Raw genomic sequence first — 108211 nt, 5'->3', positions numbered from 1 at the left:
TCATGTGCTGTATATTTATACCTGCCTACTGTATTTTTCACTCCATGCATCTGATGAAGTGGATTTTAGCCCACAAAAGCTTATGCCCAAATAAATTTGTTAGTGTCTAAGGTGCCACAAGGACTCCTCATTGTTTTTCCATGCCGGTGGACTCTTGCAGTCTCATGAAGTTCTGTTCACAGAGTAACTTTCAGGATCAGGGTCTATGACTACTTCAAAACAAAAATAATGAAATAGTAGCTCTGGGAACCCTTGAAGTCCTTCATGAAACCTGGAAGCAAAGGTTTGAGACACAGGCCAGACTTTGAGAATATTATATTAACTCTTCTGCTTTTCAGTGAAGCTAAACAAAATACAAAAAACCCACAAAACCATAGGAATTAAATAACTAACAGAAAAAGAATGGTGAGCAATAAAATGAGCACTTTCAAATGATGAGCTGGAAAAGCCAGTGAGACTGGAATCCAATGGGTTGGTGGCAACCAATTTAGGATTTTGTTTATGCTTAACAGGTTGGCACATACTATTAGCCCAGAGTCACACCGCATATAGGAAAATTAGATTTCACCTCTTCCAGATAAAGAACATGAAAACTGACATTACAAGTTTGGATCAGTACTCGTGGTAGAGGCACAGGAGTAGAGATGGGCCAAATGAGTGGAGATGGGTTGGACTTGCAGGACTGAATGGGGGAGAATGGTAGGAATGAGTTTAATTGGTGAAACAGAGTGTAGGAGTGAACCGAAGGCGATATCAGTAATTTGAGCATTGTAGGTAGCAACACACAATCCCAAAGAAACACCCCCCTGAAAAACCCCCAACTAACCAAACCAACCCCCACCCCAAAAATTAAAAAAAAAATAGGGAAGTCAGATTTAAGGCTATATGTAAGATACTCAAACACTGAAAAGTAGGAACGTTCACACCTAAGCAGGGCTGCCTGAAAGATTCAGGGGGCCCAGGGCAAAGCAATTTTTGGGGCCCCTTCCATTAAAAAAAAAGTTGCAATACTATAGGATACTATATTCTCATGGCGGGGCCTGTGGCAAATTGCCACACTTGTCCCCCACTCTGGACGGCCCTGCACCTAAGATCCCCTAAACTAATTTAACTGTCCCTGCAGCAATGTTCTGAGAAATTCATACTACCTTATTGTCATAAACAGATAGTTAAGGGTTAATGTCTCTTTTACCTGTAAAGGGTTAACAAACAGGGAACCAAACACATGACTAGGGGACCAATCAGGAGACAAGATACTTTCAAATCTAGGTGGAGGGAAGCCTGTGTTTGTGTTTTTTGGGTTGGGGCTCCCTCTGCTGGTTTGCTGCCTGAACTGCTGTTCCTCTGCTGCCTGCTTGGGGTTGCCTAGCAACAGTGGCTTTTTTAACTTCTTCTGCCTAATCTTTCGCATTTAAATTAAAACAAAAGAAAACCCTTTGATATGCAATTGTGTTCTGCTGGTGTAGCTGACTCACAGCTGGAATCCTATTGTTTAACAAAAGACCCTTGTTAAACCTTAATGTGTGTGCCCTTAGGCAATCTCTGCACAACCAGAAGGGAGCAAGGAAAATAAAATTCTCTGGCTGTAGTTTTAAAACTCGCTTCTCTCTGCTTACAAGCAGCTAGCAGAGAAAAAGAAAAATAATATTCCTACTGGCTTTTGCTTTCCATCTTTCCCACATACTGCCACCACGTCATAGTATCTTTCCCCAATCTGAACCTTAGAGTCCAGAAGTTGGGGTACTAGCATGAATTCCCCTAAGCTTAATTACCTGCTTAGATCTGATAAGCTGCCGCCAATCAGGAATTCGAGTGCCTGATACACTCTGGTCCCCCCAAAACCTTCCCTGGGGACCCCCAAGACCCAGACCCCCTTGATCTTAACACAAGGAAAGTAAACCCCTTTCCTCACCGTTGCCTTTGTCAGCTTTCCCCTCCCTGGGTTACCCTGGAAGATTACTGTGATTCAACCCCCTTGAATCACAATACAGAGAAATTAGGTCTCTTGGAGAGACAGACAGATTCACGCTCTGTGAATCTAAAACAAAGGGATTCCACCCTTCCCCTTCCCTGTTAAGTACAGACTCAATTCCCTTGAGCCTCAACAAGGGGGAAAAAAAATCAGACAGGTCTTAAAAGCAAAACTTTTAATAAAAAGAAAGAAAAAAGTAAAGTAAAAGGTCTATCTCTGCAATTTAGATGGTAAAAAGTTACAGGGTCAGCTTAAGAAATTGGAGAAACAGCCTCCTCCAATAGAAATACAATTTAAAATACTTCCAGCCAAATACACATTTGCACATAAAGGAAAACAAATAAAGACTATGTCGCCTTTCTACCTTTATACTTACAAAATTGGAACAGAAGGTTAGAGAGCCTGTAGGTATGTATGGTCACTCTCAGAGCCCAGAGAGAACAAAGCAAAACCCCCCAAAACACAAAGGCTTCCCTCCACCGAGATTTGAAAGTATCTTGTCTCCTGATTGGTCCCCTGGTCATGTGTTTGGTTCCCTGTTTGTTAACCCTTTACAGGTAAAAGAGACATTAACCCTTAACTATCTGTTTATGACACTTATGTATCCATTACGAAGTTTCATATTATCAATGACTATGAACACTATATGATCATCACCTTCTTAGTCACACATTTGCTAGAGCTGACAACTCTAGCCTTTTTTACAATTATATATGTTCCATAGGAAAAAATAAATTCTTGGTGTGTCAAACAGCATATTAAGGCAATTAGTCTCTGTTCCCCTTTTAAATGCTGAGTCTTGTGCGGTATCGAAGGCATTTGGCACCTCTTAGAATAAAGCCCAATGATTCCAAGTACCAAAAATGCAAGTGCTATTAGACGCATATCTGACATCAATGAGGACATGAAACCAATTATAGACCAAGGTCTGTGGAGCACAGTTCACTATTCCATCTCATTTGCCAGCTGTACAAATACCATGGCTGTTTAAAGTTTAAGACTTTAGGTAGACAAGTTCTTATAATTCTCAGAAACATTTCCTCAAAAATTAGGTATATTGCAAAGCCACTATTTAAAAAAAAACAAAACAAAAATATCCAGGAAAGTTGGGCAGCAGTAATTGCTGAGGGAGCAGACACAAGTTAGTTTGGGTACTTTAACTGTGAACTTTCATACTTTCAGATATTTGAGGTATTATATATTTAACCGTAACTCTGAACATCCTGGCTTTGAATAGGGTTTGCGCTAAAGACAGTATTCTTTAGAGGAATTTTTATTCTTAACCTTGTATTCAAATTTAACAAGTGTTTTGTCTGCACATGGTAAGCCAAACCAATCCAATTGTGGATGTGATGGCACCCTCCATTAGGCTTTATGGAAATATGCTTATGAATACATATGACAACTGGAATCTATTCTGTGCTACATATGATATGTAACATATCTATGTAAAGGTTATGATCTACTGAATCTATTAATCCTATTTGTATGCATGTATCATTTTTGTACTCAAAGTTATGAATATTGGCCATGTACTGACTTGATTTCTAAATAACCTTAGTAGAGCATTTGGTCAGTACCTGGAGAAAGGAATTCACAAACTTAAGTGCCCAATCAGGAAGCACTTAAGGAACAATTCATCCTGGAATGCTCCAATCCACATAAGAAGTCTTCCTGGAGATATTCAAGATACCATGTGGGCAATGGCTTCTGCCTGTAAAAACTGAGTCATGCATGGACATGCGACTTGCCCAGGTGACTCTAGAACTCCATCTTGGGCTGGACTTTGCATAGGAAAGAGGAGGGGGTCTTCAGAAGAGAAAGTCTATTTAAACCCCTCCATTTGGTCTTCAGCTGGCTAAAGAAGGAGCCTCTCCACCCCCAAAGATACCTGAAAGAAACTGGAACAAAGGACAGTGACTCAAGGGGTGTGAGTGATTGCTGGACCCAGACTAAAGGGAGATTAGTCTGTAAAAGGGAGCATTCTGGAACTGGTGAGGATTTTATCTGTATTCAGTTCGATTAGACATAGATTTGCGCATTTTATTTTATTTTACTTTACTTGGTAATTCACTTTGTTCTGTCTACTATTACTTGGAACCACTTAAATCCTACTTTCTGTATTTAATAAAAATCACATTTTACTTAATACCTGGGAGGGCGCAAACAGCTGTGCATCTCTATCAGTGTTATAGAGGGCAAACAATTTATGAGTTTACCCTGTATAAGCTTTATATAGGGTGAAATGGATTTGTTTGGGTTTAGACCCCATTGGGAGTTGGGCATCTGAGTGTTAAAGGACAAAAACATTTCTGTGAGCTGCTTTAAGTTTAAGCTGCTCAGTTAAGTTTGCAGCTGTGGGGCAAGTAATTCAGACACTGGGTCTATATTGGAGCAGACGGACGTGTCTGGCTCAGCAAGCCAGGGTGCTGGGGTCCCAAGCTGGCAGGGAAGGCAGTGGCAGTAGTCTTGGCACATGACTTGGCAGTGCCCAAGGGGGGTTCTGTGATGTAACCTGTCACAGTGGTGTAGTTGAGCAGGATCTCTGCACAGCCGATTGCTTTGAGATACTGGTAGTGATTTTGAGTGAGTTTTAAGTGTGGTGGCTGGAGAACAGACCAACTGGTTACTGGTTTGTTATTTTCTCTTTGCTTATTTTGGGCAAGGGAAGAAGGAACAGAAAAGGAAGCAAAATAAAGTCTGAACACTGCGTGCTGGGAAAGTCTCTGTTAACTAAGAATTCCCTGAACCGAGTGCATCCCAGTTTCAGTGAACTGCAAAGGGGGTTCTGTGATCTAACCCGTCACAGTGATATTCGTATTGGTTAGGACAAAGTTTATATATAGTCTTAGAGAAAACCTTCAGGAGTACAGATGGACATTTCATGGGCTATGCTCTGAAGCAGTGGAAGTTTTAGAAGTGTAGGAGAAAGTCAAGCACAGGAACGAACTCTTACTGACCTGTTACAAATAAGTTGGAAACATGGATGTGTTACAACCAGGCTTCATTGAACAGGAAAAGGCAAAAATCAACTGAAATATATAGTTATATATGCCAAAGTATTGGGTAAATTGAAAATATTGTTCCATTTTATAATATAAAAATGTATTTTGTTTGACCAAATATTCCTGGTATCCATTGACTAGCAACATATTTTGTACAAATACATAAAAGATGGCACCTGGCAGCTTACAAATAAAGGATTTTAAAAAATAGAATCCTGATTCTCCAACAAAAAGAATCAGACCATCATTATGGCACAAGATTATTTATGTATATGGGTATTTTAAAAAAGGAAAACTTATAAACTGCTTTGATTTTATTGACCTATCAGTTGTGAAGAAAGTCTCAAAGAAATCACATCTGAAAGATGTCACAGGAGTGCCACCTTGTGAGAGAGAATCCAATAAGCAGAGCAAATTTAGTATTTCTAGATCTCTATATACGACACCAAAAGAAAAAATAAATACCTAAAAAGATGTAGTATTAAAAATAGTACTATGAAGTTTGTGTCCCTTTGTATCTTATAGCTGGAGCATTAGAGATAGCTATACTTAAAATAGCCAAAGTGTTATTAGTATAACTGTTTTCCATCTGTCTTACTAAATGATCCAAAAGTTTCACTTACTGGGCTAAAATTTTCCATGTCTGATCTCTGTCCAATGGTGAATACTTTTGAGGGAAAGACAGAAATAAATTATTTTTGCGTCAAGTATGAATGTGAAAATCTCACTCTCACATACAGCAGTCAGCCTTCTGCAGGTTTTAACTTTCAAGCACTTATAGACAAGTTCTACTCTCACTTTAGAGCTGAAGCCATATCGAGGGGTTATTGTTGAGAATCTTTCATTTGATCACAGGTATCCTGAATTTTATTGCATTGGGAATAATTTGGTTGGATACCGAACACCAGTGACCAGGAATTGAAATACAACATGTATTAAAAGATACACTGAACAAGTTAGAACAATTATTCATTTATTTAAACAAGCAGAAATTTTAATTTTTTATATAGCACACATTGAAGAACAGTGGAACTTGTACAAAAATACCAACCTTTAGAAAATCCAATAATGATGCTTAGCAGTCATTGGGAACAACATTGCACAGCAGGTGAAGACTGGCTTTATAAATGTAGCATCCCCCTTTCCTCAAGATTTTGGCCCCATCTTCCTTTAATTAACATTCAACTCTGAACCATTAAAATAAAATTGAATCCTCAGGTGGAGAAATTTCTCCAGTAAATGGAATCATTTTCTTAAGTGAAAATTCCATCTGGTGTATCATGTGGAACGAAATGTATTCAGTTTTAGAAATTTATATATGGATTTTCTCTTAAATTGCAAGGCAACTTAAAACATGATTTGCTCATTTATGTTTTTCCTTCCAGATGAGACACATTACAGAAGTCAAATTCTTAAAGTCACTCAGACTCATTCTCTTTTGGCCAGTTATGCACACTTCAGATGAGGCATTAGAGTAACATGTTTTGACTGTTGATGGGGAACTCACACCAGCTGTCTGCTCCTCCGGTGTTTGTGGACGACGAGGAGGAGAGAGGCAAGGCCCAACTCCTCCTGGCAGCCCCAGAGGAGGGGCCGCTACTTCCCCCAATCCCCCGTCACCACCCAGGAGGCTGTGGCTGCAAGAAAAGCCCCTGGTGGCCGTGTTTGACAAATGCTAGCTTAAGAGTTGGTCCTGACTTATTGCTGACTTTCTTGCAATCGGAGCTGGCTCTAGCCATTTCGCTGCCTCAAGCACAGCGGCACGCCGCAGGGGGCGCTCTGCCGCTCGCCGGTCCCGCGGCTCCGGTGGATCTCCCGCAGACGTGGCTGCAGAGGGTCCGCTGGTCCCACGGCTCTGGTGGACCTCCTGCAGGAGTGCCTGCGGATGCTCCACCGGAGCCGCGGGACCAGCGGACCCTCCGCAGCCATGCCTGCGGGAGGTCCACCGGAGCTACCTGCCGCCCTCCCGGCAACCGGCAGAGTGCCCCCCGCGGCGTGCTGCCCCAAGCATGTGCTTGGCGTGCTGTGCCCTGGAGCTGGCCCTGCTTGCAATTATTACCTGATGTCACCTCCTTTAGAATTTCTTCCTTCCCCCAACCCCTCCCGCCCCCAGCATTTCCCAAGTGGTGAGAGAGAAGACGTACACGTAGATAATATTTTGACACTAAAGTTTAGAAACATTATTTTAGCTACCATTATTAGTTGGTGTGATGACAGCCATAATTTAATTCTTTGGTCACTTGTTCAGTTTTATTCCAAAAGGGAAAGAATAAGTTGTGTCAGAAGTGTTTTCCCTATTTTGCTCATAATATACAAACTAGAGTCAAATTCACAGTTAAATTCTGATGACAATGATCACTTAATTTTAAATAAGACATTAAACATTTAACTGAAAGTTATGTTCATTTGGAAAGTTAGAGTTACTTTCTACATTTAACCTTTTGTTGGCTGAAAACGTATCCTGTCTGCGTTTTTTGCCAGCATATAAACTATCTGGCTAACACTGGAGAGCCAACCATGCTGAATTAACGATGAAAAAAAAATTAAATATTTGTGAAGCTATGCAAGTAGTAACTAATATTTAATATATTTAAAAAAATATATATAAAAGAACCTAGTTTCATTTGCCAGCAAATAGGCTATCAGCAATGCAGAAAAACATGGTTAATCTGCAATCATTACACAACGTATGAAAAACTATGTAGTGGATGCTTTGAGATTCCAGTTTGGAATTATTACACTTGTTAATAAGAACTATGCGTCCACTCTGGTGTGAACAACAGGAGATGGTCTTATTTTTTAAAAACATACCTACAAGTGAATTCTCACTGTGAACTAAGATCTAAGTATCCACGGCAGAGGTAAAGCAAAAGCAGCAGCAATGCAAGCTTTTCTATTCTGCCCTGCCAACAAACATGCTTCAGCCAGGATCCATCTTTTAGTAGGCGCAGAGTACAGTCTCTTCCCATACTATTTTACAAAACTGATCCATTTCAGCTAATCCTTAGCCTCTCTGCCTCTTAGTGCCAGTAGCAACAGAGCAGCTCAAGAGATGAGAGGATGGTAATGGGATACAAACTAGCTCACTTATCATAGTCAAACAGCAGCAAGAATGTCAACGGTTACAAAACCAGTGTTTGCAAGAGTCAGGGAGTAGCATCTGACATAACTTGAACCTATACGAGGCATATACTAGTCTACAATCAATTGTAATATTTTGGCAAATTGTTACCTGAAATTCATTTAAAGAATGCCAATTTTGTAGATTTTAAACTGTTTTACAATAGAAACCAATTACAAATTATAGGCAGCTTACTTTTCTGATTTATACGTATTTCATTTACTTTCACACTCATTTCTATAAGTTACCTTTCCAAGCTTCTTCATGCTGGCAAATTTGATGTCAGAATTGGAAGACTAGTCTTGGGACCATTAAAGAAGTCAATAATCACTTCAATGGAACAATCATTCTGGAGTACCTCTGAGCCATAGAATCTAGTCACTTGTATTTAGCAAATTCTACGTAGAATTGCTATGTGTTGGAATAGTTGCTCCAGGGATTTTCATATACAGACCATACAAACTACCTACTACCAAAACAATCAATACCAAGTAAGACTTCCACTCTTATAAAAAAACACCTTAGGATTCTACTCAATTACTGCAAAGAGTCCTGTGGCACCTTATAGACTGACAGATGTATTGGAGCATGAGCTCTCGTGGGTGAATACGATGAAGTGAGTATTCACCCCTGAAAGCTCATGTTCCAATATGTCTGTCAGTTTATAAGGTGCCACAGGACTCTCTGCTGCTTTTACAGATCCAGACTAACACGGCTACCCCTCTGAAACTCAAATTACTTGCTTTCAACTAATACAGATAAGAATATTGTTAAGAGGTTAGTGTTTCTTTCTTAAAAAAGACATACAGATTCTTAATTCTGAGGAGTCTGTGATTTACTATCTATTAATCTACACAAAGGCAAAGCTCAGAAGTAGAATGTTAATGCCTAATATCAGTGTGATGTAAGTAAATTCAATCTCTGTAGCAGAAGGATGCTAAGTGTAGGCTATTTAATTAATGTTCAGCTCAACTTCATTACAAATAAATGCTTTCAAAGTCATATTTATTTGTTCTCGTCACTGCCTGAGTTGAGCAAGGGAGCCCAAAATAAGATCCCTGAAATTGAACTTGGAGCAACAGAACAGTGAAGACAGAATTGTTGTTTTCCCTTGCTGCAGCTCCAAATCCTGCATGAAGTGAAATCAATCGCACATGTAATTCATTAGGAAACAGCTAAATATTATTAATGATTGAAGCAGCTGTATGCAATGAACTATGACCTTCCCAATTTGCCTGGTAAATAAATGTTATTTTAAAATTGGGAATGCATTGCATCAGAAACTATGATGGTTATATTAGCATTGGGATATATTGGTCTATAACCCCATCATTTGGGGGTACATTTGTTTTTTTTTAAAAAGTGACAAATTGTCTTGGAAATCAATACCTATTTTTCCCCTATAACCTTGTTTTTTGAAGGCATGGTTTAAAAATCTGTTGGTTTATTTCAGGGATATCCATAGGAGTATCAAATACCTTATAGCACTATTTCAAAATTGGAAACAAAAAATCCTCCTAAAGAAGAAATACTTTGTAAGATTCTAGTTCATCATTGAGTTTCATCTTTCATAGAAAAATGCTCAAGTGCACTATTTTCTTAATGTGCTGCTGGCTAACAATTGAAACCTGTAACAGTTCCCATTGCTTTTCCTGTTGCCAGAGCAACAAAGAAATACACACCTGAATATCTGCCACTGTAAGTATCAATTTAGTAGCTGAGATGAAGTTTGTGTAGCTAGCGGATGTAACTAATAGCATTTTAACTATAAGCCAGATTTTCAGTGGCAAGGGATGCCATGAAAACTCACACTGTATTACCATCTACTTAATTTCTGTTACTGGATTATTGCTTATGTATCATATATACTTGTTCATAAGCCAATTTTTTTTTTTTTTTTTAGTAAAAAAGGGAAGCCATCAAAGAAGGGGGCCGGCTTATGAACAGGTATAGAGAGGGGGAGAGATGAGATACAGCCCCCCCACCCGCCTCAACAGAGGGAGAAGGAGAGGCAGCACAGCCAGCAGAGCCAGAAGGGAAGAGGCAGGGCCAAAGTCTCTCTGCTTCTGGCCACGCTGCTCTCCCCCGAGCCTCCAAAGCAGCTGCAGCTCCGGGGCTGGCAGGCTGTGGCCGTGCCAGAGATATCCTCCCCTGGCCCACCCTAGGTAAGGTGGGAAGGGATGGGATGGGATGGGGAGTCTGGGGGTCCCAGGCTAGGGGTGGGGGCATGTGGGGGATGGTCCCCTTACCCCCAGCTTCTCCTCCCGCAAAAAATTTCCCCACCAGTTGCTGTCCCGGCCCGTCAGGGTAAGCGGCTGGTGCGCTGGGATACTTTGTTTACTTAGGTTTAACTACATGCCTGCGGACCCTCAAGGAAAACAACCAGTCTCAGCCCCGCAGCAGCTTATCCTGATGGCCCAGGAGCCAAAGTTTGCTGACCCCTGAATTAGAGGATTGGCTCATGAATGGGTCATAACAATTTTCCATTTTTACTTATCCATCTTTTTGGGGTGGAGTGTCAGTTTATAAACAAACCGGCTTATGATCGAGTATATACGGTAATTCAAGTATTTCTATTAAAATGTCTTGACTGATGAGATTTAAAATGAAACAAACTGAAGGGCTTTTATATGAAATACAGTGCATTAAAAACACTTTATTGAACTACCCTGGAGAGAGCTAACTTGTTAATACAAAGCATACCAAGAATGTTGTCCAATAATTTGCTTCTTAAGATCCTTTTCAGTAATCAGAAAACTAACATGAAAATATTTCAAGGGTATGCAGTTTTCCCCCTTCAAAAGTAATAAAAATGGTTCCATTCTCCCTTGCACTATTAATCCAAACTCTGTACAAAAAGTCAAAATATTTTAGTTTAAAACAAAATATGACAAGAGTATTAAATATATTTCCTTAACAAAACACAAAAAGATATTTTCAGTCACATTCCTATGTGCCAAGTCAAACCCAGGAGGACTAAATGGCGCTGGATTGAAGAACTAGAAACACCATTCATTCCAAAGCAAAAACTTTGGGTAAAACTCAGAAAAGGAACTTTCTTTTTATATTTCAACTCAATGCTCCTAATGCAAATTTGTTTCAACAGTATAACAATTCAATTATGAAGAAACACAGGGCCTAATTTTTTAAAAGTGCTGAGCGCCCCAATGCCAGGTGAAATCAACAGGAGCTGTGGGAGCTCAGGACTTCAGAAAATCAAGTGCATTGCATTTTATTCTCCTTTTGTGCAAAGAAAAAATAATCCAAACTATCTGAAAGTGCACTATTGAACGGAAATGTCATATGTGAAAGAAAAAGAAACTTAGTCACCCAGCTCACGTGAGGAATCAAAGATAGTGCTTTCTTAGCACAATTTTAGTCATCTTCATATTAGAACTGACAAAAGGAAAAGAGTCTAATTTTTTAACAATATAAAAAGAGAAGCTGGGTGGATTTATAGAGATAAATATCATGGGGATAAAAATCTATGAAAATAAGCCTAATTGTAACACATTTTTCTCATTCTTGCTATGCAAATCTTTACATTTCTTAGTATAGTTTTTTTTATAAGGCCAGGAGAAAAACAAAACAAGACAAGCTATATGCAGAAGTTTCCTACTCATAGTTCCAAGAAAAGCATTTTCAGATGTAAAAACAAAACTCCAGCTATTTCCTCAGCCAACCCAGCAATCTGAAACTGTAAATAAGACACCTTAAAAGGCACTTTTAGCCAGGATGCAAAATGTAGGTGGTGTTTAAAAAGTGTAATTATAATTTAATTTCTGAGCCTAGCATTGTGTCTCCCTCCCTTCCCCCACCGTCACACACATGCACGCACGCACACGCACACACACACACAGTGACTGTGCAAGAACTTTACGAAGGAAACCAAGGTTGAGCAACTGCAACACTGGCTTACTAGCTATAAGAAAATACTCATCAATATTTAAAGAAAGGGTCACATTCTGATCTCAGTTAAACTCCAGATTTATACTTGTACAACTGAGATAATAATCTGGTCCAGAATGTTTTTTTATTTTTAAATATTCTTTTTAGGATTACTGGACCAGTACTTTTCAGTCTCTTACCTAGCGTTCCAACCACTCTGTGTAACATAATATATTTTTCACCAAGATGGACATACCAGAGCTAAGCTGACATACCTTAATGTGTTTAAGTGAAAAACTATTTTACAAAAGGAGGATTAAGCAATAACTACTTGAGAGTCAAGAAAATGCATCTTGTGGTACAGGATTTCTTGTAGTTTAAGAACAGTTATGTGCGCCACACTTACCAAGAGTAAGTATCCTTATAAATTAACAGAGGTAGTCTTGTTTTACACTAAGGCTGAGTAGTTTTGGTTTCCCATTTTTCCTCTTCAATCTATTTAGAAAGGACTGCCTACAAAGGGAGACCCACTCAAAATGACAGCAGTTTATTTTCTTGGAAAATAAAATTTCTTCTTGACTTGACTTTCTTCCATCTGCTGCACAAGACTCACCTTTCCTTCTCCCCCACACTGTGAGCACTGTTTCAAAATGAATTGCTTTAAACAGAAAATAGTATTTCTTTAATGGGATTAATAAGAAAATCAATAAAACTTATGATCTTTTTTCTTTTTCTATATTCAAGGCTTGATTAATGTTAGAAACTTGATAGTTCTTTTCTTCTTTGAGGAAGGGATGAGCAACATTGTGCATCTGATGGAAGAACATCACAATGTGTTTTTTTGTTTTTTTTAAAGCACTACTGAGATCTTAAACGTTCAGCTGTGCTAATGAGGAGCGGAACCAGTAAGGTAGCACTTGACAGTGGTTATAATGTTTTGATTCAGAATCAGTGTTAGAAAATAAAGCGTAAAAGTTATGATACAATATGCCTGGAGAGTATCCAGCAGTACAACAGTGATTTGAAATTAATGTATATGGAACAAGGCCTTGGCTTTCTCTCCGGGGTTAGAAACTTTATCCTTAATTGTGTTAAGAGAATCCAAGGTTCCTTGACTTTGATCAAGTTCCTCATTTCCATCGATGACGCACTAACGATGACTCGTCATTGATTACATCGTCAGTGAAGCGATGCTGAAAGCGAGGTGGAAGAAGCAGTAAGATTATCAAAACAAGGAGGATGATTCCACATAAACTCATGAGAGCATAGGAGATAATCCACAACATCGGTTCGTGCAAGGTCATTGTGGCGACACAGTTGCTTGCTATATCTGCTGTTGTGAAAGGGCCTTCAATCTCAGATACTGGAGAGCCACCAACTTCTGAGAAATTACAAAAAGAGAAACATTATCTACACAGCCAATACCTAAGGATGGGAAGAGATGACTTTTCTTAGCAAGATTTAAAATAAAAAACTACAACAGTAGCAAATTCAAATAGTTCTGTACTTTAGATATTTGGAATAACTGCAGTAGCTCTGTGTTCACACAGTTTTTGGATAAGAGTTATACGTTATCTACATTTTTGGAAAAAACAGGGAACAGTTGTGGTAGAAATCTTAACACATTAACCTGATGTCAACTCTGTATGACGAAACACAATGCTTTTCTATCCCTTCTTACTACTTCTACATAATAAACAGTTTCCCTCTCAACTAATTTCTAGTGATATGTCATTCGGGGTGAAAGTGAGCTGGTACGGGCCAGTACTCTGTACTGGTAAGAACCAGCACCGGCCCATACCCAGACCACATTAAAACGCTGCTGCAGCAGCGCTTTAACATCGCTGCCCCTTTTCCCCCTGTCAGCGGCCCTGCTGGTAGGGTCTGTACTGGCAGGGCCGTCGATGGGAGGCAAAAGGGGCAGGAACATTAAAACACTGCTAGACCAGTGCTTTAAGGATAGTCCTTTGCCACGGCAGCACTTTTTAACGTTCCTGCGCCCCCCCAGTCAGCAGGGGTCACAGCAACATTAAAGCGCTGCCGCAGCAAAGGGCCCTGCAGCACTTTAATGTCCTTGCCCCATTCCCCCTTGCAGCCTCTGACAAGTGGTGTGGGGGGCAAAGGGAGCAGTTGCCCTGGGGCCGGTGATTTCAATGGGCCCGGGGCTCCAGACGCCGCTGCCGCTAGTGAAAAGGGACACAGCAAAAACAGGGACATAGTTTTACTGCTTTGCAGGTAGCCTTTAAATATATACAGTCCCTAATCTCTCAATTCATTTTGAGAGTAACAAAAAGGCTATCAAAAATGATTGTCAGAGCAGCTGACAGGAGCATAAAAACATCCCACAAAAATACAACTGAATAAAATAGGGAAACTTGTCTAACTTATTAAAAGTTTTTTTAATATGAGCCAACAATTATGACCGCTGTTGCACTTTAGCTATGTTATGGTATAAAATGGAGCCAGGATTCCATCCTAGGTGCTCATGATACAACTTAAAATTCCAACAAATTTAAATCAGTGTATGTTTTGCCATTGCCTGCAATAGGGCAAGAATTTCACTTCAGGGGCAGTGCTCCTTTTTAAACATACGTGCATGCATAATTTGAAAGATTTATAGTGAGACCAAGCAAATTTCAGCACACATTTATTTCCGTGGTTTGTATTTTTAAATGTTGGCAGTGTCTGATAATTACTTTAGATAAAAGTTTAGTGACTGTAAATGTGACCATTTTATACTGTATCTACTTTCTGTGTTTGGCCACGAGAATCCCTCAGAAGATGCTTTGACAGATTTAGCTTAGAAAATGATTAATCAGCAATATGGTCAAACTAGTTAAAAGTATAAAATAGCAGTATTTTTTTAATCTCTTGTATTGCTAACACTCAGTATATTTCTTCCATAATTCATTCATGAGATAGTCTTACATTCTTATCACTTACTACAAAAAAATAAAAAAGGCAGAATCTTACTACATGTAGGAGTTATGGTTAATGAGAGCTGCGTTGCTTAAAAAGAAAAAAAAAAATCATATGGTCTGAACATCTATTCCTGAGTCAGAATTTAGGGCCTGATCCAAAACCCTTTGTTTTCATTTTGCAGAGACACTGACAGGCTGCAGTGGCTTTAATGAGGCAGCCACAGTTTATGAACCTGCCTCCTCTTCCCTCCATCCCCCTAAAAGCTTGTTTGTTATGAATTTTTCCAACAGTTTATTTTAAAACTAGATCTTCAGAATCTGGAATACTCTCCCCAGCCTATCCCCTGAGAACTTTTCACAAATTCTTACGAAAAGACAGTCTACTTCAGTATACTCCTTTAAATAACATTGGGGCAGATTTGAAATTAGCAATAGGTGAAACACATTTTGAAGCTTCCCTTAAATTAAGCTCAAAAGTTCAAAGGCTCATCTGAACTAGTAATAGTTTGGATTTCTTCTCTTCCTGCAATAATTGACAATAAATAATCCCTTAGCCCTCTATCAGACTCCTCAAACTTCATCTCTCTCCTGAACAGGCAAGGAAAGTACTGGAGAAACTGAAGGGGTAAGTGAGCAAGAAGAATGTGAAGATTTGGGGAATCTGTCTGTACAACTTGTGAATTCTCTCCTCCAGGGCGGTGAGGAAAGGGAATAGGCGTTTATTATTTTTGTACAGATCTGTGTATTTATTGTGCACTTAAAGAGCAATAGTGTTAGAATCCTGTCCAAAGTCTGTATGTGTGTTTTTTGTTAACCTGTGACCCCGAAAGCACCCACACTACTGGAATTCTCAGAGAGGGTGTGTTTAAAATGGGGGGAGGGAGGGGAGTCTGAGGAGTCAGCCCTCGTCCCAGGAACTAGGCAGTTGGACCACAGGATCTATGCTCTCAGGCAGATCAGCACCCCAAGAGAGTGCCTAGGGTCTCCAAGATGGGGCAGTGCCTGGACTCTGAGGTCCAAAGGCTTAAAACACATGGGATCCAGCCAGCAGTTAGTTCTCTCACAGCAGTGTGGTGCATGCATGATAGGGGATGTTTGCCTGGCACATCCTGGAGAACTTGACTCTACCAAGTCAAACCTCAAAACTGGTTTTGGTCCAGTTCTTAAATGTTTGCTACTTGTATTTTTAATCTCTATTTGAAAAGGCCATAAAACCCAGCAAATTCAGAGTGCAGGTCAATGTTCTATCGTTAACCACTAACCTGGTTTCATCATAAAACCAGGGACAAGAAATTATGTATTCAACAAACTTTCAAAAGTGAGGAAACAATCAGTAATTCTGTTTATTTTAAGCCTGTGAATAGGCTTAAGAGTCCCAACTAAAATACAGTAATAGAGTTGCTATGGAAGTCATGGTTTGGCCCCTGTGGGAAGCCAGTTATGTTGCTTACTCTCTGCACACCACGCTGACTGTTTACCATGTATAGTCATGGTTTTCTGATAAAAAATTATTTTACCAAACGTCTTGTATATCCACAATATGGAATCTGTGAAGACGTGACTTCAAAGTAACTAGTGTATCAACTCTCAAGTGTATGTGGGAATTGCCACATCAGCACAATAGCCTGTCTTAGACAGTTGCTTACACCACATGATTTCTGAAGAAAGCAAGTTCTCATAATAAACATGGACAAATGTGAGATACTGTACCACAGAGCTGAGGAGGTTGGTTGAAAGAGGAATTCTTCCTGGCACCAGCTAGTGATCAGTTTATACCCTAGCTAATGTAAATGCAGATTCTATTTTTATTCAGCAAGTGTAATCCCTTTTCTTTGAAGAACGATTCTCAGAACTGAATGAAGTATCCAAATTTCATGGATTAATGACAACGACATGGCACAGAATGGGAGGACGCCGTCACGTAGCCAGTTATGGCTCATTTGGCTCTCTGATGCACCAGCTTAGAAGCTGCTCTAAACTAAGCCAGCTAGCTTGGCTCACTTAAGGAATGTCTATACAGCAATAAAAGACCCATGGCAACAAGTCTCAAAGCCTGGGTCATTTGACTCAGGCTCACACTGTGGGGCTAAAAATAGCAATGTGGGAATTTAGGCTTGTGAAGGAGTCCAGGCTCTGGCACACCACAAGGAGAATTACTGATGCACTCTCTCGTGTTTCCCTAAAGACTAAGTGAGCGATGAGTGAAAGGAGTTCACTCTTTACCCCTTGGTAACAACATTTCCTTAACCATTTGCTTAAGACCATCAAAAACCTGTAGAAGTCTTTAATAAATTATATACACCGTTTCCTACCTTAATCTTTTCAGATATTGGTGAAAGGTCTGAAAGTCATAATTTTTACTCTTTCACAAGCTGTGCTGGCTTATTACTATGATCTCATCTTTACTGGCAGTGGTGGAAAGTTCACATTAGCCTCTGCTTATCTGCAACTTGTGAACTTGTAAAATGATCGTCCTTGTTGACAGAGCAGCTGATAAAGCTCCAATTTTGAAAATGGCAGATAATTTCATACGGGGAATGTTTCTCTTACCTGCACACGGACTAACTGCAAAGCCCACTCTCTTCTGAGCCCTGTCAAAGATAACGTAGAAGCCCTCCATAACTGTAGCACCAATAACCAGGGCACTGCTAGAGGAAGAGATGCCAAACCGGTAGCATTCTAAATTCTGTCCAATCCCAAGGATGGGTTGAATATAAAGCTGTTCATTCAAATAAACAAACAATAAAATAAATAGCAGTAATCCACAGTATTTAGAAGAAGATAATGACGTTGGCTCATAACTGTGGAAGCACGCATAAACACGGCCCTTAATCTGGAGTGTTCTCCAGAGCTTTTGATTTCTAATTTTGAGTGCTCAGGAGTTCATAAGAAATGAACAAATTAGAGCAAGATGAGTGTTGTAAGATACTTAAAACTGGGCAGAGTGTCAGTGAAGTTAAGAACCAGGAACACAGGTTAAATTTGGATTTTTAATTAGCTGACACTTAAAGGTCACCTTCACTTTCATCTAAGCAACCTTTTTACATTTTGTATTGTGTGTGTATGTGGCGCATGTGCAGGAGCTGGGGGTGGAGGGAGGGAGCCAGGGATATGCAATCAAGTTACAGGAATATTCAAAAGGATTCTCTGAATGCAGTGGATCTAGAGAATATTCGTGTCAGCTTCAAGCCTCTAAATGAATAAACTAAAGTCAGTTCCACACCTTTGTTTCTCACTCAGGTGATGAAAGACTGTCAAGCTACATGGTCAATACAGAAAAAGCTTACATCAAGTCTTTGCTCTATTTCATGTTAAATATACCTATATGTTTTAGCTGAGGTAAGAGGGTGTGAAACTGATGTTAACTGATGTTTAGTTCATATTGCCACCAATGCTGAAAAGGCAAATCAGGAATTATATTGGTTTACGATTAAAGCAGAAGCGGCACATTATATTTTAAAAACCAGTCAGTACATACTGCATGGAGACTATAATGACAATAAAAACAAAGTGATCAAGTTATGGAAATTGGCAAAGGGATCTTATAGGTCCTTTGCCAATAGTGCCATTTTCAGGAAGAAGTGCCTTACATCACACTATCATGGGGGGCTAGGGGGAGAGAGGAATAAATTTGTTTGCCAAAATGGAAAGATCAAAATCAGCTGAAGAAAAATATGTATTGGTGTCTGATGTAGACAGAGCTGATGCTTTGGGAGGCAGGGGGGAGTACAAAAGCATTCTTGGAAATTTTTCCTAACTATTTGAAAAATCCCCCTTCTGCTCCACAGTTAGTGAAAAAATGGGCATTTTTTGCAAAGTGTCATTGACATTTTTCCCTTTTAAAATTTATTTTTCAAATTTCATCAAAAATGTTCAGCAGATCTAGAAGTAGCCCAGTTCAGACAACCATTCAAAACGTTTTTTGTAAGTAGGAACTCCAATGATAGTTAAAAGAAATGATTGGGCTTAATTATCTCTGCATCACCAAAATAGTTTTATACAAATGGGATGAGCAGGGAAGCTGTACAGTGCAGTGAAGAAAGAACTAGGTCATCATAAAGTTTACTTCTTTATTGCTGTAAGGAATTATTAGACTGTAGTGTGGCTGATCAAATCCAAATAAGACAAGTTCAGACCTGTGGTAGGATAGTTATCCGAAATGATCTACTGGAGTTTTCATCTCTCAGGTAGATAGAAAGTTTAGGAAATAAGGACCATGGTGTTTCAGTCTTATCCCAGCATGCAAGCTGGGAACCAGTCCAGAATCCAGAGGAGAATGTTTGGATCTATGGGGAAAAAATGTGATACATACATGTCACATATCCTCTGATAGATGCATATAACAATTTTAATCTCTTTATTATTCAGGCATGCTTTCTTCTCCCTTAACTAGGGGAGCTCAGAGGTGGACAAGTCCAGTGGAGGTGTTCGTCTTCTTCTGTGATAAGACGCATGAAGCTTGTTTACATTATAAGCCATCAGTGAGGTCACGTCAACCCTTCAGGCTGTTCTAATGCATCAAACTGATTTGTGTTAAGACAGTCTATTAAAAAAATCTTATTGTGGCATAAGCATGTAAGGACTAATATGCGTAGTGGTAGGATTTTGGAAGGACTGTGGGACATGAACATCTCTATTAGGTCTGTGGATCAAAAATTTAATTTAGCCTTGGCAGCAGGGACAGAATAGTTAGAAACTATTTAACTGCAGTAAATATGTAGGCAGGATGGTCAAACTCATGAGCTTCCTGAGCAATTACTGCAATATCAACAAACAGGAAAAGTAGTAAACTAGCCTTTGCTCCTTCCCCACCCACTCCACAAACTTTCATGTACATCTGGACCTGAGCACAGATACAAAGGAGTAGGTACATTTTAAAACACAAACAAACAAACAATCTAAAAGTCAAGAACCTCCTTTCTTCTCCAGAGACACACTATTGTCTTCATGCGACTTCCAAGCTAGGAATTTAGGGCCTGATCCAAAGCCCTTTGAAATCAAAGGGAACCTTTCTGCAGACTTCAGCAGACTTTGGATCAGGCCTTTAGTCCCTTTTCCTGCCTTACTGCTCATACAACTTGACATGCTTTTGAAATAAAATTGATTAACAGCATTTCTGAATACAGCCCTGATACTAACCAAGCAAACAAACCCTGGCAGAGCTTCCCCACCCAAGACAAACATCCCCTCCTACTGCCTGAAGTACATACATGTTGACACGATGCCAGATAAGACAAACACACTTCCTTAATCCTGTGCAGTATTTTGTGCCTGTTCCGGTTTCTTATGAAACACACCACACAGTACCTTGCTGTAAGAAACACTATTACACCAAACATTCTGTGTAAGCGAACAAAAAAGCTAGACCCAACTTCCTCTTACATGGTTTATTTATGCGTATTTCACCATAATAGACTCTTCTAACAAATTGAAGCCATATACCCAGAAATTAGTTATAGAAAATTCCAGTGGTGATACGAAATTGCAAACAGGGCTTAAAAAACTCTTTCTCCAAGTCTTAAAATAAATATGTGAATTAAAAAACCCTTCCTGCTTGGAAGTCAGAACACAGCCGTCAATCATTTAGACTTCAACATTTCCTAATGCAATGCCTGTCTATCATTCTTGTGTAACCCCTATTACTATAGTATCTGAGCACCTCACAATCTTTAATTTAGCCTCATGTCACCACTAAGGTAGAGAAGGCTCATTATCCCTGTTTCATACATGGGGAACTGAGGCACATAAAGATTAAGTGACTTATTCAAGGTCACACACAGAGCAGGGGATTCAGCCTGGATTTCCAAAGTCTCAGCCTAACATCCTAACTACTGAACCGACCTTTAGGGCAAGGTCTGCTGAACTGATGCCATAGTACTACTCCCACACGTTGTATAGGGATCACTTATTTTACAAAGAATGGGTGACATCATCATAACAGCAATGTTTGGAGAAATGTTTTGAGATAGTGACCTGCTCATTTCCACAAAGGACTCTGGAAGATCTAAGTTGCCCGTGGGCTATCCAGCATTGAACAGGCTGCTCTGTGTTAAGGGTTTCAGTATAGCAAGGGGGCAAGCATTGTTCCTGGGCTAGCTAAGCACTTAATCATGGGAGTTGTCCCATTGAAGTCAATGGACTACTTGTGTGCTTGAAGTTAAGCACATGCTAAGCGGTTGACTGGCCCAGGACAGGGTGCTCAGCACTTTGAAAGTCTCAGCCTTTGGTCTGTCCTACTGAAAAATAATCTAGAAAGAAAATACTTCTTTTCTCTCTTAACCTTTTCTAGGAAGACAGACATTGCAGTCTGAAAAATACTGTGTGTGCTGGCATACAGCTTGGAGAGGGCAAGACTGTAAGGTTTTGAATGCTTGCTTTGATTTCAAGAATAATAGTTTCTTACATTACACTTGCCTGCCTTATTTTTACATACCAAACCAATATATTTTGGGAGGCATGGCTTCATACCACATAAATGGACCTGCAGGTCACTGAAATAAAGATTTTAGCTGTATTTAAGAATCCCCCTCCCACCATCACTTTTTAACAGAATGTTAATCTAAGCAAATGTCATATTTCAATGAAACAGTGCTTTTCACGAGCAAAGCATGTTGAAAGTGCTACTACAGCACTGTGTTGCAGTAGAAAGTACAGCTACTGAAATATATCAGATGCTAAACATGATCCTGCTAACATTACTCATGTGAGTCAGAGTCTGACACTCCGACTCCCTCTCCATGAACAGTCCTGATTTCAGTAGGACTGGTTCCAGAGCAAGATGCATCTAAACATAATGGTGCAGAATCAGACCCATAAGTAGCTTTATAGAGATGAATAGTCTCATTGAAGTCCACGAGACTCTATGACAGTAGGCATTATGCTGACAGGAAGCGCTTGCAGAATCAGCCCTTTATGTTTCATGAACATTTACTTTTGAATCAGTGAACTAATTGTCAGGCCCAAGAACACTGAATTTGAGAAGCAGGGATTACATTAATGGTTCCTCAGTGCATCAGAACAAGTATTATGCCACTGCAAAAGTTCTCAACCTTTTCCACATTAGGATCCCTTTTTCCATTCTGGGACCCAACCCTACCCAGAGCCATTGCCCATTTAGCAACATGCACAGGGTGATTGCAACCTCCTAAACAGACCAGTTCAGGATCCCCCGCAGGTTGCGAACTCATGAACTCTTATGCTAGACAACACCCGAAAACATTCACATGCAGGTTTTCCTTCAAGGAACAAGGCAGGTTTTACAAGATCAGCTTACCAAAGATGTGCTCACAATTGCTTCGACCACAGCATTGAAGACTTTCTGGGGAAGGCGGAGGAGAGTGGTGCCACTGTCTACTATTGCTTTGTCTGCATTATACTAAGAGGGAAGGAATAGAGTTAATATACTGTATGCAGGTAAAATGATGTAGTCAGTTGCTTCATAACAATGACTAGACTGTTCTTTTTCAGTAGCAGTCATCATAAAAATCTTTACTTCATGTAAAGTGACAGCACTCTACAGCTGGCAACCTGCGTTAAAATGAGGACTAAGAATGAAAGACATTGAATTAAGGTTTCCCCCACAGTTGAAATGGCTCACCATAACTTGAACATACCACCAGCAGGCTATTGTATTATGACCCACAGTACTATGCACCTGACTTAAAAAATAATTGGGGAACTCCTGCTTGTCATACTGAGTCACCACCAAGAGTACTAATGTCAAACACTTCACCTACTTTTTACCAATTTTTTTTGTGCCTATTATAGAAAGAAAGGAAAAAAAGTCAGAAGTGCAAAAGGAACTACGAAACCAGAATGGTGAATTCAAGACTTGTCACATTATAATTCATGCTTGCAAAATGGACGTTTCTCTTCACTATACAAAATCCAATAAATTAAGAAGCTTCTCAAGCATGAGTACAGTATATGAATACATAAACATTAACAAGGCATGCCTTTTACAAAATACATGTTAGTGATTATTGTTAATGATAAAAACATGTGGAAATGGTAGGTTTTTCTATGAACTGCTTTTTCTTTCAACTGAACCAATATATGCAATATTATTTGAAAGTTGGATGTTTATGGCACAATTGAAAAAAACAAACAAACAAACAAGGAATGCTTCTATAGAGCAGAGGGAAAGGGAATTGGGGGAGGAGGTTGTGGCCAAGACATGTTGTTGTATGTTCAAAACAGACCACCACCAAGCTAGCAAATACAAATGATAAACACTGCAGTTTCCCTTCTAGTTTTACCCTCACAGAATTCCCTCAGACCCTTTATAGCCCAAAGGCAGCCCTGCCCACTTAATTGGCTGAGCTGGGAGCAGCTGTTCTGGCACAGAGGCATTGGACTGATTTCAGGCACCCTGGGCTAGCCACCCTGCAACAGTGCTGTTTGAAACATTTTCCTTTTAATGTGTTTGGCATACACACACACACACCCATCGTATTGTTTAAGATGTACAAAGTTTGTTCTTTTTCACAGGTTGTCACTGACTTAAATTTTATAAAGAGGATTGCAACATATTTCCTTTTAGAAGGGCAGTGCGCTTCAGAGTTTAACTGATTGCTTCACTTTTGTTCTAAACCAAATGGATGGAATCTTTTGCTTAAAAAATAGTTAGGTTTTTGTTTGTTTTTTTAATGTCTAGACAAACAGTTTTCTCACTGCAAATACCTCTCTGCAGTCCAAGTTAAGGTTCTGGCCTCCAACCTCCAGTTTGAGAATTTCAACCTGGTAATACCATTCCTCCTTTATAGGTGTGTACCAGATATCACCCTTGTACAAACTTGGTTCAATTCCACCCATGACCTGAAGAGAGAAAATCATAAGTTTCAGAGTAATGCAAACTTTTTTTTTCCTGTACGTGCATAAAAACTAAGACAACTGTGATTACACAGGGCAAAGAAATTTTACTGAGCTCCATCTGCAAAAATTTGGTTGTTGAGCACAATTGGATAAAAGGATACATTTCAAGCATTTCAAACATCAAGATGCCAGAGGGCACTTGCTATAGTTAACAAGTCAAACTCCTCTTGAAATATCCTAAGTACCCGCAATGCCTGCCAACTTCAAATTGATTTCCTTATGGGCGTTCCCTTCTTGAGTTAAAATTAAACAGAGTTTTTAATGGTACTGCCAAGGCTGAATCTAGGCAACACACAAGAACGGGAAACAGCATTAAGCCTTCACATTAAAAATTCACTTAAGAGTACAAAAGTTAATAGAGCCTAATAACGCAATTTTTAGATGCACTTAAGAGAAATGCAAGCATCTAAAATTAAAAAGGTTGTAGAGGATTTTTTTTAAACTAAGGGCTGGCAGAAAGCCAACAGGTACAGAGGAGTATGCAGTTTGGGCAGAGACATCCCTTAGGGACTAATTTATTAAAGGGGGAACTCTATAGTCTAACACAAAGAATAGGAAATAAATTGGTAAAGTGCAAGTAGTAGCTAGTGAGGAACAGTCACACATAAAAGAATCCTATTAAAATATAAACACAGTTTGCCTCCATGACTATTGACAAAATGCACAAGTGCGTATATACAAATGCTAGAAGACTAAATACTAAGACGGGTGAACTAGAGTTCCTGGCATTAAATGAGGATATTGATATAATGGGCATTGCAGAAATTTGGTGGATGAAGATAATCCATGAAACACAGTAATAGTGGGGTACAAAATATGCTGGAATGACAGTTCGCGCTGGTGGGTGAGTGGAACTCATTGCCAAGGGATGTTGTGAAGGCCAATAGGATAATTGGGTTCAAAAAAGAATTAGATAAATTCATAGGGGATAGGTCATTGATGGTATTAGCCAAGATAACCAGGGACATAACCCCATGCTCTGCGTGTCCCTAGATCTTCAACTGCCAGACGCTGGGATTAAATGACAGAAGACAGATCACACAAAAATTATGCTGTTCTCTTCATTCTGTCTAAAGGGTCTGGTACAGGCCACTGTCAGAAGACAGAATATTGGGCTAGATGACTTGGCCATTCTTATGTACATACAATAGGGTCAGAATTTGGTCTTTGTCATACACATTTCTCAAGTGTATTAACTTACACATTTGTCAAAAATAACTGTAGCAAAAATTTGTAAGGAGTAGGGACCAGATTCTGCCAGCCTTATTCACATCAAGTACTACTTTATTCCAAGTATGCCTGTTAATTGGAATTACGTTACTTGCAGAGTAAGGTACAACTCAGTTTGAGCAAAGGTGGTGAATCTGGCCTCAAGTGAAGATGTTAAAGGACAGAGCTTCTTTCTTACAAGTTTCTAATTAAAAAGACAAAATTCAATATACAATGTAGTGGTTGGCTCAAACAAAAAGTAATTAATTAAGCCTATTTAAGTAAAAATGGATGAAGGATGGAAAGAATAAAGAGACACTTTAAACTTTTTAAATTAAAAATAGATTTCTCATGTTTATTAATTTTGGAAAGTGAGAGAATGATTAGTTTGGATGATTTTTCCCTTTCAGACTGACAGATACCCACAAGACTACCTCCGTTGGTACCACTTCCAGAAACAGGCATTCCAGCACCACACATTTGCAGGGAGAAAATGTTGGGAATCTTTGCTTGACTCACAAGGGAATCAAAGAATGTCTCCACCGAACTTGAAGGCTAGAGTAGGTTGAGAAAAGAAAAAGCAAAAGCAGATAAATACAGGATTATTCACACAGATGATAAACTGCTTTAAGAATCATTTAAAAAAAAAGTTTTGTAGAAACAAGCAAATCAATCACATAAAATCCCTCTTCACTGGATGAAGATGAATTTCTGACAACTGTGTGATGAATAAACACTCCAGATTTAAATAATTAATTAAAAGGAGAATGGAACAGACAAACTTTTGTCATTTCCCTTTCTCTAGATAATTCTCACACACATTTTTATTCCTGGCCAGTATTACATGCATCCAGAAGACATCATGTACTCACTGAAGGCAGCATGTACTCACTGATTGCATCATGTACTCACTGATTGCACTGATCCTGACAAATTTCGCTGCTAAAAGTGCCCAAGGACACTCAATTTCTGCAGAAGTATTTGCCATATATTGCATTGTGGGTCAGCAGAAGAATCAGGAATCAGTTTTCCCTGCCACTTCTCCATGGTCAAATGGCAGCATTTTAGAGCAGAATCATCCAGCATTTCAGATTTTAGTTCTAATCCTCAGTGTCTTTAAGTCTCACTTTCCTTCCTTTGGAAGGGACGGAATATCAAAATGCACTTAATTAACTATTAGTTTAATAAGTGGTGTCATACACAACATATCTAGTATGTAGTATCTGTGCCCCCACGCTAGCCTTTACACTTTCTATAAAAGCAGTTAGACTAGGCAGGTTTTATACCAAGTTATATCAGCTCTGCATTTCATAACACTTGGCTATTTGTTTGGCACACAATACTAGGGCCTGATCCTGTGAGGTGAGCACCCGTAGAACTTCACAAGACCAAGGCCTTAATAAAAAGAGCAAAATCCTTGAGATTGTAACATACAACTGATAACACATTGTATGTTATAAATGGGTAAGTTTGAGTTTCTGGATTTCTCAGCGCAGCACAATGAATGTAGAGTTAAAGTAGTTTGGGTGGTCTGATTTTCATTTCCAGATCTCTAGAGTTATTGTAAATTTAATGTTTTCTCTCCAAATTTCCTGGTTTTTTAATAGTAGGGCTGTGTGTGGTTTATAAACATAACACACGCTATGCATGTTTTTGTAAAAGTTCCCTCCCCCCTTACATTACAGATATACATACTCCGACTCTTATAGTACATTTGGTTTTTGTTTGTTTGAAATAAAATAAGCAACGTGGGGCTTTGTCTAGTACATGCATCAGCTTCCAAGCAACCATAAAGCGATTTTTCAAGAACGCTCCATGTCCCAGCCTTATATGTATTAGGAGACGTGTGGCCTCCTACAAGACTTTACTTACCCTGTGGTCAACAGCCAACCCTTCCACCACTAGAAGACTGTTCAGCCCAAATGAGCAAAAACTGGATCATCAGCCCCCAGACAACTCTAGATCCTCATTGGGGGCACCAGCTCCATTTAGGCTTGCTGGGATCTGCCAAACCTGATAGGCTCCCAGTGGACGTGCGGTAACTGGCAGGAAGATTTGACAACTTTGCCTAGGGCTTGTGGGGAGAAGCAGGAGGAGAAAAAACAAGGCATCTAAAGCCTTCAGGGGAGTGCTCCATGACATTTGAAATCACCTCCCTTCATTATGTTGTTTTTATTTTTGGCTTTGTTTTAATCATGAAAGGTGGGGTGGAAGAGGAGCCTTACCTTGGCTAAGGCATCATAGGCAAGTCCAAGGATCCCATGCCATTTAACCCCTGGTAAAAAGAAATTCTCCGATTCCAGAATGGTAGCAATGTTGATAGTGTAAGTGCCATTGATTCCCTTTGGAATAGTAATGACATCAGTGCCAAGCACTCCAGTCCAACTTCCTTGTGTATACCGGACAGTGACATCAGTGTCTTGTGACTTATATGTACTTGACCTATACAACAGGGCAAAAAACAAAAAAGATGCTATAAAATAAATGAACTGCTCCATTATGATGCTAATCACACAAATGCTGTTTAACAAAATTATTCCTACTCAAGAAAACAAAAAGTGACTTATTGCAAACAAATCACATATACTCAAGGACAATTGTAAGGGAATGAAAAGAGAAAGTTGACCCCCTGTTCTGGTATTTAACCCCTTCAGTGACTAAAATCTTCAGAATTTGAGATGGCTTTTTAATGTGGGATTGTACATGTCTAGTACAATAGGACCCTGATTCCGGTTGCGCCACTACCACTATAGAAATAAATAATAGTGCATTAAATTTACAGTGAGTAGGTTGGTGAAGCTTACACAGAGCTCGTCTTTGGGTTTGAGTTAGTTTCCCAGACCTGAAGAAGAGCTCTGTGTGAGCTTGAAAACTTGTCTCTCTCACCAACAGAAGTTGGTCCAATAAAAGATATTACCACACCTACCTTGTCTCTCTAATATCCTGGGACCAACACAACTACAACATCACTGCAAATATTCAATTTACAGGAAACTGAAAAGCTCTGTGTTTTCAAAACTGAAATGCCAAGCTAATTGAATAGTTTTAGACAGACAATTAACATTATTAAAAATTCCATTTTGGGTAAACAGGAATGTAATTCCTAGTTACATACCAACAAAACATAAGTTATATGCATTTCAGACCATCTGAATTGTATTTCAAGGAAGGAGACTTAGATTTAATAGTGACTCATTGACTTACAGGAGGAGGGAGAAAAGTTCTTTATAGACTGGGGGCAGCAAAAGTTTAGGAAAAGCAAGTCAAAGAGAAGGGCAGAAGGAATCATGAGTTCTAAAAGGAAGGAAGGAAGGGGCAAATCCACACAGGGTTTTGGAAACTAGAAATGTTATTAGGTTTGGAGATTGACAAGGAAACAGATAAGGTGAGGTTGGTACTGACCTACTTCCTGAAGAAAGTCTGAGTACAGCATTCTGAACTCTAACATTGAGGACTTGATTCTACATCACTAAAGTCAGTGGGAGTTTTGCCCTTGACTTCAATGAGAGAGAAGGATCAGAGCCTAAGCAAGCACATGTGTGCAGGGCTGGAAGGGGGAGGATTGGTATCAGAAAATGGAATTGCCATAGCCTAGTGCTTTGTTTTCAGACAGACATGCCAACAGACATTCTTTAAAAGCTAAAAGTGTAAGTCATATTTAGGAGCCTGGACAAGGCATTAAAACACAGAGCAATTAGGATTTTATTTTGAATGCCCTGTTTCTAACAAGAACACAGCCATCACCTCAGGAATTTGACAAGGATTATTTTTTTGAACATTACAGGAGAGCAATGAAACTCAAAATTTCTTTCAATTCAGTTCTGGTCTAAATTTCCGGGCACTCAGTGTTTTAGTGCCAAATGACAGGGCTCAATTTAGTTCAATATGCCTTTACTATCACAGAGTAAAAAAACTGCCTTTGCTGGGAGCTTTTAAGTTAGTGAGTTTTATGGTGATGACTATATATGTGTAAATACATAAAAAAAAAATGTACATTTGCAAGCGATGTATAATTTAAATATATAGCAAGGAATATACATTAAAGACAAGCTGTGCTTGTTGAACCATCTGCATTTGGTTCTCACATTTACATTTATATATGAAGATATGCTGGATGAAAATTTTTTGCATAGTTTTGGATTTTGATACAAAACTTGCCCAGGGGTTGATACAAATCCCCTAACCTCTAATGTTCATGGCAATCTTGAGGAAGAGTGCAGCGAGCCTATGCAACACAACACAGCATCTTCTCCCAAAATTGTGCGTTGTATCTTTCAAATCACAGTGAAGTTGAACAGTTTAACTTACATGCTTTTTTTTTTTTTTTATTACTCCTCCTCCAACAACATATAAATAAAAATTGTCCAACCTCCAAGGACAGGCAAATTTTGACTTTATAACCTGATACCTTTTCCCCCCCCAAAATGGGGAGGAAACTCCACCAAAATGGTTATCACATTAACATACCTCAGCACATTTTTCCCTTGAGAACCAACATAGCTGCGAATATTTTTGTTTTAAGGATTCCAGATTTTTTCCTTCTCCCAAGAGGGAAGTGGAAACTGGTCAACTCACTTGCTTCCTTTCCTGTGAACTTACTCTGTAACAGGACCTTCCGTAAGCTCAGCAGAGCCAGGGCAAAAACACATGAAACTTATTAGGTCAGTAGCAACGCGTGTGGTGTATAAGAGACTGCGTGAGCATCCAAGATTGCATAGAAGGCTCCCAGTTTTTCTATATTATCATCAAATTCCCTAGAAAGGAGAGCTCCTTTCATGCTCAATGGAAAACTCCTTAAGAAACCCCAGCCTGGTCTGCATGTGATTCCCACAGCCCTCATTGAAGAGAAAGATGCAAAAGCTTTCTTTGGAGCTCAAGCTCCAGTCCGAAAAGGGGGAAAAAGGCAAGCAATCTCATGAAGCAGAGTGTCAACTTTCTTGCATGCCCAAACAGCTGGCCATGAACAAAAGACCAAATTATAGTTTCAAACACTGCCACCCATCCACCCCTGTACAGGGGGCCCCATGGCTATTTTGTTGGACTATCAGGCAGTCAAACTGCAGTTTTCAACTTAAAAATTTTCACTTAAATTTGAAGCCCTTACGCCTAGTGGTAGGGAAAGGAAAAAAACCTGAACTCCATTCTCAGTTAGTTCTTCATAGATTCCCTAAAATTCAGGGCTGTCTAACCATTAAAAGGTCATTGTGGTCTGCTAGAGTCCATAATCTCCAAGAAGAAAAAAAGAAAAGTGAACTAATGTACCACTTCTAGGGGGCACATCTTCAATGCCACTTTCCTAGTGCTATCTTTAGTGCAGTACAAACAGAAACTGTACTTTTGTCTTATCTTAATGGCACTTCTTTTCTAATGCACTTATGGATTTCTTTAGGAAGTCTGCCTACAGGGTCTGACCTCCTCTTCTCCATCAGGGAAAAAAAAACAAAACAAAAACACTTCACTTCCTTCATGCATCTGAATTTGTGATAGTCTTCTTTGATTGCAGTTTTATTAAGCACATTCCCTGACAAATGTTGGAAATCTCTGCTTCCAACAGCATACCTTCATGAACTTCCTGCCAGGTGTGTACCTCAGTCACTAAACATGTCCCAGAACCAGCTGAGTGTCTGCGTTTCTTAAAATTTCAGAAGCAGTCATACCACCTTTAATTTGTCACTGCTACAGTTGTATTAATGTGACTATGTATACTTCTGCATTTGTACAGCACCTAGCACAATGGGGCACCTGATCCCAAGTGAAGTCTCAAAGCAGTGCCGTAATATTAAAACAACTCTATAAAATCAAAATAGGGTCTGAATAATTGCCAATTTTTATGAAGGAAACTGAAGGGGCTGGAGAAAGAGAGAGAAGATGGGGGCAGGTAAATGGGGGGGGGGAGAAAGCTGTGTGAGACAGAGTACGGCAGAGCCTGGAGGGAGTGTGAGAATTGGTGAGGGAGGTGCTGGGAGGATAAAGAAAGGTGCAAAAGAGTGGGAAAAATTACAGCTTCCCAAACACCAGAGGATAGGAGGGATTAAGAAGAGTCCTACTCTGAGCAAACAACGAGATCTTGTGTGAATGCATTTAAGGTTGAATTTGAAGCTTGAAATGATCACACAGATTAGGGGTGAAGGCTTCCATATAAAAAGCTCAAAAATAGCTGAAGGCTATATATTCATTTATAAGAGGTCACTGTTTTTAAGCCTCCTTTTGGGGGGTGGGGAAGGGGGATGGGAAGAAAAGGAGAAAAATCATACTTCTGATTTCTGAATACATGTGGCTAGCAACACTGAGAGCATATAACCCTTATTCTATACATCACTTTACCTCATTTATTAAGAGAGTGATAACCCATCAGCATCCTGGGGATCTGATGAGACCCTGGCAAAAGTAGTTTTATTCTACAGTGTGTATGTATACTTCCTACAACTGCTCTGGACTGCATGACCAGAGTCAGGCAATATTTTCATATGATTGATCCAAGAATGCTTTGGCTTCTAGTAAGTTGGCCCCAGAATTTTAAACAAACACAGAAAGAATCCCACGCAAACCATATTAGCCATGATTAGAAAATACAAGAGACTCCAGCACTCCCTGAAGGGAGCGCACCAGAACTGTTGGGATAAAAGGACCCTGACTTGCCCCCATGGAAAGCAACTATGGGGGTTGTAGGGCCACTCGCACCCTACTTCTCCGCTGTAGCCCTCACAATGTCTCCTGTGATGCAGCCTCCAGAAGCCTCCAGGCTCTTTCTAGGAGGCAGAAGGCACAAGTTGAGGAGGCACCCGAAGCGGCAGGGCACGGACTTCAGGAGCATCACTGACACCAGCACCTGTAGTTGACTGGCATTTTTTTGTGACAGAGGAGTTAATTATTTCTGAGGGAGGGGACAATGACTAGATCTGGGGGAGGGAAGAGGAGAGGGAAATGAGTAACTGAAATTTCAGAATTTACTTTATGTTGCTAACAAAATAGAAAATGCATATTAAAAGCCAAACTATTTGGAAGTCTTTTCTTTAGGCCCTAATCCTGCACATCTGGGTCCAGATCCACATGGGCACAGCAGTCTGCCCACGTTACAGGATTTAGGCCTTAGACCAGTGTTTTTCAAAGTTCAGGTTGCGACCCAGAACTGGGTCATGGCATGTAAGACACTGGGTCACCTTGCTCGGCACCCAGAGACCCTGGCTGCTCTGGTCAGCACCGCCGTCTGGGACATTAGAAGTCCCATTGGCAGTGGTGCCCAGGTAAAGGCAGGCTAGTTCCTACATGATCTGACACCGCACTGCGCCCTGGAAGTGGCCAGCAGCGGGTCCAACTTCCAGGCAGGGGGGCCACAGGGCTCCATGCACTGCCCTGTCCCAAACGCCAGCTCTGCACTCCTGCTAGCTGGTTCCCAGCCAACGGGAGCTGGGGGGTGGGGGGTGCCTGCAGATGAGAGCTATGTGGAGCCAGACCTGCTGCTTGACACTTCTGGGATGCAGCATGGTCCACAGTGCCAGGACAGGCAGGAAATCTGCCTCAGCACCCCCACTGCGCCACTGACCAGGAGCTGCCGGAAGTAAGTCTGCACCTCAACCCCTTGACCCGAGGCCCCCCCCCAAACCCAGACCCCCTCCTGCACCCCAAACTCCTCATCCTTGGCCCCACCCCAGAGCCCTGACACTCTCCTACACCCCAACCCTCTGCCCCAGCCCTGAGCCCCTCCCAAACCCCAAACCCCTAATGCCCAGCTCCCTTGGGTTGCAGGCATCAGTTTTCTTCAACTGGGTACCCAGAAAAAACAAAAGTTTGAAAACCACTGCCTTAGACTAACCCAGGGGTTGGCAACCTTCCAGAAGTGGTGTGCCGAGTCTTCATTTATTCCCTCTAATTTAAGGTTTTGGGAGTCAGTAATACATTAACGTTTTTAGAAGGTCTCTTTCTATAAGTCTAAAATATATAACTAAACTATGGCTGTATGTAAAGTAAATAAGGTTTTTAAAATGTTTAAGAAGCTTCATTTAAAATTAAATTAAAATGCAGAGCCCCCCCCTGGACCAGTGGCCAGGACCCGGGCAGTGTGAGTGCCACTGAAAATCAGCTCGCGTGCCGCCTTCGGTATGCGTGCCATAGGTTGCCTACCCCTGAACTCACCTCTTTTGTACTTAGAGCATATTTTTGTACTTATACGCTACTGTAATATTTAAAAAAAAACAAAACACATGCAGAGAACAAAACCAAGAAGAATCAGTTTAACAAACACAAAACACTTCAAGTTTGGCTTCAGTCAAAAATGAAAATAAACTGTGGTCTCAGCTGAGTGCTAGTTGTGTACCTGTCTTCAGTATTAAATAAAACGTAACCCAATACCTGTCTGTCCTCCTGAACTGATCTGTTTTCAAGGAAAAGTTTCACTGGCAGAGAAATGTGAGGAAAACCTAGCACCTAATTTGTCCATGATCCGTATATGGAATTCTTCCATAATCCCTGTGACAGGTTAGATTACAGAACTCCCCCTGGGAGCTGCCACCCAATGTGCTAAGAATACTTCTACTCCTGCTTTCCCTGCCAGCTCAGGACCCCGGCACCCTGTCTTGCTGAGCCAGACACACCAGTCTGCTCCAACACAGACCCAAGGTCTGAATTACTTGCCCCAAAGCTGCAGGTTTACCTGAAAGCAGCTAACAGAAGCGCTCCTGTCTTTAACACTCAGATGCCCAATTCCCAATGGGGTCTAAACCCAAATTGTATACAGGGTCAACTCAAATTGTTCGCCCTCTGTAACACTAATAGAGATATGCACAGTTGTTTGCTCCCCCAGGTATTAATACATACTCTGAGTTAATTATTAAGTAAAAAGTGATTTTATTAAATACAGAAAATAGGATTTAAGTGGTTCCAAGTAGTAACAGACAGAACAAAGTAAGTCACCAAGCAAAATAAAATAAAATGCACAAATCTATGTCTAATCAAACTGGAATACAGATAATCTCACCCTCAGAGATGCTTCAGTAAGTTTTTTCCTCAGACTGGACCCCTTCCAGGCCTGGGCACAATTCTTTCCCCTGGTACAGCTCTTGTTCCAGCTCAGGTGGTAACTAGGGGATTCTTCATGATCGCTCCTCTCCTCCCTTTGTTCTCTTTCACCCCTTTATATATATATATATATATATATATCTTTTGCATAAGGCAGGAATCCTTTGTCCCTCTCTGGGATCCCACTCCCACCTTTTCAATGGAAAAGCACCAGGTTAAAGATGGATTCCAGTTCAGGTGACATGATCACATGTCACTGCAAGACTTCATTGCCCACTTGCCAGCACACATATATACAGGAAGACTTACAGGTAAACAGAGCCATCTGCAGACAATTGTCCTGGTTAACGGGAGTCATCGAGATTCCAAACCACCATTAATGGCCCACACTTTGCATAATTACAACAGGCCCTCAGAGTTATATTTCATATTTCTAGTTTCAAATACAAGAGCAGTACATTTATACATATATACGATCACACTCAGTAGATTATAAGCTTTGTAATGATACTTTACAATAGACTTTTTGCACGAAGTATATTCCAGTTACATTATATTCACTCATTAGCATATTTTTATAAAACCATTATCGACTGCAACATCACAATCCCCACCTTGTCACTCAAAAATGCCAGACCCCAAAAGCCAGTAAAACCAGGCAGAGAAAGTTTGCTTCATATTTTCCTGTAACTCCCATACAGTCTCCACAGATCCAAGTCAATGTGTAAAGAAACTCAAACAATAGCAAAGAATAAGAGAATCAACAGATTAAACTATTTTAATGAAAAGATGTTTCTGTCTCTTCCCCATCCCCCGCTGCCAATCACAAAAACATCAAAATGCCAAGACGACCTTCAGTCATTTCCCTTGTTGCCAATTCTTCCCCCAAGGCAAAAAACGCCACCAAACCAAAACAGTAAAACACCTCATAAGTCTTCTCCAGGGTTTAAATTACCAAATATTTAAACCAAGATGACAAAGTTGGGTATTCTATTTGGACTCAGTTCTTCAGTGCATGTACCATTAAAACCATACATAACATACATGTCATGCAGGAGGTCCAACTAGATTATCCCAGTGGTCTCTTCTGGCTGTAGACTCTTAGGGCTGGTCTACACTGGGGGGCGGGGGGGAAATCAATCTAAGATACGCAACTTCAGCTATGTGAATAGCATAGCTGAAGTCGAAGTATCTTAGACTGAGTTACCTACTGTCCTCAAGGTGCAGGATCGACATCCGTGGCTCCCCCTGTCGACTCTGCTACCGCCGTTTGCATTGGAGGAGTTCCAGAGTGAACAGGAGCGCGTTCGGGGATCGATATATCACGTCTCATCTAGACGCGATATAATGATCCCCGAGAAATCAGCGGGTAGTGAAGACATAGCCTTAATTTATGGATATTCCTGGCTCTCAATTTTTAAGTATGTTTGATTGGGAAGTTAGATTTACCTCCCAAGTCCAAGGGATGATAAAATACATGAATTCCTCAGTAGACGTGTCAGATCAGTTCTAAGACAGTAGACTTAGCTACCATAACTGATTAGTTACAAGGTTTTAGAGACGAAAACTAGATAGATTTTTATGTCCAAACAATTTGAAAATGTAACTTCAAAAAAATATAGGATTAGGCTAATTGAAGACTCAACATGACACAATCTGAAATATCATATTAAAAACCTCACACAATGGTTCCAGTAAATCTTTTGTGGAAAAGTAGCAAGCTACAATCATCAACACATCTTTTTGAGCAATATGAGAAATAGAATGTTCAAGAATGTTTTTCTTGACAATCCACTTGCAAAAGTCTCAAGTGGTTTCCATCCATTACCAGAAAACGTTCTCACTATCCCACTTCAGGATTACTGAAACAGATCCTTGTGAATGGTAATTTACACACTAAACTAACAACAGCTGAACTATTAACTTTTCAAATTAAAGACTGTCAGAGCACCTCATAATCCCCAGCTATTGAAGTGATCCAGATAGTATTCAAGATAATACCAATCTACTTGCATATTATACTGCTAGACTGCCCAGTTACAATGTTTTGCTTGGTTTATAGAAAAATCCAGCCTGTTTGAGCATAGAACATACTTCATGAATAAACCATCATACAGGACATTCTCAGCAAAAACAAAACTCTCTCTTTCTAGAACATTAAGTTCAAGGTTTCCTCTAAAACCCCATTGTTCCAAGTGGTTTTCCTGGAGACTTAAGGGTAGCAAGATAATTTTCTGATCTACACAAAAAACAGAATTAAGTTGAAATTAAGGATGTATATTTTGTCATTTGAATTAAAAGAAGCCACAAAAAAAAACAAAACTAGACACTCAGGAAATTCAGAGTTAAGGTTCCATTTCTAACATTGCACTGATTTTCTAATAAAAAAGGACACACATCCGTAACTTTTTCTACAGTTCTACAACAAAGCACTAATTCTTCCTTTTATCCTCCCCTCCTTTTTCGCATTTTTATAACTGTAGTGGAAGCGTATACTGCTGTTGTTTAATGGAATTGAAATTGCAAGAGATATAATTGAAGGGGAGGAGGTATTTGAAATTGCTCTAAAAGGAAATAAAAATAATAAGAATAGGCACCCATCTTTAGCCTCTGTAAACTGCAATGGGATGGAATCCTGGGCCCACTGACATCAACTGTAAAACTCCCCTTGCCTTTAATGGGGCCAGGATTCCACCACAGTATGTCTATGCTTTAAAGAAGTGTTTGGAATTAGAAACGTGTGATCTATCCATGTTTGTATGTTCAAAGTGCTTGTGCTACAAAATCTTATGCTATGTTTAGTTAGGATTTGCTGAATGTTTTTGTTCCTCTCTGCATTCCTTCAGTGCCACTTACCTTTTGTTAACTATCTCCCAGGAGTGAGTTACAGTTGTGGTTATTTTAGTTAAACTCATTACACACACAGCAAAGAGAAACCTTAACCCTAAGTTTCCTAGATTTCAATGTCCGTTTTTCCTACCAGTTTTTTCCAAAGATGACATACAGAAAACACTGACATGTAATTACAACCTTCAAGTGTTTTGAATGGCATTTCTTGAGGCGGGGGGGGGGGTAGATTTGTTTTTAAGGCCTGGTCCACACTACAGCGTTAAATCGATTTAAACAGCGTTAAATCGATTTAACGCTGTACCCGTCCACACTACAAGGCACTTAAAATGGATTTTAAGGGGTCTTAAAATAGATTTCTGTACTCCTGCTCAACGAGAGGAGTAACCCTAAAATAGATATTACTATATCGATTTAGGGTTAGTGTGGACGGAAATCAAAGTTATTGGTCCCATTCTTTTACTGAGCTACCCAGAGTGCACCACTCCGGAAATCGATGGTAGCCTGGGACCATGGACGCACACCACCGAAGTAATGTGCCCTACTGTGGACGCGTAAAATCGATTTTATAAAACCTGTTTTATAAAATCGATTTTATTAATTTCGATTTTACTCTGTAGCGTGGACGTGGCCTAAATGGTTCTAAATCCTAGAGATAAGACCTGTCTCTACAGATACTAAGAAGTCCCTGGAAAAGAGAAGGAGGGCAAGGAAGGATACCCCCTCCCTGCCCAGTCTGTTGGCCATGAAGTCTCCTCATAATCCAGTCCTCACCTACCAGCCTGTGAAAGTAGTCCCTAAGCTTCTAATGTCCTAAAGTCTCTATAAAAAGGGAGACCCCAATCTCTGCTGGTCCTCAAGATAGGGGATCGTTTGCTACACAGCCTAGGAGGTATATGGGAATTGGGCTCTCCTCTTGTGAGCCTCTGGATGTCTGGGGTGGAGGGGGGGGAGGAGTTGGAATTTCCTCTCATTTACAACTCAGGAGTAGAGCTGGGTGAAATTTTTCAGCCAAAAAAATGCAGATCCAGCGACATTTGAACATTTTGCAGACATTCATGTCAGTTCTGCTGATTTGTTCATGTAGGGAAAAAAAAAAAAAAAAACAATTCCAAAACAGTCAAAGCCTTTCCTTTAGGCATTTTAAAACAAAACATTTTAATTTTTTTGAAATTCAAAACAGCTTTTGATTTAGAACCTCTCTTAATGTATTACATTTGAAGGCATTAAAAATGCTCTAAATCCAAGCAAAATGTTTGGTTTGACCCACAATGATTTTTTTTTTTTGCCCAGTTTTTCTGAGTTGCCAGCAAACTGAAAAAAACTGTTATTTGTACAGCTTTACTCACGAAGTTATCAGGTGATCGCTTCCCCATAACACTTATATCCTCCTTAAAACCGTTATTGAATAGGGGTTGTTCAACTGGCATACAAAGACTCCAATATTAAGAATCCCAAGGATAGCATTGAAGTGGGAATTCTGGAATCTTCAAAAATGTTTTATTTCTAGAATATACTGTGCAAACTCTGCACTGGTGTTTCCTAGATAAAGTGCAGTCTTATCTGTTGCCATATGTCTGTGGAAATGCAACATTTGTCACCACCCTAACAATGTATCATTGAAGATATTTTAAAAAGCCAAATATGAAAAACCCACTCAACTAAGATGTATAAAGAGGTATCAAGAATAGAAAGCATCTTTCAGCATCCCCATCTTCTAAATCAAGGGTCAGCAACCTTTCAGAAGTGGTGTGCCGAATCTTCATTTATTCATTCTAATTTAAGGTTTCGCGTACCAGTAATACATATTAATGTTTTTTAGATCTCTCTCTACAAGTCTATATATTATATAACTAAACTAGTGTTGTATTGTAAAATAAACAAGGTTTTCAAAATGTTTAAGAAGCTTCATTCAAAATTAAATTAAAATGTTGATCTTACGCTGCCGGCCCGCTCAGCCCGCTACTGGTCTGGGTTTCTGTTCATCCAGGCCAGCAGTGGGTTAAGTGGGGCCTGCGGCCGGGACCCCAGCTGGGAAGGGTCTGGCAGCCAGAACCCCAGACCGGAAGCAGGCTAAGCGTTGCCAGCAGCCAGGACCCCAGACCAACAGTGGGCTGAGTGGCTCAGCCCACTGCTGCTCAGGGGTTCCATCCACTGCCTCCTGCCAGCCAGGATCCCGGCTGCTGGACCCGCTCAGCCCGCTGCCGGTCTGTGGTCTCAGCCCTGCCCACATGCAGTGGGTACCCACCTTCTCCCTGGTTCTGGCCCATTCTCTTCCTCTCTCTGCACTGAGCTGAGGGTGGGAATAGACTGAGCACAGGGCTGGGGGTGAAGGGTCTGGCCAGGAGCTAGAATGAGGGAGGGGGCTCAGGGTTGGGGCAGGAGGTTTGGGTGTGGGGGCACTTACCTGGGCAGCACCCATTTGGTGTGAGGGGTGCAGGTAGGAATGTGAGTGGGGGTGCAGGAGCTCCCGTTTAGTGCTCAGGGTGGCGATGAGGATGTGCGGGGTGCATGGGATGTGGGGGGGCTGGGGATGTGGAGGGGTGCAAGAGTCAGGGCAGAGGGCTAGGCACATGTGAGGGGGGTGCAGGTGTCAGGGTAGGGGGGCTGGGTATGTGTAGGGGTGCCAGAATCATGGCTGGGGTCATGCAGGGGGTGAAGGAGTCAGCAGAGGGCTAGGTGGTACAGGGCTCAGGACAGAGGGCTGGGTGTGGGGGGCGGGAGGGAGGGGTCAAGGCTCAGGGCAGAGGGCTGGGTGACTGCCTCCCCCTCAAACACCCAATGCCCTCCCACTCCTTGTCCCGACTACCGCCTCCTGGGACTTCACCCCCTATCTAAGCCTCCTTGCCCCTTGTTCCCTGACTGCCCCTCCTAGGATCCTACCCCCTACCTGTCCCCTGACTGCCCCAACCTTTATCCACACCACCGCACCCAGACAGACCCCCTGGACTCCCATGTCTATTTAACTGCTCCCCGCCCCCTGACAGGGTCCCCAGAACTCTGGACCCATACAACGCCCCCCCTGCTTGCCCAACCGCTCTCCAAACCCTTACCTCCTGACAGCCCTCCCGAACTCCCAACTCCCCCAGCTCCTTGTTCTCTGACCATTCCCTCCAGAGACTCCCCCACCCTAACTGCCTCCCCAGGACCCTCCTTGCTCCCTGTCCCCTGACCTTTATCCACCTCCCACTCCCTAACAGACCCCAGGAGGCCCATGCCCCATCCAATCCCCCTGCTCCCTGACTGCCCCCTCCAGAGACCCCTGCCCCAGCCATCCCCGTGGGATCCCACCCCCACATCCAACCTACCCTGCTCCCTGTCCCCAGTATGTGAGCTGCCGCTGCCACCACTGCCCCTGCTGGAGGGCTCACAGCATCTGAGCACGCAGCCTCCTCCTCCCTGGGCTCCAATTTTCCCGAGTCCCGCCGCTCTCCAGCCCGTGTGCTCCTGGCCAGGCGCTTCCCCAGCACCGCAGCAGCCAGAGCTGGGGTGGGCAGGAAGTTGCTTCGGGCCCCGCGGTTCAGGGAGCTGGGAAAGTTGGAGGCCAGGGAGGAGGCGGCTGCACGCTCGGATGCTACCCGCCGCTTCTGACCCCTGCAGATCGCCAGAGCCCGGTGTTGGCTCCTGCCCTGGGAGTAGCAGTGGGAGGCGGCAAAGGACTAGGAGGGATGCTGCTGTGGACTGTGGCCACCAGGCAAAGTGGGGTTCCCAGGAAAAGTTCCTGACCATCGCCATCTGGCTGGCTTGGCGGGAAACTTTCGCAGCACTGACCTGAACCTGGGAGTTGTAAGTTGCAGCCACTCGGGGTCCCCTTCCCCACATGTTGCATGGGCTAAGCCTCCACAGCTCAAAACCCCCCCTGGACTTTCTAGTTGTATTTCCCTGTATGGATTAATCTGGGATTTCTATGAGAAAATAACCTATTTAAAAAGTTACAAGATTAAATACTTGATACTTGCATTAACCTAACTTTCAAAAATATGCCCCAACTTTTATTTGCAGTGTTTAAATCAAGAAAACAATTCCAGTTGCAATGATGTATCCTGCTCTTTAAACTGTTCAGAAAGCCATGGGATACAAAGAAATTAATGTAGCTAACATTTTAAAAAGTAGTTCACCTGATTATAAAACAGAGTCACAAAACTAGAAAAATCATGCCAAGACAGTTGGTTTCACACTTCCCACACAAGGAAATGATCAGTAAAGTAAGAAACGCATATTATGCGTAAGCGGAGTCAATGGCAAATAGAAACAGAAGCTTCAGTAAATATTAGTTTAAACTTAAAGACAAACTTTACAATATGAAATCATATGGGAGGGGCCTATTTTATAAAGAACATTTCAAAAAAGCACTTTTCATCAGTTGTTGGAAAGTTGTCAGGTCATTTTTAAGTAGAGATATCAAAGGTCTGCAAATCTGTTACTGAACTTATTACTATGAACACTTGAAAAGGACCAGGGTGATGGGGTTTAGCTACAGGAACACATGATTTTTATACAATCCCTTGTGCTGTCACATTATTTTAAAGAGAGAAAATGGGTGAGGTGATATCTTGTATTGGAACAACTTCTGTTAGTGAGAGGGGCAAGTTTTCGAGCTACACAGAGTTCTTCTTCAGGTCTGAAAAGGTACTAATAGTGTCACAGCTAAACACTAGATCTAACAGATAGCTTAGCACACGTAGTCAACACATATTCTAGGGGACCATTCAGGCGAAATAGCCTATTAACTCCCTTGGACAAAAAGGGGAGATTAGTGGGTTGCAGGTTGTTGTAATTAACCATAAATCCAGTATCTTTATGAAGATCATGACTTTTAATGTCTAGCAACGTTTTGAATTCAAGCTCCCAGGCTCATCTTTTGAAAACTGTTTTGCAGGTTTCCTTTGAGGATGAGGACTGATAGGTCAGATATCAAGTGATTTTGTGGGGGCCCAACTCATAAGTTCTGAATGTTTGAGTTTGGCAATATTGAATATTACATCATGTCAAAGAAATTTAAGTCAAGGTTTCTCAAGCTTTTTCACAGGCTGCATCTTAATATAGTTATTGTTTCATGGGCCAAATCCTCTCTCTCTGTATTAATTCTAATGAACAATGTCACATTATGCAGTATTCATTTTTGAAAGTTTATAATTATCGATACTCAGGGGGAGCGGGGGGGGGGGGGTGCACAAGGTGGAAGTTTCGCCTAGGGTGCAAAATATCCTTGCACCAGCTCTGGATATAGTTGCATCCTTTTTGCAGAAGCCTACCTAAAATAATTTAAACTAAGAAGAAAAAAAAAAATGATGAGAACAGCCAAAACCTGAAATGACAATGCATGAGGCCTGTCAAGGTTCCTTCCCCACTCTGAACTTTAGGGCACAGATGTGGGGACCTGCATGAACACCTGTAGGCTTAACTACCAGCTTTGATCTGGTCTTGCTGCCACCATCCAGATTTCTGAGTTATCTGGAAAACTCTCAAACACCAGTTCCCCTTCTCTGGATAGTCTTGAGAGACTTCTTTACCAAGTTCCTGGTGAATACCGATCCAATCCCCTTGGATCTTAAAACAAGGAAAAATCAATCAGGTTCTTAAAAAGAAAGCTTTTAATTAAAGAAAGAAAGGGAAAAATCATCTCCATAAAATCAGGATGGAAAATAACTTTACAGAGTAATCAGATTCATAGAGCTCAGAGGAACGCCCTCTAGCCTTAGGTTCAAAGTTACAGCAAACAGAGGTAAAATCCTCTCAGCAAAAAGGAACATTTACAAATTGAGAAAACAAAAATAAAACTAACACGCCTTGCCTGGCTGTTACTTACAAGTTTGAAATATGAGAGACTGGTTCAGAACGATTTGGAGAGCCTGGATTGACGTCTGGTCCCTCTTAGTCCCAAGAGCGAACAACCCCCAAAACAAAGAGCACAAACAAAAGCCTTCCCCCCCACCAAGATTTGAAAGTATCTTGTCCCCTTATTGGTCCTTTGGGTCAGGTGTCAGCCAGGTTTCCTGAGCTTCTTAATCCTTTACAGGTAAAAGGATTTTCGTGTCTCTGGCCATGAGGGATTTTATAGTATTGTACACAGGAGGGCTGTTCCCTTCCCTTTATAGTTATGATAAGGCCATTTCAATTAATCTTGATGTTTATCTTGATCTTGTATTTGGTGCCTAGATTCTACTGGAGGAGCAGGATTTTATAGTGTCCCATAAGAATTAATGTATGATTTGCTTTCATCCTGTCAGCCATACTTTTTGAATAGCAGAAAGGAATGACAGACCAGAACAATCCTTATGACTGAGTATGGTCACCTTTTGTTTTAGGATAAGTTATCACGTCTACTATGGTTTCCTATATGTATTACAAATTAGGCACTCTAGTTAAATATACATTTCTTTGTTTTACGGTTTAAGTGGTAAGAGAGGATCTTGTATTGTATCTATGTTAAGGATATTAGAGGAATGTTGAGGGTCTGAAGCCCCAATGTGAATTGTTTTAGTTATAAGATTTAGCAAGGCTTGATTTACAACTTATTCTGCTAAATATATAATACTGCTTTCTGTATACCATTGAAGGTTTCTGTAAGAGATTGTTTATGTGAATGAGGAATGCATGCATCAGGAAAAGATAAGGTGTGAAAGCCATCACAAGTGTCCAGATGGTCAAGCATGGCCCAATATCTAAACAAATACTTTGCCTCAGTTTTTAATGAGGCTAATGAGGAGCTTAGGGATAATGGCAGGATGACAAATGGGAATGAGGATATGGAGGTAGATATTACCACATCCAAGGTAGAAGCCAAACTCGAACAGCTTAATGGGACAAAATCGGAGAGCCCAAATAATCTTCATCCAAGAATATTAAAGGAACTGGCACATGAAATTGCAAGTCCATTAGCAAGAATTTCTAATGAATCAGTAAACTCAGGGATTGTACCGTACGACTGGAGAATTGCTAACATAGTTCCTACTTTTAAGAAAGGGGAAAAAAAAGTGATCCGAGTAACTATAGGCCTGTTAGTTTGACATCTATAGCATGTAAGGTCTTGGAAAAGAGTTTGAAGGAGAAAGTAGTTAAGGACATTGAGATCAATGGTAATTGGGACAAAATACAACATGGTTTTTACAAAAGGTAGATCATGCTAAACCAACCTGATCTCCTTCTTTGAGAAGGTAACAATTTTTTTAGACAAAGGAAATGCAGTGGATCTAATTTACCTCAATTTCAGTAAGGCATTTGATACGGTTCCTCATGGGGAATTATTAGCTAAATTGGAAAAGATGGGGATCAATATGAAAATTGAAAGGTGGATAAGGAACTGGTTAAAGGGGTGACTACAATGAGTCGTACTGAAAGGTGAACTGTCAGGCTGGAAGGAGGTTACTAGTGGAGTTCCTCAGAGATCAGTTTTGGGACCAATCTTATTTAATCTTTTTATTACTGACCTTGGCACAAAGTGGGAATGTGCTAATAAAGTTTGTGGATGACACAAAGCTGGGAGGTATTGCTAACACAGAGAAGAACCAGGATTCATCCAGATCTTCTTGTATGATCCTTGTAAACTGGAGTAATAGTAATAGGATGAAATTTAATAGTGAGAAGTGCAAGGTCATGCATTTAGGGATTAATAACAAGAATTTTGATTATAAATTGGGGACATATCAGTTGGAAGCAACAGAGGATGAGAAGGACCTTGGAGTATTGGTTGATCGCAGGATGACTCTGAGCCGCCAATGTGATATGGCCGTTAAAGCTCATGTGGTTTTAGGATGCATCAGGCAAGATATTTCCAGCAAAGATAAGGTGGTGTTAGTACTGTTATACAAGGCACTGATGAGACCTCATCTGGAATATTGTGTGCAGTTCTGGTCTCCCATGTTTAAGAAGGATAAATTCAAACTGGAACAGGTACAGAGAAGGGCTACTAGGATGATCCAAGGAATGGAAAACCTATCTTAAGAAAGGAGACTCAAAGAGCTTGGCTTGTTTAGCCTAACCAAAAGAAGGCTGAGAGGGGATATGCTTGCTCTCTATAAATATATCAGAGGGATAAATATTAAGGAAGGAGAGGAATTATTTAAGCTTACTACCAATGTGGACACAAGAACAAATGGATATAAACTGGACACTAGGAAGTTTAGACTTGAAATTAGACAAAGATTTCCAACCATTAGAGCAGTGAAGTTCTGGAACGGTCTTCCAAGGGAAGTAGTGGGGGCAAAAGACATATCTGACTTCAAGACTTATCTTGATAAGTTTATGGAGGGGATGGCATGATGGGATAGCTTAATTTTGGCAATTAATTTGGCAATTGATCTTTGATTATCAGCAGGTAAGTATGCTCAGTGGTCTGTGATGGGATGTTAGATGGGTTGGGATCTGAGTTACTACAGAGAATTCTTTCCTGGGTGTTGGCTGGTGAGTCTTGCCCACATGCTCAGGGTTTAGCTGATCGCCATATTTGGGGTCGGGAAGGAATTTTCCTCCGAGGCAGATTGGCAGAGGCCCTGGAGGTTTTTCGCCTTCCCCTGCAGCGTGGGGCATGGGTCATTTGCTGGTGGATTCTCAGCAGCTTGAGGTCTTCAAACCACGATTTGAGGACATGGTCCCTTCTGACCTTAGAGTCTAAGAGAAGTGAGAAACTTGGGAAGACCAGGAGACAATCAGAAAACATCCATTGTGATGCTAAACATGTTAGCAGCATTGACGACCTCAGAGGTGAGGCGGGCACCCCCAAAGGCAAGACAACAAATAGGAGATAACGATGGGAAGCCTGACAATAACGAACAAATGATAACACCACTTAAGAATTAATGATTACAGGATGACATTGTAAAAATCCACGGACTCAAATGGGAATTTACAACTATAAAGCTGGGGTGTTTTGCTATGGAACTCTGGGTTCCGTCCTGCAAAGCCTCAGAGCATCTGATTGAGACTGACAAGAGCCCAGCTCCACACTCATGCTCAATCTAATTGGCCATTAGATTGATTCGAGCACCAGCCAAGCAAGCTCGTGCTTGAGGCGGCAGATTCTAAGGGGTGGCATTCCATCCAAATCCTAGGGCAGCACGGCCACCTTTTTTGTTTGTTTGTTTGCTGCTCTGGCCGCCCCATAGGGGGCGGCCATGTGGAGGAGGAGAGCGCTCTGCTGGGAGCCAGCTGCGTGCTCCGTCTGTCCCAGCCGGTGCCAGGTCTGCAGCAAACCCTGCAGCCCACGTCCTTCCCTTCCCGCCGACCGGAGCAGCATTGAGCCCTCCCAGCAGGCGGCATGGCGGGAGGGGCCGAGTGGTCATTGCCCTGGCTGAAGAAAGCCCTGGCTGCCCCTCTTTTATTCCCCCGCCCTCCCTCGCTAGGCGTGGTGCACACTCCACTGCCCAGGTCTGCAGTGCAGGGAGTCCCGCTAGCCAAAAGTTTGCACCCTGGCTCCAGTCGCCCGGCAGGTTTTTTTTTTTTTTTGTTTGCTTCGCTGCTCCAGCTGCCCACAGGTATTTTGGGTTTTTTTGCTTGGCTTTTTTGCTACCCCAGAGCCAGCCCTGGTATGTGTATGTGTGTGTGACTGAAAAGCATATGCTAACTGTTGTATTTTCAATAAATGCTGCATATTTGCCTTCCTCTATAAAAATCCCATGTGCTCTGTATGAGCATAACACTAGAGCATATGGTATCCTACAAGTATCAGAGGGGTAGCCGTGTTAGTTTGGATCTGAAAAGCAGCAAAGAATCCTGTGGCACCTTATAGACTTACAGACTTTTGGAGCATGAGCTTTCGTGGGTCAATACCCACTTCGTCGGATGCATGTAGTGGAAATTTCCAGGGGCAGGTATATATATGCAGGGAAGCTGGAGATATCTCTAGCTCCCCTGGAAATTTCCACTACATGCATCCGACGAAGTAGGTATTGACCCACGAAAGCTCATGCTCCAAAAGTCTGTTAGTCTATAAGGTGCCACAGGTATCCTACAAGTAATTCAGGGCCAGATAAAAAACACAAAACAAAAAAAACACCTCATGCCATAAGTAGCTTCACTGAAATCAGTGGAATCAGTTGTGGAGTAAGGAGCTACTCAGCATGAGGAAGGGTGACAGACTCTGGTGCTAATCACACCACATTCAGCAATCAACAGCAATAGAAGCCCATCCACTTGCTTTGCATTATCTTTCCCATATACAGGCCAGAACCCAGGACATTCAGTCCTATTTTAAAAAGAGTTCTAAAAAGATACTTACTCCTCTGTATTGAAGTACGATGTTACATCAGGGTTTGGGGCACCTGCAACTGCAAAATTACTGCTTCCAGTGTCAACCAGAATATTTAACTGCAAAACCAGAAAAGAAAGGGGTTTTTATTTTCATTTCCGTTTAAGCTTAGATGAAAACATAAAGTACAATCTTAAATTTATAAATGAAGATGAACATTGCTGTGGAGAATAAACTCAAATATTTATGCAAAAATCACTATAAGGGAGGATATGTTGCTGTGACCTTTCAACAAATTAGCCCACTACATTAAAACACTTATGCTCAAATAAATTTGTTAGTCTCTAAGGTGCCACAAATACTTCTGTTCTTTTTGTGGATACAGACTAACACAGCTGCTACTCTGAAACCTGTCACTATGCAAGGTCTTGAGACACACATAAAACTTAAGACACACAAGTAGTCAATGGAACTATATGAATGCTTAAAGTTAAGCACATGTATATGTGTTGTCAGGATTGGGGCTGTAGGGAGCAAAGGCATACGTTAATAACCTGGGTTTGAAAATTTGGCCATTGTATAATCAATGTAAATGGAGAAGGTAGCTGGGAGACACTGATTCCCAACGTAGGGCAATTAAAATATTAGATATGTTAAAACTTATGGAGTTTTTGCCTTAAGGCTCACTGGTAGCAGAACTAAAGGGAGATGAAATGTTTCCTCTAACTGAAACATGAGGTAAGTAAAACACAGATTTCAAATATCTATAGCACTAGCAGCAGGGAGAGATATGAGAATGGGAAGGAAAAATCAGGTTGGAAGTGGAAAAACGAGGATGAAATATGGGGGAAGCAGGATCATTATGACACAGATTAAAAAAATAAAATAGAAAGGTAGAGTTTGGGTGAAGATATTTTAGTTCACAATTCATCCTGAAATGATCATTTTAGCAGCATTGAGTAGAAATGCTCCAAAATGAGAAATTCTCCAAAGTTAACCTTTCAAGATCATCATCATCAAATGACCTTACGATTTGTCACTTTCAAACTTGCACTGGGAGTGCATCTGTCACGGAGTTCCCGGGCAACACTCTGGAACTGCTCCCCACAAAGCCAGTCAGGACTTTGGGGAGCCTCCTCTCCCTTGGAGAGGACTGTCTTCTGGGCAAGAAGCTCACATGGCTTCACCTCCTGGGTCTCTCCTTGGAGCATTCAGCATATGCCCCTTAGTGCACTTTCCACATAAGTCCACCCAGGCAGGGTCCTGGGGAAGCCAGAGGGTCCTGCATGCACCCCCACTTCGCTTCACAGTCAGACATAACTCTTAAGCCAGCCGTAAAACAGAGGTTTATTAGATGACAGGAACACTGTCTAAAACAGAGCTTGTAGGTCCATTCTGGGGCCCAGCGAGGCAGATCCCCCGTCTGCACTCACTCCTCGTCCCCAGCCAGCTCCAAACTGAAACCCCCTCCAGCTCCTCCTTTCTGGCCTTTGTCTCTTTCCCGGGCCAGGAGATCACCTGATCTCTTTGCTCTCCCACACCTTTAGCATCCCCTTGCAGTGGGTAAGGGCCCAGGTCATTAGCTGCCACAGAGACAGAATGTAGTTGCCATGGAGGCACCTACACAGTATTCAGAGGAAAGATTAAGAACAGCCCCACTTCATCACAGCATCTCAGGTAACTTTTACTGGGCAGTCATTGGCAATTCCAAGAAGCAGATTTAAAAAAATAAAAACGTGTCCATTCTCATTTTCTTGGGTAACTTTACCTAGTTAATAAATGATATGGGATTGAACGGACAAGTAGAGATAAAATAACTGACCATCAGTCTATGGCATCATGTTCTGAACTGCTCACTTGTTGACAGAATAACTTATCCTCATTGCTACCAATGCTGAAAGCATTCAAAAATTACTAGTAAGTTAAAATAATAGCTTTTGGGTACTTTTTACTTGTCTTCTAGCTTTACTCTGCAACCCTAAGAGCTAAAAACGTACTTTTTCCCTAAAAAATGAAAGCTGAAATATTTCATACTCACTTGATTCCAGGAGCTGAGGCTTTAAGAAAAAACACCGTGTAAAACTGGCAATAAAATAATGAGCTGACAAACTGTATCCTTCATTTAACAATAGCTTGGAATAATGTCTTACAATTTATCTACAGAGCATAACAATTTTATTCTATTTTCCTTTACAGTAGAAATGAGTATTCTTTCAGAAAGAAATGGATACAGTGACTAAGCCCGTTAGAAACAACAAATATTACCTCAGAGGGGGTCTGCATAGAGACCTGGGCAAATAATGGATTGGTTCACTGGCAATTCCCCCCAAAATTGAAAAAATAAATTTATTTTGAAACAAAACATTTTGTTCAACCTGAAATGAAACACTTCATTTTGATTCCAAGCAATTTATAATAAACAATTTTACACTAAAACAGAAGAGTAATCTGAAATAAAACAAATTGAAACATTTCATTTCAAATGTGTAGAAATAAAATTTTAAAAAAAGTTTGTTTTTTTTTAACTGAAATAATTTGGTGTAACAGACAAATTCACAAAATGTTTTGGTGTCAGATTTGCTTTTTTTTTCTGGCTGAAAAAACGTTTCAGTTGAAAAATTATGTCCAGCTCTAGATGCAAGACTTCAAATTAATTAGTGTTTCTAAAGCAATTTGTGATCCTTGAGTGAAGTAATATTATACGTGTATGTGTTCAGCCTTGACATCTGTAAAATACATGGCACCATACATGGAGGAGGAGTTTAATTTAAAACTCAAAATCAAATAGTTCATATATGAAAGATACTTTAAAACCACAGAAAGGCAGCACCACACAATTCATGAATCCCTGAATAAAGTCAATTTTACTGCCCACTTCACTGAGCAATACAAGATTCACTCTGTCTGGCTCTTAAAGAAAAAAAATCCCCCATAAAATACAAAGAACAGTAGAACATAAAGTTGCAAGCCCACTCCAGTATAACCAGCATTCACATGACAAATTGCAATTCAAACTGACATTCTGTATGTATATGTTTATGCATAACTAGACACAGATAGCTAATACAAACACACACACATTGTAGTTTTCACAATAGAGCCAGTGAGTAGTGGAACATTTTTGGAGGCGTGTAAATTACCAGTGGTTTCCCCAGGAATTGAAATTAGAGAGGTTGTTTGAATTTACAGGGGGGGTTTCAGGACCAATGAGATATATAAAAGAGATATAAATAAAGTAAATGTTTTGTTAGGATGATGCAAATTTAACATAAGAATGCAATTAACACCAAAACACATAACAGGTCTAGATTTCTAAAAATATATAAATTTTTAAAAAGTATTTAATTTAAATTGACATTTGAAAAGTAAGCCATTGTGGGATTAGAGGGAAGTCCCCTCATGGATCAGTAACTGGTTAAAAGATGTGAAACAAAGGGTAGGGATAAACTATCAGTTTTCAGAATGGAGAGACACAAATAGTGGTATCCCTGAGGGGTCAGTACTGGGACCATTACTGTTCAACATACTCATAAATGATCTGGAAAAATGGGTAAACAGTGAGGTGGCAAAATTTGCAGATGATACAAAACTATTCAAGATAGTTAAGTCCCAGGCAGACTGTGAAGAATTACAAAGGGATCTCACAAAAGGAGGGGATATGATAGAGGTCCATAAAATCTTGACTGATGTGAAGAAAGCAAATAAGGAAATGTTATTTAATCCTTCACATAACACAAGAACTAGCAGTCAGCCAATGAAATTAATAGGCACAGGTTTTTTTTTTTAAAAAAGAAGTACTTCACACAACATAAAGTCAACCCGTGGAACTCTCTGCCAGGGGATGCTGTGAAAACCAAAACTATAACAGGATTTAAAAAAGAACTAGATAAATCCCTGGAGAATAGGTCCATCAGTGGCTATTAGCCAGGATGGGGAAGGATGCAACACCATGCTCTGAGTGTCCCTAGCCTGTTGCCAAAAGCTGGGAATGGACAACAGGGGATGGATCACTTGATGATTCCCTGTTCTGTTCATTCCCTCTGAAGCACCTGGCCTTGACCACTGTCGGAAGACAGGATACTGGACTATATGCACCATTGGTCTGACCTGGTATGACCACTCTTATGTAAAAATTAATTATAATAATAAAATGTTTAGTACAGAAACTCTCCAACATAATGGCCTCTCAAGATAGCAACAATGTGAGATAACAACCTTGGTAAATAATGCATTTTAAAAATCCTGGCCTACTGGGAAACATATTTATGTAAGTTTCCATTCCCAATCACAAATCTAGCATTCTGGAGCAGAGTCACTAAAATATAGTCCAACAAACAAATGGTTCATTTAACATGCCCCTCACTTTTCCCTCCACCGCAGCCCACTCACTGGTGTTGTCTTTGGTCAGAGGAGACTCAGAGTTCAGAGGTGCTTTCACGTGAGTACACCTCCCAGGTTGGGGGCAAGAAGGCATCTTGCTGGTTCCTCCAGCTGCTCACTGTTTGTTCTGGCCACGTCTGTTCGTTGTGCCACCGTTCACTCCACCACTCTGTTGCCAATGGCCCTGTGCAGTCACCTTCTGCTGCCACTGTGACCTCTGCGAGCTAGTCTCTTGAGGTTCCACCCAGCTCTTAGTGATTTCAGCTGAGCTCTCAGTGGGGGAACCTCGCTGCTAGTGCAGGCTGGGCTGTATTTTACACAAAAACACTGTCCCCACAGGAACACTGTCCCTGCAGCAGGACTAAGCACTTAGACCTGATTATCAGTGATTTCAGCTGCAGTGGTCACTTAACAGAACAAAAGACTATGTATGGAGCCTAATCAGCTCTGTCTTTAAACAGTGGAGAGGGACATGTCTCCACCCTCTCTCTTGATGCCCTCAGTCAGCACAGGCTAAGTACAGTTCTACTGCCCTTTACTCATACAATAAGAACAACATTATTAGCTGTCAGGGAGAGCTCATTTAGACTTTGCTTACAAATCATCATTTGAAATTAGACTGGCCAACATCACCGAAATGAATGCACTGACATTGTCATAAAAAACAGCTGTGTAAGGAAGCTAGTCTATGTTCATACTTTTCAAATCTATTATACTTTTTCAGATGCGTGTATTTTATCATACACTGTATATGCTTTTGAAGTGTGTATTAATGTTTCAATTTCAATTCAAATTTCCAGTCACTAAATTGGCATGTTTCAGAGTAGCAACCCTGTTAGGCTGTATCCACAAAAACAGAAGTACTTGTGGCACCCTAGAGACTAACAAAAGGTGGCAGTTGCCCAACCAGCTCTAAGAGGCTAATTAATTAAAATACGCTATTGTCAGCAGGAGAAAAAAAAGTTTTGTAGTGATAATCAAGATAGCCCATTTAAGACAGTTTGACAAGAAAGTGTGAGGATACTTAACATGGGGAAATAGATTCAATGTGTGTAATGGCTCAGCCATTCCAAGTCTCTATTCAAGCCTAAATTGATTGTATCTAGTTTGCATATTATTTCAAGTTCAGCAGTTTCTAGTTGGGAGTCTGTTTTTGAAGCTTTTCTGTTGCAAAATTGCCACCTTTAAATCTGTTACTGAATGGCCAGAGATGTTGAAGTGTTCTCCTACTGCTTTTTGAATGTTATGATTCCTGATGTCAGATTTGTGTCCATTTATTCTTTTGTGTAGAGACTGACTGGTTTGGCCAATGTACATGGCAGAAGAGCATTGCTGGCACATGATGGCATATATCACATTGTAGATGTTCAGGTGAACGAGCTCCTGATGGCGGGGCTGATGTGATTGGGTCCTATTACGGTGTTACTTGAATAGATATGTGGACAGAGTTGGCATCGGGCTTTGTTGCAAAGATAGGTTGCTGGGTTAGTGTTTTTGTTCTGTGGTGCGTGGTTGCTGGTGAGTATGTGCTTCAGGTTGGAGGGCTGTCTGTAAGCGAGGATAGGCCCATCTCCCAAGATCTGGGAGAGTGAGGGATCATCTTTCAGGATAGGTTGTAGATCTTTGATGATGCGCTGGAGAGGTTTTAGTTAGGGGCTGAAGGTGATGGCTAGTGGCGTTCTGTTACTTTCTTTGTTGGGCCTGTCCTGTAGTAGGTGACTTCCAGGTACTCTTCTGGCTCTCTCAATCTGTTTCTTCACTTCTCCAGGTGGGTATTGTAGTTGTAAAAATGCTTGATAGAGATCTTGTAGGTGCTTGTATCTGTCTGAGGAATTGGAGCAAATGCAGTTGTATCTTAGAGCTTGGCTGTAGACAAGGATCATGTGGTGTGTCCTGGATGGAAGCTGGAGGCATGTAGGTAAGTATAGGGGTCAGTAGGTTTCTGGTATAGGGTGGTGTTTATGTGACTGTCACTTATTAGCGCAGCAGTGTCTAGGAAATGGACCGCTTGTGTGGATTGGTCTAGGCTGAGGTTGATAGTGGGATGGAAATGGTTGAAATCATGGTGGAATTCCTCAAGGGTTTCTTTTCTATGGGTCCAGATGATGAGGATGTCATCAATGTAGCGCAAGTAGAGTAGGGGCGTTAGGAAATGAAAGCTAAGGAAGTGTTGTTCTAAGTCAGCCATAAAAATGTTGGCATGCTGTGGAGCCATGCGGGTACACAAAGCAGTGCCACTGACTTGAAGGTATATATTGTCCCCAAATGTGAAATAGTTGTGGGTGAGGACCAAGTTGCAAAGTTCAGCCACCAGGTTTGGCATGTAACTAGTTCAAAAAACTGGGGGGGGGTGTTGGGGAAATTTAAGGGGGGTGTAGGGAAATCACTGTAAATTACTGAGTTTTCCTCTTTTAGGTCTGCAATTCCTTTCAGCTCCTTCACATCTCATCATGAAGGAAACACTTTCTGCATTGCCAGTACCAAAGCCTACTTTACATTGAGCTGTACATTGCCAATATAACAGAAGCAGCTTACAGAAGCAGTTATCATTGTTACTTATGCACGGGTATACAATGGTTTTGTCATGAAGTGTCAGAGGAAGTTATTGAGAAATCCAAGAGCATAGCAACACAACTGAACAGAGATACAAACAAAAAAAGATTATAAGTTGGCAAGACTGCTTAAGTGCAAAGCATTATTTAAAAACAAAACTAACCACAGACATGCTTGTTTGCTCCTATTTGATGTATAAAGGAAAGGTTGAAAGTTTTTTTTTTAACTGCTGTTTCTAACTTAAATAAATAAATAAATAAATAAATAAATAAATAAAAGGTACAAGCTACTTTTTCCTTTGTAGGTCACCTTTAATAGTACTATAGGATATGCAATGAAAATCTATAGGGACACTTGAGTATTATTTTGTTGGATTTAAATCCTATGTGGAGGTGGATTAAGGTTTTGTGGGTCCTGGAGCCAGAGCAACTGGCGGCCCCTTCCCACCCCTCCCATCTGCAGTCCCCCCTCCTGGCGCTTCTGCTGGGGCATAGGGGCTTGCCCCACTCCACCTGCCCAGCACTCCTTCCGGGGAATGGGGTGCCCACTTTTCTGGAGCTCTCCAACTGGCCGGGGTCCGTGGGCACGGGCCCCATTGGCACAGTTGCTAATTCACCACTAATTCGCTGAATGTTGGGTTGAACACTATGAGGATTACACTAAGAGCATCTAATCCAAAAAGCAGACAAGGTAATGACATTTATCTTTACCACGCCAAAATTTGAACATGACATGACATTTTACACATTATTCTTTGCAGCTGTTTTGCTGAAGACAAAACCATCAAGCTGTGTTAGTAAAGAGAAATAAAATAAAATCATACATTTATTTAAAATCCCATATGCTAAACATGTTATGACAGTGAGGAGGGGGAAGGCTGGACATTTATATGGCATAACCTATATCTATTCTGAAATGGCCAAAATATTAAACCCAGGCACATCTATTGGGGAGTCAACCTCCCTGCCAATACATAATTTAAAGGATTCCTCAAATCTTCCAGTATTTGGTTTTGATCCAACATCAAGCAGAGTTTTCTGTATAGTGCTCTACTTCAATTTAAAACAAGGATGTAATGATTTGGGGAAGCTATTCACCACTTATGAATTCTAGCTCATTTTATGAAATTGCTGTGTCTTTTATTGTGTTTCAGCATATGTGGAATCAACCATCTGCTATCATAGCTGGTGTCATATGTCTCCAAACCTGGGACAATCCTAAGTCATTAACCTGACTAGCTCCCATTCAAATGGGAGAACCTTTGAACAAAGGGATGGCTAAAGCCTACAAAAACCAGTTCGAGCCAACTTGTCTGCAGGAAGAGGTGATAGAATTCCCTCAGAAGGTGAACAAAAAAGCCAGTTATCCACACAAGCACACAAAGGCGGAGAAATTGAGGAAGTACTCACAGAGGGACTCAATGGGGTAGGTCGCCTGAGTAAGAGGCAATCTCTTTGATCAGGTGGGAGCTGAAGGACATTGACTGCAGGAGTCAGAGAGAATGACTCCATATGTTTCGGAGGAGAAGCCATGAGCTGGAGGAGTACAGTCCAACACAGGGGACTTGGAACCCTGAAAGAATACTGACCCAAATTCCAAAGAACATTCAAGAGTGGTGAGGAAACTGGGTCAGGGAATGGCCTACAGTGTTTATAGTTAAAGGAAATAGACACAGACTTTGCAAAAGAGTTTTAAAAAAAAAAATCACTGTTTTTACTTCACATAGCACAAGAGAGAGAGAGCTCTAGGTAAACTATAAAGTGTCCCCGAATGATAAAACAGTGAACCAGAAATGCCCATGAGAGGGAGCTCTTGGAAACAGGTACGCATAAGGTACTGGCACTGGTCCTGGGGGCCCAGGCAGTTAGGCTATGGACTCCCACTTCCAGAAGGAGTACCAGACAGAGAGTGTGCCAGAAATGCCAGGTTTACCCAGTGACCAAGGGGAGCTTACAGGCAGAAAGGCCCAGCATGTGGGTCCAAAATCAGCAGCTGGGTGAGTTTTCTGGGGAGCTCCACCAGGGCTGAGACAGACTTACCAGAGTGCCTTTAGAGATATTTTTTGTTTTTAAACCTCTCCATTGATTAATATCAATTTTAGAAGCTACAAAACATTTGACTATTGATTTGTTTTCTTTTTCCATCTGGCAACACGTCAGTCATCTCTAGTTCTGATCCCTGTTCCACTTATTTGCTAGAACAAGTGGTGTTGCTATTGTATCATTATTGATAGTTATGTGAAGTATTGATAATACCTAAGGGTGGGAGTTAAATATTCAAAACATGCAGTCATCAGCCACCCCATCAGGAAACCATCTCCTGCCAATCACTGAGAGTCTCAACATTTCGTATTTTCTTGAAAAGGCAAATGAGAAGACAGTGATCATTCAAGTTTACATGCACTGGAACCCTCCCGTAGAGCTGTTACCTGCTTGAATCCTGGCCTTTTAGAGTTGAGACCACACCGATCAGAGTTATTAGTGATCTCTTGCTGGTTTTTGATGGGAGTCAGCTGGCCATTCCCTACTTTCTGCCACATGGCACCCCTCACTGGAGTTCTCAGCACAAACTAAATCATAGTACAATTCTGATACAAACTAACAACAAGTTACCGTGCCCTCTCACTTCACTGAAACTGCTCCCACCATTGCCAACATTTAACACAACCTTTTCCTGGTCAAGTCCCAGGACCTGCACTCCATTCTCATAGACCACTCTGCTGCTTTTGATGCTATTTGTTGTGTAATCCACATTAAACCATAGCTGATCTTTGACTCTGAAGACTGGCCATGCAAATAGGGGGTTTTTTTGTTTGTTTCGAGTCTGATACTGCCTCCAAACTAGTGGACCTGATCCTTTTAGCTGCAGCAGAAGATGTTTATACGTTTAGATCGAAAGGTCACACGTTCAATTTCTTGTGGGCCTTATCTTTACTGAGGTGGTGATGGGAGGGAGGCTCAGTAGGTAAATTTTTACCTCAAGGTGAAATCCTAGTGAAGACAAGACATTTTGTAGTTTTCACTCGAGTTAGCAGCTTGAGTTAAAACACTTAACTTGACCTGCTAAATTATGGGAAAAACTATGAACTCTGGTCTTCACTAGGATTTCACCTCAATTTAAGAACATACCACCCCACCCCACCCCATACACACCCAATGAAGATACAAAGACGCATTCAGGGAAGTCGTTAAGTCTCACACTGCTCAAAACTTGGCCTCCCTTGCTTTCATGCTTCTACTTCTCCTGCTTCAAATAAGATTTATAGTCCGACTCTCTTGCTGGAGTGTGCCCATACAATAAGCTATTCAATGGGCTGCTGCCCACCTTTAGAGACTATTCCCTTAACATGTATAGAAACTCCAATGCTCACACAAGTGAGAAGCTTAGTTAGTAAGGCAGTGCAGTCTGACACATGCAAATTTCATGAGACACTAAAAGCCTACCATAGTTGAAAAAACCCAAACATGTAGCATTAATTCATCTCTTATTTTGTTTTACACATCCGTAATCAACCTTACCAGAAGTAATTTGCTAAACAATACATTAAAAGAGGGAAACAATTAGATTTGTAGTTAGTGATTAGCAGCCAGAAATCGTTGAGATAATGCTTTTTTTTAAAGCTGGTTAATAGATAGGAAAATTAGCAGCCAATTTAAATACTGCCTCATTTAACACAATGATTCCTAATTACATTATCAGCCCATCTGGGAAGAATTGCTTGCAACCATCAAACAAGACAGAAAATGCAATCTAACTACTATATATTATGTTTGCCCACAGTTGTGTGATTTATTGGCACTGATTTTGCTAGTTGGGTTTTTTACAATTTCATTTCTGAAAGATAATCATTTTATAATTTTGAAATACTGGCTTTTTAAAAAACAGTTACAGTATTCTTTTATTATCTGGAATGAGATTATAACATTTACAGACAGATTTCTCAAAAGACTGAGCTTCACTATAGTTTTTTTCACCTGTTCCTTTTGAAGATTCACTTGAATTTAAAAATAAATAAAATATATTAGAGGAATATTTGAAAAAATGCCTAGGTGTATAGGATCCCAGTGTTGTGCACAGCAATCAGAAACATGGCCCCACTTTTTTGCACATAAAGTAAAGTAGAGTATACATTTACAGCTAATGCTTTTCATGTGAGCCTGGAACAAAGTACTGTCCAGCTTTGCTAATTTCTACAAATGACTGAGATCCTGTTGTGGAACTCCACAGGTGACAAAGAATTCCCAGGTTTGCCATTATTTCTGGGCAGTTCCCAGACTGCAGTTACACAGTCATAAATTATTCTGTTATACCCTGCAGAAGAACCCATAGAATGGTTCTCAGTTGTTTCTGACTGGCTGTTATACAGCTGCTCTGACTCTGAACAAGTGGCCCACCAGGCTTTACCCAGCTAATTCTGCAACACTGGCTAATGTTGTCTCCATGTAAATTGCCATCCCAATAGCGAAAGCTCTTTTATAATGGCTATCAAAGGGAGAAGGGAGCAGCATGCAGTTTCACGAAGGTAAACTGTGAGAGTCCTCAGGCTGATTGGGTGGGAGTGGCAGTGGAGAGGCAGAGGGAAAGACAGACATCTAAACTGAAGGAACGTTTAAAAATGAAGCTAGGGTGAGAGGACTGGTAATCCATGTGAAAAAGAAAAAAGGCATGCAAGACAAAATGCAGACATGGAAACTTAAAGTTAATCATTTCTCAACCTTTTTTGTTACACAGGCGGTGCCACACATTTTCCCAGTGTGTCACATTGTTTGGTTAGGCTGTTGAGAGATAGGCAGATGAACAAATTTTGCAAGTCAGTGAGTAAGCAAACAAAAAACGTCAAGGATAATACAACAGACAAAACACACACACAGCTGCAAAATGATTTTACAAAATATTCTACAGATGATGTACTGAGTACTGGCTTAACACAAGAGACCTCCCCCCAGCACTTCTAGTTGGGGTTGCCCATGATCCGATTGCAGAAAATCGAATACCTCTGCCCTGCCTCCACCCAACCCCTGCTCATTCCATCCCCCCTCCCTCCATCGCTCGCTCGTGCTCCCTGCCTCCCCTGCATTAATTTTCACCAGGCTGGGCAGGAAGCTGGTCCGGGAGCGGGAAGGGGCTCCAGGGTAGGGCCAGAAATTAGGGGTTCAGGACTCCAGCTGGGGGTGCGGGCTCTGGGGTGGAGCTGGGGCTGAGGGGTTTGGAGTGCAGGAGGGGATGCGGGTTCTGGGAGAGAGCTTATGGCTGAGGCAGGGGGTTGGGGGACAGGAGAGGGTTCAGGCAGCTCCTGGAAGCGGCTGGCATTTCCCTCTGGATCCTAGGTGGAAGGGCAGCCCGGCGACTCTGTGTACTGCCCCTGTCCACAGGCACTGCCCTCGCAATTCTCATTGGCTGTGGTTCCTGGCCAATGGGAGCTGCACAGACAGCACTCAGGGCAAGGGCAGTGCCCCCATGGCCATGACTCTGCCTAGGAGCTGAAGGGAAATGCTGGCCACTTCCCTGAGACACATGGAGCCAGGGCAAGCAGGGAGCCTGCCTTAGCCCCACTACATTGCCGACTGAACTTTTAATGGCCTGATCAGCGGAGCTGACTGGAGCTGCCAGGATCCCTTTTCAACTGGGCGTTCCAGTCGAAAATTGGACACTTGGCAATCCTACTTCTAGCTCATTCCTGAGCTACTACTGTTTATTAGCAGATGATAAAAACACAAATTAAGGTTCTATTGCAGTGAAACAGAAGACAACTCAGAAACAAGTTCCTCTATAGTACTTCCACAGTATTTTCCTCACCCTTCGTATATCCCACTGACTTTAATAGGGCCAGGATTTCACTTCGTAAGTATTACCCTAATCATGGCCCCTGTTCTACAGTTGTGGACTCTTACACCTGCACAAGGCCCCAGTGAAAACAGTAAGGCTCTGTCCAATGCATAGATCTGCCCCTGTGGAGCACGTTATAGGACTTGGGCCAATGTTCCTTCCCTTCCCTACAAAGCACTAGTCTCTTTCCTTTGTTGTTACAAGGTGATGAGCGTTCTATGGACTAGTCAATCTGCTCTCACTTTAATGTAAGGTATCACATGCCAATAATACATGTTAACCTTTTTAGAAGGTCTCTTTCTATAAGTCTATAATATATACATGGATTGTGCTTTTTGTAGTTTAGATTAGCATTTTTTTTTAAATACCAAAAATGAGCTACTGAAACTTGCTAAGCCAGACTGGCAATAGAAATATGAACATTGGACTGTGGGACTGATAAACGGTCATTTAGAAAAGAAATATGAGAAATGCCTACTTTTTATTTTATTTATATAAATACAATCATTCTGATAATAATAATAAAAGGCTATTACAGTTCAAATAATCAGCCAATCATGGTAACAAAATATCCAGTATTTGTTACTGTGCTTTCCCTTCTGCCAATTCCTTCAGTTGCCTGAACAGTAACATTTCTCCCCCTCACCTGCCCCCACACACGTCATTTCTTGTGGTGTCATTTTTCAGACTGATATTTCTTCTCAATGTTTAGATCTATCCTATTCATGACATATGAAAATGCTTCATTGCTGAACACGAGCTATTCCTTGTTTATTTTAAAGCAGGGTATGGCTACACTTACATTTGTGCAGCGCTGGGAGTTACAGCTGTGTTCGTACAGCTGTGTAGGGACAGTGCTGCAGTGTGGCCACACTGACAGCTACCAGCGCTGCAGTGTGGCCACATTTGCAGCGCTGATGGGAGTGGTGCATTGTGGGAAGCTATCCCACAGAGCACCTCGTCCCATTTTGGCGCCGTGGGTTGTGGGAAGGGGATGGAAGAGTGCAGGTCATTCCGCTTCCTGTCCCAATGCCCCGTGGTGCTTCGCTACACATTCCAAGCAGTTTGGCGCCATTGTGAGTCTGCAGCGCTATTTCTGCTACAAATGGAGCCCGAGCTGCTGAGGACCTTGCTGATGAATGTTACCAGCACATCACGTTTGGCAGTTGAGCTATTCCTTCAGCTCCAAAGTGACAATGAGGAGTCAGACGATGATATTGATTCGCCTGACGCGCAAGACACTAAATTGCTTGTGGTAGTAACGGATGTGCTCAGCACCGTGGAACGCCGCCTTTGGGCTCGGGAAACAAGCACTGAGTGGTGGGATCACATCATCCTGCAAGTCTGGGATGACGAGCAATGGCTGCAGAACTTTCGGATGAGAAAAGCCACTTTCATGGGACTGTGTGAGGAGCTCGCCCCCACCCTGCAGCACAAGGACACGAGATTGAGAGCTGCCCTGCCAGTGGAGAAGCAGGTGGCTATTGCAATCTGGAAGCTGGCAACTCCAGACAGCTACCGATCGGTCGCGAACCAGTTTGGAGTGGGAAAGTTGACCGTTGGAATAGTGTTGATGCAAGTTTGCACGGCCATTAATCGCACCCTGCTAAGAAGAACTGTGACTCTGGAGAACGTGCAGGACATTGTGGATGGCTTTGCACAAATGGGTTTCCCTAACTGTGGAGGGGCGATAGATGGGAGGCATATTCCTATTCTGGCACCACCCCACCTGGCATCCGAGTACATTAATCTGAAGGGGTATTTCTCTGTGGTTCTCCAAGCGCTTGTGGATCACCGTGGGTGTTTCACTGACATTTACTCAGGATGGCCTGGAAAGATACATGATGCACGCATCTTTCGCAACAGTGCCCTGTTCAGGAAGCTGCAGGCCGGGACTTTTTTCCCAGACCGCAAGATCACAGTAGGGGACGTCGAAATGCCCATTGTGATCCTTGGAAACCCCGCTTACCCCTTAATGCCATGGCTCATGAAACCGTATACAGGGAAGCTTGACAGGAGCAAGGACTAGTTCAACCACAGGCTGAACCGGTGCAGAATGACTGTGGAGTGTGCTTTCGGCTGTTTAAAGGGATGCTGGAGGTGTCTTTATGGGAAGCTAGATTTGGGGGAAAGCAGCATCCCCGCTGTTATATCCGAGTGCTGTACCCTCCATAATATTTGTGAAGGGAATTTGTGAAGGAAAAGATTCAGTGAGGAATGGACCTCCGAGGTTCAATGCCTAGAGGCTGAATTTGCACAGTCAGAGAGCAGGGCTTCTAGAGAGGCCCAGCACAGGGCTTCAAGGATTAGGGATGCCTTAAGGGAGCAATCTGAGGCTGAAAGCCAACAGTAACGTTCGGTGCCTTGCATGGGTGTGAAGTGCAGTGGTTACAATGATTTGCTGTGCCTGTTTTTCCCTTGGGGTACAGTATTTCTCACTTTCTGCAATAATAAATGTTTTAAAAGCCAAGAAATCATTTATTCAAAATACAGTACATAAAAGGGCAGGGGGGTAGGGTGCTGGACTGTACATTCAGACGTTTGAATATGTCCTGCCTGGAGTGCTGTGCAATGCCTGCTGCACTTCAGGATTAATATGCTGCATGGTGATGGGGGTTGAGTGCATAGGGTAAGGGTCATAGTTCTCAGGGCTGGTAGGTGAACGTACAGGTGTTGGGGGCAGCTGGTGGTGGTAAGAACCAGGCTGCTGGAGAAAGGTGTTTTGAGCAAACACTGGGGCACAAGGGAGAGAGCTTTGGGAGTGGCGGGGGTTAGCATGGTACTGATCTGCCTGCATGGCTACGAGAGACTGCATACAGTCCGTTTGGTGCACCAGGAGGCTTATCAGCTGCTTTGTGCTTTTCTTGGTAGCCAATTCCTTTCTCCTGCTTTGCGTTTCCCTCCACTCATGCATTTTCTCTCTCCAGTCCTGCAGCCTCTTGCTCTCTCTGGCATACTGATTCATAACTGCTTTCACCAAATCTTCTTTGCTTTTCCTTGGTTTATGCCTCAAGTTCTGTAGTCTTTCAGCAGGCTGTGATAGGGCCGGAGGATTCAAGGACACTTAAAAAAACAGAAATAGAAACATTTAATACAGAGGCTGCATTGTTTATTATCACAGTGAAGGAGTTTGTAGACTATTTGTAACATCATTTACACATAGCAAACATAGCACAGAGAGACCACAGCAGTGAAGACTTGGTGAGTAATGGGGTGAGTGTTTCTGCCGCGACTCACCTGGGAAGGGGAGCTGCTTGAGTCATGGCTCACTGCGGTTTCTGTGCATTGGGGAAAGCAGAGAGCAGCTGGGGGGGACCTGCACTGAACACTATCCCTAAATTTTCAACAGGATTTTCTACTGCCAGATATATCACTGCTGCGTGTTACCTGGGAAGAGAGGGAGGGTCTTCTACAGCAATGTGGATTCTGCCCTGGTCCCTATGCAGCTTGCCTGTGTGCAGCAATGGTCCCTCCACCCCTCGCTGCACAGTGGCACGGACGCGTTAGCCTGACTGGGACAAGGACCACGGTGGCTCTCCTTATAAACTTGCGCAAGCGCATTGCCCACGCTCTGGCTGAAACTTTTGAAGAGATTACCGAGGCCGATTACAGAGACGTGATAGACCAAATCAATGGGCTATTCCACATCTAGGCATGCATGCATGCAGCCATAACCCCTCCCCCCCAAAACATTTCCATACTTAAAATAAAAGCTGCTTACCAGGAACCCGCTCCTCTGCTGCTTCTTCACCAACAAGTTCCAGCTGCTGCGACTGGCTAGCTTCTTCCTGGCTTGAGAAGCGCTCCTGGCTGCATGCCTCCTGGGCCTCCAGGGTGTCTCCCTCCACCCCAGTAGCCTCACTCTCGGCTTCCTCTACACCCTCCCCCACTTCTCCCCGCTCTCAACTCTCCATCGTGGTCCTCGGATTGGCAGTGGGCTCACACCCAAGTATGGCATCCAGCTCCTTGTAAAAACGGCAGGTCGTGGGGGCAGCTCCTGAGTGGCTGTTTCCCTCACGGGCTTTGCAATAGGCACTCTGCAACTCCTTTACTTTAACCCTGCACTGCAATGCATCCCGTTCATGGCCCCTTCGCAGCAAGGACTTTGATATCTGCCCATAGGTATCATAATTTCTATGGCTGGAGCACAGCTGTGACTGCACAGCTTCCTCACCCCAAACACTGATGAGGTCCTGCAGCTCAGAAGTGTTCCATGCTGGGGCTCGTTTGGGGCTTGGAGGCATGGTCACTGATTGATTGATTGATTGATTGCACTCCACACCTGGCTGAGCAAACAGGAAGGGGATTTTAAAATTCCCGGGGCATTTAAAGGGTGGGTCACCTCAGCCCAGGGCAGTGGAGTGCGAAATGATGAGCAGAGTGGCTGAAAAGGTATGCTGGGATACCTCCTAATACCCTGGAAGCCAATAAAAGCGCTTTTGGTGGCCACACTTGAAGACCAGCACTGCATCACCGGCGCTGGAATCGCTACACCCCAAGCAGACCAAGTGTACAGCCAGCGCTGCAGCCAGGGAGTTGCAGCGCTGGCCGTGCTTTGCAAGTGTGGACACAGAGTGAGTTGCAGCGCTGTAACCCCATCACCAGCGCTGCAACTCTCCAGTGTAGCCAAGCCCTCAGTGTGAAGTTTAGCAACTTCATTTAATTCCTCCTTGTACCAAATTTTAAAAAAAAAATACTATTTTTTTAAAAAGACGTGGCTTGCTGTAAGATGCCTCTGCTGACAGTCATGGGTTCTCTACATGTACTCCAGGTAATTTCCAGGCATTCTTCCTAAACCAAACATTTATTTTACTTTATTTTTAGATGCACTTTTGAAGTTTAAAAAACCCCTCATTTTTCAAAACATAAGTCTTTGTGAGTTGAGTCCTCTCTCTAGCTTCTCAAGGACCTTGATTCTCCAAACATACACACGCTTAAAATCCACGCATATGAGGAGTCCTGCTGGTTTCAAAGTTAAAGATAAGCATATGTTTAAACATCTCCAGAATCAAAGCCCTAAATCTCTGCCACCTTCTACTGTGTACATAAACTCCCCGGTTTGTAGGGTTGCTCATGAGCATTAGGCTGCTACCAATTATTTTAAGACAGTAGATTTTGAAAACACGAAGTAATTATATTGAAAAAAATGCCCTGAGTAAGCCACATTCTATGTCTATTAATGGAAGTGGTATTTCTTTAAATTTTGATGTTCTAATCAGACCTTGTTCCTGCTCTTCAGTGCAAATGCCCAGCCTCATGTCTTAGAAAAAAGTTACTCTGTATGACCTGCATATACAAGGACAATAGCCAAGTTTTCCCAACATGTTCAGCAATGCATGTCTGCATGTTGGAGGCCAATTACTGTCCCTTATTAACAAGGGTGCTCAAGGAATAGATTTTTAATCTCACTAGCACTTCTCAAAATCTTGCATTGATTTATTTAATTAACTGGAGGTCCATAGTGGACATAGATAACATATACAAACTTTCATTGAACTCACAGAACACAAGATTATAGATATTAAAATAAAGTATTTAAAACACACACAAATGCCCCATGAAAATTTAAAAAAAAACAAAAAACTTAAAAATCCCCCTGCCCCTCATTCTTGTCAAATAGAAATTTGAATTTCTATCCTTTAGGGAAGATTTTGGAACTAAAGCACTGGCATTCTGCTCAGCATTTACAAGAAAACAGATTATAAGCAGAATGCCACTGAGTTCTGCTTTTAGATACTATTATAGAGGAGAGGTCTCAATACAGATGCAAAAATGATATTTACATTATTTTTCATATAGGTCATGAAACTTGCAAGTGCCTTTACTGAAGCTTATGGTATATTTATCATTACTTTCGTATGTATGGTACTTGGAGAAGAGTACCTCACATGCATACCTTTTTGTTTAATTATATGAAATATTGAAGCTGACCAAAGCAATTTTAAAAGGCTTCTACCTTATCTCCCAAGGACAAGTAAATATCAGGGAAGATGAACATGGCTTTAGAGTTATAAAATATTTATTACCTCCAAAATATATGTTTATACACACTCTGGAAACCAGCTTTATAACTTCAATTTTGCTTTAACATTGTGTATTATTCTCCTTTGTACGATGCTTTGCAGGATGTATATAAAGTTAGTTTTTTGTGTTTTATGTATAATATTTTATCAGAGCCTGTAATTACAAATTGTAACTATATTGCAAATGGTAGATTTTAAAACTAGAAGCCATCTGGTCAAAAACAAAAACCAAACTTATTAGCTTGTCTTATCAAAGAATAGGACACATCATCTTTGTATAAGATATGAGTTTGATACAAAGGTAATCCTTATTTCAAGAAGGCAAACCATGTCAAGCATTCATATTTTAGGCAGAGATCTGATTGTGAAAAGAATGTAGGGTACGTTATCAGAATAATCGGTCTAAGTAAATCTACACAAAAGTCTAGAAATATCCCAGCTGAAATGAAATTTATAATTAACCTAAAAAACTTCATGCAGAAGAACCTGTTGGAAAGGTGCCTAGTTGGAAGTGTTTTAAACCCTTTTGTTTGTTTCTAAAACATTGAAATAGCAAAAACGTTTGTGAAATGCATACTTGCAAATATGTTAGCTAAATGCAAAGCTCCTAAAAATATGATTGCTATGTAAACAGTAAATGCTTTATGTACAAATATAGCAAGGTCATTTGATTCTATAACAGGTTACTCACATAAGAATATTAATTGGTAAATTAGGATCTGGTAATGCATAATCAACCCTACACCTAACTCATGAGGACAAAAACAACCTCTCCCAACATTGGTACAACCAAAAAACAGAAACAAAAGACAGGGCTGGGGCAGGTCTTTTATGACCATTTAAACGTCAAGATTTTATAAGAATTTATTTTAAAAAAAGGATTTTAAGAGCTGACTTGTATAGAAAGAACAGAAGTGTTTGGACTCATTTGAAATAGATTTTCAACTTCTATTAAACACTGAAGGGATATCTTAGAGAACTGACTAAATCAAAAGAAAGTATTAATTCTAACGTTAAATGTTATCTGATGTTTTCCCACCACAAGAACAAAAGGTAATTAAAGAAAGATTCCATGTTCATTAGGCAGACTGCATATTCAGGAGCTGAAGGTATCACCTCAGCCATCCCCAAAGGCATGATGCCAATGAAAAAGCAACAGCAACTAGCTTTGAATCTAAACAAGCCTGAAAGGTACATTTTCCTAATTTCATGGAAATAAGAATATTTTATATATAACTCTGAAGCAAGCACCTCTCACACATATACCCTCTACTACCCTGCTTAGGCAGCAAACACTCACAATTCCTGTCCATCTCTAAAAGGAATATGCCACAGACAGATTGGTGGGGAGGAGGGGAGAGAAGAAATTTACCCAAGGAAAGTCACTCCAAAACTTCAACATGGATTGGCAATAGAAAGTTAACTAAGAAGACACTGCAAAGGAATTAGATTTAAACTGATATCATGATTTTACTGGGATACTGAAATGCTAGTGTAACTTAAAATACTAACAGTTCCTCTTGTTAATCACCAAGTGATTAGACCGTTAAGTCCCTGTCTCCTGGAATACATCTTGTTAAAGAGAAATAGTGGTGTCATAAACAGATAGTTAAGAGTTAATGTCTCTTTTACCTGTAAAGGGTTAAGAAGCTCAGTAAATCTGGCTGACACCTGACCAGAGGACCAATAGGGGGACAAGATATTTTCAAATCTTGGTGGAGGGAAGTCTTTGTTTGTGCTTTTTGTTTTTTTTGTTGTTCGCTCTTGGGACTAAGAGGGACCAGACATACATCCAGGCTCTCCAAATCTTTCTGAAACAATTTTGAAACATGAAAGACTGAAAGTAATAGCCAGGCAAGGCAGATTAGTCTTATGTTTGTTTTCTCAACTTGTGAATGTGTTTCTTTTTGCTGGAAGAATTTTTACCTCTGTTTGCTGTAACTTTCAATCTAAGACTGGGGGTGGGGTCCCTCCGCTCTATATGAATCTGAGTACCCTGTAAAGCATTTTCCATCCTGATTTTACAGAGATAAATTTTTACCTTTTCTTTCTTTAATTAAAAGCTTTCTTTTTAAGAATCTGATTAATTTTCCTTGTTTTAAGATCCAAGGGGATTGGGTCTGAACTCACCAGGGACTGGTGGGGGGAAAGCAGGGGGGATGGTTAATTCCTCCTTGTTTTAAGATCCAAGGAGTTTAAATCTGTGTTGACCAGGGAATTGGTGAAGTCCCTCAAGGCAGCCCAGGGAGGGGAAAGTTTTGAGGGGGACAAGTAGTGCCCCAGACACTAAAATTTCTGGGTGGTGGCAGTGTTACCAGATCTAAGCTAGTAATTAAGCTTAGAAGTGTTCATGCAGGTCCTCACTTTTGTACTCTAAAGTTCAAAGTGGGGAAAGAACCTTGACAAGTGGGATTTAAAAATTCTGAATCTTTGTAATTGACCCTTCAAGACAAATCCTTAAATGGCTACTTCTAAATAACTAATTTAAATATTTACTTTAGTTAATATTTGTTTTGCCCAATTATGAACAGTCTGATTATTTATTAACAAGTAACAAGATCCTCTTGCCCTTACACAAGTTGTTTTGCCCATACATGAATCTAATAAGATGATACTAAAATTGAATTCACAATAATATTGAGAAACAGTAACTTTGGTCTTAACATGCCAAATGAAGAACGCCGTGGAGGCAGTCCATTCTTACAGTGTAATGTCTGTTAGCTTTCCATAGAGACATATATAGAAGAGATTGTAGCAGAAATAGACAGCTTATCATTTGTGTTGTTTTGTTTAATAAAATAGCATTGGTTAATAATTGTGATTATTTTGCTTGGTTTTGATGATAGTGTCTCCTCTAATGTATATAAAAGAACTCCTGTGACTAACTAGGGGAATTGAAATTCCTGAGACAGTCTCAGGAATAGCCTGTATCAATAACTGTATGTTTTAATTTTGATCTTCTCTGAGTCAACAGTAAGAGAAACAGCTGGGAAGAGCTGGCCTACCACTTTTCATTTCACTGAACTAAGTATTTTTTGGTAGTTCTTGAAATAAAATTATTTGGGGTCCAACAGTTTAAAATGATCCCTTTTAACTCAACACTAGAGTCACTAGAAATTACCACAAACTCATAGCCTTAAATTAGGCCCCACCTATACTGGCAAACTTTGTAGCCATAGTTCCGTGTAGTGCCCTCAGCGATCACAGTGAGAGAAGGTATAGGGTATGTTAGAATATAATATTCAAGCCTGCCTGTAAAGCAGGGATTTCCCTAGACCCCCCTGAATTTCCCCAACATCCCCCTCTCATTACATGCAGTGTTGCCAATTTAGTCGATGGTTGGAAATTTGAATTGAAATTGAAACATGAATACACACTTTAAAAGCATATACAATATATGAGAAAATACCTGAAATACTTCTAAATAACTAATTTAATATACAATATATACTATACAATTTAATATACAATATATGAGAAAATACTTGTAACTGAGAAAGCATAATAGGTTTGAACAGCATGAACAAAGACTAGCTTCCTCATACAGCTGTTATTTATGACAATGTCAGCACATTTGTTTTGGCTATACTGGCCAACCTAATACTTTCAAATTATTATTTATAAGCAAGGTCTGCATGAGCTCTCCCCTGACAGCTAGTGATGAGCCAGGGTAGGTGGAAAGGCTTCCGGACCAGACTGTATTTATATGAACACATCTACTCTGCCTCGGTATCCAGCAGACAGAGCTGTGCTACCCAAGTGATCAAATGTGGCTGGTGTTGGGATACAAATTACTTAAGTATTAAATGTGGGGGTCATGAAATGTTGTTACCGTTATTGTACCAGTAAAGGGCAGCAGAACTGTACTTAGCCTGACTGAATGAGGGGGTTTCCCTAAGTGCTTAAATTGTGCAGGGCTGAGGCCCGGCACTTCTAGGCTTGGCAGTTCATAGCCCTGGACATCTGGGCTTGTCACATCAGTTATGAAAGTAATAAGCTTGCTTGAGCATGGACACCTCTTTCGTTACAAATTAAGGACTGGTCATCCTCAGCTGAACTGCACTCCCTAAACAGGTGGTTCAGATACCGTATCCTAATGAAGAGAGAGAGGGTGGGGCACACGTGTTTTGCTTGGTGGTGTGGGCTCTGCCTAAGAGTCACAGGCACTATTTGACCTGCCACACTCTCCCGTTTACAGAGATAGCTGATTAGACTTCTTAAGTGACCACTAGAGCTGAAATCACTGAAAATCAGGCCTAAGTGCTTAGACCTGCTGTGGGACAGTGTTTCTGTGGAAGAGACTGCCCAGCCTGGACTAGCAGTGAGGTTCCCCTACTGAGATCTGAAATCACTGAGAGCTGGGTGGAACCTTGAGAGACCAACTCACAGAGGTCACAGTGGCAGGTGGCAACAGAAGGTGACAGGGCAGGGCCATTGAGGATGGAGCAGTAGAGTGAACGGTGGCATGACAAATAACAGCAGCCAGAGCACTGGACTACGTATTAGTGACTTCACTACTGAATGTTAGATTTGTGACTGGGAAACTTATATAAATACATTTCCTAGTAGGACAAGATTTTTAAAATACATTATTTGCTCAGGTCATTATCTCACATCATCGCTATCTCAAGAGGTTATTATCTTGGGGAGTTTCTGTACTAAACTTAATTATTTTTATGTAAGAATGGCCATATTGTGTCAGATCAATGGTCCATCTATCCCAGTATTCTGTCTTCTGACAATAACTATTCCAGGTGCTTCAGAGGGAATGAACAGAACAGGGAATCATCGAGTGATCCATCCTGTCATCCACTTCCAGCTTCTTGCAAATAGAGGCTAGAGTCACTCAGAGATGATGTTGCATCCCTGCCCATCCTGGCTAATAGCAATTGATGGACCTAACCTCCATGAAACTTATCTAGTTCTTTTTAGAACCCTGTTAATAAGTTTTGGCCTTCACAATATCCCTGGTAAAAATTTCCATGGGTGACTGTGCGTTGTGTGAGGAAATACTTTTGTTTGTTTAAAACTTGTTGCCTATTCATTTCACTGGGTGACCTCTAGTTCTTGTGAAGGGATAGATGACACTTCCTTATTCATTTTCTCCACACCAGTCAAAATTTTATAAGCTTCTATCATATCCCCTCTTAGTCGTCTCTTTTCCAAGCTGAAAAGTCCCAGTCTTTTTAATCTCTCCTCACATGGAATCTGTTCCATACTCCTAATCATGTTTGTCGCCCTTCTCTGAACCTTTTCCAATTCCAGTATATCTTTATTGAGATGGGGTGACCAGAACTGCAGGCAGTATTTAAAATGTGGGCATACCATGGATTTATATAGTAAAAGTGGAGGAGCTTGGTTTGCCAGACTGATCACCTAAGCCAATACTGATAACCTATACGAAAAGGCTGCAAGATACCATGCCTCTGGACTGTATCAACATGCAGAAAGCCTTATAAGCCAGTCACTGTCAAAGCCAATTTTAGAAGACCTTAATGAGGCTGTTAAGAATGCTGGAGACAACTCAGTTTATGTGAACCAACATGGCTGTTGCACCATATTTTCTATTTAAGCAAGAGCTACCACACACTACAAACTGGAGGCCAATGTTAAGTGCATTGTCACTTGTTAATCCTGAAGTTGGATACTGGTTTTGAACAAGACTGGCACATGCTCGCTAGGTTTCTGGAAAAAAAAATAAAAATAAAAAAATAAAAAACACACTCAGCTGACTCTCTAGAAGCATGTGGTGCAACGGTGAAAGACTCAGCAGTTGAAAAAGTGAAAAAAACTCTCTCATCATTTTCAAAATATGTGCATACATGGCTGCATCAAGTATTAAGTCATTGCGTATGTTATCTTGATGTCCGTGGTAGACCAGTAGATGCATTTTAGATGTTTAGGTTATAGAAGACATATCAGCTACATCTGTGACATCTTAGAAGAGTTAAATGCTTGTAAACTGAACCCCAAACAGATCGCTGCTTGTGCATTTGATGGAGTTACAAACTTCTCTTGAAGACATAGTGGAGTACAAGCTTTGCTCAGAGAAAAAATGTAACCCTAATCTCTAGAGGCCTCCTGCTTCAGCTAGCGCTAGTACAAGCTGCAGAATCTTAAAAAAGACATTAAAGCGCCACAAATTTAATGTTTTTTTATACTCTTTTTCAGTAAGAGTCCAAAAGGACTGAACATCTTGGAAACAAATAGAAGATACACTGGGATTGTTAGTCCAACCTGGGAAAGCATGCACTTTCTCATGAGTGATTCTTGACTGTTGTCTTAAAATTACTGCAACTATTACAACTGGCTTTGGAAAGCATCCATCAAGATAGGACAGATTTAAGTAGTGAGGTTGGTGGACTACTTTTGTTACTAAATTCAGAGAAGACTATGGCGATTCTCTCTCTTAAGTCTATTGCTGAAACCACTTGGGTCATTAATGCCATCCAGACATCTGCTACAACAGTACTAGATCTTTGTCCAACAAAGAAGTGACCATTGGATTAATCAGAGATATCCATGGAAAATGTACTGGAAGAAGCAAAGACTTTAGTCAACTTCTGGACTGATGAAGGAGTCAATATAAGTACCTTAAGTGAAGAGGACAAGAAGTGCTTGTTGAATCCAGAAATCTGGATTCTACTCAAACTTCATGTAGCTTTTACAGATTCCTGTCTTATAAAAGACTTACAGCTGGGTGGAGTGAGGCACTGCCAGCAATAGGGCTGCTATGTGATCAGAACAGACTGGAGAATTTTGAATACAGAGTGGAATATCATGTGATGAACGAATGAAGATTTAACTTCAACTTCTTTCTCATCACTAGTGGTTCAATCCAATTTTTGTACTATGTTTACTGGCATAAAGTAGGAGGAATTCATCTCTTGCTACTCCCAGTCACACCAGCTACAGCTGAACGTACGTTTTTCTTCATTGAATAGAATTTTGTGTTCTGAAAGAAGTCACCTTCTGCCTGATCACGAGCATATCATGAAGGCCTGGAAGTAACAGACGCACAAGAAGACAACAACGAGTGCAAAATTACAACAAAAAACCAAGACAAATGTAGATGTAGTGCTTTGTAGCAGGCTTGGGTAGCCAACTTTAAGTTTTGGATGATTTTAAAACAGGAGTTAAATCAAATAAAATGGTCATGAAACATTTTTCAGTTTTTACTATAGTGCCATACAGCCCACCTTTGCCCTCATGGTCTCAGCCCTTGTTGGCCCTCACCCCCCCCAACTATTCCAACCCCTCCCTCCCCATTTCAGTTACTGGGAAAACACTGCTGTAAAGGCCTATACTTTAAGAACCTAGGTGTATTTATCACTTAGCTAGTTATAGAGGTATCAAACAAAGAATCAAAAATCACCAGTCTGCCTGTGTATGGGCCTTCTCTCACTAGGATAGTCTGAGGCCTTGTTCCTAGGCTAAAGCCTCTGGCTCATCCTCACATTCCAAACCGGTCACATTGAAATAAGGTGGTATTGGGCTGTTAGGAAGACAATCCTGTCCTGATAGTGCCCATCACCACCAACTAAAGAAACAGACCTTAAGATGGTTAAAGAAAACTTAGTTTGATAGCATCCTGTCTGGCAAGAAATCAATGGTTGTGAAACCCTCATTTCTGTATTGTTTTATCTTTATGGCCCTCACTTTTCTATTGTTAATCTGTCTGGTTCTCTAATTGTTTCTATCTGCTGTATAATTTTTCTAGGTGTAAGTTAATTAAGGTAATGGGATATAACTGGTTAGAGAATTACGTTACAATGTGTTCAGATTGGTTTCAGTATAGCTGAGAATATTACTGTATAAACTGGGGTGAAACAGGAAGTGGAAGGGGAATATGGAATCATGCTTGCTAAGAGGGGGAGGGGGATGGGAATAGAGAAGGGGGAACAGAGACACAGGCAAGGCTCTGCGGCGTTAGAACTGGGAAGGAGGACACGAGGTAAATGCTCTGCGGCATCAGAGCTTGGAATTGGGAAGCTGCCAGTAATCTTTCAAGTTTGGTGCTACTCCAGTGAAGGTTACTAGAGGATTGTAAATTAGAGTTAGGGGTGGTAATTATGATTTTGCATAACAGGGTTTGGAATCAAAAGCAGGAGTTAACACACCACCTTAAGAGATAGGAGCTTGGACTTGGTCCTAGGGGAGTGGGAACACGCCCCCCCTTCTCCCAGAGCAATGATAAAAATGAGGGGGGATGTTTCCCAACTGTTTAAACTTAAGGAGCCTTACCTTTGCACAGAGCTAACTATATCTTTTTCTTCTCCTCCTCCTCCTCCTCCTAGCCTGTACTTTAAAATAACTTCACAGGGTTAATTGGTTGCTTTCCACCCCATCTCCCTCTCTCACACTTTTGTTTTTTTCTGAAGTTTCAACGGAGGGTACTTTAGATATTCATGTGAAATGTTTGGGGTTTTTTTGGAAAAAAGCATGATAGAATTCTGCTTGATTCCGTTGAAATTTTTAGAGTAAAAGATCCAGGGACGACCATGGAGATCAAAGGTTTTTACTGCCTTTTTGAACTATCATGAGATTAAGGCAGCAAAAGATAAAAGGTAGTTTACAGAAATTAATACTAGAGAGTTTGGGGGAAATTTGGAGGGAAATAAACAGTTAAAAGAGTTGTGGAAATGTTAAAAGGTAACAGCTGTGGCGTTATAAGGAGGAAGTTTCTGGTTTGATGATAAAACCCAGTTATGTAAATATAATTGTTTGTGCAGCTTGGTACAGTCACATTAGGTAGAACCATGGTAGTTAAATTATACAAGGAGGTCAGGTGGCTACCACCACCATGTTTTTGTCCAGGAGCCTTTATAGCTATTGTGAGGGGACATGGGCCCTTTTCCCACAGAAATGGTCTGTAAAGAACTGCTGCAGGCAGCCAGGTACTCTGATCTATTTTATTTGACTGTTGGACGAGTAAATCAAAATCACTAAAGACTCTAAGGGGTTTCTATTGGAAATTAACTTGACTGTCTCCAATTGTACAAGATGGGAATGTAAGGTGGGTACAGCTGTGTAAAAAAATAATACAAGCAGTGCAAAGGGTGTTGGGCAAAAGAGAATGTGTGTGTGAGAGAATCTTTTTGTACAATTATGTGAGGTTTTAAAGGACCTAAATCAACACTCCTGGTTTGTGTAAAAGAAAAAAAAAAAAAAACACTCTTGTAGGTTTAAGATGAATTGGTTTTTTGTTTTGTTTTTAGATAATACAACTAAAAATCCATTTAAATCTTTCATTCAGAGTTGCAAAACTGACAGATGCTTTTTGCCAGACACAGGTGACTAGTGTTATTTGGCTTTGGTATTTAGCATTTAACCTTTAAGATACCTCAATGCTTTATTTAAAAACATATCAAACTTTTATAAAGACCAAAGTCGTGGCTATCGTGCAAGGTGACCAGGCCCGGCCAGGGAATGGGGAGACATTCTGAATTTTTTTGTGAGCGCGCACAGGAAAAAGAAAAGAAAAGAAAAAGGGGGAGCAATATTGGGAATAATGAGCCTTGGCGTGGCTTTGGGTGGTCAGACTGTTGCTTGGGGGAGGGGGGGGGAGCGGGTGTGCATGCAAACTCTGTGGGCACCAGGGAGGCAGTTACACCTTGTGTGAAAGTTGATGTGGTTAATATAATGTTGTAAAGTTGAACTGTGGAGGGGGCATGCATTTTCCCAGAACATGTGGAGTGTGTATTGTAGAAGGGGTAAAAGAACTGCAAACAAAACTTGTTACTTAATTAAAATCCTATTAGGTCTCCGAAAGAAGCCACAATAGGTTGTGTTTTCTTTTTCAGATGGCTGTGTGTTTTAGAAGGAGTTAAAAGTGAAAAGTAATCTGAACTTTGGTGGAAGTTAATTGTGTCCCCTTTAAGACAGAGGGCTGGTCTACACTGTGGGGGAAAATTGATCTTAGATACGCAACTTCAGCTACGTGAATAACGTAGCTGAAGTCGAAGCATCTAAGATCGAATTACTCACCGTCCTCACGGCGCAGGATCGATGTCCGTGGCTCCCCCTGTCGATTCCGCCAACTCTGTTCGGGTTGGTGGAGTTACAGAATCGATATAAGCGCGTTCAGGGATTGATATATCGCATCTAGATGAGACGCGATATATCGATCCCCGAGCAATCAATTGCTACCCACCGACAGCAGGTAGTGAAGACGTACCCAGAGTCACTGAGCTGCTAATACCTTTGGATCCAAAAGCAAGCCAGAAAGCATCTGTGTGAATACAAAATTACCTAGCTGATAGGGGAAGGAGAGAACTGCCCATAAATGGCAGCACAAAGGAGCTGCAAACAACAAATATACCTGGTCGGCAAACAAGCTACTTGTAAGCAAGACAACTCAGATTATGGCCCTCCAGGAAAGGGAGGTGGAAAAACAAAAGTCAAGCCTGAAAATAAGAGGGAACAGGTGTGTGTACACAAACACACACACACACACACACACACACACACACAGAGAGTGCTAAAATCTGAAGACAGATACAAAAGAAGTCTGCTTACATGCATGACACCCCTCCTTGTAATTCACCAAAACCCCAAGGATACAATTAAAGCGTATGCAAAGATTTCAAGAGGGTAATGAACACACTGGCCTCAAAAGACAAATTGTCTAAATAAAAGGCATGGCATAACAAGATACCTATAAACACCCACTGGTAATAGATTTGATGCTAATGTTATTGTTAGTTCATATGGCAATAATGCTTCTCACCTATTACCTGTGAATAAACTGAAAAGCAAGGCACAGCAGAGAAACCATTACAAATAATCTGTTGTACAACAGGGGAAACTGAGATACACCTCCTCATGAATTTCATAAATTAACAGTGGGATAATTCACTAGCCTGACTATAAAACAAAACAAGGACAGTGTGGAGGTAATTCTTCTGTCTTTCCTGCAATCAGGAAGATTTGTAAACGGCAATAATCTGTGTCCACCAGGGGGCTGGGAAATGTTTGTTTGTCAGACACTCTAAGAGCAAGCTGGCTCCCACGGAAAAATAACCAAAGCACCATGGGTCTACTGTTCTGAAGAAGATTGTGTTGTGTGTTTGTGTTGTTTGTCTTGTTACTACCGTTTATTTTGGTGGATATTGTACAAGGAGGGTTAACACATATAGCAGCAAAGGTCAATGCATGGTATGACCTGCCTGGGAAGCACAGTCTACCCAAGCTGGGAAATCACGTGCAAATAAAAAAGCACAAAAAGGGGGTTAAGAAGGAAGACGAATAAATTGTTATATGAATATTACAGGTAGACCTACAAAGGGGAACCCAAGGATTCCCTGGCCTGGAATGGAACAATCATTGTTGCTAATCACAGTTGTCACTACTGAAAACCTTGCCCAGATTCCATGATGCAAAGTGGCAAAAGGAGGGAACACGTGGCCTGCTACACCCCTGAGTTGTGGTAATAAGGCAGATAGGGATCTTAAGGGTCTACCCATAGAAAACTGTACTGCTGATCCTCCTCCCCGCCCATGGGAATCTGGCAGTGTTGGTATGTGGTATACTGATTGGAAGGGGAGGGGTCCTAACTCTGTTTGAGCTGATCTGTTTATTTACCATGTCCAAACGTATATATATGTTCTGTAACCAGTTTGGTAACTTATGAGAAACTGAAATTACTAAAACTGTCCTATTCTTAAAAAAAAAAAAAAAAAAAAAAAAAAAAAAAAGAGAGAGAGAGAGAGAGAGAGAGAGAGAGAGAAAAAAGGAAGTCGGATAGTCCATATCATTTTAAGAAAAAAAATTAAAATAAAAAAAATCAAGATCAGCAAGCTTAAAATATAAAAACTGCATAATACCAAGTGAACTATTCTGATTAGAAATTGTATATGGTTTAGAATTTCAATCTTCTCATGGTTTTGCTCTCCAAAATTAGCTTCTAACTTACTTTGTCAAGTTACAGCCACCTTTCTTTAGCTCGATTGTTCATTACAATCACTTAGGATCTGCTATATGAAAATGCTCAAGTTCAGTTCATACCTATTTTCTACCTAGCTCCAGCAGTCATACCATGTAACAAAAGGTAATGTCGAAAGGGGGGGGAAAGAGGGGGAAAAAAATCAACCTGTGTAATCCTGAAGTCAGTAATATCCAAGTAGTTTTCTGTATTGAGAGAGGATGAATTTATCTTCAAACCATCCTCATGTTATAAATAGGTCTGGCAGAATGTGTTTTTTTTAAATCATTTCAACAGATATTTATGTTTATTTGTAAGTATTATTAAAATTTTGTTCATTTACATTTTCACAGCTGTGGGAAGCTAGGGGGGGCTCAGCTATTTAATGAGAGCAGGTGTTGAGATTCAAAAAGTTGAAAGTTTATAAACTGGTAAAACACAGATTGTATATTTTGACATGCAGTGTTGACAAAGTAAATATCCTTACCTCAACAAATCATACCAGTTTTCCTATTCATTCATTAGTCTACTTATAATAAGCCATATTTGATGACAATATATATCTCCAGATCAGTGGCACCGCTATAGGCACCTGCATGGCCCCACAATATGCCAATATTTTTATTGCCGACCTGGAACAATGCTTCCTCAGTTCTTGTCCACTGACGCCCCTTCTCTACCTACGCTACATTGATGACATCTTCATCATCTGGACCCATGGGAAGGAGACTCTGGAAAAATTCCACCATAATTTCAACAGCTTCCACCCCACCATCAACCTCAGCCTGGACCAATCTACACTAGACACCACGGTGCAAATAAGTGATGGTCACATTAACACAACCCTATACTGAAAACCTACCGACCACTATGCCTACCTTCATGCCTCCAGCTTCCATCCCAGGCACATCACAAGATCCATTGTCTACAGCCAAGCACTGAAGTACAACTACATCTGCTCTAACCCCTCAGACAGAGACCAACACCTACAAAATCTTCACCAAGCATTCTCAAAACTACAATACCCACACGAGGAAATAAGGAAACAGATCAACAGAGCCAGACGTGTACCCAGAAGCCTCCTACTGCAAGACAAACCCAAGAAAGAAACCAACAGGACTCCACTGGCCATCACATACAGTCCCCAGCTAAAACCCCTCCAAAGCATCATCAGGGATCTACAACCCATCCTGGACAACGATCCCACACTTTCACAGGCCTTGGGTGGCAGGCCAGTCCTCACCCAGACAACCTGCCAACCTGAAACATATTCTAACCAGTAACTGCACACCGCACCATAGTAACTCTAGCTCAGAAACCAATCCATGCAACAAACCTCGATGCCAAATCTGCCCACATATCTACACCAGCAACAGCATCACAGGACCTAACCAGATCAGCCACACCATCACCGGTTCATTCACCTGCACATCCACCAATGTAATATACCCCATCATATGCCAGCAATGCTCCTCTGCTATGTACGTCGGCCAAACTGGACAGTCGCTACGGAAAAGGATAAATGGACACAAATCAGATATTAGGAATGGCAATATACAAAACCTGTAGGAGAACACTTCAACCTCCCTGGCCACACTATAGCAGACCTTAAGGTGGCCATCCTGCAGCAAAAAAACTTCAGGACCAGACTTCAAAGAGAAACTGCTGAGCTTCAGTTCATCTACAAATTTGACATCAGCAGCTCAGGATTAAACAAAGACTGAATGGCTTGCCAACTACAAAACCAGTTTCTCCTCCCTTGGTTTTCACAGCTCAACTGCTAGAACAGGGCCTCATCCTCCCTGACTGAGCTAATCTCATTATCTCTAGCTTGCTTGCATATATATACCTGCCCCTGGAAATTTCCACTACGTGCATCTGACGAAGTGGGTATTCACCAACGAAAGCTCATGCTCCAAAACGTCTGTTAGTCTATAAGGTGCCACAGGATTCTTTGCTGCTTTTATAGATCCAGACTAACACGGCTACCCCTCTGATAGTTGAAGCCAAATTCAAAAATCTAAATCGCTGCATTTTGACTCAAGTTCTCAAGCAGCATTTTTCTCACTTTGCATATCTATAAATTTCAATTGCTATTGACATATTTTGTCATGAGTTTGCATGTGTACGGTGACATAGACATTTGCAGACAATAACTGATAAAAACCAAATCCTTCCAAGCCTAGTTATACAGGTTTCCAAGCACAGCCATTTTTAATGTTTGCTGCACTACCTGGAAATAAATGGAGCAAATCAAGTGCAGTGATTCAAACTCTAATCCACAAAACTAGGAAAACTCAGATAAGTCAGATCTTTACTGGCGGTTTTTGTACGGATGAAAGAGGGGGCCCTCTCGCCCCATAGAAATATTTTGTATGCCATTTGGTCTCCCTTCTACCGAAGTTGCTGTGGTACAGCAACATTCTCTGTAGCAGACACAGAACTGGTAGTCATCTCAGGAGCAAATCAGCCTCATTCTAGAATTCCCAAGTAGAGCCTATTAAAAGAGCAACAAGGATCTCCCACTCTCCAAACTCCTCACTTTGGTTCCCCAGTGTGAATTGCACTGCCCTAGGCCAGTGCCTTATTATTTAAGTCTCAAATATAAATAAAAAAACACTGGTTTCAAACTGCACAAGAGATGTGAATCTGAGGTCAAAATATTGTAATAGTTTGAGAGAAGGACTTGTAGGGGAAAATATAAAATTTCAAATTTAAAAAGTTACGTTTTGAAAAAAGAACTAGATTTTGAAGATGAGAAAGAGGGGAAAGGAGTTGAGACAAGAGTCATTTATACTGCAAGAATATTAAAAATGCTGCGATCTCAAAACTCAAAGAAAAAAATAGGTATTTAAAACTACACTCATGGAGGTAGATATATTTCAATCATGCTTTTTTCTTCTTCAAGGTACTGGCTTTGGAGACAGATACTTTTTATTAATACATGGCTTTTCAAAGCTTAAGAGCTCCAGGAATGATAGGCGAGGAAAGAATACATCAGGTCATATTGTTCTACTCAGAATGTTGTCTTCTCCTCAAAGATGATTTAAAGAAAAAGTGGGTCTACTCATTAGACCGTTGTGCTAGTGGTACTTAAAAGTTTGAAGCATTTATAGTGTCAATATTTTTAATGTACTTGTGTTACTTCTAACAGTTTTACTTACACAGAACAGTTGAAGTGTAGCTTTGGTTAAAAAAAAAAAAATTCTTATTACCTGACTTATTTACTGAAGATTTACTTTAATGAAGAACCAACAACAACAACGAAAAATGGCTGGCTTCTCTTGTGGCTCATGCCTCAACAGACATGTTAACTAATTTTCATTATAAAAATCTTTATTACAAAAGGAGGATGCATGACCTAGCCAGAACCTATCCTTGTTTTCAGATGTCAGGTTGAATTTGCCGGGTTGGAAGTTAGACAGTCATCTTTTGACTCTTAATATGAAATTTAATATGAAAGTCACTGCAAACATAATTCACAGGACATGTTTATAGTTGCCCTCCTTCCTTGCGACTGTAACTCCCCTTCAGCCTGTGTGTGAAACTAATTATCCTCAGCTCCGGCAAGGACTGGCAAACTATTGTGTGATGACAGCAGCTCTCAAGGTTCCAATCTCCATCAGTTTGCTTATCAGTATGGCAAATTCTGCTAACTTCTTTCCAAATAGTACACAAAGGTAGCTGCTTCTTAAGAGTTCTAGAACACACAGAGCTTTGCAGTGAGTCACTAATGAGACACATATGCTTAATAGGGTTCCCAAAGAGGTATATACATAAAAAGAATTGTTACATAAAATCGTATTACTCTCACCTCTGCCCTACCAATACTAACCTTATGGCATATATAACCTTTAGCACATATTTGGATATCTTTCCTTGATTTAGTAATCTGAATATCTAGGCACCACAGTTTTGAAAACATGATTAACATATTGGCAGTTTCTTTGCGTCAGGTGAGTAGGAATGCCAGATGTGGACTGAGGCTCTAAGAAGCATCAATATAGGCAGCAAGAAAGGGAAACAAGGGAAAGAGGGGAAATAAGCATAACAGAAAGAATGGGGAGATGGGGTGGAAACACCCTCAATTGCTAGGGGACACAGAATACCATCTTCTCTTGCAGCAGGAAAAGGATTCTCCCTCACCCCTTCCACTGCTATAGGAGTGGAGAATGTGGAAGGAGACATTAGTCAGGTTACTTCCAGTTTCCCTTGAAGGCCTCACGGAAACTGGTGTCCCCCCTCAGGGCACCAAGCAAGCTTTTTAGTATAGGGAGACATGGGAATAAAGAAGGATGAGCTTAAACTGGGCAAATTACATCAGTCGGGGTCCTCAGAAGTTCACTCACCTTGTAGAAGAGCCTTTGAGTCCATGCAGTGACTAATTACACACTAAAAAAGCCACATTATCCACGTGGAAAATCTCAAACATTTGGCTTAAAACCAAACCCTGATCACATGTTTGACACCAACAGTAGTTTCCACCCCTAAATGAGCATTTACAAGTAAATCCTCCAACTTTTAGAAAGAGCAGTTCTACAGAGAAATTTAGGGTATGGCTACACTTGAAATTTGCGCTTTGAAGTGTGAGTGTGGTCGGAGTGCCAGCGCTGGGAGAGAGCTCTTCCAGCGCTGCATGTAAACCACATCCTCTATGGGTGTAGCCTGCAGCGCTGGGAGCCATGCTCCCAGCGCTGTGGCACTGATTACACAAAGGGCTTGTCTACACTACAGAGTTGCAGCGCTGGTGAGGAGGTTACAGCGCTGCAACTTAGGATGTGTACACACTTGCACAGCACGGCCAGTGCTACAACTCCCTGTTTGCAGCGCTGGCCGTACACCCGGTCGAGCCTTGGGTGTAGAGGATCCAGCGCTGGATCACCAGTGCTGGTCAGCAAGTGTAGACACTCACCAGCGTTTTTGTTGACCTCCGTGGCATAAGCAGGTATCCCAGCATACCTTAGAAGCCTCTCTGGTAATCATGCAAACTCCACTGCCCTGGGCTCACATGACCCCTCCTTTAAATGCCCCGGGAATTTAAAAAATCCCCTTCCTGTTTGCTCAGCCAGGTGTGGAGTGTAATTAATCCATCAATCACTCAGCGACCATGCCTCCACGCACCAAACGAGCCCCAGCATGGACCAATGCAGAGCTGCAGGACCTCATTAGTGTTTGGGGAGAGGAGGCTGTGCAAGCACAGCTGCGCTCCAGAAGGAGAAATTATGATACCTATGGGCAGATATCGCAGTCCTTGATGAGAAGGGGCCATGAACGGGACGCGTTGCAGTGCAGGGTCAAAATTAAAGAGCTGAGGAGTGCTTACTGCAAAGCCCGTGAGGGAAATCGCCACTCAGGAGATGCCCCCACAACCTGCCGTTTTTACAAGGAGCTGGATGCCATACTTGGGTGTGACCCCACTGCCAATCCTAGGAGCACGATGGAGAGTTCAGAGCAGGGAGAAGTGGGGGAGGTTGTAGAGGACGGCGACAGTGAGGCTACTGGTGTGGAGGGAGACACCCCGGAGTCCCAGTACACATGCAGCCAGGAGCCCTTCTCAAGCCAGGAGGAGGCTAGCCAGTCGCAGCAGCTGGAAGTTGATGTTGAGGAAGAAGCTGAGGATCGTGCTCGGGGTAAGTAGATTTTTATGTTTTGGGAGAGGAGGATTTTGATTATGGCTGCCTGCATGCATGCCTAAACGTGGAATAGCCCATTGATTTGCTCTATCACGTCTCTGTAATCTGCCTCGGTAATCTCTTGAAATGTTGCTGCAAGAGCATTTGCAATTTGCTTTCTCAAATTGATCGGGAGAGCCATCGTGGTCCCTGTCCCGGTCAGGCTAACTCGTCCGATCCACTGTGCAGCGAGGGGTGGGGGGACCATGGCTGCACACACGCAAGCTGCATAGGGGCCAGGGCGGTATCCACATTCGTGTAGAAGACCCTCCCTCTCTTCCAAGGTAACACGCAGCAGTGATATGTCTGGCAGTAGGAAACCCTGTTGAGAGTTTAGGGATAATTGAGTGCAGGGCGCCAGGTTCGCGTTTCCCCAGCCCATGGCGCTCTGTTTTTAACCCACCACCGCCAGCACGTAGGCAGCCACGCGGTGCGCTCCTGTGCTCCCCCCCCCCTCCAAGCAGGCATCCAGCACCGCGGTGCGCTCCAGTGTTCCCCACCCCCCCCCCAAGCAGGCATCCAGCACCGCGGTGTGCTCCTGTGTTCCCCACCCCCCCCTCCAAGCAGGCATCCAGCACCGCGGTGTGCTCCGGTGTTCCCCACCCCCCCTCCAAGCAGGCATCCAGCACCGCGGTGTGCTCCGGTGTTCCCCACCCCCCCTCCAAGCAGGCATCCAGCAACGCGTTGCTTCCCCCCCCCCCCACCAGCAGGACGGTGTGAACGCGGACCAAAGAACACTCCCCCCCCCCCCCCCCAAGCAGCTAGCTCACCACCTTCCTGTTCACTACTGTCCCCTCTTCAGGACACCAGCTACCTCCTGTACCCATTGCTGATAAACCCCAGTGACCCACTGGTCAATTTCCACTCCCAAGGGGAAATCGGGGCAAAACCACTCACCCCATTGCTCGCCATGACTTAGCTTGCCTGCCCTCTCTGTGTTATGTGAGGTATGTGAGAAGGATGCTACCAAAAGTCTAAAAAGTCCTTCAAGTGTGATAATAAACAATGTAGCCTCTGTGTATTACATGGTTCTCTCTCTCTTTTTTCTAGTGACCTTGACTACTGCAGCCGGATCACCGGTCTCATGTAGGTTGCAGAACTTGAGACGGAATCCTAGAAAATCAAAAGAGGAATTGATCAAATCTGTTATGCGCCACTACAACAGAGAAAGTAGGAAGACACAGGAATGGAGAGAGAAAACCTATGAATGGAGAAACAGTGTACATGAATGGAGGCAAACAGAAAGCAGGAGAAAGGAATTGTCTTTCAAAAAAACCACAAAGCAGATGATAAGCCTCCTGGCTCACCAAACTGAGTCTTTCGAGTCTATTGTAGCCATGCAGACAAATATGTACCGTGGTAACCCACAGCCCTCCCAAAGCCCTCTTCCTTGTTCCCCAGTATTTCCACAAAACACCTTTCTCCAGCAGCCAGTTCCTTATTATCCCCAGCTGCCCCCAACACCTGTACAATCACCTACCAGCCCTGATAACTATAATTCTTACCCTGTTCACTCCACCCCCATTATTCTGCAGCATAGTAATCCTGAAGTGCAGCAGACATTGAATAGTGATCAAAATAGGACATATTCAAACCTGTGAATGTACAGTCCACCACCCCAACCCCCTTGCCTGTTATGTACTGTATGTTGAATAAAGGTTTTTTTTCTATTTCACTACGTTATATTGTTGCTGGAAGTGGTAAATATTATACACCAAGGTAAAGCAAAGCACATCAAATGCATCAAACATTACTGTTGGCTCTCAGCATCAAATTGCTCCCTTAAAGCATCCCTAATCCTTGAAGCCCTTTCCTGGGCCTCCCTATTAGCCCTGCTCTCTGGCTGAGCAAACTCATTCTCTAGGCGTCGAACCTCAGAGGTCCATTCCTCACTGAATCTTTCACCTTCCCTTCACAAATATTATGGAGGGTACAGCACGCGGATATAACAGCGGTGATGCTGCTTTCCACCAAATCTAGCTTCCCGTAAAGACAGCGCCAGCGTGCTTTCAAACGGCCAAAAGCACACTCCACAGTCATTCTGCACCGGCTCAGCCTGTAGTTGAACCGGTCCTTGCTCCTGTCAAGCTTCCCTGTATATGGTTTCATGAGCCAGGGCATTAAGGGGTAAGCAGGGTCTCCAAGTATCACAGTGGGCATTTCGACGTCCCCTACTGTGATCTTGCGGTCTGGGAAAAAAATCCCAGCCCTCAGCCTCCTGAACAGGGAACTGTTCCTAAAGATGCGTGCATCGTGCACCTTTCCAGGCCATCCGGAGTAAATGTCAGTGAAACGCCCACGGTGATCCACAAGCGCTTGCAGAACCACGGAGAAATACCCCTTGCGATTAACGTACTCTGATGCCAGGTGCGGTGGTGACAGAATAGGAATATGCGTCCCATCTATTGCCCCTCCACAGTTAGGGAACCCCATTTCTGCAAAGCCATCCACAATGTCCTGCACGTTCCCAAGAGTCACGGTTCTTCTTAGCAGGGTGCGATTAATGGCCGTGCAAACTTGCATCAGCACCATTCCAACAGTAGACTTTCCCACTCCAAACTGGTTCGCCACCGATCTGAAGCAGTCTGGAGTTGCCAGCTTCCAGATTGCAATAGCCACCCGCTTCTCCACTGGCAGGGCAGCTCTCAATCTCGTGTCCCTGCGCCGCAGGGTAGGGGTGAGCTCAGCACACAGTGCCATGAAAGTGGCTTTTCTCATCCGAAAGTTCTGCAGCCACTGCTCGTCATCCCAGGATTGCAGGACGATTTGATCCCACCACTGAGTGCTGGTTTCCCAAGCCCAAACGCGCCGGTCCACGGAGCTGAGCACGTCTGTTACTGCCACAAGCAATTTACTGTCTTCACAGTGAGGCGATTCAATATCATCGTCTGACTCCTCACTGTCACTGGCACTCTCACTGTCACTCTCACTCTCATTTTGCAGCTGAAGGAATAGCTCCACTGCCAAGCGCGATGTGCTGGCAACATTCATCAATAAGGTCGTCAGCTGCTCAGGATCCATTTATAACAAAAATCGCAGAAAAAGCGCTGTAGAATCACGATGCTGCCAAACTGCTCGGAATGTGTAGCAAAGCACCACGGGGCGTTGGAACAGGAAGCGGAAAGACAATCACACTTCCTTCCCCTTCCCACAAGCCACAGCGCCAAAATGGGACAAGGTGCTCTGTGGGATAGCTGCCCACAATGCACCACTCCCAACAGCGCTGCAAGTGCTGTAAATGTGGCCACACTCATAGACTCATAGACTCTAGGACTGGAAGGGACCTCGAGAGGTCATCGAGTCCAGTCCCCTGCCCTCATGGCAGGACCAAATACTGTCTAGACCATCCCTGATAGACATTTATCTAACCTACTCTTAAATATCTCCAGAGATGGAGATTCCACAACTTCCCTAGGCAATCTATTCCAGTGTTTAACTACCCTGACAGTTAGGAACTTTTTCCTAATGTCCAACCTAAATCTCCCTTGCTGCAGTTTAAGCCCATTGCTTCTTGTTCTATCATTGGAGGCTAAGGTGAACAAGTTTTCTCCCTCCTCCTGATGACACCCTTTTAGATACCTGAAAACTGCTATCATGTCCCCTCTCAGTCTTCTCTTTTCCAAACTAAACAAACTCAATTCCTTCAGCCTTCCTTCATAGGTCATGTTCTCAAGACCTTTAATCATTCTTGTTGCTCTTCTCTGGACCCTCTCCAATTTCTCCACATCTTTCTTGAAATGCGGTGCCCAGAACTGGACACAATACTCCAGTTGGGGCCTAACCAGCGCAGAGTAAAGCGGAAGAATGACTTCTCGTGTCTTGTTTACAACACGCCTGTTAATGCATCCCAGAATCACGTTTGCTTTTTTTGCAACAGTATCACACTGTTGACTCATATTAAGCTTGTGGTCCACTATGACCCCTAGATCTCTTTCTCCCATACTCCTTCCTAGACAGTCTTCTCCCATTCTGTATGTGTGAAACTGATTGTTCCTTCCTAAGTGGAGCACTTTGCATTTATCTTTATTGAACTTCATCCTGTTTACCTCAGACCATTTCTCCAACTTGTCCAGATCATTTTGAATTTTGACCCTGTCCTCCAAAGCAGTTGCAATCCCTCCCAGTTTGGTATCATCTGCAAACTTAATAAGCGTACTTTCTATGCCAACATCTAAATCGTTGATGAAGATATTGAACAGAACCGGTCCCAAAACAGAACCCTGTGGAACCCCACTTGTTATACCTTTCCAGCAGGATTGGGAGCCATTAACAACTACTCTCTGAGTACGGTTATCCAGCCAGTTATGCACCCACCTTATAGTAGCCCCATCTAAATTGTACTTTCCTATCTTATCTATAAGAATATCATGCGAGACTGTATCAAATGCCTTACTGAAGTCTAGATATAGCACATCCACCCCTTCTCCCTTATCCACAAGGCTCGTTATCCTATCAAAGAATGTTATCAGATTAGTTTGACATGATTTGTTCTTTACAAATCCATGCTGGCTATTCCCTATCACCTTACCACCTTCCAAGTGTTTGCAGATGATTTCTTTGATTACCTGCTCCATTATCTTCCCTGGCACAGAAGTTAAACTAACTGGTCTGTAGTTTCCTGGGTTGTTTTTATTTCCCTTTTTATAGATGGGCACTATATTTGCCCCCTTCCAGTCTTCTGCAGCGCTGCAGCGCTGGTTGCTGTAAGTGTGGCCACTCTGCAGCGCTGGCCCTATACAGCTGTACTAACACAGCTGTAACTACCAGCGCTGCAAAACCGTAAGTGTAGACATACCCTGAGGCTTTACAGCGCTGTATCTTGCAGCACTCGGGGGGGGGGTGTTTTTTCACACCCCGGAGTGCGAAAGTTGCAGCACTGTAAAGTGCCAGTGTAGCCAAGGCCTTAGAAGATCTGTGAAAGTTGGAAAATGATGTAGCATTAAGGGAAGTGGGGGGAAGATTACACTAATCTTTAGTAAACTGTCAGGCAAAGGCAAGTCAGAAGAGAGTCAACTGACTCAACAAACATCACCCTTATCTGACAATGGTGACAATCCACAGTTAAATAGTCACTAAACGGTTTTCTGGTTATCTGCAGCTTTCCATCCAACTGTCAGTTATATCAGATATTCAAATGCAAAAATCTAGTACTCAGGATCATGTGAATTTTTGTCTTTCCTTGAAGGATTTCATATCCATAAGTGACTGAGGATTATTTTGAGACAGTAACATTTCTGACTGTTAAATATGATCTTGCTACACCAGTGGGGGGAGGAAAAAAAATCAATCAGTCATATTAAAATTATCCTGTTCACTTTTCAGGTTGGTGGCATAGAAGGAAAACCCTAGCCCTGTACTCCTTTCTTGGATTAGAACTGCAGAATTTTAGCTCATCCCCAAGCATTTTTTTTTTAAGTATCTAACATTTTTTTTAACTTCTTAGTTCTCCACATGGTAATGTACATAGAACCAATTCTGTGAATTTGAGAAAAAACACACACTGAAATGGCAACTGCTTATTCACACAAAAAAGCAATATGCGCGCAAAGCATTTTGGGACATGCCTCTCATTTCACCATCACACTTGTCAGACACAGACTTTTTCCACTTTGCTGTCAAATGCAGGCCATGCCATACCACAAATCAGCAATATGGTGGTCCAGCCTAGATCAATGGTTCTCAAACTTGGGCCACCGCTTGTTCAGGGAAAGCCCCTGGCGGGCTGGGCCGGTTTGTTTACCTGCTGCGTCCACAGGTTCGGCCGATCGTAACTCCCACTGGCCAGAGTTCACTGCTTCAGGCCAATGGGGGTGGCAGGAAGCAGCGTGGGCCAAGGGATATGCTGGCTGCAGCTTCCCGCAGCCCCCATTGCCCTGGAGTGGTGAACCACGGCCAGTGGGAGCCGCGATCATCTGAACCTGCGGATGTGGTAGGTAAACAAACCAGCCAGGCCCGTCAGGGGCTTTCCCTGAACAAGCGGCGGCCCAAGTTCGAGAACCATTGGCCTATATGACTTTCCACATACATACACCGGGCATAAAGGATGACACACTTCTCACTTCACTGACCTGAATGACATGCCACAGCTACTAGTTTATAATGCTGCAATGCATCAGTAGTCAGGGATTTTGTACCAACAGGTACTAAAATTCAACTTCAGAAGCATCATATTTATTTGATATTGAAAATACTGAAGAGGAGCTAGTCTATGAGGTCAAAAGTCTCACTTTTGAAATTAAAAAAATCTGATGTCTGCAATCACTTTAGAGCCCTAAATAAACACCATTGTTCTGTGCCCAAAATTATGCTGCCAGAGGCAGGCTTCAAATAACCACCTGTTGGCCCTATACTGTATTTATGATGGGCAGCTTTTTTGCTAATACCATCTAAATTATTTTACTGTTGAACAATCTTTCTGATTTTGTTTTGGCATTCTAGCCTTGTTTTTTACTGAAAGAAAGATGTCTTTTACATAGTGTTCCCCCCACTTCTCCTTGCAAATTAGAGAGATTAACAGTGTTCGCAGCTATGAAAGTTACTGTTGAGGCAAGAACAAGGAATGAAGATTTGACATGGGGAAGAAAGTACAAAAATCCTGCTTCCACACATGACGAATAGATTATATGCTTAAACACTTCCTGAGGTTCTGAAGTGTTGATTTGCAGACTACTCACACAAGTAAATCCATGAACAAATATCAAAAGGCATTATCTGGAAGGTATCTGTCAGAAAGATTGGATTACTTCCCCCCACCCCCTTTCAAATGGGGGAATCTGGCCTTTAATGAGAAGGGACTTAATATAAAAGTCCCTCTACTTCAAAATTCACTTTTTAAATATTTTTTTTAAACTACTATATTTGATAATGGATACAATGAACAAGTGATGCGGTCAAGTAGTTTAGCCCCAAACATGAGTTCATTTGTTTATTATTAAAAAGAGGGGAAGAAGATTACTAAATATGATTGTAATATGAATATCATTTTAGTTTAAACAAATCTGTGTCGGCTGCTTTGTTTTATATGTGATTTAAATTTTTGAACACATACAAGCCATACAGAACAGCAGTTTGTGCTAATGCGTGAAAGACAGAGAGACAGCTGGATTTCTATTTTACTGGCAGTTTAATTGCAGTATTCACAAATTGAATTAAGTACAGACTTCAAAGAAAAATAATTTTTAAAAGTCTAATGTTTTCTAATAAATTATGAAGAGTAAATAAGGAGAAATAATTCAAGTGTAATCATTATCTTGACAGTACCCCTTTAAAACAGAGCCTTTTAATTATGACATTAATTGTATTTGGTGCACTATAATTTTTTTCAGTTAACAGGAAATTTCTCATGCAACCTTTTTAAGTTACCTTTTGTGGAAATCCCCTCTTTCCCATGCACTATTTCTTCAAAATGTAAGTGGCGCATTTGTGTACTGTATGAACATGTAACCTTCCTAGATCTTCTTGTTAAACAAGAAACCAAAAATATCTGCATCTCAGGAGGAATGCTACAGAGCAGGAAGAAGAGTTTGTTCCCTAATACATGGTCTATTTTTCCAGAAAATAAGACGCCAATAAGAAAAAATAAAAAAATAAAAATAAAAAGGAGGAGGAGCAGGTCAAGGGAAAAGAAAGAAAGAGGGAAACAATACTGGGGGAACTGAGAGAAGGAAACCATGACAATCCAAACTGACTTGGGAAAAGGAAGTTAGACTACTGGACTATTATATTTTTAGTTCTCTTGAGAGGCTCTCAGAGATCATGGTGCTAGGTGTTATTGTAGAACTGAGAAAGAGAGAGAGAGAGCGTGCTTTGTCTATACTATTATTTTAAAGCTTCTTCCCAGTTTGAAGAGTAAAGACAGTGACATTAAGTCAAACCCACTTTTCTCCCTGGAGTAACTAAACTACTTTGCTTTATTAGAGAGACAAGGTGGGTGAGGTAATATCTTTTATTGGACCAACGTTTGTTGATGAGACAGATGAGCTTACACACAGAGCTCTTCCTCAGTGACCTGAAGATATTACTTCACCTATTTTGTCTCTCTAATATCCTGGGACCGACATGGCTACACCACCACTGCATACTACTTTGCTTTATAGCAGGTTTTGTTTCCTTTCAATTCTTCAGATAGTATTACTTAAATTTGCATACAGAACAGACTACTAAAAAAATCCTTTTTTGATTTTAGTAAGGTATATTTTTAAAGTAAACAAAACCATCTGAAACACAGGCTTGTTTACATAATAAAAGCTAAGTTGGAAAATCAGTAAGAGGTTAGACAAAATTGTAGAAATGCTGTGTCTTTGACAGAAAAACCACTTTTCTTCTTAAGATGAATATGATGCTTAAAAATTACAGGATGGAACAACTGAATACTATCTTGTGCACTTATAAGACCTGAATCCAAACCAAAATCCATGCAGAAAAAAGGCTGTGAGCCATTTCCCCCTTAGACGCACTCTAACTATGAATATAGTCACACTTCATGGCAACAGAGAAAAGATAGAAAGGAATTTGACTCATATTAGCAGCTGTTGAAATACAGATGTGTTACTGTACTCCGCTTCCTGCTAGAGGAGTACCTAGGCTTGACCATGACCAGCTAACATTTTTAAATGTGACTGTGACATTCCCCAGGATGCAAGCTGGATGACAGGACTGTTGTGTCCCCTTAAAACTACAGCCTGAGATGCCTTTTACACTGCTTTGGTGGTGAACAGCAACCCCTACAGGCTCTGCTCACTCAGCCACCACCATGTAAAAATCACTCTCTGATGGATACATGAATGCTATGCCCAGTCACCCACAAATTATATGCAGGGAGATACCCACTCCAGTCCTCAGCCTGGCCCTCTCTTCAGTAGAGTCCTGGCCAATGCAAGCTCATTAATAGTCCATCATAGGAAATGATTATGCACCAGCCTTTGTTAACCTGAGTAGAGATTCCCCAAACACTTCAGCCAAAACACACTGGTTTAGATAAAACAATAGGACAAGTTTATTAACTACAGAAACATAGATTTTAAGTGACTATAAGTGGTAAGGCATAAAAGTCAGCTTTGGTTACAAAAGAAAAAAAAAGATAGCATTGCAATCTAATTCCTAAAAACTTTATCAAGCTAAGTAAGATTTGAAGCAAACAGCTCTCTCACCCACCAGATGCTGCAAGCAATTCACAGCTGTCAATTCACAGGCTGGACTTCCTTTCAGCCTAGGCCCTCTCTCCCCCTGATTCAGTGCCCTTAGATATTCGTTGATGTCATAAGCAGAGAGAAAAGTGGTGGCAAGGAGAGGAGGGGTGGACAGGGCCCTTCCCTTACTAATCCTCCCCCACCCCCTTCTTATTTCCCAACTCTTTGTACCAGAAAAATCCTTGCTGGGTCATGGGAGTAGGCACTTCCAATGCATACGTGCTCTGCAAACTGTCCTTCAGGGACATTGTAAATACTCTATTTATACCTTCCTTCCTGTTGGTGAATGCCCAATTAAGCAGTTAATAGTTTTTCAGCACCTGAGCTTAGTCTTTTGTGTTGTTCCTGAGGAGTAATTCTGGGCATTTCCCAGAACCATAACACATTTTAGTAATATTATGCAGTAAAACCTCATTGTTTCATATTTAGTGTTGTTACACATATCATAACAGGACAATGATGTTCAGCAGATCACATTTTTTCAAACAATACCTCACAAGGCATACTTTGTACAAAATATATCATAATCATATCAAAGTGGTGAACATGGGGTACAGGGTATCACAGACTTGCTTTATCTATAGTATGTCCAAAGTCTTGTTTAAAATCATGTTAATTAAAATATATTAGTCAATATGTCTAGACAAGCCCATAGAGTAGAAGATGCTTTCCAGAAAAATACTTACTATAGGTTGCATCAACACATAGCACTTTTTAAATCTACCTTGGCACACATCTTGTCAAGTGCATGGCTATTTAAGGTTTCATGTCAAAGGTAGTCTAGCAGGTCCACATAACATCACCTGTCCCCAGAGTCCATGTTCCTATGCGTGTATGGTTTTAAAAAGATATTCTTTACTCTGTTGATTCCATCCTAGGTTTTCCTTCCATTTCTCATCCACTCATTCAAAGCCTAGTTCTATCCCTTATTTCCCTTCCCTACCACTGCTCACTAATTTAGCCTGTAATAATCTGCTATCCTGCCCTAGTTCAACTGGCTTTTACCCAATTGGTCTCCCTTTTTCTGTTCTATCCTATCACCAAGAGCCTTCAGCCCCTCTTGTCACTCCTCACTGGCAGCAATTTACTCTCCCATCACCACACCCTGAACTGAATCCAGAACTGCCAGAATTTATAACCTTTGAAACATCAAGCCACATATTGTAAGTGTCCAACATATAGTTAAGGTATTTAATACATATTCTTCTGTTTTTTTGTAGTTGGACAGTGATAGAGGAACTGTCTCTGGTTAATTGTATGGGAATTGGAATTCATAGTTTGCAATGAAGACAGTTAGTCCCAATAACCACTTTATCCTTAATAAAACTTTCTAAATGCCAGTTTATAGGTCAGATTTTTGCTGACCCTCTGAGTAGAACAAACTGCCATTACAAAAGCTGCTTTCATGATTAGCATTAATAATTAAACTGAACTGAGTGCATAAAACAGATGCTTGGTCACTAGAATAAAATTCAAGTTCCACCATGGTTTCAATAGCAACTGATCAAAACTCAACTGCATCATGCTGATTACTCAGAGCTTTATAGTTCCTCCACCTACCTTTTTGCATTAAAGTTACAAGGGGAATATTAGTGTAGTCTCAATATAGGTACAATTTGGGAACACAATGGGACGAGAGGATAGCAAAATGGGTGTAATCGGAGGAAAGTGCTACTCAGATAGACTCACTAGAGCAGTGTGTCCCAAACTTGGGATGCTGCTTTTTTAGGGAAAGCCTCTGTCAGCCCGAGCTAGTTTGTTTACCTCCTGCATCCACAGGTCCGGCCGATCACAGCTCCCACTGGCCGTGGTTAGCCGCTCCAGGCCAATGGGAGCTGCTGGAAGTGGTGGCCAGAGGGCCACACAGCTTCCAGCAGCTCCCATCGGCCAGGAAACGCAATCGGCCAGACCTGTGGATGCGGCAGGTAAACAAACCGGCCTGGCCCGCCAGGGGCTTTCCCTAAACAAGCGGCATCCCAAGTTTGGGAAACACTGCTCTAAAGGAATCTGGGGAAATTGTGGTATATTTTAAAAAAAAGTTAGATTTCTGTCTGTTGTTTGTCAAAGACTGTAGGAAGGAGCAAAGTAGACAACACTTTAGTAAAAATACATGGAAAACACAAATAAAACTAGACAATTTTTCATTCCACTTATCAAAAGTGCTTATAGCCTTCCATTTCAAGGCTGGAAAAATAATACAATATTGAGTAAAGGCATTTAATCTGTTTCCAGATTATTTAAAGAAATAAAAAGTTAGACTAGTGCAGTCAATGCCTTCTTCCCAACTCATATTTCAATCTTCAGATTTGGCATAGCAGGCAGCCATAAAGTACACCATTCATCAGAAATAGGACAACTTCATGAAATAAAAGACACATAACATTCCTCAAAAACCCATGACATTTTTAGCTTTCAAATAATTCTTGAAGAATGTATGTGCACTTGAATCTATTGGTAATAACAGAATGAGGGTGGATTGGCAGCTAAACTGAAGTTCTGATAAATTTCTAGGATACTGTGCTATAAATCATCATTTTTCATAGAGGCTGAAAGAGGAAGAGAGCTACTACCCTTTAGTTGCTTAGCAGTTTACACTATTCACTACGAAGTACACTTGCATCAGATATATGTTTGTGATTTCAGAATCAAGCAGAGAAGGAAGTTTGTAAAGCACCTCACTTAAAAAAAAAAGTTTAACTGTACAAGTCTTGATCCTGCCAAACTATTAAGCACATGCATGACTTTACTTATAAACATCAATGGGATGATGTTTCAATGTTGTATTCTGTGAAAACTCAGCATAGTTTACAGTGAGTTAAACTTTAAACCCAATTTCAGGTGTAAAATGATGAACAAGTATTAAGAGGGTAAGTTTATTTTAATTTTACATTACCTGTAATACACTTAACAGTTAAAGTAATATCACTAATAGGTAAGGACTTGGGGCATAGCATTGAAATAAGGAACACCTTTCTTAGTAAGGTCTACATTAATCTCCATAACTTAGTGGTTCTGAAATAAGAAGAAAAACAAAAGGTGTATAGGTAAGATATACTAATATTCTGTTTATTCACCTTTTTCTACATATAGTTGTGTTGCAGTTTAATGCACACAGGATCAGATTACTGATATGATCAAGTCTGATATCTTGAATCTCACAGAAGACAGTACTGGACATCCCATAGAGTAGAGGAAAACACACTCCCCCACACAGCATTCAATATGGAGGAAAGACTTCTTCAACCCAGGGGCAATCAAGTGACCCCCTGATGCATCAGATCTACATAGCTAAGATAAAATGCATTTATCATAAAACTATCCAACTCTGTCTGAATCCGTGTATTGCTTTATGACCTACTGTAATACATTTCAATTAGTCAGAAGGGCAATTAAACCAATCCTCTTCTTCTAACAAAGCAGAAATATTGTACACAAGCCCAGAGAGGGCTTATTAGCTGAATATTTCCTTTTTACTAAGTATCTATATGACTAACTTTTCATTATGGTAAGAAGTCAGAATATATGAAAAAAAGAAAAAGCAAGCATTTTCACCTACATAAGGTCCCTTCATTCACTTAAATTTCATTAAAAGAGTGGGAGTACAAAACTTCAGGGGGAAAAAAGACAAAGCCCCAAGGGCTTGTAAAAAATTAATCCTTCTCAGCTGATAAGTCATCCCCACCAACAATCCACCAAGGCTTCACATGACACAGATGAAAGAACAACCAAGTTTTCAAAACTTTTGAAAGAAAGAATTTGTAAGGGGAGGGGGCAAGGAGGAGGAATAATTCCAACCACAGGAAGTGCATTCTTTAACTATTAGAAATATGGAGGCTACATTTTAAATAAAAATTAAGATTTTTAAAACTTTCCATTATTGTAGCACATAATTTAGTAAGAGTGGTTGAGTAATCTCTATGTGGAGGATCAGTCAGACTACTGCATCACACCTCAAGGCTGACTTCAAAAATAAGATAAGGTATGGTAAATACAATATTTTTGACTGGCAGATAAACTTGTTTCAAATCAAATTGGCATCAAACCGTTTGAAACAAAGAGACCGGATCTGCATGACTTCCTTACAATTACTGTGCCTAGGGACATTGTATTTTCATGCAAAGTGCCAATGAATAGAAAGGCTGCCTTTCAGCAAAGTTGCAAGCGGTATAACTGTACTTAGCACGGGTGCAATACAGGATCTTTTCGTTTCTCTTTGTTTTTCCGCCACCTAACAATACTGTCTGGCAACTGAAATGCAACGGGGGTGGAGGGGGGAGAACGAGACTGAGAGTCAATCCAGTCCTTTAACGCTTGCCGTCATCGCTCACATATGTAACAGTCACGTCTAACTCACCAACACGCTTGTGATATTTAAGGTCTTCCAACGTTATAAAAAAAAGAAAAGACGAAGAAGCCAGGAGTGACTTTCCCTCCTCTCCATAAGCCATCAAAAGGTACCTCTTTAATCTTCCAAAGACATGAGAAGAGTCTCTTGGGTCCTTTCAATAGTGTGTGTCCTTTTTAACAGTGCTTTTAAGCTCAGCTCATACACAACCCTTCCGCAAGGGATCTCACCTCTGACCGGTGGCACCAGTGACCTTATTAAGGAAGAAGCCCCCTATTAATGGAAGGCCCATTGTCCCCAGCACCAGCGGCAGCTCAGCCGAGCCCTGTCCCCACTCCCAGCGGAGCTGGAGGAGAACGTTGCACCGGGGAGGAGGAAAATCAGGGGAACTCCTCACCTGAGTAGTTGGCCACCATGGGAAGAAAGTTTAAAGGCGTCTAACGATCCCCGACCACCCCGCCTGCCCCCCCACCCCGAATAGCCAGGACCGCTCCCCCATCCACCCCAGAACCTTTCCTCGTTGACGTGTCCGTGGTGCCCAGGGCGGCCGGCAGGGCAGCAGCAGCGCCGTGCACGCGGGGCAGCCGGCGGGCTCGGGGGTAGCAGCCTGGCTTCTAGCCCAGTTGGAGGGCAAGTCCCTTGCCCCGGCCCCCGGGGGTCCCACCCGCGGGGGAGTCTCACCTTCTGCGGCGGGGTCCCGATCAGCATCTCCAGGTAGTAGCCCCGGCCGGAGTCTCCCTGCAGGTTCTCCACCATGGCCAAGAAGCTGACGGCGGCCCCGGGCTCCGAGGCTAAGGCCAAGCCGTCCGCCTCGCCGGGGGGGGCCTGCTGGCGGCTGCTCCCGGAGCCGTTCCCCGGGGCGGCCGGCGGAGACACCCGCAGGGGGAAGGAGAAGCGAGCGCGGCACAGCCCGGCAGCGCCAGCCAGGAGCAGCAGGAGGCGGGGGGCCGCGGGCAGCGTCCCCATCGCGGCGGCGCCAGCGGGACACTCGGGGGCTCAGGCAGGAGGGAGCAGCCGCCTGGCCGCGGGGCTGGAGCAGCCGGGAAGGAGGAGGAGGAGCAGGGCGGCTCCGGCTTCCCCACGCCCCGGCTTCATCTCGCAGCCGGGAGCCCGGCTCCTCCTCGCACGCGCCCCACCGCTGCTCCCGCCCGAGCCCGGGGGCCGCTCCGCGCGCAGCAGCGGGACCACGGGGGTTGTGCTAGGAACAAGCGCCAAGAAACTTCCCCCCCCGGCTCCGGCCAACGGATGTGACGGGGCCGCCCGGAGCCACCAGGAAAAAGTTTACCCAGGCCCTTAAAGGGACAAGGGCGGGGGGAGCAAACACCACCCACCCCGGCAGAGCGGGGCGGTTCTCAGCCCAGGGAAAAGTTTGTCTTGCCAGCTGCTGCCGAGGCTGCGGCGCTTGGCCGCGTTTACACAGAGAAAGAGCCGGAGCCGGTTCCAAAGTCCCCCTGCGAGGTTCGAGCGGGCGAGTCGCTGGAACTAAGTATGGAAATCACAGTTCAGAGAACATCACCCGGGCTGGGGCCAGCCGCTTCTGCAAATGAGGTTGTGTGCGCGCATGGCATTTCGGCAGTGCTTTTCATTACAGAAGCAGCAAAGAATCCTGTGGCACCTTATAGACTAACAGACGTTTTGGAGCATGAGCTTTCGTGGGTGAATACCCACTTCTTCAGATGCATGTATTCACCCACGAAAGCTCATGCTCCAAAACGTCTGTTAGTCTATAAGGTGCCACAGGATTCTTTGCTGCTTTTACAGATCCAGACTAACACGGCTACCCCTCTGATACTTTCATTACAGAGGACACGGCTGTCACCACCAGAGTAAGGAATAACCTCGCACCCAGAGACACTTATCATCACCTTCCCTTCCAGAGTTTGTTTTTCACCTCCCCTTTACACATTTTTCCACGCCTGGGGAGCTTCAATTCTATCTCTTTATTCGTTACCTTTACGCAAGTAACTCGCTTTTATAATCTCAACCTCCAGCCTCTCTCTGAACTGCCTTTAATGCATTACTCGTCCCTCCCACCAACTCCAGGAGACCGAGAGATAAATGTATATGGTTAGGAAGTAATTAGAGGAATAACTTGTGATCAAGAAGCCAGCTCCTCAGCCCGTCTAAATCGATGTAGCTGCATTGATGTAGCTGTGCACAATAGGTTGGCTGAGCATCTGCTCGCCCAAGATCAGAAACTGAGATGATGACCATTTACTATTTCTTTTGTTTTAGCTAGGGTGACCAAGTGTTCCGATTTTATAGGAACAGTCCTGATTTTGGGGTCTTTTTCTTATATAGGCTCCTATTACTCCCACTCCCTGTCCCAATTTTTCACACTTGCTGTCTGGTCACCCTAGTGTTAGCGCCTGAGGAACACAATCACTTATTAGGACCCCATTGTGTCACCTATACAGTCTGTGTAAACAAGTAAAATAAAGACTATATCTGTCCTGGCGAGTTCAAGGCCTAGGATTTGACATAAAGAGGTGTACAAACAAAACCGGGAAGAAGTTCAAGGTAACAATAAAGATAAATGAGTTTGCATATATTAGTAATCACCCTGATCTCAGTAGCTATGCACTTACATTCATTTTCTATATTGATATGGTATATTGTTTACTGACTTGATTATGAAGTGTAGTTACACAGAATAAATCATTTTGTTGTAAACATGATGAGGTTTTTAACATATTCATAACCCAAATAATTATTAACAATTGAAAGATGTGAAATTCAACAAGCTTTCCCTCTAACCTACTTCAGCATTAGTTTTTTCTAACCTCTCCAGTAATGATAAAATGAGTACCAGATAATTAAATTGAGATGAAGGTCTGAGACCCTTGAAAAATAATAGGATGCAAGTCCAATCTGCACCATTTCTAGCTCTTTTCCCCCTGTACTAAGTGAACAGGAAAATGTCCAAATCGAAATCACAAACCTCTAAAGAATCACTAAACAATTTGTTGTCCTGGGCAACCACCTGTTCTGTCTCTATGTGTAAGACAGCGCTCAGTTAAATGGCTTAGGAAGGAGAGCTTTGCACACAAAGAGAGAGAGAGAGGACAGGCATTGACTTCCTTTAATATTATACTGCATTTCAGAAGATCTCAAAGTGTTTTACAAATATTAATCAATCCCCACAACAACCCTGTAAAGCAAAAAGTATTACCCCCATTTTACAGATGAGACATCTGAGGCACCAGTGAGGTCCAGGAGCAACATGCTGGTGAGAAATGCAGGTAAGGGTGCTATCCCAGAACATTGCTTAGAAGCTCCAGCCCAGATCCTCAGTGGGAGATAGGCACCCAAATATGGGCCTTCAGCTTTTGTATCACCTTCTGATAAATCTGAGGTTCCATAGGCCTCTCTGAATGCTTCTCACAGACTTCTGACTCTTTTGAGGGAGCATCAGTAACTCTGGGCTTGGCTACACTGGCATTTTACAGTGCTGCAACTTTCACACTCAGGGGTGTGAAAAAACACCCCCCTGAGCGCTGCAAGACACAGCGCTGTAAAACCTCAGTGTAATCAGTGCCGCAGCGCTGGGAGCGCGGCTGTCAGCGCTGCAAGCTACACCCGTAGAGGATGTGTTTTATGTGCCGCGCTGAGAGAGCTCTCTCCCAGAGCTGGCGCTCCGACCACACTCACACTTCAAAGCGCTGCTGCGGCAGCACTTTGAAATTTCAAGTGTAGCCATACCCTCTGTCCCTCCCACTGTTACACATTTGGGAGCTCTTCTCCACTATTCCCACTTGCTCCACCTGCCTCTCTGCTGCTACTCAGAGCTTTCCCAAGAAGCAGCCTAGCAAAGTTGACATGATTCTTGTCTTTTTCACTAATGTCTCTAGAGTTCTCAACAGCAGAGGGATACCGATCTGAGATTTCTTAATTTCATTCTGCTGCTGCCTGGGAATGCTATATGCAGCAAGCAGAAAGAATGGAAATGCTTTCTTGCAGGCTCAGGAAGACACTACTGCTTAAGTTCACAGTTGGAAGGTTATTTTTGCACTCAAGGATTAAACACTATGCTTTTAAATGAACGCTTAAATTTTGGAGCAATTACTTAGGACCCCGGTCATGGGAAACTTGCTACTCTTCACTGACAAGTAGGTGAGTGAAATTTTTCAAGTCCTGCTGTATCTGGCCTCTCATGTCATGGAATCATAGATAACAGACCTAGACAACATCACTTGGCTCAAAGAGTCAGACTCCCTGTGTCTAGATTGATAGCAGCTAAACAACTATGGAAGTGGCATGTTCGGAGCTTCCAAGAAAGGTTATATTGCTGTAGTAATGACTCTTCTAGTCTAGCAATGCACTGATAGTGACAAGTTATTCAGTAACCTGACCATGATCTGTCTAGTCATGGTCAATATGAGGCCTACTCTCAACCAGAGGAAGTCAAAGGATTAGAACCCTTTGTGGGAGTGCTGAGAATGGGAGGAATGACCTCACCTTGCCAAGGAAAAGGAAATTAGAAAACAATTTAACATCCCCTCACAGCAATAAGGGTATATTATATTAGTCAGCAGCTATATACATTTTGTTTAAATTCTTGTTCAATATAAGAAGTCTTCTCCCTCTGTTGCCAAGATATCTAGCTGGTATCTCTGGCTAAAGCAACAGCAGTCAGAAGAAACATCTGTGAAGTATAAGCTTTTTAAAGTATATAACATATGACATAGTCTCTTCTAAATGTTCAAATGAAAACTAGTATTTTTTAACATTTAAATTTAAGCATTTGGTAAAAGTTTTAATCTATCTGGTGCTGTTGCACACAGGACTGGGCTTTTAGAATGCCTGCTTACAAATGATGGGAGTCTAAAACCTTTTGCACATTGAAGGATTGTGTTTTGTCTTATAATAAATTATGTGTGCACAACTTCACTGTACTCCCTCCCACAACATCATGACAGCAGGACTTGTGTTTGGTTGCACAATGGGTAATCGTATGGTCTCTGCCACTTCTCATTTCTCCTTTATTCACCCTGGTGGTTTATAACTATGACCTTAATTCCATAACATACATGTGCATAGTCCTATTAAATACTCACATGCATGACAGTGCCACCGCAGGATCAGGGTTTATGAAAGCAAGACAAAGTCCTTCGAAAAATCTGAAGACACTCATATCCAAAATATTTCTTCCAGGGCAGGTTATTTGCATATGGTACATATAAATTTAATACACAGCTTTGTGCACAATATATATAAAAATATGAAATGCTGGAAGAAGGTAATCTTAAGTGTCTATTTCCCCTGTTTTCTAAAATATCTTTAAATAATCCTGGTTTCTATAACATATTTCTCTTATTATAAATATGAGAAAGTTATTTGATTGAATATCTATTTTGATATAGTCATCTATGCATAGGTATAAATCTATATTTATGAAGACATCCATTTACATGTAGAAATGCAGGTTGGAACTTGATTCACCACTGTATTAATCCAGTTCAGTGGAATCATGCCAGCATAAAATTGGAGTAACCAATTAGTGAACCAGACCTATTGTCTCCATATCTATATCCAAAAGAGCCTTCCACTGGTATTTACAGAATGCCATGTGTGACAGATGTGAAGCTGATCTGTAATTTTACAAATATTTTATGTTGATCTCGTTACTGGGATGTTTACTGTATGACTATATTGGGTTAATATTCCATTGAGAAAACAAGCAGGAAGTAGGTTTGCCAACTTCCTACTTGCACAAAACCGAACACCCTTGCCCTGCCCTCTGCCCCACCCATCTTATGAGGCCCCACTCCTGTCATGCCCCTTATCTGAGGACCCGCCCCTGTTCACTCCATCTCCCATCTATCACTCGCTCTTCCCACCCTCACTCACTTGCTCATTTTCACTGGGCTGGCTCAGGGGGTTGGGATGTGGTGAGGGCTCCAGCTGGGGGTGCAGGCTCTGGGGTGAGGGCAGGGATGAGGGGTTTGGGGGTGCAGAAAGGTGCTTCGGGTTGGGGGGTGGATCTGAGGGGTTCGGAGTATGGGAGGGAGCTGTCAGCTGGGGCAGGGGTGTGGGAAGGGGTATGGGCTTTGGGCTGAGGGTGTGGGTCCTGGGATGGGGCCAGATATGAGTGGTTTAGGATGTGAGAAGGGGCTCTGGCTGGAGATGCGGGCCTTGGGGTGGGGCTGGGGATGAGCAAGTTGGGGTGCAGGAGGGTGCTCTGGGCTGTGACCGAGGGTTTCAGAAGGCAGGAGGGGGATCAGGGCTAGGGCATGGGGTTGCGTGGAAGGGGGGTGCAGGCTCCAGGTGGCACTTACCTCAGGTGGCTCCTGGAAGCAGCGGCATGTCCCTCCTCCAGCTCCTATGCAGAGGTGCGGCCAGGCGGCTCTGTGTGTTACCCCATCTGCAGGCGCCACCCCCACAGCTCTCATTGGCCATGGTTCCTGGCCAATGGGAGCTGCTGAACCGGCGCTTGGGGTAGGGGCAGCATGCAGAGCCTCCTGACTGCTCTTATGTGTAGGAGCAGGAGGAGGGACATGCCACTGTTTCGTGGAGCCATGACAGGTAGGGAGCCTGTGTTAGCCCTACTATGCCACTGACTGGACTTTTAATGGCCCAGTCAGCAGTGCTGACCAGATCCACCAGAGTCCCTTTTCAGCCAGGCATTCCAGTCAAGAACTGGACACCTGGCAACCCTAGCAGGAAGGAGGAACAATGTGCAAGGCTCCTGAGTCTGCTTTTCCCTGGATGGCTACTACATACATGCCACCACCCAACACCTTTGGCAAAACAGCACTCTGTAGGCTGTGAGCCTTGTAGGCCCAAAACCCACAGGCTATGCTGCTCACAAGAAGCCTGATTAGCAGTGTTCCTGGGGTCTCTGATTGGCCCAGCCACACTACTTAAGCCTGGAGGGGGCACGTGGAAGTTATCTTGCAACTAGGTGGATTCTCAGTGGCTACTGTGACAGCCCTGCTCCTTGATCTTGCTTCTGGCTCCAGCTTTGACCCTTTGCTCTGGGCCCAGGTGCTCCACTGCTAGGCCTTACCATCTGGGCCCCGGCCATGACACAAAGACTCAACATAAGCCACCCCATGATAAACATTTGTAGGTAGTTATGGGAGAATGGGAGAGCCTCTAGTTGTGAGGAATCTGGCTTTGCCTTCCATGAAACCTACCGTACTGATTTGAACAAGTAGGTTAAAAGGAACAAAGGAACTCTGGCTGGATAAGAAGATGCTCTCTCTTTTCAGAAGAAAGGTAATTGTTGGGGAGTTATTTAGATTGACACAGCCACCTGCTAGGGTGTCTGAAGAAGCTAGGCCTGCCCAGGCTATCATCAGAGAGTGATAAGCCTTTAGTAAGATAGATGTCTGCATAGACTTTGTTGTTTTGAAATCCGTTTTCCTAAATACATTTTTCCTACTATTAAAATAAAAAAATACTTGGCTTTAAGAAGGCTTTCTGGTCAAAGATTCCCAAAGGGATGAGCTGCAGGTGCCTCAAACCTGTTGGGTAAAAATGGTTGATATACAGGGTTCTATAGCTCTGGGCCTGATCTAAGAGTGGGACAACTGATTGAGTAATTCCACCAAGGACAGGTAAAAGCTTGAGGCCTGACAGCTGAGACGATGCACTACAAAGAGGACAGAGGTGAGCTAGCCCTGCAATCCTGACATCAGGCCTTCACTCACATTTTATTCAGTCCTAACTTAGACAAAACACCCACTGAAATCAATGGACATTTTGCCAAGCAAGTACTCAATAAAAATCAAGTGAATATTTCAGCATTTCACGTCATGATTAATTCTTACATGAGAACTTAAAACAAGGTAACAAGAAACTATATGTTATATAAAAGAAAAACACAAGAGCTAATTATCTTTTGCAAATATTCCTGTATTTCTTGTCATAGTAAAATACTCTGAAGGTTGCAGTACTGACAGATAATATGTGGTGTAAATACTAATGTAATGTGAATAATAGTTCATATTCTTTGCCTGTGTATATCACACAAATAGTAGCTCATTTGCTCATTACCTTTTTGCAGTTTCTTTTTATGACATCCTGGGCCTGATTCAGTAGACAATATCTGGCAAAAGTTATAGCCAAAGTTGAAAGCAGCAGAGATAACAGATGCTGGCTCAGTGGCAGGCCTGTCACGGGGGGGACAGGCCATCCTGGCATTGAAGACAAAGAATAAAACAGGTGTTCTGGGGCAGAAGAGACATGTAGACCATGGGGATTCCAGCAACAGTACCAGGGTTGTAGTAACATTTCTATTTTGCCCCAGTTGGTAAGATGGACAGTTCTGGGACTAGCCTAAGAGTTGAGCATATGTACAAAATATATAACTAATCTGGAAATGGCATGGGGAAAGGACATTCCCCAGCCACACAGCTGATACGTGTTTGCTTGCATGTATGCCATTGTGGAAGAATCATAGTAGAGAATCTTCACCTCTGATAACCATTTTCAAGGATATCTGGATCATCATCTATCTCTCTGGTTGAAACCATTAAGTGAGACATAAGGAACTGATAGTCTTCCATCCATGCACTGGTTAAAAGACTTCCCCAGCTCCTGCTGAACACATTCAGTCATTACTGGCCCATCTCAGAACTCATGCATTTCTTCACCACAATACCCATGAGTCTGATAGCCCAATCACCATATCTGGCAGACTGGAGTCAGAACCTCAGCCTCTTGGTGTGGGGGAAGCTGGAGAATATCAGATGCCACATTCCACACCCACTAAACAGAGGTTACTTCTTCGAATACAGCTCAGGAAGCTTGCAGAGTTTTCACCAGACAGCAGCCATACAGGAAAACTTATTTCTGGATTAGACTTTAAATTATCTATCATTGATCTTCTGATTCCAAACATTTGTATATTACAACTAGCAATGGTTATACATTTATAAACAATGAATGTGTGACGAACTATTATAGCACTTTAAAAACCTCACTAAAACTGTCAGGTTGCAAAGATGATTCAGATATTTGCATAAATTTGCAGGGCTGCAATCCACTTGACCAACACTAGAAAACATATATATGGTCAAGTCCATTTATAACATTAATGGCGGTATAAATGGTAAAGCAAATAGTAACGTATAGCCAGATGTTCAAAAGTTCTCAGCTCCCGCTGAAACATCTAAATGAAGTGGCCAGATTTGCAAAAGAGTTTAGCAGCCAGCAGCTCCCACTAAGAACAACAGGAGCTAGTGGGTGCTGAGCACTTTTGAAAATCTGCCCATTGACCACTTTGGGAGGTTTAAGTGTGTGGAGAATATAACTTGCATTCTTCAACCAGTCAAATCCACCTATCTACCATGGGGGTAGCACTGCAGAGAGGACGCAGGTAGAAAAGGGAATGTGGTCAATACAAATCGAGGCATGCCCTTCCTTGGCTGCACACTCTTACAGCTATACTGTGGTAGTGTAACTGCACCTAATGATGACTAGCAGACCCTTCTAAGTTAAACTACCTCATCACTCTACCACACATAAGATTTTAAAGTGTCTTATTGCTCAGGGCCACCTGCTCTGGTCTGCAGGGGCCATATCTACTATTTCTGGGGTTGCTGAATATGCTACAGGAAATAAAATCACATTGTGATTGTGGCAAGTAGACTGGCACAACCAAAATATCTAACCAAGACATAGAACCTTGCATGTAAGATATCCTGGGTGACACAGAAGTAACTTAAGAACATAATCAGTCTAAAAAACAAAACTATATTTTCACAAATTTTCTTTTGCATTGAAATGTGGATGAAAATTTAGTGGAAGTTTTGAATTTTGCAATTTTTTGACCACTCATAAACAGTGAGGCATTTTGTGACACTTCCATATTACACTGTCTGTTCATCCAACCAATAGCTAAGAAATGGCCAGCAGATTACACAAAGGAAGCAACTGCATAACTCATTATTTCTGCAAAGCCAAATAATAAAGTGTATCTATCTGTCATATCTGACACCCGCAATCAATCCCAGCAGATTGTTCTCAGATCCAGTTTTTAGTTATCTACCTTTCTCTCTTTTTCACACTGACTAATTCCTGGAGGAGACTGTGTAGACTGGGTATGTTATACAAAATTACCACCATCCATAAAGATTTATGCTAAAATCTGCAGCTTGTCTAAGTCCCTGAAACCACAGATAAGTTACACTCTCCTGGGGTTCTAAGTTAGATATAATGTAACCCCAGAGTAGATGTTCATAGCTGAACGTGGCTCATAGATTTCAGATCAGTGTGTCTGAGTGACCCTTGGCAGAAGGAAAGGGGATTTGGATTGACAAGTTTAGTAGGATTCATTACATGTGTTTGGAGAGGAGTTAGAACACAACATTTAGCTGTAGTCTGACTGAGAATTTTAACTCAGAGCTGATTTGTCTGGAGTTCTGAAAGTGGCACTCTGTGTATATAAACTTTGCTTTTTTTATCTAAAATTATCACAGGAATTATGGGCCAAATCTTGGTGTAATTGAAGTCAGTGAGAAAATTATCACTAGGACCAGCATTATAGACATCAAATTAGACTCTTTCTAGCATATGTCCACTCTTCTAACAAGGAAATAACCCAACAATAGGATTCAAATCTTTCCTGATGTCTCAGAATGATTAGTTTTGCAATGCGGGCATATCACCAAGAAAAAATAATATTCCACAATTATCCAGATCTTCCTTGCAACCAAACCATGGTCCATTTGACAGGGGTATATGTCATGGTTTCAGGGTTAAGAGCACCTTTGTCTCCCTTCCTGCTCTTTCTTGAAGGCATCCAAGTAAGGTTTCAGGCTCCTAACCATCACCTCCCTCAGGTCAACACCTGCATCTTTCTCCTTCCAGACTGGGCGGTTTCGGCTTGCAATCCCCTATACCTCATGATGATTTCCCTAGTAGGTCTGACCAGGTTCCAGCACTGGTAGCGAACCTTTTTCCAGGGGGTACAACAGTGCATATCAGTTACCAATTAGGCTTCTCAAAGAAAAATATGTATGTAAAAGCATTACACATTTAAAACACAACGGCAAAAAAAAAGTTTCTATGCTAAAAGCTTATGAGAGGTCACCCATCATCTTAGATGGCTCTAGTGAGCCAAAGTCTTGCCAACCCTTTCACAAGGGTTATCTTCCCCCACCAGAAGGTCCTGTTCATTTGCTGGATCAGAATGAAGGCCCTGAGTCAGTTTAAACTCAGTCTTATCATTACCAAAGCCCTTTTTTTTGTCTGATGAACTCTAGGAAACCCAGTTTGAACCAGTGTATGCATCCACAACTAGCCTTATTCAGCC

The 108211-nt window shown here is 42.0% G+C and overlaps 2 protein-coding genes across 2 annotated transcripts; one reads left to right on the top strand and one right to left on the bottom strand.

Annotated features, from left to right (window-relative positions):
• Window positions 1-5937: 5937 nt before the first annotated feature.
• BACE2 (beta-secretase 2) lies at window positions 5938-97914 on the bottom strand. Its single transcript, XM_050933315.1, has 9 exons — window positions 97630-97914; window positions 47069-47157; window positions 27216-27432; window positions 25417-25545; window positions 23590-23724; window positions 22181-22282; window positions 19044-19193; window positions 17458-17626; window positions 5938-13367 (listed from the first exon to the last, which is right to left on the bottom strand). Exons 1-9 carry the CDS (start codon window positions 97912-97914, stop codon window positions 13117-13119), a joined length of 1527 nt encoding a protein of 508 aa, XP_050789272.1. The 3' UTR covers window positions 5938-13116.
• Window positions 82769-85269, top strand: LOC127039597 (zinc finger and SCAN domain-containing protein 20-like). The gene is made up of 2 exons (XM_050933377.1): window positions 82769-83373; window positions 84466-85269. The coding sequence occupies exons 1-2, from the start codon at window positions 82851-82853 to the stop codon at window positions 85014-85016; spliced, it is 1074 nt and encodes a 357-aa protein (XP_050789334.1). The 5' UTR covers window positions 82769-82850; the 3' UTR covers window positions 85017-85269.
• Window positions 97915-108211: the final 10297 nt, after the last annotated feature.

The sequence above is a fragment of the Gopherus flavomarginatus genome, chromosome 1 (assembly GCF_025201925.1).
Source record: "Gopherus flavomarginatus isolate rGopFla2 chromosome 1, rGopFla2.mat.asm, whole genome shotgun sequence".
In the NCBI taxonomy this organism is placed as follows: Eukaryota; Metazoa; Chordata; order Testudines; family Testudinidae; genus Gopherus; species Gopherus flavomarginatus.
This window is presented reverse-complemented; position numbering and strand designations above follow the sequence as displayed.

Bases quoted from the DNA above. Each gene is read 5' to 3' on its own strand.
- LOC127039597 (XM_050933377.1), top strand. From the start codon at position 82,851: ATGCCTCCACGCACCAAACGAGCCCCAGCATGGACCAATGCAGAGCTG. The intron at 83,374-84,465 runs GTAAGTAGATTT...TCTTTTTTCTAG, and splicing joins AGCTGAGGATCGTGCTCGGG to TGACCTTGACTACTGCAGCC.
- BACE2 (XM_050933315.1), bottom strand. From the start codon at position 97,914: ATGGGGACGCTGCCCGCGGCCCCCCGCCTCCTGCTGCTCCTGGCTGGC. The intron at 23,725-25,416 runs GTGGGTATCTGT...TTCTCTCTTCAG, and splicing joins GTACCAACGGAGGTAGTCTT to GTCATGGGTGGAATTGAACC. The intron at 19,194-22,180 runs GTAAGCTGATCT...TTTTCCCCATAG, and splicing joins CAATTGTGAGCACATCTTTG to ATCCAAACATTCTCCTCTGG.